The sequence below is a fragment of the Globicephala melas genome, chromosome 11 (genome assembly GCF_963455315.2).
Source record: "Globicephala melas chromosome 11, mGloMel1.2, whole genome shotgun sequence".
NCBI classification, from domain to species: domain Eukaryota; kingdom Metazoa; phylum Chordata; class Mammalia; order Artiodactyla; family Delphinidae; genus Globicephala; species Globicephala melas.
This window is the reverse complement of record NC_083324.2, coordinates 71,379,141-71,510,689: the sequence shown is the minus strand read 5'-3', so window position 1 is coordinate 71,510,689 and position 131,549 is coordinate 71,379,141. Positions and strand designations below refer to the sequence as shown.

Genomic DNA, 131,549 nt, shown 5'->3' with positions numbered 1-131,549 from the left:
AACCTTAGCTTCTTTGTCATTATAGAGGGGGCAATAACACCACTACCGAAGTAGTGTTGAGAGAGTTGAATAATTAATTTACAGTGCTAAGTGCAAGTGCCTTGCTTAGAGTAGTAACGCAATAAATAAATCTTTTAGGAAAGCAGTGGAAGAACATAAGCTTTTAGTTCAATGGACCTCAGTTTGAATCCTGACCCCACCAATTTTTAGCAGTGTGATCTTGGGCAAGTCACTTCTGCATCTTAGTTTTATTATTTGTTTAAGGGGCATGGTATTGGTATAGATCTGACCCAAGTATGTGCAGCGCCCAAAGAAAATAGCTCAGCAAATAACTATGATAATCCCATTTAATCTCAGTAAGAAGCCTCTCATTATATTCTCTAATGTCAGAAGTTAATGTTCCTAACACAGCATTGTAAGTCAACTATACTTCAATAAAAATATTTAAATGAAATTAATGGTCCTATTTTTACAAATTTAGAAGTGTAGGTGTACATTTCACACCCCCTAATAATTAATGGATCATTTAGGCATTAATCATCAATGGCTGCTAACTCACAAAAAGAGAGACAACCAAAAGTTGTGTGCCTCCTTATGAAAAATAAAATATTCTTGCCAAAAAAATCTAACTTGAATTGATCGAGCCACTATATCTAATTATCTAGTTGCAAGAAACACAGGACACAGTTAAACAATACAGAGCTACTTGCAAGTTTATATTAGCCACTATAAACAAGTACATCGTCCTATACAAAGCTAAAATGTGTTTCACTGCATGTGTATGAGCAGGATGGGGTGAAGTTAATTGTGGGGAATCTAAGAACCAGAGGACAGGAGGGCTCTTTAGAGAGACCACTTCTGAAGAGAGGGTCAGTTAATGGTTCTGTTAAAGGTTACTCCTCCTTTACCACCTTCCACCCCCACCTATGGCCAACTTGGTGCTCAGGCACACCGGGAGGGCCCAAGTTCCCACTGACCACCTGAAGAAAGTGGTGCAGGGGGTGATCCCCTCATTTTCATAATAACCCAGTGTCCTAATTTTCAATAAGAATTTTGGCAAAGGAGTCATACTACCGATAGGATCCTTTCTGACAGCCACAAACAACCAATTTACATTTTCCCAGACAGAGGAGGAAACACAATTTGAAACAAATAATTCCTGCATTCAATATCATTTGGCCCCTTAGTTTCACCAAGTTTCCCAGAGAAATTTTATACCATGGTTTTGAAAAATGAAGCCAAAGCTACAAGTTTGTCTCCTTCCTTCCACTTTGGGGAACGGTTGGAGTAACAGCTAGGTAGCAAGAGGAGAGCGGAAGAGGGAGAGGAGGAAATCATTGGTCACTAGATGATTCACAATCCATAGAGCAGAAGGATGGCCAACCTCTCCAAAACCTGAATGTCCAAAGGAAGTTTCTACAACTTTGTAAACTTACTTCAGTTTTCAGACTGGTGTGAACTGAGCATATCAGGCACCCGTGGAGCTGGTGGGAGTGGGGGTGGGCACATTCAGCTGAGTGCCCAGGAGGGGGTGGGATCGAAGGGAGGGCAGTGGAGGTACCTCTGAAATGAAGAAGAACTCTCCTTGGTGGTGGTTTTCCAAGGCAGTAGGTTCTGTCTAGCTGCTCCCGTCTTGGCTTACTTCCTCCTTTCTGCCTGCACTTTACTCCATAATTATCAGCAAGGTGATTTGCTGGAGGGCAAGGGGGCAAGTGTGGCTAGGACTGAAACTGGGCAAAGCCCCTGCCACACCCAGGCTTCGTCCTGCCCACATCATCTCCCTGCCAGGTCACCGCAAGCTGCTGCACAGCGCATCTAAAAAAAAAAAAAAAAAAAAGGAAAAGAAAGAAAAGAAACCCTGTACCTTAGCTATCCATCTTTTATTCCCCCTCGACCCCCTCCATCCCCAGCCTTAGTCTATCTGTCTCTATCGATTTCCCTATTTTAGACTTTTATGTGAATGGAATCATATAATATGTGGGCTTTGGGGGTTTTTTGGGCCATGTGGCTTGCGGGATCTTAGTTCCCAGAGCAGGGATTGAACCTGGGGCCACAGCAGTGAAAGCGCCAAGTGCTAACCACTGGACCGCCAGGGAACTCCCTATGTGGGCTTTTGTGATTGGCTTCTTTCACTTGGCATAATGTTTGCAAGTTTCACCCAAGTTGGAGCATGTGTCAGTACTTCATTCCTTTTTTCTTTTTATTGTGGTAACATAAAATTTACCATTTTAAACATTTAAAGTGCACAGTTCAGTGGTATTAAATACATTCACATTCATAACCACTACCCATCTACAGTACTTTTTCCATCTTCCCAAACTGAAACTCTAGACCCATTAAATACTACCTCTCCATTCCCCCCTCTCTCCAGACGCTGGCAACCACCATTCTGCTTTCTGTCTCTATGAATTTAACTCGTCTAGGTATTTCATGTAAGTGGAATCATACAATATTTGTCTTTTTGAGACTGGCTTATTTCACTGGCTTATATATTTACTTTCATTCTGGATTGTTTACAGGAGTATAAAAATAAAATAGATTTTTTATATTGATCTTGGGTCCTGTAACCTTGCTGAATTTGTTTATTAGTTGTAATAATTTCTAGTGGATTCCTTGGATTTCTTATATACAAGATCATGTCACCTATAAACAGAAATAGTTTTGCTTCTTCCTTTCCAACTTGGATGCCTTTTATTTCTTTTTCTTGCCTAACCAGCCTGGCTAGAACCTCCACTACGATATTAAATAGAAGTGGTGAGATTAGACATCTTGTCTTGTTCCTGATCTTCAAGGGAAAGCATCCAGTCTTTTTTTTTTGAATTTTTTTATACAGCAGGCTCTTATTAGTTATCTATTTTATACATATTAGTGCATATATGTTGATCCCAATCTCTCAATTCATCCCACCACCACAATCCCCTGAGCATTCAGTCTTTCACCATTAAGTATGATGCTAGCCATTTGTTTTTCATAGATGACCTTTATCAGGTTGAGGAAGTTCCCTTCTACTCCTAATTTGTTGAGCGTTTTTATCGTGAAAGGGTATTGGGTTTTGTAAAGTTATTCTTTGTCTACTGAGATGAACATGTAATTTTTGTTTTCTTTTCTATTGATAGAATGGATCACATTCATTGATTTTCAGATATTGAACCAATCTTGCATTCCATTTCTTTCCTTTGTATTCCTGAATAGTATTATACTGTATGAATACATCATATTTTGTATATCCATTCATCCACTGGTGGAAATCTGGGTTGTCTCCAGTTTTGGCTATTATGAATAATACTGATATAAACATTCCTGTAAAAGTCTTTGTGTGGACATAGGTTTTCATTTCTCTAAGGCAGATACCTAATTGTGAAATTGCTAGGTCTTATGGTAAATTTATGTTTATCTTTTTAAGAAACTGACAAACTGTTTTCCAAAGTTGCTGGTACCATTTTACCTTCCCAATGTGTAAGATTTCCTGTTTCTTCACATCCTGGCCAACATTTTTTATTGTCTATCTTTTTTATTTTAGCCATTCTAATGGGTGTCAGATGGTATCTCATTGTGGTTTTAATTTGCATTTCCCTGATGGATAATAATGTTGAACAGGAGGTAGGGCAAAGCATAGTCCATGGCCCTTATAGGGGTTTCCATGGGAAAGACAAGGAAGAGCAAGAGAAACAGTTTAGGATTGGCTACTTTGAATAACTATGGTGGGCTATAAGCTGTAGGGGTAGTCCCTAGTTAGCTGGCACGTAGACCTAGCATGATTTAGGGTAAGGGAAATATAGGTTTGGTGTGTGAGAGTTAGATAAGAAGGTAGCTGGGGATATAAACCCTGGATTGGTTGGTTTACATATGAAAGGTATGCTTGTAGGTAAGTTATTATCTTTACAAATTACCTACCTTGGGAGGGGCAGTCTCTCCCCAGACAGAAAGGTTTTTTTAAAGATGTCAAACCATTATAATATATGGAAAATTTACAATGTGTTTATGATATATTTTTTTTCTTTTTTTGGCCACGCCGCACAGCTTGTGGGATCTTAGTTCTCCAACCAGGGATCAAACCCGGGCCCTTGGCAGTGAAAGCATGATGAGTCCTAACCACTGGACCTCCAGGAAATTCCCTTATATATTTTAAATATACATTTCTAATCCAAATCTTGTGGTGTACTTTTTTTAAATAAATTTATTTATTTATTATTTTTGGCTGCGTTGGATCCTTATTGCTGCCTGAGGGCTTTCTCTAGTTGCGGCGAGTGGGGGCTACTCTTCGTTGCAGTGCGTGGGCTTCTCTTGTTGCCGAGCACAGACTCTAGAGCGCACAGGCTTCAGTAGATGTGGCGCGTGGGCTCTAGGCGCGCAGGCTCAGTAGTTGTGGCACACGGGCTTAGTTGCTCCACGGCATGTGGGATCCTCCCAGACCAGGGCTCGAACCTGTGTCCCCTGCATTAGCAAGCAGATTCTTAACCACTGCACCACCAGGGAAGCCCCTTGTAGTGTCTTTTTAACTCATTCAAGAGTACTGGCAAAGTCAGTCCCTTTTGTCAAATACTTCATCTTTCAATTAAAATAAACAGGTTAATAATGGCCCTGTGATGACAACATCTCACTCTGAAGTTTAATGCTAAATAAATTGAGAATATATGGCATCTTGCCATGAATTTATCCTTGAATGAAATAAGGTGGCATCACCTGCTGTGTTTCTTACCTACATTCTCTTTGTTTTGTTCTCACAGGGCCTTCCCTCAGGAGAGTCTTTGATAGTAATCAGGGAGCATAAGAGGGGAGGTGGCTAGGTAAAAATTACCATCACTCCAGCCACACTCCACAACATATCTGAATTCAGGACACTCCATCATGGGCCAAAATACCCCATTCTTAATCATGCTTGCCCAAGACAGAAACATATACAGCCACCCCTCTCACCTGCAGGGCATTGGTTCCAGGAGCTCCATGGATACTAAAACTCGAGTATGCTCAAGTCCCTTGTATAAAATGGCATTGTGCAGTTGGCCCTCTGTATCTGTGGTTTGACATATGTGGATACATAGTGTCTGCTGTATAAGACAGAAAGAGACAGCAAGTCCTACCACAGAACCCTGAGGAAAGAGGACCCTTTTGCCCTTGTTCCACAAATTTTTACACACTAGGGAATTAATCCATGCTTTTTTGTTGAATTTTTTTCAACTTTTTATTTTGAAGTAATTATAGATTCACAGGAAGCTGCAAAGGTAGTACAGAGGACTCCTCTGTATCCTTCACTTCACCGCATCCCCGCATTGGTTACATTTTACATAACTGTAGTACATTATCAAAACCAGAAAACAGATTGGTGCAATATGTGTATAAAGTTTTATATCATTTTATCATGTATAGATTTGTGTAACCAGCTCTGCAATGAAGATACAAAACTATTCAATTACCACAAAGATCTCCTGATACCCTTTAGAGTCACAACACCCTTCCCCCAACTCCTGTCCTTAATCACCGGCAACCCCTCATCAGTTTTCTATCTCTGTAATTTTGTCATTTTGAGAATGTTATATAAATGAAATCGTGCGACATTTTGAGGCTTTTTTTTCACTCAGCATAACGCCCTTGAAATCCATCCAGGTTGTTGTATGTATCAAGTTTGTTCCTTTTTAATGCTGAGTAGTACTCCATGATGTGGATGTACCACAGTTTGTGTTACCATTCACCTACTGGGGGACATTTCAGTTTTTTTCAGTTTGGGGCTACTACAAATAAGCTGCTATGAACATTCATGCATCAGTTTTTATGTGGATGCAAATTGTTATTTGGTGGGGATAAATGTAGAGGAGTGGGACTGCTGTGTTACATGGTAAATGTATGCTTTGTTTTTTAAAATAACTGCCAAACTATTTTCCAGAGTGACTATACCATTTTACTTTCTCATCAACAATGCATGAGAGATCTAGAGATTCAGTTTCTCTGCATCCACACTAGCATTTGGTACTGTCACTTTTTTTTTTTTAATTTTAACTGATCTAATAGACCTAATATCTAATGGTAGTCTTAATTTGCATTTCCTTTTTTTTTTTCTTTTTCTTTTTGCCGTGCCTCACAGCTTGCAGGATCAACCCTGTGCCCCCTGCAGTGGAAGCTCAGAGCTCTAACCACTGGACCAGCCAAGGAACTCCCCTTAATTTGCATTTCCTTGATGGCTAGTGATGTTGAAAATTTTAATCATGTATTTATTTTCCATTTGTATCTTCTCTTTGGTGAAATGTCTCTTCATGCTTTTTGCCCATTTTCTAGTGGGTTATTTGTTTTTTTGTGTTTTTTTTGCGGTACGCGGGCCTCTCACTGTTGTGGCCTCTCCTGTTGCAGAGCACAGGCTCCGGACGTGCAGGCTCAGCGGCCATGGCTCACGGGCCTAGCCGCTCCTCGGCATGTGGGATCCTCCCGGACCGGGCACGAACCCGCGTCCCCTGCATCGGCAGGCGGACTCTCAACCACCGTGCCACCAGGGAAGCCCGGTTATTTGTTTTTTACTGTAGAGTTTTGAGAGTTAGTTATATATTCCAGATAGTAGTATTTGTCAGATATGTGGTTTGCAAATATTTCCTCCCAGTCTATATCATGTTTTTTCATTCTCTCAACAGTTTTTCACATAGCAAAAGTTTTTGAATTGATGGATTCCAATTTATGGGGTTTTTTTCTTTTATGGGTCATGTTTTTGGTATCAATTTTAAGAGCTCTTTGCCAGGCCCTAGGATCCAAAGATTTTCTCTTATGTTTTCTTCTAAAAGTTTATTAATTTTATGTTCTATATTTAAAACTGTGATTTAAATCTATTTCATTTTTCTGAGTGATTGTAAGTGGTATTGTATTTAAAATTTTTGTTTCCATGTGTTCGTTGCTAATGATAGAAGTACAACAGAATTTTGTGTATTTACCTTGTATCTTAAAACTCCACTGAATTCACTTTTTAGTTCTAGGAGTTTTTGTAGATTCCCTGAGATCTTCTATGTAGACTATCATGCCATCTGAAATTGGAACAGTTTTTATTTCTTCCTTTCCTATCTGTATAAATTTTATTTCCTTTTCTTGCCTTACTGCACTATCTAGATCTCCCAGTACAGTAGTGCTGTGTTGAATAGATCACATTTATTTTTATTTAACAAATTCATACTTTTTACTTTTCTTTTCTAAGCACTTTACAAATATTAACTCATTTAACCCTCATAACAATCCTGATTCAGGTACTATTGTGTTATCATTCTTATTTTACACATGAGGAAACTGAGGCTCAAAGAGGTTAAGCAATCTGCCCTACAGTTACCTACAGCTGTGTAAAAATTACCGCCAAGGACTTCCCTGGTGGTCCAGTAGTTAAGACTGTGCTTACACAGCAGGGGGCGTGGGCTTGATCCCTGGGCAGTGCAGCCAAAAAAAAAAAAAAAAAAAAAAAAATTACCACCAAATGTAGTGACTTAAAACAACAAGAACCGTTTATTATCTTTCACAGTTTCTATGAATCAGGAATTCAGGAATGGCTTGGCTGGGAGATTCTGGGAGATTCTGGCTAGGGGTCCTTCATGAGATATCAGGAAGATATCATCTGGGACTCTTGTCATTAAATGCTCTATTGGGATAGGAGAATCTGTTTGCAGGTGGTTCTGTTTGCAGGGCAGTTCACCCACATCATGGGTGAGTGGGTGCTGCCTGTTTGGGGAGGTCTCAGTTTGTCTCCATGTGGACCTCTCCTAGGGCTGCTTGAGTGACCTTATGACGTGGTAGTCGGCGTTCCCAAGAGCAAGCAATACAAAAGAGCAAGGTGGAGGATGCAATGCCCTTTATGGCATAGCCTCAATAGTCATACATTAATCACATAGACCAGACCTGATTCAGTGAGGTACAGGACAACTCAAGGATATGAATATCAGGAATCAAGCCATCTTGGAGACTGGCTACCATCATAATCACTGTGCTACACTGCCTAACTATAGTGAGATTTGGGCTGAGTGAGAGGTATGACTTATGTAAAGTGGGAGAAAGGCAATTGAGGAAGGGCAGCTGGCATCTATTTTGAGAAAATAGATCAATTTTAGGAAAAGAACATTTGGAAATTGAGTATCTGGAAACTGAGTCTCTTAAAATTATCTATACTGTGAACATCTTGGAAAGTTGCCTTATTCCCCAAACTGCTGTCCTGAATGACTGTTCTGTGCCTTCTCCAACCTCCTACACTTTCTCCCCTTCTCATTCTCTACTGATGACATTGCTTCCTAATCTACAGAGAAAATTAAGGCATCCACCACCACAGCTACCCACTGGTAGCATCTGTACCTAGCATCTGCCTGCCCTCCTCCTGCTATAGGTGGACTGTCTCTGCTCCCAAGGCCAACTCCTTGACTTGGGCACTAGATCTCTTTTTGGGAATTCCCTGGTAGTCCAGTGGTTAGGATTCTGTGCTTTCACTGCCAAGGGCATGGGTTCAATCCCTGGTCCGGGGCGGGGAGGGGGGAGGGGCGGGGCGACTAAGATCCCACAAGTCCCGAGGCACGGCCAGAAAAAAAAACAGATCTCCTTTCCTCTTAACGACTCAAGGACATTGGTCCTGTCAGCCGTTCACCCCTCTATCTTCAGTTTGTCCCATTCCCATCATTCCCATCAGCAAATATATAAGGCTATATTATCATCCTTTTTTTGTGTGTGTGTGTGTGTGGTATGCGGGCCTCTCACTGTCGTGGCTTCTCCCGTTGCGGAGCACAGGCTCCGGACCTGCAGGCTCAGCGACCATGGCTCACGGGCCTAGCCGCTCCGCGGCATATGGGATCTTCCCAGACCGGGGCACGAACCCCTGTCCCCTGCATCGGCAGGCGGACTCTCAACCACTGCGCCACCAGGGAAGCCCTATCGTCTATTTTTAATTGTTTTCATGGTTCACGGTGTTGTTGGAGAGACAATTTACAGGCCCAACAAGGCCCATAAATAAACATAAACAACATATGAAAATGAAAATTTTAAGTATAAGGTAACAAATGATAATGTGCTAAGTTGCACCGATTCTTTATAATGCAATAGAGACTTAGAAAATATAGAGAAAAGTGTGGTTTTAGGTGGTATAGAGAGAGAGCTGAGGACAGCTTTCTAAAAAGCTATATTTGTCAGAGTTCTCAGTCTCAAGCAATGGAAATAGATTCTGATTTTAAGTTAAGCTAAAATAGCACACAGAATCACTGGGAAAGCTGGAGAACCAGGCTCAGAGCCTAAACAGCTACCACCATGGCCCAAACCACTCTATAAATAGTGTCTAGTGAGGACACTGTTGTCCACTAGATGTCACACCTCACACTGTTGACACCATCAGGCAGCGACCTGAGCTCGGCACTGCTGCCACAGCTGCCATGGAAACTGGAAGTTGCTGGTGCCAGAAACACTCTTCCATTGACTCTGCTTCTTTTCGCCAATAACTCCAGAGTCAAAGTCTAAAATAGCTGCATCAGATTGACCCAGCCTAGGTCAGTGCCAGCACCCAGCTTCAAAAGCGGGTCGGGAAAACAAATATCTGGCATTTTCAGCTTCTATAGTGAGAAGTGGGGTCTGCTTCATAAAATATTCATAAGGTGGGACATTCTTAGATGCTGAACAGCCTCCATCCCCCCGCCGCAAGAGAAGTGTCCACCTACAATTGGCCAAAGCTAGAGGGCAGGAAAAGAAAGGGAATGGTCAGTCAAGAGATCAAGTAGTGGTCCAAGGTAGTGGGAATGAGCCTTGAAGAGCCTGGAAGGAGCATTCGAGGAAGGAAAGGTTAGAGGTCAAGAGCCTTGGAGAGTTCCAGGGAGAGTAGGAGTGGTCTTCGTATTTGGATTGAGAGGGGTGTCTTGTGACCAAGGGCAATTTCAGGCAAGTGTGGAGGTAGAAGCCAATTACAGGGAATTATGGAGAAAATGAGTACAAAGCCAGGAAGGAATCTGGTATTGAAAATATTGAAAGTGTTTGCCTCTTTTAATCATCACAAAACCACAATGTGATGTGTGTTGATTACTTTATGAAGATGATCATCTTTTAGTGGTTTAATTTATTTATTAGACATTTATATTCCTCTTTTGTGAACTGTCCGTTCATATATTTTGGTTATTTTTTTATTAAGGTCTTTGTTTTTCTCCCAACAAATTGTAGGTGCTTTTCATAGACTACAGGACTGGATTGAGGGTATGAATTTTGAGGAAAGGAACTTTTTCTTCTGTTCAGCAGTAAGAGTCAAAACAGGCAATTTTCCTTACAATCCTCTGTGAAAAAGGCAGATTTGTTTCATTTTTAAAAATAACAGGGGGGCTTCCCTGGTGGCGCAGTGGTTAAGAATCTGCCTGCCAATGCAGGTGACACAGGTTTGAGCCCTGGTCCGGGAAGATACCACATGCTGCGAGCAACTAAGCCCATGCGCCACAACTACTGAGCCTGCACTCTAGAGCCTGCGAGCCAAAACTACTGAGCCCGTGTGCCACAACTACTGAAGCCCGCACGGCTAGAGCCTGTGCTCTGCAACGAGAGAAGCCACCGCAATGAGAAATCCACACACCACAATGAATAGTCCCCGCTTGCCGCAACTAGAGGAAGCCCAGGCGCAGCAATGAAGACCCAAAGCAGCCAAAAATAAATTAAAAATAATAATAATAACAGGGACTTCCCTGGTGGCCCAGTGGTTAAGAATCCATTTTCCAATGCAGAGGACGCAGGTTCGATCCCTCCCTGGTTGGGGAACTAAGGCCCCACATACCGCGGGGCAACTAAGCCCCTTGCGCCACAACTACTGAGGCTGCGTGCTACAACTACTGAAGCCCACGTGCTGCAACTACCAAAACCTGCATGCCTAGAGCCAGTGCTCTGCAACAAGAGAAGCCCCCGCTCACTACAACTAGAGAAGGCCCAGGCACAGCAACGAAGACCCAATGCAGCCCCAAAAAAATAAAATAAATAAATAAATTTATTTTAAATATATATATATAACTCACATACCATAAAATTCACCTGTTTTAAAGTTCGCAATCCAATGGTTTTAGTATATCCACCGGGTTGTGCAAACATCACCGCTATCTAATTCCAGACAATTTTCAGTCCCCTAAAAAGAAACCATAAACCTAACAGTGGTCACTCACAATTTCTCCTTCTCCCCAGCCTCTGGTGATCAGTAATCCTCTTTATGTTTCTGTTGATTAACTTACTCTGGACATTTAATATAAATGGAATCATACAATACGTGTCCTTTTGTGTCTGGGTTCTTTCACTTAAAATAATGTTTTCAAGGTTTATCCCTGTTGTGGCATGTATCGAAACTTCATTCCTGGGACTTCCCTGGTGGCGCAGTGGTTAAGAATCCGCCTGCCAATGCAGGGGACATGGGTTTGAGCCCTGGTCCAGGAAGATCTCACATGCTGCAGAGCAACTAAGCTCGCAAGGCACAACTATTGAGCCCACACGCCACAACTACTGAAGCCCGTGCACCTAGAGCCTGTTCTCCGCAGCAAGAGAAGCCACCGCAATGGGAAGTCCACCCACCGCAACGAAGAGTAGCCCCCCACTTGCCGCAACTGGAGAAAGCCCGCGCACAGAAAAGAAGACCCAAAGCAGTCAAAAATAAATAAATAAATTTATATATAAAAAAAAACTTCACTCCTTTTTATTGCCAAATAACATTCCACTGTATGGGTATACTACATTTTGTTTATCCATTCATGAGTTAATGGAGATAACGATAATTACTGATTACTATTCATTGACTAGAATAGGAAACCACAAGTCTATAGTGACATAAATGAATTGAATGTACAGTGAGGAATGAGATATTTACAATTTCATATACCTCCCACAAAATATTTATTAATTACTAAAGAAAAAAGTAACTTCACAGCCTGGCAGACACTACCTTCATCAAGTGACGAAAGTGGACATTATCAGTACTGGGAGGGAACGTTTGAAACCTTGCACCACCTGAGAGGATGCAATGAGAGTAAGGTATCATCCCTTCTATACTATTCCTATCAAAGCTGCATAATCTGAATCCAATCATGAGGAAACCCCAGCAAACCCAAGCTGAGGGACATGAAATAACTGGTCTGTAATCTTTAAAAATGTCAAGGTTATGAATGTCAAGCAAAGAGTGAAGAACTGTTCTTGATGAATAAGACTAAAGAGATATGACAATGAAATGCAATGTATGATTATTTATGATTACGATCTGGATCTTTTGGGGACGACTAGAGACTCTTGAAAGGAGTCTGAGAATTACATGGTAGTTATGTATCAATGTTGGTTTGTATTGTATTGGAGTTATGTAGGAGAATGTCCTTATTTTGGAAAATACCTGCTAAAGTACTCAGGAGCAGTGGGTAACAGGTAGCAATTTACTCTCAACTCAAAAACAGGAAAAGCTCTACAATTTGTACAATTTGCACTTTTTTTTCAAAATAAAAATATGTAAGAAATACAAAATAAAAAAATGAGAAGAAAAGAAGCACGTGCCTACAGCAACTTTGGATCAAGAAGAAATAAAAAATTGAAATGGGGATTAATTAGGAAACCAGGTTAGCCTCAGATAATACCTATCTGTTAATAGGCTAGATAGCTGGTCTATTATTGGGATAGATACCAACTGTACTAAGAAAGAGCTAGATTAGCTCAGGTGTACAGCCTTAAATTAAGGTTTATTTAAATCACCAAATAAAACTTTCAATTGGAATTTCTATAGGAAAATTATCTTTGTTATTGCAAGGGTGAAATCCTGTAGGCCTAGTTTCCCCCATTTATACAATTTTTTTAATGTTGCTGTTCTTAATAAATCAAGGTTTCTGAGGTATTACAGGAAAGATGGTTAGGTCTATAGATTATTTTGTGTGTGTGTGTGTGTGTGTATAAATCAAGTTAATTACTTTAGGGAAGAGCTAAAATTATAATGAGTGATTAATTTGTCTTGTTTTGAAATGAAATTATGTCAGAGTATAACTACTTAGAATTAAGGTTCCTGGTTCTTTTTAATTTAATAATTATTTTGTTTGTAAAACTTTTAAAAATGAAGTGATAAACCATCTAGAAAGGAATGAAGAAAAGCATTGTATGTAAAATCCTACAGGACACAGCGGAAGAAAATGCATAGCCTTAAATATTTCACTATGAAATAATTTTTTTTTAAGAATTCATTGCCCATTTTATGAAACTAAGAAAAGAATGACAAAATAAACCCCAAGTGGAGAGAAATAATATAGACAACAACAGAAAATAATGAATTAGAAAACAAAAACAATAGTAGAAAGGAAAAAAATAAGTTCAAGTGTTAATTATTTGAAAAGACCAATAAAATATATCAACATTTCATGAATCTGGTTAGGGAAAAAAGAGAGCAAAAATATCAAGGTTAGGGGCTTACCTGGTGGCGCAGTGGTTGGGAGTCCGCCTGCCGATGCAGGGGACACGGGTTCGTGCCCTGGTTCGGGAAGATCCTGCGTGCCACGGAGCGGCTGGGCCTGTGAGCCATGGCCGCTGGGCCTGCGCGTCCGGATCCTGTGCTCTGCAACCGGAGAGGCCGCAGCGGTGAGAGGCCTGTGTACAGCAAAAAAAAAAAAAGAAAAATCAAGGTTAGGAATAAGAAAGGAGATACATTCACAGACACAAAAGAGGCTGAGAGAATTATGTGCAGCTCTACAGCAACAAATGTGAAAAACTAGAGGAAATGGATATTCTCAAAGGAAAAAAATTACCGAAACTGACCTATGAAGAAATAGAAAACTTGAAAAGACGAGTTATCACAAAAAAAGATCAGGAAGATGAATACAGATTTACCCTTAAAGAAAGCACCAGAACCACATGGTTTCACAGCTGTATTTTATTTCTTTTAGCAAACAGATGATTCCAATGGTGTTTAATTATGCTAGACTATAGGAAAAAAATAAGAATTTTCATGCTTTTTTAAAGTAGATCTTGTAACTACTTATTTGATTTCTTTAATGGTTATAGGTTTATTCAGGTTGTCTATGTCTCCTTGATATAGTTGGGTAAATTGTAGTTTTAAAGGGAACCAATCATTTGTGCAAATTATCAAATTAATTGGCACAAGGTTGTTCATATTGTCTCATAACTTTTTAAACTATGCTGATCCACGACTGCCAATATGGTGGTTTAAGCACAAGCTTGTCTGGACAAGGAGTGAGTGGGAGCAGCCTGTACCCGGCTTTCCAAGTAACAAGCCCTAGGTATTAGGGCTGTGGCCACCCACAGGGGAAACATTTTCCTAGTTCACACAAAGGTACTGTAAGGGCTAGTGGTAGCCTAGCTATAACTTATCTGTAGCCCTCTTTTCTAAGATTATTTATTTGCTCTCTCTCTTTTTTCTCTTGATCAATGAATTCTGCCAGAGTTTTGCTTATTTTATTAGTTTATTTCAAAGAATAAAATAAATATTTATTTTTATTTTATTTGTCTTTTTACCATCTCTGCATATCTCTGTCGTGGCCTCTCCCGTTGTGGAGCACAGCCTCCGGACGCGCAGGCTCAGCGGCCATGGCTCACGGGCCCAGCCGCTCTGCGGCACGTGGGATCTTCCCGGACCGGGGCACGAACCCTTGTCCCCTGCATCGGCAGGCGGACTCTCAACCACTGCGCCACCAGGGAAGCCCTCTGCTTTCATTTTTTATTACTGCCACTCTTCCTCTTTCTTCAAGATTACTGTGCTTGTTTTCTTCTTAAGTTTTTGAACTGGAAATTTAGATGAATAATTTTTAACTTTTCTTTTGTAATATAAGTATTTAGGACTACACATTTCTCTTTATGAATCACTTTATCTGCATCCAATGAAGGTTTTTTTTTGGGGGGGTTGTTTCTACACTTATTTTTTTATTGAAGTATAGTTGATGTACAATATTATATAAGTACAATATAGTGATTCACAATCTGATGAGGTTTTTATTTAATTCTGAAAATGTTCACAAAGTTGCAAGAATTGTAGTGATGCCCAAATACCCAGCACCTAATTTCTACAGTTAAGATTTTACTATACTATATTTGCCTTATCACAGAACTTTCCATTTATCCATCCCTTCTTCTACCAATTTCAAGGATCTTATTTTTGATTCATTTCGAAGGAAGTTACAGACATTAGTACATTTGCTCTTAAACACTTCAGCACACATATCACTACCTGGAGTTCAATATTTTTTTAAAATTTAATTTATTTATTTTTGGCTGCATTTGGTCTTTGTTGCTGCGCACAGGTTTTCTCTAGTTGTGGCGAGCGGGGGTTGCTATTTGTTGTGGTGCGTGGGCTTCTCATTGTGGTGGCTTCTCTTGCTGTGGAGCACAGGCTCTAGGCACGTGGGCTTCAGTAGTTGTGGCTCAAGAGCTCTAGAGTGCAGGCTCAGTAGTTGTGGCTCATGGCATTAGTCGCTTGGTGGCACGTGGGATCTTCCCAGACCAGGGCTCGAACCCGTGTCACCTGCATTAGCAGGTGGATTCTTAACCACTGTGCCACCAGGGAAGCCCCTGGAGTTCAATATTTTTATTTATTGATCGATTGATTGAAATGTTAAGGTCAGTTTATTAAATTTAATGATGAAAGCTGTCAGAAAATTGTTCTCCTGAAAATTATTTTTTCTTATGACTAAAGAAAAGAAAATCAACACACACTCTCAGCATAGACACAGATGCTGTGGCAGTCAAGCCTCTCTAAGATGAGGATAGTTCACTAGTTGGTCAAGTCGCTCTGTGGTCAGCAGGATGGTAGTCTGGATCATCCACCTCATCCTGTAGCTCCAAATGATTCATTTCCTGGACCAACGATTCATCTACCTCCACGCTGTATCCAGCATCCTCCAAGAACTGGATATTACATGTGTCAAGATTATGATCTGTTTCAAACAGCTGTTTCCCACTTAATTTAGCTTTTCCTGCTTGTTCTTTTTAATTCATTTCTTTTTAACTTCCAAGAGTTCTGCATCAAACTTGGCCTTCCAACTTAAGAAATTCTTAATGGTAACAGGAGTGTCTTCAAATAATTCCTTTTCTGCTTTGCTTCTTTTGTTTCTTTTCTCCTTCTCTTCCAGTTTTTAGTTGATCTACCATTTCACTTAAATTTTCTTGCACAGCTGTAACTAAAGTAAAGATCGTCACCATACCAAGGTTTTCTCTGTTTGTAATACTAATAATTTTTAAATGTCTGAGACATCATTATCTTCTAGGTTTTCCTGGGAGAGAATTTCCTAGAAGGGAGCTTCATCTGGGTGCTTTTCCCTATATGTAAACTTGAGGATAGTCTGGAAAGTTTCATCATTTTCTCCAGCCTCAGATGTCACAGTAATGGTGAAGCTGGTTGGGTTTTCTGATAATACTTAGCTAAAACACTACTGAAGGAGAAAGTGGTATCAGGAGAGTTCATTTCTATTTTGGAAGACCAGTTGTTAGGAGGGTTGGATCAATGTATAATCAAGCTCTGAAGGAGTCAGGATAGATCGACTCCAGAGCCTCCAGTTGCTCTGTTTCTCTTGATAATCTGTCACTGTGGCCCTCACTGCTGCCCATGGATTGTGCAGACACCCAGGTTGCCAGGCAGGGACAGGTGCAAAGTCCCTAGCTGGGAGGCCTGGGGCCCAAAGCCAGGCCAGGCCTGCTGAGCAATGTATGGTTATTTTTTAAGGTAAAATTTATATACAATGAAATAAACAAATCTTAAATGTACCATTTGATGAATTTTGACAAATGTCATCCCATGAGTTTCAATATATAGTATACTCTCTGTCATTCAGTTCTTGTGCTTTCTAATTTTCACTATGATTTCTTCTTTGATCTACCAGTTTTTATTTTGTTAATGGCTGATTTCTTTATACGGCCAATACAATAGTAGGCTTATACTGATGAAAAAACAGATGCAATCACTACATGGGTCTTTGCATCTGAGTTTAGTTATTTGAAGGATAGAGGAGGATGTCAGCACAAGCAGGAAGCATAGCATATAGACCAATTCTAACAATTTCCTGGACAGAAGGAAGAGTGGGTTTCCAGACCCCCAAATCCTAATAGATAGGGTTGCCAGATTTAGTAAATAAAAATACAGTATTTTATCTGATAATCCTACAAACAAGAAACAACAATTCTAGATAATAACTCTTAAATGAGTGAACATCATATCATTCTTTCTGGATGGCTAACTGCCCCTCTCCTGGCCCAGCGTAATGTGTGCAAGGCTGGAGTCATTGCACACTGGAGCTAGTCTGGATATGCGCCAGCAATTCCATCATCTATGCCAGTTGCCCTCGTTAATATCAGACTTAAAAAATATACAACAGGATTAAGCAGTTGAGTCAAGTATAGTATGTACACAGGCATGAACACAGATTAATATTAAAAATATAGTGGACATAATCAACCTTCACCTACATCTTCAGCTCCCTTTCTCACTTTTCTTCTTTTTCTCTGCCCTCCAGTCACACTGGCCTTCTGTGTGGTCCTTGAAATCACTATGGTTTCTCCTGCCACAGGGCCTTTGCATATGGCAGAGCTTCCCAAACCTTATGTCAGGAATGGGTTACAGGTGTGTCAAGAAATGATTCCTCTCAGCCCTGGAGCGAGGATGGGTGGAGACTGAGTAGGTGGTTGGAGTGGACAGAGCCAAAGACAATGAAAAAGGTAAATGTAGGGAAACACTGGATGGGGGTTCCCTGTGCCTAGAAGGCTTTACTCTCCACTTCTACCTCCTACTTACCTTCAGATCTCAGTCAAACATCACTTCTCGGGGAAGCCCCCCTAACCCCTCTGACCATGTCAGATCTCCTTACTATATGTTCTCAGGCCATCCTGTGCCCTTTCTTCATTGTACTTATCACAGTTGTAATTTTGTATTTATTTATGTCTTCTCAGCTTGACCTTAAGTTTTATGAGAGCAGGGACTGTGTTTTCATATAGTTGTTGCATCTAGCGATAGTCTATTCTTTTTCATTGTTATAAGGTATTCCACTGTATGAATCTACTATAATGTATTCATCCTACAGCTGAAATTTTTACTTTTATAAATAATGCCATGAGAACATTTTTGTATATCTTTTTTATCATGCTAAAACATACATAATATTTACCCTTTTAACCATTTTTAAGTGTACAATTCAGTGGCATTAAGTACATTCACGATGTTGTACAACTATCACCACTATCCATTTCCAGAACTTTTTCTGTACGTATCTTTTTGATGCACATATGGGCATATTTCTGATAAGCATACATTTAGGAAATGCTGGATCATAGTGCATATATTCAACTTTAAAAAATATTGCCAAACAGTTTTCCAGAGTGGTAGTAATAATTTACATGAGCCCTGTATGACAGTTCCCATGGCTCTATGCCCTTGCTTACACCTGGTACTAGCGATCATTTAAATTTTAATTATTCTAGTAAACGTGCAGCGTGTATTTTTCCATTTCTCTGATAACTAAGACAGTTTAGCATCTTATCACATACTTAATGATCATTTAGACAATAAAAAGGGCTAAAGAAACAGAAAGAAGACAACCTATAACTTATGAAATTTGAAGCTCAAGTAGTAGTATTTGTGTGCTAGCAAGCAATTTACGTTTCTAAACATATGTCTCTCATTGATCAAATTCCACCCCACAGGGCAATATCTCTCTCACACTTCCACATTGCACATATGAATTTATGTCTTAAAAGACAAACAAAACCCTTTACTGGCACTTTAGTGGGGTTTAGGGACTTAATAGTGACAAATGTATGGATCGAATCCACCATGTTTAACATAATATCATATTTTCTAATTGGTTATTACTGGTGTATAGGGTATCACACTATTGCCATTCCACTCACCGAGCAGGGAGTGCCTAGGCTCAATTCTCATCTACAGACTGTCAACATTTTTGTCCCACCCTCTTGGCACACAGCTTTCCATAAGGCTATAACCCCAAGCAGAAGGTTGACAATAGTTTTGTTCGAATGTATGTAGGGGCAGGGGTGTCCTTGGCTTCAAGCTGAAAACCTGGCCCTTGTCCCCACCTCCTAGGAGGCACTTATATCTCCATCTACAGGAGCCAAATCTCTGACTGCTACCCTTGCTTCCAGACTTCTTTCAAAGCCCGGGGTGTCTGTGGCTTCAGCAAATTCACAGGGGTGTTCATGTTTTAAAGCTTAGATATCTTTACCCTTTTCAAGTTTTATCTGTCATTGCTGTATGTCTGCTACATGGGGTGTGTGTGTGTGTGTGTGTGTGTGTCTGTGAGTGAAAGCCTTAAGCCATTTTACCATTTTCATCAGTCTAGTAAGAGTTTCTTGAATTGATGACAGACAAGAGTTGTGACAGGATGTTTAATTAGATTCTCCCTGTTTTCTGTGAGGTTTCTGCAAAGGCCTAAAAAGCAGAAAGCAAACAATAGATGCCAGGTAACCTCTTCCCCCATCCACCTCAAAGGGAGATGGGAAGAGATTGTGAACCAGTCTGCCAGTATTACTAATTATCCACACTGAGTCAATACAAGAGAATGAGAATTGTGTTGGGGAGTTAACTGTGAGCTCTATATTTCCTCTCTCGCCATTCTAGGGAGGGACAAGTGATATAGAGGCCTCCACTAGCACCTCTCAGAATGTTTGGCTTATATCTCCTGGGGTTTGGAAGTCCATAGGGACTAATGTTCTAACTCTCACCTGAGGTAGTCCAGATGCAAGGTGCTGGCTGACCGGCTTCCCTGGGATGGTGAGTAAGGTGGGTGGCATGGAGAGCGAGCTGCACCGCCCTTGCCAGCAAGGCAAAGACGCATGAGTTGTCCTGTGGGCCAAGTGTACCTAGAAGGAAACCAACTTGGAGTCATTTAAAAAGGGTCCTTCCCATGAGGGGTACCCAGAGAGGAAAGGGACCTCAGGAGAATATGTTTTACATGGGATGAACCTCCAGAAGGCCAAGAAGTTGGGGGGAGAGGAGTCATAGGCAGTCAACCAGAGGAGCGGCATTGCCTAGTCCCCAGCAAGAGGGTCATAAAAAAGCCCACAGAGGTGACACACACAAGAGAGAAAGAGCCAACATTTGTGAGTCCTCCACGTCCATAGGGAACCAACTTCCAAAGATAATAGTATCCTGCACCAATTGGAAAAAACTGTACCCCTTTCCTTTAATCCTTTCTTCTCCTCACTAAACCCTGGGGGAGAGGGGTTCATAAATAGCAGCTGGCCAGCAGGAGAGGAGGAGTAAACTCTGAGCAGTAAAGGCAGGGATGTGGAGAAGCTCGGCACACCTTCCTTTATCACAGCAAGCATAACACCTGAAGCAGGCAAGAGATGGGCGAAGGGAGATCCTTTAGCTTGAATGAAGTTTAGAGTTGAGTTATGTTTAGGGCAGGTGTGAAGGGGAAGCAAGACAGTTTTCCAATTATATACCATGGAGTCCAGCTCCCTTGATAAAAATAGTTATTGAATATTAGAGAAGGATTGAGGAGGAAAAGTTGATACAGAGTATAACTAACCCTGATTTAGAATGTATGTACTCCAAGGATCTACACATACCTATTCACATTTTCTTCATATTTACTTAGATCCCACCAAAAGCATGGGTAACCAAAACTCATATACAGGTTAATAAAGACAGGGTATACACCTCTGGCAGAGTTTTAATTGGTACTCTGCTCTACACAGTCACTCAGGACCCAGGCTGATAGGCTGCACCATCTGGAACACGTAGCTTCCTCTGTTGCCACAGCAAGAGAAGAGCATCTTATAACTCGTCTTTCCTGATTGCCTGGAAGTGATACAAGGTGCTTCCATTCACAGCTTGTAGTGATTAGAAATAGTCATAAGACTCCCCTTTCTGAAATGGGGAAGGAAGCGTTGTCCTTGTGCCCAGCATGAGAGGAGCCCCAGATATCGGTGAGCCCTGGTAATGTCTCCTAGATCTCCTAATCCCACCAACCCAGAGATGACTAAAATCAACTTCCATGACATTTTACATGGCAGCTTCACTTACAGAGGCTGTCACCTTTCTCTGACAGACCTTTTATGCTGCTGAGCTGGTGTATCCGAATCTCTGATTGCAGGTCTCTGCTGCACAGGACACATTATGAAATACGTTTTTAGACTGTTTGGAAACCTTGTACATAACTCATATTTTCTGGTTAAGAGCTATCACTTTCTCAGATTGTTTACTTTCTTCTACTTTTACCATCAATCCTGGTAGTTTTCTTTTCCCAAAGAAATCACATTAAACATTTTTTTCTTTACTGTCAAATTACACAGTCAAAAGAAAACAATGGAATTGGATTGAGATGTGGACAATGGGCATTTAGCAGTGTTCATTCATTAGCTGATAACTCATTTCCTCACGATGACTTCCCAGTATACAGATAATCCCAATTCATGTTTCAAATAAAATTGGCTATCCATCTGTAAAAAATAATCTCAGATCTTAATTTAATGGATTATGTGAGGATTCACACAAAGAACTCCTTGTAAACTGAATATGGGTTAACAAAATATATGGAAGAATATATTAAGAAACTTGACACGATGGCCTTCTTAAGCGACAAAATCCAAAAGTCAGGAATTCGTAATTCAAATGTCTGGAGGGAGCAAGCAAGTAATGTTGAGTGAAGAAAGCTGAGTGTGAGACCAATCAAATTGTAAAAAATTTATTTTTACTGAGCTATGACATAAGCAAAAGCCATTATACAAACATGTGACACTGGATACTTTTTAAATTTAATATGAAAAATGTAAATTAGGAAATGGAAATCTTGGGGAATTCCCTGGAGGTCCAGTGGTTAGGACTCCGTGCTTTCACTGCCAGGCCGGGGTTCAATCCCTGGTCTGGGAACTAAGATTCTGCAAGCTCAGGAGAGGCCAAAAAAAAAAAAAAGAAAAACAAAATGGAAACTTTTTATAATTAATATTTTCTTTGTCCTGCCTTTGCTTTGCAATCCCAAACCTGATTTTCATACCAATTTTGGGTTTTGTGTTTCTAGTTGATACATGAAAACTGTCAAGCCATTACTTTATTTTGAAGTTTCACTTGGTCAGGGTCAGCATTTTTTTTTTCAGGTTCTGACCATTGCTTTTCTTCTTTTACGTGTTATCTTTTTTTTTTTTTTTTTTTTGACTTTTGTACTTAGCATGCAGGACCCTGAGACTGGGGACCACCACTACAGCCAGGCGTCCAGTAAAATTCTAGTCACAGACTGGGGGCTCCAAATCGCTCGCAAAAACTATCCAGGCCTCCTATCTGTCACGATGTGGACCCCTAGCGGTGAGTGACCTTCCCCGTAAGTACTCTGGGTTAGACAGCGACAATTCTACTCGGATGCCTGCTTTGAGTTTGATTCTCGCTCCCGAAACCGCCCCCATTCCGCACTTCCCCATCCTCAATTTCAGCCTCTAAGAAAACAGGCAAACTGGAAAGTAAACTGTTGGCCGTCGTGCGGCTTCTATGGGATCCGGGACTTCTTTGGTCGCTCTTGCCGAGGTGCGTAACTTCCAACATAACCTAACGCTTTGCGGGTTATTTATATTCCCATCATTTATAACCATTTATTGTCCCCACGTAAATTAATACCGTTGCGGGTAGGGAAAAGGCAAAGATGCTTCCGCTCCCTCGAAGCCCACAGCGTCCCAAGGCCTGGAGCATCCCCGGAAGACCCGGCTCCATTCCCGCTAATCCCTTCCCTTCCGCCAGGGCCAATCGGCGCGGAGCTCGGGGGTCACGTGGTCGCCGGGGGAGGGGAAGTGGGCGGCTCGGCGGCCGCCATCTTGCCGGCTTGGAGGCGGAGCGTGAGGAGAGCAGGTCGCGCGCTTTCCCGCGCCTTCCCTCGCCCAGCCCCGCGCCGCCCTCCGTGCTCCTCCCCACTTCTGGCTCCTGTGGCCGCTCCCTGAGTGGAGGAGCGGGGAGCCCCGGAGGGCGGGGGGGGGTGTGTCGGGCGCGTGCTCGCGCCCTCCAACCGCCAGCCGCGGCCGCGGAGGCGCGCTTGGCCGGGCCCCAGGGGCGGCGCGGGGCGGCGGGGAGGGGGCTGCTCTGGGTGCGGGGGCGGTGCGCGGCGGCTGTGGCGGCCCGGGCTGCAGCTGCGGTGGCGCGCTGGGGGCCCGCGTCCAGCGCGCCCCCGGTCGGAGCTGCCGCCGTGGCCGCGGCTGCCGGAGCCATGTACCGCAGCGGCGCCCGCTCCTCCGTCTCTTCGCACCGGCCTAAAGAGAGCGGCGGGGGCGGCCCGCGCACCGGCCGCAGCTCCGGCTCCTCTTCAGGCCCGTCTCGCCGCACATCGCCGCCGTCCTCCGGCTCCTCCTCGTCGCGGACACCGGCTCGCCGACCCCGCTCGCCCTCAGGGCACCGCGGCCGCCGGGCCTCGCCGTCCCCTCCGCGGGGTCGCCGCGGCTCCCCGTCTCCGCCCCGCGGCCGCCGGGCCTCGCCGTCCCCGCCGCGGGGTCGTCGCCTCTCCCCGTCCCCGCCGCGGGCCCGTCGCGGCTCCCCGTCTCCGCCGCCGCCGCGGGGCCGACGACTCTTCCCGCCAGGCTCGGCCGGTTTCCGAGGGAGCAGCCGGGGGGAGTCTCGCGCCGATTTCGCCCGGGACGGCCGCGGAGACCATCCAGGCGACAGCGGCAGCCGGGTAATCCCACCCCCTCGACCCGGACTCCCTTTCTACTCCAGTCCTCTCGCCCGGGGTTCCCGCTTCCAGAAACGCCCTCAGCCCGGGCGACCCGAGGCCTCCAGGCCGGGGTCCCCACATCGAAGGCCATCCATCCCCCCCGGCCTCCTCAGCGACGCCCAAACCAGGAGGTTCCCGGTCAGCCCATGGAGCTTCATTTGCACAATAACGGACTCGGGACGCGCCCGGGCGCCGGGTCGGGAGGCAGTGCTGCATTTCCTGGCAATAGGTTGATTCTCTCACTCTGGGTGAGGTGTGGAAAAGTTTGCCGGGGCAAGGGGAATCTCCTCCAAGCCGTGTGCCTGATACTTTTTCAATAGTTGGTGTCCTCAGAGTTCCGTGGTTTTGTATCCCCTAGACCTGAGCTGCGCCCTGGATCTTGGAATGGCTGAAATGTCTTTGTGGCGAGTTAGGGTGGCTTACACAGTTCCAGGGTAGACACCGAGAGTGTAAACTGTTAGCTCTCTAAGTTAGAGCTGTGCCTCCGAAATCGAAGTGTGGGTACCCACAGTTATTGTAATAGCTGTTGCTGTAATAGCTACCTAGTTATGTGGCAGGAATGATGCTTAGCCCTTCACTTTACACGTTCTCTTTGAACATTAACGACCGTTTGAGGTGAGGGTTCCTCATCTAACAACTGAGGAACTCAGAGAGGTTTAAGTAACTTGATCAAGGCCACGCAGCTAAGAAGTGGTGGAGTGTGATTCAGTTCATCTCTGCCTGGTTCCCAACACCCTGATTTTAACTGTTATGTTTCCCTGCTAAAGGGACAGAGCATGAGGTTAAGAAGTTTAGTTTAGACGTAATATTGACTTCTCACCATAACCACCTTGCTAGTAGAGCCTCCTGGCAGAATCTGGTGTTTTGGAATTTGTTTTTATTATCAGTTCACCAATCTTTAAAAAACAAACCAAAAAAAACCCACCCCATGACAAAGTTTCTGTCTTACTGAGTGGCTTTCTAACAGTATCTGGGTACTCTGGTCATAGATGAGTTGACTTGTCACTGTGTTAAGATTTTCATAGCTGAGCATGTATAGTCTGAATGTTAGTCACTACAGAGAAAGTAAGGAAGACAGAAAACTACTAGTTTGTATAACCTCCCCTTTCTTCTCCAACGCAAAACCTATTTGCTCCAGTCTTTTCCGTCTCAGTAAATGACATCACCCATTGCTCAGCCAGAAACAGTGAACATCTCCCTTCTCCCAATCCGTAAGAATAACTTCATCTATCTAACCTGTCAGCTGTACCTCCAAAATACATCCTCCAAACTGTCCTGCTGCCATCACTCTAGTCTAAACCCTATGACCTCTTGCCCAGGTTATTACATTAGTCTCCTTTACACTCTTGTTACCATCCAGTTTTTTCTGTACCCAGCAATCAAAATGATTTTTAAAGACCTTCATTTTATACATTTGAGAAGTATTTATTGAACATTTACCATGCTGTTCTGGGCACTGGGGATACAATACTGAACAAACCTGTCAAAAACCCCTGCCCTCATAGAACTTATATTGTAACAGCAGGAGTCGGATAATAAATAAGAGAAGTAAAAAGTTTTGGCATGTTAAATATGATTAAGTGCTAAGAGAAAAAGAAAACAGAAGGGAGTTATAATTTTTGATAGGGTAGCCAGAGAAGGCCTTCTGGGAAGGTGACTTTTTAATAAAGACCTGAAGAAGATGAGGGTTATGGACAATATGAGCATCTGGAGGAAGTAATGTAGTTAGATCATATCACTCCCCTGCTTGAAACCCTTCTGTGGCTTGTTATACTAGGAATAAAAACCAAGTTCCCTAACTGTGACTTCTGACTCTCTTCTCCTATCACTTTGCTGCAGTCACACTGGCCACCTTCCTGTTGCCCAAAACATGCTAAGCTCATTACAGAGCATGTTCTTTTTGCCTGAAACATCTTCCATCTGTTCTTTGCAAGGCTGACATCTCATCATTCAGGCTTCAAATTAAGTAGTATCACCTCAGAAAGCCTCCTCTAACCAGCTTATCTGAAATAGCTCCTTTTCCCCAATCTCTTTCATGTTATTGTGTTTTAATGACTTTATACTGCTATCAGAAGTGCTTTATTTTTTTTTTAAACCTGTTTTTGGCTTGCCTCCTTTACTGGAAATGTATAGGTTCTGGCAGCAGGCTTAATTCACTCCTCTAGCCCCATGCCTGGTACCAGGAAATTAAAGAATAAGAGGTCACTGATTAGGAGGGTTGGAAGCATGGACTTTCATCTAAGAAAAATGATAATTTTTTTAAAGTCCTTTATTTTTGGAGTAGAATCTTACCGTAGCCATTTCACACCTTGTAGGACCACAACTTTGTGACTAGGGAGGAGAACATTTTTGAATGTAGAGATATCTTGACCTTATTGACTACTTATTGTGTTATTTTTTACTTTTGTAGAGACGCTCTCCTGGTCTGCGTTCTGACTCTTCTTTGGAACAGAGCTTAAGGATCACTGTTGGCAATGACCACTTCTGTGTTGGCATACCAGAACGGCGGCGGCTTAGTGATCGACTGGGGTCACCGGCGGATAATCTGGAGGATGTGGACAGGTAGGCTTCATCGGAGACAGGGCACACCATAGTAGTGCTTGAAGTTAGAAATGTTGCTGTTTTCTGAATGATGTATTTGAAAGGGTGGCGACAGCACTGAAGTTATACCCTGCATCCAGTACAAAGTATAACATTGGAAAAGGGTTTTTCAATGGGGTAGACTCTGAAAGAATTATGTAGGACTTCCCTGGTGGTGCAGAGGTTAAGAATCCGCCTACCAATGCAGGGGACACGGGTTCGAGCCCTGGCCCGGGAAGATTCCACATGCTGCGGAGCAACTAAGCCCGTGTGCCACAACTACTGAGCCTGTGCTCTAGAGCTCGCAAGCCACAACTACTGAGCCCATGTGCTGCAACTGCTGAAGTCTGTGCGCCTAGAGCCCTGCTCCGCAACAAGAGAAGCCACTGCAATGAGAAGCCTGCACACCGCAACAAAGAGTAGCCCCCGCTCGACGCAACCGGAGAAAACCCGCATGTAGCAACAAAGACCCAACACAGCCAAAAATAAATAAATTAATGAATGAAAAAGAAAAGGTTTAGCTAAATTCATGATATATCTATATCTATCTATCTATATATGAAACATATACACATTAATAGAAAGTGAGAGATCTTTTAAAATGTGTGTTTTCTTTTTTATATTTTCTCGGCTGCGTCGTGTGGTATGTGGGATCTTAGTTTCCCCGACCAAGGATCGAACCCGTGCCCCTTGCATTGGAAACGCAGAGTCTTAACCACTGGACCTCCAGGGAAGTCCCTAAAATGTTTAATTTTAGTTACTACTTTACAACCACTGAGGGCTGAGGAAGGGCATTTAATACTCCATAGTATTAAATATAGATCTCAGGTACTAGGAACTTAGGTATATCTGGGAAGTAAATAATCACTTTAGGTGTTTTTCACCTCATAAAAGAGTAAGGATGGGAGTACAGGGAAGGCACTCTTTCTGAGAGCTGAGAACCATGTCTATTAATGGTCTCTGCCCAGTACACTAGGAGTTTTCACAAATGTTTAGCAGTACCAATAAATCAATATAATGTTCTTTCAAACTGAGATTGTCCATGCAGTAGTGCACAGAGTATAGGCAGGCAGGTTGGGGACAGCTGGGCAGGAAATCTGAGGACCACTGCTGCCCTTTGGTAATATTTACTTCAAAGCTTCAGTGGCTATTCAATGTAGTGAAGCAAAGCGGGACAGTCACATAACAGTGAAACTTCTGAGTTTCAAGGTGTGTAACTATTAATTGAGGCAACAGCTCTTGCGTTTCTGGCTGCTTCTATTTTGGGAGATGATTGAGTAGGTGGTGCATGGTGTGATTCTCTTCCTTCCTTGCTGAGGTTTTGAGGTAACTTTAGCATTTCCTCTTGTTAGTTCTGGGTATCACCTCACTTTCCCATAAACTTTGTTATGCATGTGTGCTTCAGATAGCCAATTGTCTGTTTAAGTTATAAAAATTAAAAATTTCCTCTTAGGATGTTTGAGGTTGTAATCTTCTTTCACGAATACTGTTTCAGAGAGACAAATTTATTTTAGAGAAAGTGAGATTAAGACTCTAAAAGGAGGTCCCAGGCCATTCTTTAGACTTTTTGCCCCCAGCACTCTTGCTCAATATAGTTTGTGTGGATAATAACTGTCGGCTAAAACCAGGCCATAGGAATGTTGGCACTCTCAAGATGTCTTCTCGACTGTGAGTCCACTGTTCAGTTGATGAAATGAGCCATTTCCATCCTTTGTATGTAGGTGTGTGTTTATTTTTTTCCTGAGACCCTCTATTCTTTCTCTTCCCATATTGAATTTGTTAAATTTTAATACCTGGTTTGGGTTATAGCCAAATCAAGGGTTGTCAGTCTCCTCACCATGGCAGCTCTGTGTGTACGATTGTAACTTACTCTGAAAAGGGAACGTGAACATGTTGTATGAAGACTCTTAGCTTCTAAAAACTTGTGGATGTGAGGTTGATTTCCCTTGTTTATCAAAGTACTACGCACATTATACGTTCCATTCATGGAATTCTCATCTCCTAACTCCTCCTTGCCCTGACGTAGGTTGAGGGAGTAGAATTTTTTCCCTCTGATTTGCCTTAGGGAACAGACAGAAGCAAACAACTTTCTTCAGGCATTTTGGGGATTCAGCAGAGGAAAATAATGGGAAGTTTGGGTTCTGGAGGACCTTTTTTTTTCCTCATATACATTTTAAGCAGCTTTATTTAGCCATAATTCACGTACCATACAATTCACTCATTTAGAGTGTACAGTTCAGTGACTTTTAGTATATTCATAGAGTTGTACATCTACCACTGTGATCAGTTTTATTTTTATTACCTTATCCTTAGCTATTAGTCTCACCGCCCGCCCCAAGCCTATTACTAATCCACTTTCTATCTCTATAGATTTACCTATGCTGGCCATTTCATAGAAATAGAATCATACAACGTGTGGTCCTTTGGTGACTGGCTTCTTTCACTTAACATATGTTTTCAAGATTCACGTTTTTTCATATAACAGTGCGTCATTCCTTTTTTTTCTTTCATATAACAGTGCGTCATTCCTTTTTTATTGCTGATAATAATTTCATTTTATGTGTTTTGTTTATTCATCAGTGATGGATGGATAACATTTTAGTTGTTTCTGCTTTTTAGCTATCATGAATAATGCTTCTATGAACATTGGTGTACAAACTTATGTGGATGTATATTATATGTTTTTTTAATTTCTTTAATGGAATTTGTAAACACAGAAAAAGTAGAATAGTACACTGAGCCTCCATGTACCCATCCCTACATTGAACAATCAATTTTTTAAGTAGATTTTATTTTAGAAAAGAGTTGGACTTAACCAAAGCTTTCAGAGAGAGTTTGTCAGTGGACTATTCTGAGCTGCAGGGGATCGGGGCCCTTTTTAGGACTTACTTTTATTGCAGCCAATTCTCTTTCTTATCCTTTGGGAGAACTGGGGAAGGAGGACGTGAGCTTCTAATCAACCTGATTTCTGCCTGTATTTACATGATAGCTCATTCTTTTAACTGTTTCTATTCCTTCTTTCATTGTTTTTTGCCTCCTTTTGCTGGAGATTGCAAGTTTAAAGTGAGTCTTTCTGAGAGCCATTTCATTATTTCTAGCTTCTTGATATTTAATGTTGGATTAGATCTTGGGCTAGTATGTTGCTTGGTGGAGACATGTAAGAGTCCTGGTGAGGAGCAGAATGTGGGAGCATGGATGCACTTTCCACTACCCATGGAGCCTGTGATTTTCCTCTACACTAATGTGATCAGAGACTATGTATGGTAGATGGTGTTTTGGCAGTGCAGTGACTCAACTCATGGATGTTCCTCCCTGGAAATAGATGTCTTCGTGGCTGACAAACCTACAGAGTAAAATGTTTTACTCTAGTTACGTTCGATTTTGGAGATCATCCTTGGTCATTCTCATTCTTTCCTATTATTTCATAGTACATTGGGACCTCAGAATTCCCCAAATTCTTAGGGAGGAGGTGAATAACAGGAACCTCAATTCCCATATGTGGCATGCTTATAGAGGAGGTGATAAAGTTTATCCTTTATAGTCTTTCATAAAGTTATTTATAGCTGTTACCCAGGTCTAAAACTGAACAAAGACTGGGCTGGCGAATGAGAAAAAGCAACTCTTTGATGTTCTACTTAGTCCCAGAAATAGGAAAACAACTATAAAAAAAAAGAAAAGTCATTTCTCAAAACTCACAAAAAAACAGAAGTAGCTACTAGCATGTAGAAGACAGCAATAATTACCATCCTCTGAACAGTAATTCACTCTGAAGTGTGAGTGACATGTAAGTTTTTCAAAGTGGTATGCTTAAAGTGCTAGGGGATCTTTATTTCTATCTGTGATTTAAGTCAGAAGCTTTTAGGGGGCAATAGAAACTCTGACCATAGTGCCCAAAAAGATTAGGATATTGTGTGTGATATAGAGATCTGCGCTAAAAGGACAGATGTCCAATCCTGTATTTTTACCTTCATGCCATGAAAGTCTAAGACCTTTTTATTTCTATAAAATAAAAATATATAGTGAGATAAACCATCACATACTCTTTCTGGGCCAAAGATTAGCAGAGTGCTTGTGGATATCCAGGCAAGGCAGGAAAGAGGGTAACAAACAGGCTGTGAGGGAGTTTTATGGTTTTTAATATATGAGCCAGCAAAACAAAGCATTGGAGAACCTTCTAAAACTTATGAGAAAATCATGCCAATTGGATAGATCAATGGTTAAAAAAAATTTTTTCCCCACAGTGAAACTCTTTTTTCCCAAAGGAAATATTATATAGAACTTTATTATATAAACAGATAAAGTTGGGACCAGTATGATTTCAGTGAGGTGGAAGGCCCAGAGCCATGCAGGCTCTTAACCTCCTTCCTTTAGGCAGCTCCTGAGCACTCTTCAGAATCTCTGTGGAACACAGCTTGAAAATCATTGATCTGAACTGGTGTTTCTCAAATTTTAAAGTGCATACAGATCACCGGGAGGGCTTGTTAAAATGCAGATTCTGATTCAGTAGGCCTGAGTGGAACCTGAGAACCTGCATTTCTAAAAACTTCCTGGGTAATACTGATGTTGCTGATTCAGACCACAGTTTCAGTAGCAAAGAGCTAGAATTTAGCTAGTGTGAAGTTGGGTAACCCATGTCTCTTTGTAGTCTGGTAGTGGTGTTTTTGCGTCTCCCAGACCCTAGCATGATACTATGCATCCCCAAAGTCTAATCAGAGAGATTAGCCTAAGAATTCTGTCTAGATACATTAGTAGTATCTTTGGTTAGAGGCTCCAGCTGCTTGTGCCCTGGGGAAAGGGAGAAGAAGTATTCCATGTATATACATAGATTTGTTCTTGGACTTCATGATTATTGTCTTTTGTTCTAAGCATTCTACAGCCCCCTTGCCAGATGTCAGTCTCTTAGCCTTGTCTGGTCTTGCTCTTTCCAAGTCCATTATATTCAGTGATGCTTGTCTCTTTTCTCAGGGATGACCTGACTGATGATTCTGTCTTCACTCGAAGCTCCCAGTGCTCTCGAGGTCTTGAACGATATATTTCCCGGGAGGAGGCACCTCTCAGTCCCTTCTTGGGACAACTTGACGAGGACTACCGAGCAAGAGAAACTTTCCTGCATCGGTCTGATTATAGTCCCCATGTCAGTTGTCATGATGAGCTGTTGCGGGGAACAGAACGGAATAGAGACAAACTCAAAGGCTCCTACTCTATACGACCTGAGGAAAGGAGCCGGGAGGCCAAACGGCCCCGTTATGATGACACAGAGAAGATACACAGCATGGGAGGTGATCACACAAGTTTTACATCGGGGGCCCGCAACTATCGACAGCGTAGACGGAGCCCGAGTCCTAGGTTTTTAGACCCTGAGTTTCGAGAGCTGGACCTTGCCAGGCGAAAACGAGAGGAAGAGGAGGAACGAAGTAGGAGCTTGAGTCAGGAACTGGTGGGAGTTGATGGTGGTGGCACTAGCTGTCCCATCCCTGGATTGTCAGGTGTCCTAACAGCATCGGAGCCAGGATATTCTTTACATCGGCCAGAGGAAGTATCTGTGATGCCCAAGAAGTCAATTCTGAAAAAGCGGATTGAGGTGGACATGGAGCCTTCCATGCAGGTCTATGCTGCATTTCTTCTAGGGTCTCTTGCTAGTCCCTGTAATATTTTAAAGCCTAGTTACTTTCCTGGGGGCTGTGTCCCTAAGGTATCTTTGGAATATGTGTTGGACCAACATTGTTATGCCTATGAGCCGTACCTTCCAGGACTCTCCAAAGGAAACTGTAGGCTTCATAATGCAACAGTAGAGGGCTTCTACTGTCATGTATTAGGCTTTCTAAACAGACATTTTGGAGAGTATCTATTAAAGGTTTTTTTTTTCCGCCTCTAAATTGGATAGTCCTTTAGGATCTTTGAATATGGGTTTCTTGGAAATGAAGCTTGAAGAGCAAAGGGAGGAGCTGATCTGAATTTTCCTCATCTCTCTTTAAAGAGAAGAAAAAATGTATGAGTGGTAGGACAGTAGACCAGAAATCAGATGATTCTGATTCTGGACCCGTCTCTACCACCAACTTGCTGTGTGATTTTTAAATAAGTCACCTAACCATTCTGGACCTTGATATTTTTTTCTCACTTATGAAAAGATGGTCAGGCATGAGCACTTGTTTTTACCTGTCCTTTTAGGAGCTAAATGTTTCTGAAGAAGTGCCTGAGGGCACTTAGGGAAGTAAGGGAAGGCGATCAGTTAGGGTTAACAGAGTTTCCTGACCCTACTTCAACCAAAGTAGCTCTGCTTTTATGTTTTTTTCAGGGATCCATAAAAAAGAAAGCAAGTAAGCTAGGGCATCTCTAAAGTCCTTTTGAATTCAAATTCCTTGATAAAGACTACAACAAATGGGCAAAAATGCAGACTCAATCTGCCTTCTTTTCTGTTTCCCCCTGCTATGGCAGAACCATCTGGAGAAACGGGAACCCAAATCTTGAACCTGGCTAAGGACCTCCCTTTCATCCACATTTATCTTTTCCCTATTAATTCAAGAAGAGTAAAGTATTTATGCATTTATCTCAATTACTAGTTTTCTGAGATTCTGCATAGAGGCTAATTCAGTTATGTTTGTCTTTGCAGCTTGAGAGTTTTTCCAGCAGTACCAGCTCCAGCCAGGATCACTCCCTTTACTCTGGACACTCATCTCTTCCACTAAGTGGTGCTATTGCTGCTTTTGCCTCAGAGGTTGAAAACAACAAGGGAACTGTGGTAGAGACTACCCTGAAGGAATCTCAGGGCAACCTCTACCAATGGGGCCCCCTCTCTGGGATACCCAAAGACAGCAGTCCCCTCAGAGAGCAGTTTGGAAGTTTTCTGTGCCGCAAGGAAAAATTGGATATGAAGGCTGAGGGACCAGAGCGACACACAGACTTCTTGCTTCCTCATGAGAGAGCTAGCCAGGATGGCAGTGGTTTCTCCTGCATTCTGAGCATGTTAGCAGATTCTACCAGTACACAGGAAAAGAGGCGACGTAGCTTCCCTGACATTGAGGATGAGGAGAAATTTCTCTATGGGGATGAAGAAGAGGATTTAAAGGCAGAATCTCCACCAAAGCCCCTTGGGGGCTCTGAAAGTGAAGTTATGAGGCAGAAGGGAAGCTCCCTACCCTCTTCAGCTCCAGCTGTAAAGCTAGAATCAATAGAAGAGACCAGTCCAGAATATGCAAAGATTCATGACTTGCTCAAGACCATAGGGCTGGATATTGGAGTAGCAGAGATTAGTAAACTGGCTGCACGCACCCAGGAACGACTTCATGGCAAGAAGCCATCACGTTCCCCTGCTGACCGCCGTTCCTCTGTTGACCGGCACTTTTCAGCAGACCGCTGTTCCTCAGTTGACCGCCGTTTCTCAGCTGATCGGCACTCTGCAGATCCTCACAGACTGGAGAGTGGAGAGGCACACCATAGCAATACCCACTCCCCAGAGGTATCCCATCCACACCCAGTCTCCCCTGTGGATCCTTACCTGCTCACAAAAAACAGCCCCCCGTTCCTAAAGTCTGACCATCCAATGGGTCATATTGCAGGACCTGAGGTGGTTGGCAGTGGGTTTCAGTCATCTGTTGCAGTCAGGTGCATGTTGCCATCAGCCCCATCTGCCCCAATTAGACTTCCACACCCTGCTTCTTTATCTCAGTTTCATATGCCAAGGGCCTCTCAGTTTGCTGCAGCTCGGATACCTCCAAACTACCAGGGACCTGCCATTCCCCCTGCTTCCTTTGATGCCTATAGGCACTACATGGCATATGCAGCCTCTAGGTGGCCCATGTACCCTGCCTCCCAACCTTCAAACCACCCTCTACCTGAACCACACAGGATAATGCCAGTTACCAAACAAGCTACCCGTAGCCGTCCCAATCTCCGTGTGATCCCCACTGTGACTCCTGATGAGCCCAAGCAGGAGGAGTCAGTGCTGGGCTCAATTCCTCCTGCCCAAGTGCCTGTCCATGTGTCCATCCCATCACTCATAAGATATAATCCAGAGAAGATCTCGGATGAGAAGAACCGTGCTTCCCAGAAACAGAAGGTGAATATTAGCTTTGGGCATCCTGTGCCTGAATCTTCTATTTTAACATAAATTTTTATCTTTTAGAGGGAGCTGAAAATTTGCAAGGCCCAAGGCAGTCTTTAGAGACTGCTGTCTTACCATAATTTTTTCTTTTATGTTTTCTCATTTGGACTAAAGTCTGGCCGTAGGTCCCACTGTGATTGCTAGACTTCTTTTTTAAGTTTATTTCTCTATCTGAATTATCAGCCTTAGGACCCTATGGGTAGGAGCTGGGAACCTTGAAGTCTTTAATATGACCTCATCAGGGAGAGAGGAACCAAAATTGGGCTGGGTGAAAGAGAAATCAGGAAATCTATGTTTCATCCCAGTGAGTTTTGGATCTTTTTCCTGTAGTGATTATGGGGTTTAAAAACTAATAACTAGTTGTTGCTTGGTAATTAAACCAAGAAGTAAGCTTTGCTTATTCTGGTTTAACTTAGAGTCCAGGAATAATAATATTTTTTGATACTTTTTTTTTAAAGTAGTTTTTATAGTGTCAAAAATAGTTTTTATACTTTTTTTTAAAAAAGTAGTTTTTATACTGTTCATCGGGTTCCCAGGCTATAGAAAGGGAGCAGTGGCTGGGGTAAAGATATAATAATTCTAGATGCTTTAGAGCAGTAGGTAAAAATTATGTAGGGATGAGGAATACAGAATAGAAGAATTTTGAATAGAAAAATTAATATGTACTGTTAATTTTACAGGTCCTTAATAACTAAAAACTCATTTTGTTAAACAAGGTGACCTAAGGATGATAAAATTGTAATATGTGTAAATTTGGTTTGCTAATAAAATTAGAAGAATTTCGAATAGAAAAATTAATATGTACTGTTAATTTTACAGGTCCTTAATAACTAAAAACTCACTTTGTTAAACAAGGTGACCTAAGGATGATAAAATTGTAATATGTGTAAATTTGGTTTGCTAATAAAATAATTAAGACCTGAGGAGAAAAGGCAAAATTGTAGGCCTAATCTCATTTTTTTTCCAGTTGAACAGAAATTTAGCTAATCCTTGAGAAGACAAAAAACACCTCTTAATTTTCCATGGTACTTGGGTGCCCTGAACCTCAGTCTTTTGGTTTTTTTTTTTTAAGTCTTTTGGTAAATAGGAAGATACGTTCCATACAACAAAACCTAAGACTGCAGAAACACTGTCTGGAGACTAGTGCTTTCCCTTTACGTTTAAAAACCTAGTACTTAAGTCAGGGCTGACAATACACAGATTTTTCACATGAGCTCCTTATATAGACAAGCCATATTTGTTTTTCCATTTGGTGATAGTAATACAGTTGAAAGATCAGGGCTTTAGGGCATGCGTAGCTGGATTTTAAATCATCTTACTGTATGATCTTTTGGTATATTACTTAGTCTTTTGCAACCTCAATTTTCTTACCGTGAAACAGATAGTTTCATGACTAAATAAGATGATATATGTAATGCAGCTAACACAGTGCTTCATCCGGTAACACATATTAGTTCCCTTCTTGATGGCTCCTTTTGGGCTCAGAACTACTATCTAATAGTGTAGTGCTTCCTGTATGAAAAAAGTACTTTCCGGTCAGTACAGTTCTGGAAAGGATAATTCTATTCTGGCACTTGGATTGGAATGAAATATCACCTTCACTATAAAGTCAGCCTGTGTGTGCAGGCATTTGGATTCTTGCATTCAGATATTATCTAGTGTGAAGGTTTATGGAAAAGAACAATAGAAAAGGGATGTTGGAGGCTAAAGGATCTCTTACCATTTTGTACTTTGCAGGTTATTGAAGAGAGGGAAAAGCTGAAGAGTGACCGGGAAGCTCGCCAGAAGAAGATGTACTATCTCAGGACCGAGTTGGAGCGGCTTCATAAACAACAAGGTATCAGACACTTCTTTGCATGACTGCCTTTTGTAACTTTAGTAGGAGACCCAAATGGAGAGCTTTGGGGATTCTCAGACAGTTCATTGACACTGAAGCTTCACTTTCAAACAATTTTTGATATAATTAGACTTATAGAAAAGTTGCATTAATGGTGTAAAGAATTCTCAGGTTCCATGATTATTAACATTTTACTATATTTGCCTTATCCATTTTTCTCTCTCAGTTGTGTTTGTGCATATGTGTATATTTTTCCTGAACTGTTTAAGAGTAAGTTGTAGATATGTATTCCTTTACTCCTAAACACTTAAGTGTGTGTCTTCTAACAACAAAGAATTCCCTTGGATAACCACAGTATGCTTATCAAAATTAGAAAATTAACAGTAATATACTAGTCTACTGATCTTACTCATATTTCATCAGTTGTCCCAATGATGTCCTGAAGCAAAAGAAAATGAAAGATTACACATTGCATTCAGTTGTCATGTTCTTTTAGTCTCCTTTAATCTGTAGTAGTTCGCGAATCTCCAGAAGAGGTCACATGTTTTGTAGAATGTCCTTTAATTTTGGTTTGTCTGATGTGTCCTTATGATTAAATTCAGGTTATGCATTTTTGGCAGGAACATCACAGAAGTGATGCTAAGTTCATATCAGGTGTTGATTTGTCCCATACTGGTGTTGTCAACTTTGATCATTTGGTTAAGGTGGCGTCTGCCAAGTTTCTCCACTGTAAGGTTACTATTTTACCCTTTTCAGTTAATAAGTATCTTATAGGGAAGATACTTTGAGACTATGTAAATATTCAGTTACTCCTCAAATTTTGGCCCACTAGTTTTAGCATTCATTGATGATCCTTGCCCAAATCAGTTATTATTATGATGGTTGTTAAATAGTAATTTTCTAATTTCATCATTCCATCTTCGTTAATTAGTTGGCTTTCTACTATGAGGAGGAGCTTTCCACCCACACCTCCTCCCCCATTTATCTGTCCATTTATAACAGTATGAACTCATGGATTCTTAATAGGTAGTAATATTTTACTATTATTATTTATCTTCATGCTCAAATTGCCCCAGATTTGGTCAGTAAGACCCCCTTTAAGTTGACTCCTGTGTCCATCATTTTTTGAGTACTTCCTTTTTGGCACAAGAAGATGCTCCATGATGCCTCTATTGATTCCACCTCTTCATCTATGCTTTTAGGAATTCACATACACTAAGAACATAGCAAGGCTTCTATATTACAGCTTGGTGATAGCATGGAAGAGTAGAAGTGGGAGAATATATAATTTCTTCTGTTTGGGTTTGGGCTGTTTAGGGATGAGAAACTTAGTTATTAATCCTGTGAGGATTAATTCATGAGGACCTGCAATTTGGAATAGGAGATAACATTAGGTGAGCTTGAGGCAAAACCTAAAACTCAATGGAGGTATTGGTGAAGGGTCGTTAAATCAGGTAAAGTCAAATATGTGACTGAATGTTTTTTGCCCTCTGAGTAATTCTTTAGTTCTCTGAAGAGGACAGCCACAGGATTCATAGTCACACATGCACACAAACTTGTATATACCCTTTTAGGGATTCATGCAGTGCCTCCCTGAAACCTATCCATAGGTGCTTAGTTAATAACCCTTACATAAGAAATAATGTAATCACTCAATCACTTTACCTCCATAGGAGCTTCAACTAAACCAGCCCATGTGGAAGGCAAGTCTCACCTGCTTTTAGAATGTTTTATGGAGAAAGATTTTGTGACCATAAAGTCTTGAGAATTAGTACTTATGACTGAAATATGACTTGTTAACTTTCCTTGTGCTTCTTTCTGTTGACATTTGACTACTCAGGGGAAATGCTGCGTAAGAAACGAAGGGAGAAGGATGGTCACAAAGACCCACTCCTGGTAGAGGTGAGTCGGCTTCAGGATAACATTATGAAGGACATTGCAGAACTTCGACAAGAAGCAGAAGAGGCAGAAAAAAAGCAGTCTGAACTGGACAAAGTGGCTCAGATCTTGGGAATTAACATTTTGGATAAATCTCAGAAGTCTTCAAATGACAGTAGGGATCCTACAGAGAAGACTGGGAAAGCAGAAAAATCCAGGAGCCCAGAAAAAGTGTCATCATCCTCAAACTCCTTTTCCAACAGCAAGGTAACAACTCAACTTTTCCTTTTTTATTGTATCTTTTATTTCCATGGACTCCTAAAGAAGCCTTCTAACTAACCATTTTCTTAGCATCCTTTTCCAATCTGTTCTTAGTCTTGCTAGAGTTATCTTTGTAAAGCATAGTTCAGATCATGGTATTCTCCTTCAGAATTTTCGCAGTTCCCCATTGCCCACAAAGTAGAATCCTGGGCCCTCCATGTTCTAGTTCTAGCATTTACTCCTTAACTCACTCCAGTTTGGCTTCTAGTTTTCTCATAACTCGTAATGCCATTTTGTAGGTTCATATTTAGCAACAAGGTCACCACTATGTTGTACAGCCTCAAATTCAGTTCTCAAATCAGTATTTGATATAGGGAACCACTGTCCCCTAAAAAAAAGTTTTCTTCCCTTGGCTCCTATCACATTTCTTTTCCTCCTATATGCTGGTTGCTCCTGTTTAATCTCCTGATCTTTAAATATTTTAGTTCTTCAGGGCTCAGTTCTAGCCTAATTCTCTAGAATTCTGCTTTCTCCCTAGGTCATTTCATTCAGTCCTATGCTGAAATACCATACTGACAACTTTCAGTTTTATACTCTAGCTCAGGTGATTCTTCTAAGGTTCAAATCTGAGTGTCCAACAGACTACTCACTATTTCCACTTCATTGTCTCATAAACACCTCAAAATCAATATATCCTAAAGTAAACTAAGATTGTGCTCAACCTCCCTCTAACCTTTTCTTCCTCTGTTGTTACCCATCTCAGTGAATGATACTACTATCCAACAGTTTTCATGCCAACAACCTGAAGAGCATGCTTAGTGCTTCCCCCCCGCAAACTGCTCCACACACCAAGTCAATTACAGATTCTGCCAATTTTCCCTCCAAAGTAAATCTCAATTCCATTCATCTCATCATCTCTATTGCCATCCAAGTTCAAGCCACCTTCAGTTCTTGCTTGTGCTGCTACACTCTTAATTCTTTCTCCATATTCAGCTGGTGATTGAGATACTTCCTTGCCTACCTCTTCAGCCTCATTTCACGCCTCTTTTTTCCTTTGCTCTCTGTAATTTCGTTACTGGCATTTTCATTCCTTAAATGTTTCATCATTAATGTCTTTGTGTCTTCTCCTCCTTCTGGTTACCATGTGAAACCCACTCTTCTTATCCTGTCTTCTAACTAACTCATATTCATCTTCAGATCGCAGATTAAATTATTTCCCTGACTCCCTTCCTTCATTTTCCAGGTTGTTAAATTTGCCTGATATACACTATCATAATACCTGACATTTTCCTTCTTAGCATTTATGGCAGTTGTAATTATATAATTACATGTGTCCCCCAATTAGATTTTAAGGTTCAAGGGATCAGGGACCATATCTGTCTCATTCTCCTATATAGTCCCCAGTACATAGCTCAGTGCCTGGCATGTAGCAAATGGGTAGTGCGCAAGAAATATGACACTACACTTTATACTCCTGCCACCTTAGAATGCTTGCACTTTTCCAGATGTGCCTCTCTAATTTTGCATTAATAATCTTCTTAGCCTGTCTCCCAACCCTACTCATCCACTAAGGTCCAACTTGAATACTACCACCTCCGTGAAGAATTCCTGAATTCCATACAGATTGAGTCAGCCCTTTTTTAGCACTCCCGTAGTATGTTACTTTGTTTCTTTATAAGATTTATTTCATTCTGTCTTATTGAAAACATGATTAAGGTCATGCCTGGGGGCTTCCCTGGTGGCGCAGTGGTTGAGCGTCCGCCTGCAGATGCAGGGGACACGGGTTCGTGCCCCGGTCCGGGAAAATCCCACATGATGGGCCCGTGAGCCATGGCCACTGAGCCTGCACGTCCAGAGCCTGTGCTCCGCAACAGGAGAGGCCACAACAGTGAGAGCCCTGCGTAGCGCAAAAAAAAAAAAAAAAAAAAAAATAATGCCTGTTCTCATGCCTGTGTCTTCCACTAAATGAGAGCTTCTTGAGAATAACAGAATATAACTTATTTATTTTTGTGTGTCCCATGGCATCTGGTATATCTAGTACATAGTAGATGGTCAGTTAATGTTGGGGGTTAGAGAAGAAGATATTCTGTATTCTCTGTCAGCCAAGCTCTAATTTTTTCATGTCTTCCTGGGAGAGTTCTCTTTCTCAACCAGGTAAGACTGTATTCTTATATCAGGATCACTGAGTTCAGGGCCTTTGATGGGAGAAGAGCTTGAAAGTTCTGACCCTTTGTAGCTGACTTACACGTTGTTTGGGGTTCCATTTATGCACCAACCCCATGATAATCTATCATCTTGACTTGAGTGAGCCTTCATGCTCTCTGAAGCTAACAAGGATATGTTGCAATTGGATTTTCATTTCAGCAGTAAGGAATATTCTCTTTACAAGCTCTGTTTCCTACCTGTCCTTGGTATTTCTTCTTTCTTTGCCTCTTTTTATTTTATTATTTATTTATTTATTTTTTGCGGTACGCGGGCTTCTCACTGTTGTGGCCTCTCCCGCTGCAGAGCACAGGCTCCGGATGCGCAGGCTCAGCAGCCGTGGCTCACGGGCCCAGCCGCTCCATGGCATGTGGGATCTTCCTGGACCGGGGCACGAACCCGTGTCCCCTGCATCGGCAGGCGGACTCCCAACCACTGGGCCGCCAGGGAAGCCCTGCCTCTTTTTAAAATGCATAGTTGGTTTGAGATTTTCTTTCTCTTGAATAGGTTATTTCATAAAAATAAACACATACACACAATTCCACAGTTCCGTTCACCTAGACACAATTGTTACTAATACCTTGGTGTTTATTATTCCAAATTCCGTTCTTCCGTTCGTTCATTTAACAAATATTTCTTGATCTCCAAAAAAGTGCCAGACACTGTTCTAGATATGGGAAGTATAGCAGGGAACTATATAGACAAGGTCCTTATTCTAATGAAATGGGAGAAGATAGTCAATAAGTAAACAAGTGCAGGTTAGGTAATGACAAGTGCCTAAAAAAAAGAAAACAGGATAAGGGATATAGAGTAGTTAGGGAAAGTCTTTTGGATAAGGTGACATTTGACATTCTGTGCCTATTTACATATCTGTATTGATTATTCAGATGTATTTTGTTACTTACTTTCCTAGTCTATCATGAACATCTTTCCATGTCAATAAACAGACTTTTATAATATCATTTTTAGTGACCTTATTTTTGTTGTTGTATGGATACCAAAATTTATTTAACCAACGAAATCACCTGTAGTTTGACATAATTTTCTAAGGATAAATGTCAAGGAGTAGAATTGCTGGGTCAAGGGTATAAAGAATTTTGAGGTATGTAATATGTATTCCTAGGTTATCTTCTGGAAAGATGGTGCCCGTTAGTACTCACCAGCAGTGTATGCATGTGCCCATCCCTTACCTGCTGGGTGCGATCTCTTTAGTGACTCTTGAATAGGACTCTAATAGGGGAAGATTATCTTTGAAGTCTTAATTGTTTCCCTTTCTCCATATTGTCTTCCTCTCCCCACCAGCCAGTATTCAGAATGCCCAGTTCCCTGATCTTGTCTACTGTGGAACCTCATTCATACTTACCTTCTCTGTGTTCCAAAATTTACCGTTTGTCTGTGCCTCACTCCCCAATGTTATTGGGGAAATTCTCATTTCCTGAATTATCTTGTTCCCAGCTTGCTGACAAATGATTTCATATTAAAGTATTTTTTAAATTTATTTATTTATTTATTTATTTTTTGGCTGCATTGGGTCTTTGTTGCTATGCTCAGGCCTTCTCTAGTTGAGGTGTGCGGGCTTCTCATTGCGGTGGCTTCTCTTGTTGCCGAGCACGGGCCCTAGATGTGTGGGCTTCAGTAGTTGCGGCACACAAGGCCCAGTAGTTGTGGCTCACAGGCTCTAGAGTGCAGGCTCAGCAGCTGTGGCGCACGGGCCTAGCTGCTCCGCGGCATGTGGGATCCTCCCGGACCAGGGCTCGAACCCGTGTCCCCTGTATTGGCAGGCAGACTCTTAACCACTGTGCCACCAGGGAAGCCTTAAAGTGTTTATTATTGATACTTAATGTTGGGGAGTTGATATGTTTTAAAAGAGGATTCATGTTAACTCAAAGGTGTTAAATTCTAATGGTGATACTTTAGGCAGGTAGAAATATTTTACCCAGATCCTTTTAAGTCATCCCACATAGATGACTATCCCCTTTGTCTATGCCAGCCTTACTCTCTAGTTATCTGTATCAGGATGTGTCTGTGATAAGAGAGTTCACTATCATCTGTTTTTTGCACTTGCTTAATCTGTCAGTTACCTTTTCCATTTTGGTTTTTCTTCCCTCCCTAGTTGTCATTACAGTTGATAAATTTAATGTATTTAATCGCATAGGTAGCACATTTAACATCTACCAAAGGGTATACGGTAAAAGACTCCTATCCATTTCTGTTCTGTATTACCCCTTCCCAGAGGCAACCAGTGTTTCCATAATCTTGAGTATTCTTCTAGATATTTTAGGATATATAAGTAAATATATTGCCATTATGATTTATTCTCCACGATGACATGGCACTATGGAATCTAATTAGTTCTGTTTGAGCCTTGCAGGAAGATTTCTCATGGGGTTATTCCTAGTTTGTGCAGTTTTAGGCACTGGAAATATGGTCATATGGTCCTATTTCTGTTATTGTGGTAGGCTATTTGCTTTTTCTGAGAGAAGACAGATCTAGACTACTTTGAATTCCTTCTTAGTGCAGGTTTTTCCCCCTCTAGGAATCAAAGGTAAACAATGAGAATTCCCACACTAAGAGCCCCAAGCCTGCCGAGAGCCCCCAGCCAGCTGCTAAGCAGTCTGATCAGCCCATTGCTACCTATGAGTATTATGATGCTGGCAATCACTGGTGCAAAGACTGCAACACCATCTGTGGGACCATGTTTGACTTCTTCACTCATATGCACAATAAGAAGCACACACAGGTAGGTATCCTGCCCTCTGTTATTTCCATTCTTGCCCTCCTTCCCCTCAAACTCCTATACCCCCATCTGCATTACAAAGCTGGAAAATGAAACATTCTCATATGGGCAGGAGCCCCAATCTGAAGAGCCAAGAGATACCAACAAAGGAGACACCATCCCCAGGGCTCAGTCCAGGGGACCTGCCTGTAACTAAACACCATGACAAGTGTAAGTGAGGCTTCTGCCTCTTTTGATTCCTTGAGTACCTGATTATTTGTTTCATTTTATCCATTGCTAGTACTTGCTCTAACATATGTTTACCTTTTCCACAGGTGATTTCCGTTTAAACAGTTGGCAGAGTGGGTGGGGGTGGTTAGCTGGGGGCTTCTTGTCCCCCTGGTGTGGGGGAGAGAAAGAGAGAGAAGTGGGTCATTGAGTTTTTAGTGCTGTGTGTGAGCACCTCTGCCTCTTGCAAATAGACACTGGATCCCTACAACAGACCTTGGGCTTCAAAGACCCAGAGTGAAGCCAAGCAAGATGCTGTAAAGCGCATTGACAAGATAACTGTTCCTGCAAAAGGTGTGTTTCCTCCGTGCCTTTTCTGTGGTTTCCTTACATTCAGTCAGGGAAGAGGTATCCTTGAACTAAGGTACAAGGAAGCAGCATAGAGTGAGACATAACCATTACTTCTAACAAAGCTGTAAGATTGCCTTCTATATGCAAAACTAGTTCCTAAAGAAATAAAGAGAGCTATAAGACAAGAATGATCTCTACCCATATGGCTAAAAATCTAACAGATGTTAAACATACACATTCCACTGAAAAATATAACTTCCTTTGTGCTTGCTTTGGCAGCATATAGACTAAAGTACGGCTTTCTTCGTCACTGGCTTATGCACCAAAATCTTATTTATTTGAAATCTAGGTAAAAAAGAACAGTCAGAGGTGCAATAAGACTGCCTTTTCAACTAAGAACTATAAAATATTTTTGAATAGTTGTTATTAGGGGCTAAGTTGAGAAATAGAAAGTTTCTTTGTCTTTAAACTTCTTAATTTCTTACCTTTATAAGTAGTCAGTGCTGCTACATCCTTTACATCTGTAGAAGATAGATTCTTAAGTAATTAATACCAACATGAGAGATCCTCATACCAATAGTACTGGGCTATTTGGGAGTATAATTTTTAAATCTCCTAAGATGCTTAGTGCTAGTTGGAGTTTGAGGAGAATCAGCAACAGAATTGAGTCTGGCACAGAAAACTCCTGAATTAACCAGTTAGTGTTCCCAAAACGTAGAAGGGGTAGAGGTCCTGAGTACAAGCTTTAAGTTGGGAAGACATACCACTGGGATTCATCTAAATGCTCCTGACTTGAAAGTGAGTAAGGTCCTCTATACCATTAACCACTTTACTACAAAAGGGAAGTGGGATTTCCTTTGGTTTCTGTCATCTTGGGTAGAAATGACTTATTTTCTTGACTTTCTTCCACTTCTTCCAGGCTCTGAGTTTCTGATTCCCATCACTGGATATTACTGCCAGCTCTGTGAGGAATTTTTGGGGGATCCAATTTCTGGAGAGCAACATGTGAAGGGTTATCAACACAATGAGAAATATAAGGTTGGTCTTTGTAGTAGCTTATGGAGTTTCCTACTTTCTGCAGTAATCCTTTTGATGTTGTCAAACAAACTCAGAGCCAGAAAAAGTCATTAATATTTCAAATTCCATATAATCACTGGGATGTTCTCCTCAATCCTAGTAAGCAATGCTGACCTGAGAGAACCATTTATCCTTGAGGAAGGTGACTCTGAGGATTTCCACTAAATGAATTCTAACAGTGGTAGGGCCAACTTTTCTCTCTTATAGTATTTTGACCAGTTATTGAGCCTTTATCTTTTCTCTTCCTAGAAATATGTGGTTGAAAACCCATTGTATGAGGAGCGGCGGAATCTGGACCGCCAAGCTGGCTTGGCTGTGGTCCTAGAGACAGAACGGCGACGGCAGAGTGAGCTAAAGCGCAAACTCAGTGAGAAACCAAAGGAAGAGAAGAAAGAAAAAAAGGCAAAGATCATGAAGGAAGTAAAGGAGGATGACAGGGTGTCTGAGGAATTAGAGGACCAAGTGTCTGAAGGTGGGAACTCCCCTGAAAAGGCTGAAAATAAAAGGAAGGCTAGCATCAAACTCCAATTAAAAGAAGAAGTAAAGAAAGAACCACCAACATCTTCCTCTTTTGGGAAATTCAGCTGGAAGAAGCCAGAAAAAGAGGAGGAAAAAAGTTCAGTGGCCCCAAGTATTCCCAAAGAAGAGACTGTGGAAAATAGTAAGGACAAAGAGGATGGCAGAGCTGAAGCTGGGAAGGCAAAGCCCATCAAAATCAAACTCTCTGGGAAAACTGTTGTTGCACATACAAGCCCTTGGATGCCTGTAGTGACAACTTCAACCCAGACTAAGATCCGACCCAACCTGCCTATCCCATCCACAGTCCTCCGCAAGTCAAGTTCAGCCACAGTAAGCAAGCCAGCTCCTCTTAACACCTTTCTATCCATCAAGTCCTCTGGAACCACTGCTAAGCCTCTGCCAGTGGTTAAAGAGTCTTCAGCTGATCTCCTCTTGCCTCCCGACATCATCTCTAAAGCATTTGGAGGGGAAGAGGTGATTCTAAAAGGGTCTCCAGAGGAAAAAATGGTGCTGGCTGAAAAGAATGAGCCATCACATGTACCTGAACAAATGCTACCACCTCCACCACCACCACCTCCACCGCCACCTCCACCACCCCCAGTTATACCTCATCCAGCTGCCCCATCTCCTGCTCAAGCAAATGCTATTTTGGCTCCAGTAAAATCAAACCCAACTATATCTCACACTGTCAGCCCTGGCTTCCTGGGTCCTAACATTTTGAACCCAGTATTACCGGTAGCCATCATGGCCTCAGCACAGCCAGCTGCCATTCCTTCTGATGAGACGGCTCCTGGGGTGAGTGAGAGTGACCGGGACCAGACCCTATTCTCTGTGTTAGTGCGTCCTCCACCTCCCCTCTCAAGTGTGTTCAGTGAACAAGCCAAAAAATTGGAAAAGCGAAATTCATGCTTAGCCACAGCCAATGCTAAGGATCTGTATGACATATTCTACAGTAGTGGTGGAAAAGGGGCCCCTGAGACTAAGCTGAGTGGTGGTCCATTGGCTAATGGGGAAAATAGAGCTGAAAGTTCAGACATCTCTTCCACTTCTACTTTGAACAGCAGTGCATCCCAAGAGGAGTTGCCTCCAGATAGAAATTTGGTCTCTGCTCCTTTAGTCAGCAGCCCTGAAAAGCCCATTTCAAAACCTCTGGTGTCCCTAGGGAAATGGTCGGTTGTAGAAAATGTAGACTCAAAAAGCAGAGGCAGCAGCTATGGCTTCTTACAGCCTCTGACAAGGTTGTGCCAAAACAGGCCTTATGAAACTGTTACCCCAAAGACAGAGACTTTGGCCATGTGGACTTCTAGTTCCTTCCAGAGTGATGCTAATAGGGATGTATCTCCAGAGGGGAAAATTGAACTTGACCTGGGAGACCCTGGGCCACCAGGTGTCAAGCCAGCCCCTGAGCTGTCACATGTACACTGTCATACCATGGAATCTCAGAAGCTGTTAGAAACCCACCTTGTGGAATCTAGTAACCAGGATGAGGAAAGCCAAGAGCTCCACCAATCTAAGGATTGTGGAAAAAGTGAAGTAGAGACAAGCGCTGAACTAAAAGAAGGGGGAGTGAAGCTCTCTGAGAGGACAGTGGGAGAGGGAACAGATACCAATGTTGGGCCCAATCGTGTAGAGGATTCTAATTTGAACCATGGGAACAGATACATGTGGGAAGGAGAAGTAGAACAGCCCAACATGCAAATGACTGACAAAAAGGCTAAACAGTCCAAGAAATTGATAACAGGAAGTAAAACTCAAAGTAAAGTAGTGACTGAATTGAACGCACAGGCGCTCTCTTCCACAAAGGCAAAAATAGACTCATTTCCGTCAGAAGCTAGGTCTTTACTCCAGAACCCACAAGATATACCTGTGAAAATTTCTGCCCCAGAATTGCTCCTTCAGTCCCCAGCCAGATCAGATATGTGTTTGAAAGATAGTGAACAGGAGCAAGGAGTTTCAACTGCTAGTGAGGAGTGGCTAGAAAATTCAGCTCCAGGATCAGCTTCTAGAGCCTCTAGGTACAGAAGCCTTAAACTGAAGAGAGAACGATCAAAAGAGTTTCAGGGTAAAATGATCTATGAACTGACTGTTTGGGATGAGAACAAGAAGCCAGAGACCTGGGAGAGCCCAGAGAAACCCAAAGCAGAAGCCCTGGATCTTCGAGATGTCCATCCAGAACTAACACTGACAATAGAAAGCAAGACCTTAGAAAACTTTGAAGTTACAAACTTAAAAGTAGAAGAGCTTGCTGCCCTGGGGAACCTGGGGGATATAGGTGTTGATTTCTGCAATACTCGGGTAGACCCAGCACATAGATCCGCAACTGCCCTGTCTCAGAAAGTACGTGAAGAGAATTCTATGTCACCTATAAGAAGTAATCCCTCCACTCTCCCTGACTTTGAACCAATACCATCCTTTTCTGAGTTTCCATTAGATTCTCCCAAAACCCTGGTGCTTAACTTCGGAGCAGAGGGTGAACAAAACTCATCTAATCCCGAAACTGGGAGGATCACTCCTAACATTTTGAAAACTGGACTTTCTATAGGAAATGTTGGCCTTGGCTTGGGGAGCCTAGAGGGAACACACCAGGCCCTTGACCTGTTAGCAGGAGGAATGATGCCTGAGGAAATAGAAGAAACTTCTCAGTTAGAGAAACAAGATTCACTCAGATTGGAATCAGAAACAATTAATCCTTTAGGCCTTGGGCCATCTCCTTGCCTTCCGGACCTTGTTGACTTTGTCACACGGACATCTGGAGTTCAAAAAGAGAAGATATGTTCTCCTCTCTCTGAGCCAAGTGACCCTCCTGAGTGTAGTTCCCTGGAGATGGGACCACTACAGTTAGAAATACCGAATGCATCCGTCACGGAGGTAGCAATTCCTCAAGTAGCTGAGTACAATGACAGCCCTTTGAATATGGTAAAATCTATGGCTTCAGGGTCCCATACAAGGGAGCAGGTAGTTGGAGGCAATACAGTCCCTCAGGAAATAGCTGCACAAGAAGCTGCAGTTGATGACATCCAGGACCACACAGAATCCAGTGTTCACAACTGAGAATACAAATTCAGAGCTACTTGTGGATGAATCAAATTGGCTTCTAGAAATCAGGTGCCCAGATGATCCAGGACTAGTTGGCTCTCTCATCTGGAACCTACATCAAGAGATGCAGTCAGCATCTTAGAATAAATGTTCGTGGAAGCTAAAAAATTTACCTCCTTTCCTTTTTTCCGTTTTCCTTAAGATACCAGACAAATCAATCATAATTTCTATACATATCTGTAAAAAAGTATTTTCTGTTAATTATTATTATTATTATTTTTGCCAATTTATTTTCTTCTACTTTGTCATTAAAATCAAATGTCTATCTGGCTCACCATATAGTGTGCTTTGATTGTATTTTGGCTTTGACTCTGCCATTTCTGGAATGTGGGGGAGGAGGGAGACAGAGCTGACTTCTCCAATTGCTGTGTTGTATTCCCACCCAATTTTTTGGGCAGCTGATGGATCTCTGGGAGAAACAAGAAAACCTGCTGAAATGGAAAACTACTGCTGAAGGAAGGATTGTTCATCTCTTAGGCTTCCATTTGGATGGGCCTGCCTTAACATTGTTTGAAATGCAGCGTGAGTAGCTCTTTTGTTTACTGTTTACTTCCTTGTGGCATGTCAACCCCCCACACTTCCCTCATTCTGTTGCCTTTGCTTGAGATGGTCCTGCTAATCCACAAACCTGTTTGGAAATGGCCTCAGTAAACGTGGAAGAAAATCTAGCAGGCTCGCTTTTCGAAGACGACAAATCGGTAAGGCTTATTCATGCCTCAGTGCCAGGAGCAGATATGCTTTTTGGGTCAGTTTTATTTTCGAAATGGCCTTTGTTCACTGTATTGTGATCCACTGACACTTTGTGTGAAATTGTTTAGCAGCCATTTCTGTTCTAAAGAGGTAGAAGATCTGAAACTTGCTTTGGGATTGGACTCATTTTCTCTTCCCACACTCATATGTATTTCTTCCTCTGCCTCTCCCTTTCCCAAGTTATTTCCACCATAGTGTGATGTTTTGGGTTGTACATTTTGTTCAAAAGATTAAAGATTTATGAGTGGCTTGGACAAGTTTAACTTTATTTTTAATGTATTAATTACTTGGAATAAATGCATTAATCTCATGTTTCTTTCTGGATTTTTGTTTTGAAACCACACACATTTGAACTCCACAGGGAAACTAGAACAATGCTGCTGCCCTATTGCCTGTCTCCCCCTCCCACCCTTCTTTCCCCAGTTGTTAGGGCTACTTTTGTTAGCTTATATAGTCTGTGCCCCAGTGCTTCCTGGTTGGGTAGTGAGTAGGCACCAGTGGTCTGGTTTTGGCATCTTTCTATTGTGAAGTTTTGTATATACCCTTATGTTGGCTCTCCCGATGCTCCTCTGGGAACTGAGCTCCCCAAGAATACTCATGTTCTTGCTGAGGGTGCTCTTGGGATCAGGGAGCTTGGTCCTTATATTTCTAATCTCTGCCCCAGTTTCCTCTTGATACCCTTGTTGTCAGCAATTCATAACCTGGCTCAACAGAGGCTTCAGAGTCTTGTTCTCCCACTCCTCAAACATAATGCAAAGTTGCTGATCTTTTTTCCTAAGAACTCTAGTTTTCCTGTTTCCTTGTGTGCAGAGCTACAGAATCCCTAGGTTGAGTGCGAGGAGGCTATTTTTCTTGACTAATTTAGAAGTTTAGAAGTTGTACAGGCCTCCCTTCTTCATCTTGTGGAAAGGGCACAGATTTGGAATAGTTAGGTCCTTGGATGTTCCTCGGCCATTTGCCTTGCTGTGATTTTAGACAAGTTACTTTGCCTCACTGTGCCATAGGGTTGTTTTTTTTTTCTTTAATATGGAGGATCATTATCTCCATCTCACACCAAATGTGTACAGGGTCAGGCCATCCTGAGCAGTCTTCTTAGGTCTGCTTTTTAGGCTGAAGCCTGAGTTCAATGCATCTTTCTGACCTGGAAACCATAGACAGACTCAGAAGATGCCCTTTAGCAGAACGTAAACCCAGGTGAGCTTCAGAGATATATTTGTTTCTCCAGAGAACTACTCCCTCTCCATTCTAGGAGCCTATCTACAGGAATTTAGAGAACATAAAAGAGTTTTAAAATGCCAGTTATTACTCATTTTCAGGCCTGTTCACTTAGTAAGTTCCACCTCCCTTTGGGGAGAGATGGGTGGGTTTAGGGTAAGCATGGAGAGGGGTTAATCCTATCCAGATCTCAGTCCTAAACTCACTCTGTCTCAGAAGGAGTCAGAATCTTACTCTCTAGGTTAGGAGAGGGCCACTTGAGAAGGGTGGAGAAGGGAAAAGAGGCAAAATCTAGGAAGGGCAGAACTAATTCAAGTAACTGGGTCTGGAGTACTTAGAGCCGCTCCTCTTGTACTCTCTTGATAACTCAAAGGCACCTACCCATCTTAGGCTTTTTCTAGAATAATTCCCACTTCTAAGAGTTGAAGCAACAGTGTTCTTCATATTTGCCTTGAACCAGCAGAGGGAGAGCTTTTAGGATTCTGTAGTTTGGGTGGGAAGTGTTGCTAGCTTCCTCTTTGATCAGTGAGATCAGGTTTTGGAGCCTATCTAGAGAAGCCATGTGAAAGGAAGGGCAGAACTCTAATCCAGTTGCCAGCGCCTAGAGGTAGGGCCTGTTTCTTTTTATTCAGTACTATCACAGTGCTGAATAAATTTTCGTCTTAGGAGACAAAGGCACATGCAAAGAGTGGGCCCTAATCTTCTCATGTGGCCTTTGGTGTCATATAACTATGGTTTAAATTTCTGCAAACATCAGAAGCAGTTTTTATTTGACTCCCTCAATTGTGAGAACAGGTGATCAGCAGTTAGTTTTAAATTTAGGCAAACACCAAGTTTTACCTAAGTTATGTAGATAACCCCCTAAAACTTCCCCTTGGCTTTGTGAATGGAGGCCTCTTGCTTTATAAACCTCTTTCTTCACAGCTAGCTTCAGGACACATAATACTCTTAGTGACCTTTCTGCTAAGTATACCCATTTTACGCTATGCCACTCCATCTCTCTAAAACAAGTCAAAAAGTTAGCTAATGTTTTGGTAGTAAAGCATGCCAGAGCATATGTCCATTTATCAGACTGCCAGGTTAAGGGACTGAAAAAGAATGGGGAAGTGGGAATGGGGGGTTTGGATGTATAGGATACAGGAATCCAGTAGGGACATTAATAAGTGTGTTATAAAAAAAAAAAGCTGGAGGTGGGATCATGGAGACAGCATATAAATTATGGAACTAAGTGAGGTGGGGTTTTTAGAAAATACATATTCCAAAGCCCTGGTTCTCACTTTCACAGCGCTTACCTACCAAGCCCGGGATGAGAACCTAAGCAAGCTCTTCATTCATTGACAATTCTGTGAGAATATGGACAAATGAAAATAGTTTGGGATTGTGAGCACATTTCTTCTTTTAGAGTTTAATTTTACAATAATGTCTAATTTTTAACGAAAAAACCCTTATACACTTTCAAAGGACCATGTGCATTTTCATTGTAGCACTTAATGTGGTTGTACTTTTACATTTATGTGTTTCTTTGATTAATATGTGCGTCCTTCCCACCCATCCCCCCCCCAACTAGATTATAAACTCTCGAAAGCAGGAAGTCTGTCTTTGCTTACTGTTTTTTCATCATTGTATTCACAGTGCACTGTTGCCTGGCACATTAAGAGTGCTCAATAAAAATTCATTAAAAGAATCAGTGTGGTAATAGTAGCTATTTTTTTAATTAACTGTGAATACTTAGCAATTTATAAGTGAGTAAAAGCTGTAAATTGCTGATTGTATTTGCTGGGTGCTTAATACTGCAGAAGCCAACTGTCCTCTTGCTTCTGTCCTAGATCTTTGTATACAAGGCACTGTCTATAGCAGTGAGTGCATATCAAGGCTGCCTGTGGCCCCTTCATTTCAACAGCATTTGGAATAGTGGTGCCAGGCCAGGAGGGGGACACATTGCCCCTGAAGCTCCTAGAAGAAAAACAGGATAGGAAGGGTAGGGGTACACTGACTTTAGAGTTAGCAGTAAAAGGCTTTGGGGACTCTGATTTTCAGATGGCTCCCTTTCTCCTTCCAGCCAGATTTCATAGGCATGTTGAAGTAAATTAAACCCCAAATCCCTCTGATGTAGCTGAAGGAGTAATTCAACTTTTCATGGCCCAGCATCCTCGTCATGTCATCAAAACTGTAAATCAAGCCATCAGTTTTATTTCTGGAAGGAAACCAAAAAATTAACCAAAAAAAGTTGCCTTTGGAAGAGGAAGGAGTGATGCTTTCACTCTTTATTTTTTATCCTTTTTGTTTGAATATTCAGACCATGAAAATGCATTTTATATAAAATACAAATATTTTATACACATAAAATATGTACACACACATATAGGAAATTTTTATGTCAGTAGGGGTTATCTGGTGATGTGGAATTACAGACCAGGTTTTTTTTCTCTTCTGTATACTTTTATGTATTAAAAAACAGTGTTTTTTTTTAAAGTTGTGTCTCTTCCCACTCTGCATCTCTGTCTCCACTCCTCACATCAGTTTTCCATTATTACAAATAGGTCTTGCTGCTTTTCCCTCAAGATTTCCTAAATTCCTCTACTCCCATCAAGGCTAGGTTACATACATTCAAGAATACCACTCATCTTCCTCTCCTCCTCTTCCCTTTCTCTGGCTCCTACCTCTGTGGAGCTGGTTATGCATTTCCATTCATGCTGTACAAGCACTTGGACATTATATAAATCAAGATACCTGTCTTCACAAAGCTTACTTTAATGCAGGTACACAAAAGATACCACAAAGTCTTTGTTGCATGCAGAAAGACAGAAGATAACTCGTATCTAGATGTATTGATTGAAAGCTTTACAGGCTTTTACTCCTTCCACTCATGGAGCATCAGGCAAGAAAAGTGTTTTGTAGAAAACAAGGGAAATGAGCATGTTTAAGAGAAGTGAAAGAGCAGAGTAAAAAAAGAGACAGAGGGACTTCCCTGGCGGTCCAGGGGTTAGGACTCCGTGCTTCCACTGCAGGGGGCAGGGGTTCTATCCCTGGTTGGGGAACTAGGATCCCGCATGCCACACAGCGCGGCCAAATATAGAGACAGAGTTACGTTACAGTAGAAGAAGATAGCAAAAAAATTAAATCAAGCATATTCTGGTACTGTTTTCTTTCATCTCTCCGATACTTTGCCCCTCCTAAAGTTCAATCCAGCCCTCCCATAGCCGGTATACCTACATAAGGATGATTATGATGACATTTACCGACTCTAACCCACCTATCTTCCTTTCTTTTCAGGAGCAATTGCAGAAGTCTTCATATTTCTAGAAGGAAGGACTGCAGAAGACATTTTTGCCCCAGGGAGACAGGGATAGAAGCCACAGAAATGATGAGTACCCTTGGGGCCAATGGGCAGTCACCTCTAGGGTCTGACTTCCAGAAGGTGGGTATGGTTGCTGGGGCAGGAATGGGTTATGGAGAAGGCTCTGTTATTTTAGCTGCCAGGAAATGGTGAGTTGGGTGAGCGAATATGTTATTTATGTATGTCTATATCTTTGTACCGGTAGAGGAGGAACAAGATGAGGATAGGCATAGAGGTGTATATTTTAAACTTTCCACTCCTCATCTCAAATTATCTCCTAACTTCCATCTCTCATTTTGTGCCACGATACTCACGTTAAAGCTGTGGAATTCAGATCTTCTCATCCCTCCTGGGCCCTGAGCCCAATGCTCCCAGCTAGTAGAACATCTCCTATCTTGGCTTTAGCCTTCCTACCTGGTCCATACAAGAATCAGGGTAAAAATTGGGTATGTCCTTAGAGGAGTGGGGTATAAATAGACAAAGGAGTCTCAGGGAAGGGGGGACAATCACAAAGGATGTGTTTGAAAAATTCTGGGATTTCAGACTTCAAGACAGCTGTCTTGCAGTTTCCATTCAGTCTTACTACCTCTTCTACACACAGTAGAACTTTTGGTACACAGAAACAGGCAAGCATTTCAAAATACCAAGGAAACACCTTACTCTCTGTTCATCTAAAAAGCCAGTAGGTGTTTCTTTTACGCCCTTTTGTGCTTTGGAACTGGGCTCGGGAACACAGTGAGGATGAGAACCTGACCTTTAAGTCCTTTAAACTCTGAGATTTATTTAAATCTGAGCTGCCCCAACTCCAAATTTACCCTTAAAACTGTTAACCTAGTTTTATTTCTGATTTGTAAATGCTGGCACTTTTAGAGTCCTGGAGGTCTGCTTTACTGCCCAAATAAATCTGTGGTTTGGGTAACTTTTGGGACTACTCATAACACTATAAATATAAAGAACTGCATAATATACAATCAAAGCCATCGATAGAATAAGAAGGAAGAAGTAAGGGGTAAAAAGTATCTCAGGACCTCTTTTTGCTGAGCTTATATCAGTTAATGACTACTTATTCCTCAGGCATGACACTGTGGATGAAGCAATGGAAAGCAGCCTGGTGCCAGGGCTGCCAACACTTTGTCACCACTACTTTCTCTCCCTTGCTCCAGTCCAAGATCTGTTTCTCATCAGCTACCACATTCCTCTGCTCAGGGACAATCAAGGGTGTTGGTCACAGCTTTTATTCCTAAATGTGACTCACCTACCTACCAGCCTGTGGTTTGCTGCTTACACCTCCCTTCTTCAGTAATGTCTGGAGTCCACCTTTGAGATGTGCTGATCTAGGGCATGGGCAGAGGGAAAGGAAATATTTTTTAGAATAATATTTTTCCCCTTGGACTTTTAAAATTTGATATGCTAGAGTTCACATACATTATGAATGATTAAATATTTAAAATCTACTTTTTTATTGAAATATAATTCATATAACATTAAATTTCACATAAGATTAATCATTTTAAAGTGTGTACAAGAAGATCGTGTTGAAGATTGTGCAACAATCACTGTTATCTAATTCCAGAATATCTCCATCACCCCACTTAAAAACCGCAATTAGCAGACATTCCCAATTACCCCAAAGCCACCAGCAATCATCAGTCTGCTTTATGTCTCTATGAATTTACCTATTCTGGACAATTCTGGGGTCATATAATATGTGGTCTTTCGTGTTTGGCTTCTTTCACTTAACATTTTCAAGATTCATCCATGTTGTACCATGTATCAGTACTTCATTGTTTGTAGTTGAATAATATTCCACTGTATAGATATAAACACATTTTGTTTATCCATTGGTTGGTAAACATTTGGATTATTTCCACTTTTTTGCTATTATGCTGCTGTGAACATTTGTGTACAAGTATTTGTGTGGACATACTTTTCAATTCTCTTGGGTATGTACTGGGTCATGACAACTCTAACTTTTTTAAAAATATAATTTTGTATTAAAGTATAAGGTACATATTACAAAACAAAAGCACACACAAGTGTTAAGCTCAATACTTTTCACACAGTGAACAGTTTGTGTAACACTTCGGGTAACCAACACCCAAATCAAAAAATGGAATGTGACCAACAGCCCTGAAGCCCCTCTCCTGTTCTCTTGCAGTCACTACTTTCCTGAAATATAACTGCTATCTCAGGTGCTTTTTGTTTTTGTTTTATGGAGCTGAAATTCACATAACATAAAGTTAGCCACTTTAAAGTGAACAGTTCAGTGGCATTTAGTACATTCACAGTGTTGTGCCACCGAAACCTTTGTCTAGTTGTAAAACATTTTCACCACCACAAAATAAAACCCTGTGTCCCTTATGCAGTTAGTTCCCATTCCTACCTCCCCACAGACCCTGGCAATCACCAGTCTTCCTTCTGTCTCTGTGGATTTACATATTCTGGATATTTCATATAAATGGAGTCATACAATCAGTGACCTTTTCTATCTGCTTTCACTTAGAAGAATGTTTCTGAGGTTCATCCGTGCTATAGCAAGTATAGGTATTCCATTACTTTTTATGGCTAAGTAATATTCCATTGTCTGTGTATACCACAATTTATTGATCCATTAATTCATTGATAGACATTTGGGTTGTTTCCACCTTTTGGATATTATGCCTAGTATGCTATGAACATTCATGCATAAGTATTTGTTTGAGTACTTGTTTTCAGTTCTTTTCAGTATATACCTAGAAGTGGAATTTCTGGGTCATATGGTTATTCTATGTTTAACATTTTGAGGAACCACCAAACTGTTTTCCACAGCACCAGAATCATTTTACATCCCTTCCAGTAAAATGTATGATGGTTCCAGTTTCTCCATATTCATAATACTTAATTTCCTTTTTCATATATTATAACCATCCCAATATTTCATTGTGGTTTTGATTTACTAATGTGGTTCTGATGACTAATGATATTGAGCATCTCTTCATGTGCTTTTTGGCCATTTTGTATCTTTTTTGGAAAAATGTCTAGTGAAGTCCTTTTCCATTTTTTAATTGGGTTGTTTACCTTTTTGTTGTAGAATTATAAGAATTCTTTTTTTTTTTTTTTTTTTTTTTGCGGTACGTGGGCCTCTCACCATTGTGGCCTCTCCCGTTGCGGAGCACAGGCTCCAGACGCGCAGGCTCAGCAGCCATGGCTCATGGGCCAAGCCGCTCCACGGCACGTGCGATCTTCCCAGACCGGGGCACGAACCCACGTCCCCTGCATCGGCAGGCGGACTCTCAACCACTGCACCACCAGGGAAGCCCCAAGAATTCTTTATATATTCTAGATACTAGATCTTTACCAGATATTTTCAAATATTTTCTCCCATTCTGTAGGTTGTCTTTTCACTTGCTTTTGTTAGCTCCGTTTTTTTCTAGTTCCTCAAGGTGTAAAAGTTAGGTTGTTGATTTGAGATCTTCTTTTTAAAAATGTTTACAGCTATAGTTTCCCTCTGAGCACTGTTTTCACTGCACCCCGTACATTTTGATATATTGTGTTTTTATTTTCACACATCTCAAAGTATTTTATAATTTCTCTCTTGAATCTTTCTTTGACCCATTGGTTCTTTAAGAGTGTGTTGTTTAATTTCCACATTTTGTGAATTTTCCAGTTTTCCTCCTGTTATTGATTTTTAGCTTTATTCCATTGTGGTTGGAGACGATCCTTTGTGTGATTTTAATCTTTTTAAATGTACAAAGACTTGCTTTGTGGCCTAACATATGATCTATCCTGGAGAATGTTTTATGTGAGCTTAAGAAGATTGTGTATTCTGCTGTTTGGGGATAAAGTATTCTGTATGTCTGTTAGATCTAGTTAATTTAGTATTGTTCAAGTCGTCTATTTCCTTAGTGAACTTCTGTCTAGATGTTCTATTCATTATTGGAGTATTGGAATCTCCAACTGTTATCGTAGAACTGTCTATTTCCCCTTCAATTATGTCAATATTTGATTTAAAATATTTGTCTAATAAGTCCAGTGTCTGGGCTTCCTTGGTGATGGTTTCTATAAAATTCTTTTTTCCTGTGAATGAACAATACTTTATTCTTTTTATACCTTGTGATTTTTTGTTTAAAACTGGACATTTTGAATATTATGATGTGTCAATCTGGGAGTCAGATCCCCCTCCCAAGTTTTGCTGTTGTTGATTATTGAAGTCTGTAGTCATCATTTGTTTACTGACTTTTCCAAACTATTTTTGCTAAGACTGTATGCTTGTGTTTGGTCCTTAAATCTCTGTTCCAGTATCTCAGCAGTCAGTGACCTGACAGAGATTTCCTTAAATGCCTGGAATGAAAAAATGAACAAAAACAAACAGACAAAAACCCCACTTCTCTTGGTCTTTGCAGACACTGACCTGGGGCACCACTTTAATGCTAAGCCAATCTGCCTAAAACTCTGCCTTGGCCTTCACCTCCTGGCTGCCTGGAACCCAAAGTTCAGCCAAAGGTGCAAGCCTAGGGTCCTCTCAGGTCTTTTCTGAACTCTCATCTGTCTCTGGGCATATACTTTACATGCTGGATTTCCCCATACACATGGTAGCCCTTCAGAGTTCTTATTTCCCCATGTATCTTCCTCCTCAGACTCCTCCTTTCCAGACTTTTAGATCCGTCTGATGCTTGTTCCATTCGCTGTTTCTTTCTGTATGCAGCCACTGGTAGTATATGTCTTTAAATGCTTTCAATGGATGCTTTGAAAGCTGCTTCAGCTTGAGGGGGGCAAAACAAGGTCAGCCTCAGCACAGATTCCTCAGGGAACCGCTAGACAGGGCAAGATTCACAGCTACAATCTTTTGAGAACAAGGTGCATATTATCTTCCCCTGGCACCCGCAAGCCACACCAGGAATATGGGGTGCTGTCCCAATGGCCACCTCCAAGCTGCGGAATGGGGGATGTTAGATGGGTAAGCAAAAATGCTACAATGCTTTGTTACTGAAATTTTGCAGCTGCTTTTTTCATTAAGCACACCACTGGTTGGACTCCATTGTAAGTTTTTTATTAGATTCCAGAGTTCTGAAAAAGTTGATTCTGTCAGTTTTTGCCAGCTTAATGATAGCTTTAGTGGAGGAACTGATTCTTGGAGATCTCTGCGGTGCCATTTCTGTGACATTACAATATGTTGCTTTTTGAGGAGCTGTCAAACAAACTGTTTTCCACAGCAGCTGTACCACTTTATATTCCTACCAGGAATGTGAGGGTTTCATTTTTTCCACATCTTTCCAACACTTGTTATTTTCTGTTTTTCTTTTTTAATTATAGCCATCCTAGTGGGTATGAAGTGGTATCTCCTTATGGTTTTGATTTGCATTTCTTTAATGACTAATGATGTCAAGCATCTCTTCATGTGCTTATTGGCCATTTGTATATCTTCTTTGGAGAACTGTCCAAATCCTTTGCCCATTTTTAATTGGATTACTTGTCTAAGATCCATTTCTTACATATTATTTTCTAGTCTTTTTCTTACAACGTTATCCTGAAAATCATGCATTAAGAAAATGTGTGTATATTGGGCTTCCCTGGTGGCGCAGTGGTTGAGAGTCTGCCTGCCGATGCAGGGGACGTGGGTTCGTGCCCTGGTCCGGGAAGATCCCACGTGCTGCGGAGTGGCTGGGCCCGTGAGCCATGGCCGCTGAGCCTGCGTGTCCGGAGCCTGTGCTCCGCAATGGGAGAGGCCACAACAGTGAGAGGCCCGCGTACTGAAAAAAAAAAAAAAAGAAAATGTGTGTATAAAACTACCTACGGTTTCAGAACTTTACACAACGTGATGTAATTCTTAAACACAAGAAGAAGCACTTCTGTCTGTATAAAGATACATATTGTATTAATTAGGATTCTTTTGATTGTAACAGAAACTAAACTCACACAAGCTTAAGAAAAAAAATGAATAGGTGGTAATTTGTGGTTTGGTAATTGGGAAACCGAGTCAGAATTAGATCCAGGAGGTCAGAGATGTCATCAGCACTCTTTGTTCCCCATTTCCTCAGCTCTGCTTAACTTCTTATTTTCTCTCCACTCAGATGCAAGTTAGCACCTGCAGGCTCAAGCTGCCATGGTTCTTATAGGCCTCTGTCTAGAAAATGAGGTGTATCTTTCCTTATAGCACCAAAAAAATCTCAGGGAGTATGTTGATTAGTGTGACTTGGGCCACATTTCTCTCTCTGAACAATTACTGTGACCAGGTGGATGAAGTATCCAGACCAGGCCCTGGTCATAAGCTCACCCTGGGAAGACAGGGTCTACCCTAAAGAGGAATCTAGACTAAGTTGAATTAATGTGCAGTGGGGGAAGATGAAGTTCTCCAAAGGAAATGCTTTCTAAGTAGAAAATAAAATGTCCCCTATAGAGCTGCGAAGATTCAGTGCCGCCTTTGTTTGTAGCCTTCCCTCTTTGTGGCTTTTTATCAAAAGATGGTGCTCAGGTTCTTATCCCCACTAAGATACTAGTAATTGCTGCCCTTTTTTGGTGGTGAGGGTATGGGGTAGTAAGAGATTAGAAATAAAGATCTTACAGTTCTGCCTGTTCCAAAAGCTCAGGAGAAGAAGAGAAAAAGCCCAATCGTTTTGGAGTTGGGAAGAGGCTAGAACATGGCTTCTGATTCTGTGACCTTGAGCTTCATAGAGGAACCGAAAGACTCCTCTATAAAAAGGTAAGCATTTGCATTTGTCTGAATTCATAAGATTAAACTGTTTTTAGTCTTATTACATAGTCTCGTGACATGGAAGGACTATTCTTGTATATTGTAAAAAAAAATTACCCCCCAGACCTTAGTAAGAAGATGAGGAAGTTGCTGGTAGTTTCCACCAAGGAGCACTGTCACCATCTATCAGATTTATAAGTAAGCTGACCACCAAGTTTCACTCTTATTCTTCTCTCAGTTTCCAGAATATGGATACATTTTTCATGCTGCAAATTATTTGGAGGTCATTTTCTAAAATATACTTTCAGATGAAATACACATTCCCAAGTGATACTTGAGAGCCCAAATCCATCTTTGCATGGAAAACCATCATTTAAAGCTGTTGTTGATATCTTCACAAGCATAGGTTGAAGGCACACATGGTGAAGGGGCAAAAAGTCCTTTCCAGCAGTCTTGATTCTGAATTAGTCCAGCTGATACCACTGAATCACAAAATGTAGCTCACTCAATAGCCCTAAGCAGCTAACCACAAGTAGCTAATACAGAGTGCTCTCAACAGGTTCATATGATGGCAAGTTGATGCTGGGAAACAAGGGAAATATCGGACAGACTCTTGCAAGAGCCATAAATAATGTGTGATTATACAGCAGCAATTATCTACAGGTGGGAGGATTAGTGTATTTTAAGAAAGCATTTCAGTCTGGTTTTGTTTTGTGTGTATGTTTCTGTTTTTATTTTTTGTTCATAAACTATAGAAAGTAAAACTTACTAGTTGTAGGGGATATTCAAAACATGGAGTGAGAAAGCACAAGGGTTATGGGTAATAAAGGTTGAGAAACACAACAATAAAGAGGTAAGACTGATTTTTCATTAACATACAGAACTGAGTGAAACCTTTTAAGAGTCATCCATAGATACAAATTTTGATAATGCCTTAAAGTGACAAGCATATGGCCATGTACTTGAACAAATCTACAAAGGTATAAAATGAGTGGAATTTATAGTTATAATCAAAACTCACTGCAGTGCCAACCTGACACATGATAGCAGCCATATTTGTAAGGTGCTTTACAGTTTACACAACACTTTTCCCTCATTCTCTCTTTTGCCATATATTTAATGATAGGCATAATTGTGCTACATGCTAATTAGGCTTAATTAGTAAGTTCTTGTGAATGGCTGTAAAGTGGGACTGATTTGCTGCCAAAGCAAATTTTCAGTTCTTTTTACTGTATTAGTCTCCTAGTATTTATAATCAGGATCAGTTTAAAGTGTATTCCATTTTGCATCATACATGCTGATCCTCATGTATATTAAGAAACAAACTCCTGAGTCTACTCCTAGACAACTGAGCTCCCCTTGCTCCAGGGCTTTTGTTATAACAAAACTCTCAACCCCTACCAGTCCACTCGTAATCGCACATCTCTCCCACTGGTCCTCATCTACTCACACTTGAGGGAGACTTGTGTGCAAAATTTAACATTCATTCACCAACAAATTTTTATTGAGCACCATGTGCTAGAGATTGAGCAAGGCATTGGAAGCATATGCAGTGGTTGGCAGAATAGTCCTGGTCCCTGCCCTCATAGGGCTCACAGAGTAATGAGGTACACAAAGCCTAGAATGTGGCGGGGGAGGTGGGTGGGAAGTTGGCAGACCTATTTTACCCTCCCACTAAGCTACAAACTCAGCTTTTATCATGGGGTCTCCATTTGACTTTTTCCCTCATTTGGTTCAGCACTCAGGCAGGGAAAACACAGCTGTCATAGATTGTACCCCCTTTACCCCCAGCACAAGATGCTATAGGAGGGAGTGCCTGGGGCCAATAACCTGGTATTGAATAGGTTAGGGGAGGGAGCAGAATTAGTGAGGTGAAGATATTGGAGAAGCAAGTTCCCAGAAAAAAGATAGCTTTTGCAAAGGCCCCGAGGCAGGAAAGAACTTGGCAGATTTAAGAAGCTCATTTACTGTAATTACAGAGGTTGAGGCAACAGGAGAAATGACTTAGAAGACTGGAAAGGTGGAGGGTCCTAGAGCCAAGTTAAAAACTTTATCTTGAGGGTACCGAGAAGCCATGGAAAAGTTTTAATGACATTTCCCTGCCTCTTGTATCTCAACCCATTATTTACGTGGATAGGCCTTCTTATCAGTTAGTACAGAGATGCTGTACAGACAAGAGTAGTATCCTTTCAGACTGAAACACATGGGTAGCTTAGCAGAAACGATGCTTAGGAACATCAAGTAGAAAAAGTATGAGTTCAAGAGTCACAACGCATGAGGGTCTGTATGGTGTTGAACCATTTCTTAACCTCTCCAAGCCACTTTCCTTTTCTGTACAGTTGGTAATGTAATGTTTAAATCCTTCATCAGGTTTTGTAGGATCAGAAATAATAAGTATAACGCCTACGACTGGCATTCCATAGGTGGTAGCTGTCACTATTTTAGCAATGCTCTCTTGCTAACACAGATTTCAAACTCTCTTGGGGAATGGAATCACAAAATAATACATCGTCAAGTTGTGAAGAAACCTTACAGATCTGTCTGTATATGCTGCTTGCATTCCTTCTGCAACAATGACAATTAGTTGGTTTGTTCTCCGGCATTACTTATAACATCCAGAGACAGGAAGCTCACTACTTTCTGAAGCAGTCACTGCATATTTGGCTCTATTAGAAGGTTCTTTTTGTGGACTGAATCCAAATCTGCTTCCCTGTGGCTTCTATCCAGGGGTCTCGGTAGTACCCCTAATGCCTCTTCCATGTGACAGTCCTCCAGGTATTTAAGGCCATTATCTCCCACTACCACTCACCTAGAGTTGAAAAGCTTGTTTCTTCAGCCTAAGAACAACAATAAAAGGGTCAATTCATCAAGAAAATACAACAATCTAAAACATATATGTACCTGACAATAAAAACATGAAGAGTGTTAGTGGAAGATTTTAATAATAGTAGTAGTAGTAGTAACTATCATTTACTGAGCACCGCCACTATACTTGATACTATAGATACACAGATAAGTAAGTCTCAATCAATCCTGTTAACTGAAGAAAGTTAGAAAAGTAAATAAGTGTAACACAACATTACAAATACCGTGACAGAGGTCTGTGCAGGAAAAAAGTGGGGTGGGGCACCAAGGGAATAGTTATCTTTATGAAAGAGGGGTCTGCCTCTTATAAGAGATAATATAAACTACACCCTCTCAACTGAGTAGGCAATACTTACACTCAACTGGACTTATCCATTTGTGGTATTTGTTAAAACATCATTTTAGAAGTTTTAGTCACACAAAGTATTCAAAACAGCCACTGTTAGTGACTACAAACACATTCCTACAAAGATGTTAATTCTCCCTGTTAACATTCTTTTTTTTTTTGGTACGCGGGCCTCTCACTGTTGTGGCCTCTCCCGTTGCGAAGCACAGGCTCCGGACGCGCAGGCTCAGCGGCCATGGCTCAGGGGCCCAGCCGCTCCGCGGCATGTGGGATCTTCCCGGACCGGGGCACGAACCCGTGTCCCCTGAATCGGCAGGCAGACTCTCGACCCCTGCGCCACCAAGGAAGCCCCTTGTTAACATTCTTTACAAAGACTTTTGGGTTAGGGGCTTCCCTGGTGGCGCAGTGGTCGAGAGTCTGCCTGCCGATTCAGGGGACACGGGTTCGTGCCCTGGTCCACATGCCGCGGAGCGGCTGGGCCCGTGAGCCATGGCCGCTGAGCCTGCGCGTCCGGAGCCTGTTGCTCCGCCACGGGAGAGGCCACAACAGTGAGAAGCCCGCGTACCGCAAAAAAAAAAAAAAGACTCTTGGGTTAGAGTCAGAATAATGGAAGCCAGGCAAGGAAGAAGAGTGGAATGCTGTGATTTGTTGTACCTGTAAATGGATGGCAAATATTTGAAAACGAGGAGCCTCAACTAGTCTTTCATAAGCACTGAAATAGAAAAGATGAGGCATACTGTGTTTGTTGTGGCCATGCAATATTGGAAGGCCACAGAAGATGGAGAGGAGTAAAGCACTTCAGTCCTTGTTTCTTTATATGGGGCCCTGTGCTGGATGCCAGGGTAAAGATGACCCAACTAAGAGGCTGAGGCATGGGCACAAGGCGATTGAATGCAGATAGAGGTGGGGAACCTTAGAAAAGGATTATTTGATGTGGCCTGGAAATTCTGAGGATAGATCCTTGGACAGATGAAGTTAGCCTTCCTAAAGGAGGCAGCTTGTCCAAGAATAAATACAACAGTGAAGTCCTCCCAGCCTCCTAATGTGGACCTTCTTCGTGTGAGCCTTAGAGAGCAAAAGGCAGTGAAACTTGAGCTGCCGTCTTGAAGAAGAAACACATGAGAGGCGGAAACACGAGAGTAAAATAACAGTGGAAACTAAAACTAGTACTTTTCAAGTTCGTTAAAGAAGAATCCCTTCCAGAAACAGTTATAACACTAAGGATCTTGAAATGTTCCCCAAAACAAACAAATAATGAGAAAGTGTAGAAAAGTTCATTTCACAATGTGCAAGCCTTCCACCTTCAGAAGTCATCAAGGAGGATAAAGCAAGTGTTGTTAGAAGCAAAAAGTACTCATGGAGACAAGTGAGGAAACAGGAGTGTTAAGCAGAAGTTCAGAGACACCAGTCCCATCCCCATTGCCCATCTGAGGGGATTGAAGTCCAGAGAGGATCTCCAACTCCTAAGACACAGATAGGACTCCTTTCACCTAGCAGGGCACAGCGCTGCAACCCAGTGATGGGGTTAGTGCACGCCTCATTCAGCCATTTCTCAACTGACTTGACAAAACACAGGAACTTATTCCCGGAAAACTCTTCATTTCACCATGATACTTCATCGAGGAATTTTCTCCTCTGCTGGGGCCCTGGCACAAAGTAATCAAGGCCTCTCTTCTGCCCCTCATTTGCTGAGCTACCTTTTCTTGTTGTCGTTTTTTTATTTTGGGGGGCGGGGGGGGCCACACCTCACAGCATGAGGAACTTCCCTGACCAGGGATTGAACTGATGGCGCATGCATTGGAAGTGTGGAGTCTTAACCACTGGACCACCAGGGAAGTCCACTGAGCTACATTTTTTTAAAAAAAGTTCCCTTCAGGCATAATTATTAAAACATTATCCACATACCATAAGTTTCACCTTTTTAAAGTGTACAAAGCTATGATTTTTAGTATATTCACAAGGTTGTGCAAATATCACCACTAATGCCAGATCATTTTCATTTCTCCTGTAAGGAGACTTGGTCCTCATTAGTAGATACTCCCAATTGTCCCTCCCCTAAACCCCTAGCAACCACTAATCTACTTTCTGTCATTATGGATTTACCTTTTTTGGACATTTCATATAAATGGAATCATACAATATGTGGTGTTATGTGTCCGGCTTCTTTCACTTAATGAAATGTTTTTGTGATCCATTCATGTTGTAGCATGCATCAGTGCTTCATTCCTTTTTATGGCCAAATAATACGTTATTATAGATAGACCACATTTTATTCATCCATTCATCAGTTGATGGGCTTTGGGTTTTTCCATCTTTTGGCTGTTGTGAATAACAATACTATGAATATTCATGTCAAGTTTTTGTGCGGACATATGCTGTGTGTGTGTGTGTGTGGACACTTGCACCCAGGAGTGCAACTGCTTGGTCATATGGTAACTCTAAGTTTTAACTCTTTGAGGACTTGCCGGACTATTTTTCGAAGGGCTACACATCTTACATTCTCATCAGCATCGTATGAGGGATCCAACTTTGCCACGTCCTCACTAACACTCTTTTTTTATTATAGCCATTCTAGTAGGTGTATAATATTACCTCATTGTGTTACTGATTTTCATTTCCCTAATGACAAATGATGCTGAGCATCTTTTCATGTGTTTGTTGACCTTTGTATATCTTCTTTGGAAAAATCTCTATTCAAATTCTTTTCCCATTTTTTAATTGGGTTGTCTTTTTATTGTTGAGTTGTAAAAATCCTTTCTATATTATGATTACTAGACCCTTATCAGATATACGTTTGCAAATATTTTCTTTCATTCTGTGGGTTTATGTTTCTTGAAGTGTCCTTTGAAGCATTGCTGAGCTACTTTTAACAAATATTAAAACATCTTAAACCAAATTAGGAATATGTAATTGGTGTCTGAATTATACTTTTAAATTTAATAAATAAGCATTATAATTTTATGAGCAAACCATAGCATGCAGACCCCGTTTGGGGGCTTCCAAACTGAGTCTTGGGTTCACTATGGGATCCATCATAATGATAGTTACTGCTTTTATAGCATTTAGGTGCCACGTGCTGTTTGGGCACTTTGCAAGTATTAACTTATCTAATTCTCACCACAGTCCTATGAGGGAGAAACTTATTACTTTACTCATTGTACAGATGAGAAAACGGAGGCAGAGGGAGGTTAAGTAATTTGCCTGAAGCCAAAGAATGAGTAAGTAACAGAGATGGGCTCCAGATTCCGTAGCTCTTAACTATCTGCCACGGAGAAGGCGGAATGAAACCATTTCAAAGAATGCCTAACTCCTCGCTTTGGGGAAATAATGGTGTTTTCATGGCGTCTACACTCTGAACAGTTTTCCTCTCTGTACCAAGCCAGGAACTAGTGCCACCCTTCCAGGCGTCTTCATTACTCCCTCCCCTCCCAGTCTAGCTTCAGGATCTTCTCTCCTGTCCACCGGTCCGATACTTCAGTGTTTGGAAGTAACAGCAAATTTGCCTGCGTTCCCCAGGTGGAGTGGTTCTAAATTTCTGGCAGCCAGTGGGAACAGAGGAGCAGCGGATTCAGCCCAAAGAGGCTCAAGGCTGAGCCATGGGAGGGGCCAGCGAAGGGGGCGGGAACTGAACCCCGGAGGACTTGACCACAGTGTGCAGTGTGCGGCGCCGGCTGCTCAGAGCGGAGCCATGAGCTGGACCTGCCCACGTTGCCAGCAACCCGTTTTCTTTGGTGAGGCCTGGGCGGAGGAAGGGGAGAAGACGGGGCGAGTGAGAGCCTTTGGGCTCCATGAGGACGCAAGGAGCTGGCCACGGTGTGGTCCCAGCCCCCTTTTCCACCTATGGGGCGCACAGCAATCGGGCGGGATGGAACTGGCCTCCCGGAGACACTCCCCATCGTCTCTAGGAATCACGGTGGGGGGGAACAGGGGGGAAAGGAGGGCGCCTTGTGCTTGGACTGGCTCTGCCCGGTTGCACCTTGTCCCCCACAGCAGAGAAGGTGAGCTCCCTGGGCAAGAACTGGCACCCATTCTGTCTGAAATGTGAGCACTGCCACAGCGTCCTGTCCCCAGGAGGGCATGCAGAGGTGAGGCCGGGCTGGGGTGCACAGCCTTGTGTCTGTCACTGTCGCCGAGTCACCAGCCCCCGGTTTCAGCCCCATTGGCCCACCAAAGGCAACCTCAGCAGCCAACTCCCAAGATCACCTACCCAATAGGCACCACACCAGCCAGCATGTGGGGAGCCAGAATTGTGCTGGTGGATCCCATGCCTTTCGTCAGGTGGGGGAGGGAAGCAGCACTGCTTCCTGAGCTGCTCTTTCCCTGTCTCCCTGACCACAATGGCAGTTCTGGCATGCCAGCCCACCCATCACTGCTCCCAGCCCCCGCAGCCCAGGCCAGTAGACAGACACACCTGGCAGCCTGTCCTGGGGAAAAGCCTGTGGGGCACAGGAGAGCCCCCTTGGGCCCTAAGCAGTCCTCTTCCCTCTGCTTGTGCCTAGCACAACGGAAGGCCGTATTGCCACAAGCCATGCTATGGGGCTCTCTTTGGACCCAGGGGTAAGTACCAGCCTGGAAGGGGCCAGGGGACAGCAGAACCCTCCGTGTGGCTGGGAGCTGGAGGCTCAAGCCTGACCTCCCCTCTTCTCTCTGCAGGGGTGAACATTGGTGGTGTGGGCTCCTACCTCTACAATTGCCCCACCCCCACCCCTGCCAGCGCTACTCCTCTTAGCCCCAGCAGCTTCAGCCCCCCCAGGCCCAGGACTGGCCTCCCCCAGGGCAAGAAAAGTAAGTGAGATCGAGCCCCAGCTACTCCTCCTCCTGACCCTTCCCCAGGATGGAACAGGGGATGGGGACCAGGTGGCAGTATCCCACCTAGTCCTTTGCTTCACATTCCTACAACTTTGTTCATGGCAAAGACTTCTCTGTGGCCCCTTTTTTGATGTTTCCTCCTGTCAGCTGCTGAGTAAGAGGTAAATCGGGCAGGTGGCATTATCACCCCCATTTTACGGGTGAGAAAACTGAGGTCTGTAAAGGGCAAATGACCTTGTGCAGTCACACAGCTAGTCAGAGGCAAAGCTGGCCTGGAACTCAGGCCCCTCCCAGGCCAGGGCCATGGAAGGAATGACCTAGAGTAAGGGGTCATTGAGATGGGCCAGCCCCTCACATTCTTCCACTTCTCCCCTCTCCCTGTTCCTTCCTCCATCCCCTGGAGAGGGCAGTGACATTGTGCTCCCCAACACCTGACACCCCTGCCCTGGCCAGCTCCTATATCAGCTCAGGTTTCCTGAGGATTGAGTTGCTGACGGGGTTGGGCTGGTGGGCACCTGAGCCCCTGGGAGGATGAGAAGGAAGCAGGTGGTCCCTCCTGCAGGTAGGGATGGGGCAGGAAGTGGAGTCAGAGGGGACTCAGCTCTGCCTGAGGAAGGCAGGCTCATGTCCATGAGGGTGGGAGGCTCTGGGATGAGCATGGCTTTTGGAAGAGGACAGTGCCATATGCAGGGCAGGGCTGATGGGTCCTGTTTAGGCCTGGCCTCCACCTCAGCCCTAGCGGGGGCCTCTTCCCCTTAAAGGCCCTCCCCACACGAAGACGTTCACTGGGGAGACCTCGCTGTGCCCTGGCTGTAAGGAACCCGTCTATTTCGGTAAGTGACAACAGAAAGCTAGGAGAGAGGGGTGCAGGATGGGCATCAAAGGGCAGGGAGGTGGTACAAGGCAAGTGGGTCTCCCTGCCCTGCCCCTTGAACTACCATCTCTCCCCCACCAGCTGAGAAGGTGATGTCTTTGGGCAGAAATTGGCACCGACCCTGTCTGAGGTGCCAGCGGTGCCGGAAGACCCTGACTGCTGGGAGTCACGCTGAGGTGAGCAGGGCAGGGGTGGGTGATTATGCTGGGAGGAGGGAGGCTGGAGATGGGAAAAGAGCCAAGCTGAGATGTCTCTCTTTCTCTCTGTGTCCCAGCATGACGGCGTCCCCTACTGCCACATCCCCTGCTATGGCTACCTGTTTGGCCCCAAAGGTGGGCAGCCCCACCCCAGACAATGGGCCTAAAGTATGGCATGTGGGTCTGTGGGGATGTGTGGACAACTTCCCCTGTGGTCAAACACACCCCAGACCCCTCCCAATTCCCTCCAGCCTTCAGCCCAGCACCCTCCCCAGCCCCAAGGCCCTTGGTGATGCGGCTCTCTCCCTCAGGTGTGAACATTGGTGATGTGGGCTGCTACATCTATGACCCCGTGGAGATCAAATGAGATGCTCATAGCAGAGGTCACCCTAACTCAGGCCTCCCATCATCCTCTCCATGGTCCAATGGAAGCTACAGAATTCTCTAGTCCCACGAGGGTGGGAGAAGGTGTGATTCTGGCAGCCTGGGCCTAGGCTCCATGGTAGACCAGAGTCTACACTTTCTCTGCCAACTCCTCCCTTTCCCATTCCTATCTGGTCAGGCAACATAGGCCACCCCATTTGAAGGTTAGTGTCTTGGTCTTCCCAATCCCTTGACCCAGCAAATTCTGTAACTTCAAGGTACTCAAAAAACTTGTGTTTATTTTGGCTTCTCCAATAAAATGTTGGCTCCCATGCCTTCAACTCTTCTTTGGGCATGAGGCCTAGACAGTGGGTTGGAGGGTGGGGAGTGTAGGGGTGTGGGGATGCATTACCCTGCAAAGTGACTGGGAGGTAGCAAAGCCAGCCATGGGAACAAAGAGCTCTGTTCTCCTGGTCCCCTGGCTCTGGCACTGGGCAGCTCCCAGCACCACGCAGTGGACAGCATGCCCACCAGCCCTGTTGGTACCAGAAGTCGTTATAGGACAGTTCTTTCTTTAGCACCATCTCTAGAGGAAGCACCTTATTCAGCATCTCATTTGAGCATGAGAGCAGATAGATCCTGCGGCGAGGTCTGCTAAGAGGCTTCATTATCCATTTGAGAGATGACCAGACAGACCCAGAGAGGGAAAGCCACATGCCCAAGGTCACCCAGAAATCAGTGACAAAGCTGGGACCAGAACCCAGGGCCAGACTCAGTGGCTTCCCATCCAGGGCTCATCCCACAGCTCCTCACTGTTGCCCTAACCCAAGGGGCACCTTTATTTACAGAATCCCCCCAGCCATGAGAGGGGTGCCAGAATTCTCAGCAGCCCACTGCATTCTGGGAAGTTGCTCTGTTGCTGGAGGCCAAATAGTCAAGGCTGGATGAGCACAGAGAGGGGGCAACTCCAGCCCTGGACAGGGGGCTCACTGCCCCCAGCCCTGGTCAGAGGGCCTGCCCTTCTGTTCTCCCAGCCCCTGCTGCAGAACTTCCATGGAGGGCCTGCCCCTGATTCCATTCAGTCCTGGACCTGCTTCATGGGCATCTCTTCCTCCTGAGGGCTGGATGGGGCACTGAGGAGGAAGGAGTCATGAGCAATGGTGGGGTTTATCCTCCCAGCCTACCACCCCAGCCTGCCCCATAGGGCTGGCCTAGGGCTCCCCCCAGCTCTTGATATACAAACACATGTACTCCCACAAATGACTCCCACACATGCTTGACACATCCCTGACATGTAGGCATACCTGAGTGTGTGTACACATCCTCTTCTTCCTGGACACACACACAGGTATGGACTCATTTACACCTCTATACACGCAGTTTACATACCTCAGGTCACACACCCATGCACACGTGCATACATGCACCAGACACACATGTGCAGACATGTCTTCCTCTCTGAATCTTACCTAAGGTGTCAGGTACCTCAGCACCCATACCCACATGCATGTGCTCACACAGATACAGTCCTGTGCACACACCTCTTCCTCTCCACGTCTTGGATGGTCTCTGGTAGTTGTGCCTGCTTTGTCTCTGGTAGCAGGAGGGCAGTGCAGGCAGCCAGCAGGGCGATCCCCCCATAAGCGAGCTTGGGCAGTGACAGCCATACTCCGTCCAGCAAGGCTGCCAGTGGGGCCAAAGAGCCCCCCAGTCGGCCCACCAGTGCAGTCAGCCCCATCCCTGTCTGTCTGCTCAGAGAGAGAGGATGGAGGAGGGGGTTGGTGCTCACACCTACTTGCGGTCATGCCTCATGGGGCTCCCTTTCTGGGCTGGCAGGGCCTGGTGCCCCCTTCTCCCCAGACAGCTAAGAAAGCTGAGTCTTCTTTCAGGTGGTCTTCCCACCCACCCCTAGGCCAGGGGCCCCCAAGCCAGCACCCACCAGAGGATGGGCCCCCATTCTGATAGTACCAATCAGGTATTGCTGAAGGAAAAAAAAAAGTCATCAGAAAGAGGATGGGGAAAGGGTAGCGTGAAAGGAAGGGGTCAGCAGCTGGAACAGACCCTGCCATGTTACAGGAGACACAAGGCTTTCTAAACATGCCCAGCTGCCTACCCATCTCCTCCCCACCTGTCAATAGCTACCTGAAAGGGCCAGGGCCTTATGTCCAGAGACAACCCCCAAGGGCAGTTCTGCTTAGGCTGTGTTGAGTAGGATGGGATGGACAGATGGGGCCTTTTTTTTTTTTTTTTTTTTGCGGTATGCGGGCCTCTCACTGTTGTGGCCTCTCCCCTTGCGGAGCACAGGCTCCAGACGCGCAGGCTCAGCGGCCATGGCTCACGGGCCCAGCCGTTCCGCGGCATGTGGGATCTTCCCGGACTGGGGCACGAACCCGTGTCCCCTGCATCGGCAGGCGGACTCTCAACCACTGCACCACCAGAGAAGCCCCAGATGGGGCCTTTTGCGACTGTTTTCTTTTAAAGGAGGCCCAGAAAAGTTGTCTGACCTTGCTCAAGGTCACTTAGTAAAGAAGATTAAATGCCCCACCTCCTCCCAGACTTAGGCAAACACAAACAGCTCTGATTAGCTCTGTAAGGAATGGGCGACAGGGACTGGGGTGCAGTGTGTGTATGTAGGCGTGTTGATAAGAGTTGTGACTAACAAGCCCTCCCTCCAGGTGGCTTGCCTGGGACCCCTCACCTGAGCACGGTAGGGTACAACTCCGACGTGAAAAGGTAGGCAGTGGTGAAGGCAGCTTCAGAAAAACCTTTCCCCATCACCGCCAGGGCGGTGCTCCAGGACTTTACCTCTGGAGGAAAAGGGGTTCAGGCAGTGAGGAGGCCTTGCAGAACAGAGGTTCTCCCAGGATAGGAGGTGGAGCCTCCGGAGAGGGCCAGACTTAACCGGCCTTGAGTCGGGGCTTCCGGGAAAGAGCCGGGTGGCGGTGGGGGGCGGGGTTTTCTCGGCCAGAAGGCGGGGCCTACGGGAATGGGCGGGGCTTGGGGCGGGGCTCACCGGAGGACACCAACAGCCTGAAGCCCAAGGCGAGGGCGGCGCCGAGCAGCGTTCCTGCCAGCGTGAGGCGGCGTCCGGCGTGGCGCACCGACAGGTAGACCAGCAGCTTGGAGGGCAGCTCCACGGCCCCGAAGAGCAGCTGCGTCTGGTACACGTTCAGCCCCAGTCCCGACACATCCAGGCTCACGCCGTAATAGGAAAAGTTCACTCCAAACCTGAGGGGGGTCGCGATGCCACTCAGGGGTCCTCCTTCGCGCCCCCTTGTCCTCTCTTCTCAGGAGCCTTGGCCTTTTAGAGGGACCGTCTCCCCCACCTTCGGAGCCCGCTGCCCACGGTCTTCCGTGTCCCCATAATCCCTTCTGAGTGTGCAGCACATGCCAGTAGCCCAAGCACCTTTACCTAATCTTCACAGCAACCCTGTGAGATAGGAACTAATAGCGTCCGGTTGTACAGAAGAGGCACTGAGGCTCAGAGTGTTAAGTGACCTGTCAAAGGGCTCACAGTAAGGAGGTGGCAGAGCCTGAATTTAACCCCACGTGTCTCTGATGCCTGCTCCATCCTGACCTCCCAGAGCCCCCTTCCCCCCTAGAGGCGGATCCTCCTGCCATCCGCAGTTACAGTTTCACTTGTCCCTTGTCCTCTCACACTCAGCACCAGTGGAGTGTGCCCCTCCCCCACCCCACCAGGCCCAGGTCAGCCCCCGCCTCACCACACCACCATGCAGCACAATGAGATGTGTCGCAGCCTTGGAGTCCGGAACAGGTCTAGGTATGAGGGTGTTCGGACCACCCGCTCCGCAGCAGCCACTTTGCTCAGAGCCTGGTGGGGAAGGAGGAGAGTTTGTGACCTCGGAGTTGGCTATGTGGCCTGAACAAGGCACCTCGTTCTCCCTGGGTTTCCATCCTTCTCTTCTGCAGTAGTGGGGGAGGGGATGCACGTGGGAGCTGAGTAGGGTGGGTCCTGAGTCAAGGGTGTGGCCCACCAGGGCCAGTAGGACATCCTGAAGAGTTTGGAACACTCCATTGGGGGCCAGGAGCTTTTCTTGCACACAGAGTGGATCCCAGGAAGGGGACCCTTGACACAGGGCGCACACACACACACACACACACACACACACACGTACTTGCATGCACTCACACATTCACTCTCACCTCCTGGCTCAGGCCGTCCTCACCCAGAGGCCGCCCATTGAGCCTGGCACAGCGGAGCAGGTACCTGTGGGCCTCTTCCACACGGCCCTGGGTCAGAAGCCAGCGTGCAGACTCAGGCACCCACCTGGGGGGCAGGAGGAGGCCCTTCAGTCAGAGCACCCTAAGCCACATCTCCCTCCTGGGCACACCACAGGCTGTCAGTTTCCAGGCTCTTCCCCACACAGTCCCCTCAGCCTGGAATGTGTTCTCTTCCCAAGCCCTCCTCACCTGATGAACTATTATTCATCCCTTAAGGCCCAATTTCAAAGCCACCTCTTCCCACTCTTCCTTGCCCAGGCCTAGGTCCTCCACAGCCTGGGAGTCCCTTCTCTACCCAACTGAATTGGTCTTGCTCCCAAAACCTCAGCCCCCAGGACCAGCTACCCACGTCACCCACAGGTGACAAGAGGGCATAGGATGGAAGAGAGACAGACATACAGACATACCCACAGGGATCATCCAAAACCAGTTCACTTTGGGGAGGCAATGAAATGCCCACCTCACTCAGCCCCCCACCTCCTGCTTGGACTCCCTACCCCTGTGCTGGCTTGGCCGCCACCCCCACCCCTCCAGGGCGCCAGCCTGTCTGTGCTTGGCTCTGTCTCTTCTGTCACTCATGTGTTCATCTCTATCTGTGCCTCTGAGTCTGCCTTTCGGTCCTGGTTTCTCACTGTCTCTCAGTGGTTCTGTCTCTGTCATTCCATTTCTATCTCTCTATATTTTGTTCCCTGTTTCTCTGCTTCACATGCCTGGTGCCATCTTCTTTGTATTGATCTCTGTCTCTCTTTCTCTCTGTTGGTCACTGACAGTTTCTCTTCATCTCTCAGTCTGTCTTCGAATCTCAGCCTCTGATTAATTCTGTCTCTGGCCTCCTGTATCTCCCACTCCCCAGCTACCCCCAGGTCTCACCAGATGCTGAGGATGCCTGGGGCACAAGGCAGGGTGACAGCCAGCAGAAGCCATCGCCAGTCCCGTATCAGGTAGCCGACCAGTGCCAACAGCATCACACCCCCTGTCCAGAAGGTGCTGCTCAGGACACCTGCCACAGTACGGTGTCCCACGTCCAGCCACTCCAGCTCTGGACCCAGGGCGCAGTTGGAGACAGGAAGACAGTTAGCAAGGGCCAGAGGGGCTCAGTCTCACCCTTGACAGCTGCCTCCCTGCAGTCTTCTAGGCCCTACCCGTCCTTTGCCTGCCTCACCCAGTGGCATCACGATGATGGTGAAGCCAGCCAGAGCCGTGCCAGTGAGGGTGCGAGTGATGGCAAACATGGTATAGCTGACTGAGGCTGCAGATGCCAGGCCCAGCACCAGGGAACTCACATAGGCCACGAGCAGCAGACGGCGCCGCCCAAACCTGCACAGGGGTCACGCAGGGTCAGCGCCCTGTAGAAGGGAAGTCCCAAGACAGAGGTATACTAGGCCCATACCCCAGCTAGTGGAAAGGGTTCCCCACCCCACACCCTTGTTGGCCCCCCTACCTCACCCCACCTGTCAGACAGGTATCCGAAGGCCACGGCCCCCACCAGCACACCGGCGAAGAAGAAGGTGGAAGTGGCTCTGTTCAGGCCTTTCTGCTCACACACCAGGTCCCACTGCAGGGACAGGCAGGGAGGGGCCTCCTATGGGCACAGGGCCCTCTCCAGCTGGTACCAATCCCTCTTCTCCTAGACCCCAGGTTCTTCTGAGGTCAACTGTGCCATCCTGGTACCTCCATGTCAGATAGCCCCCAACTATTCACCCCAGCTTGGGAGGGGTGGTGGAAAACTTTGCCCCTCCCCAATTCTGCAGCCTCAGTGTCTTCCCATAGAAGGCCTTGACCCTGACAACAGTTCTGCTCCTTCCCAGAGAGACTCTGCCCCCACCTGCACTCCTCTAGATGGATTATGCAAATCCTAGACCTGGGGCCCGGAAAAAAGGAAGAGGGAGGAGTCCTCTATTGTTTCTCCACCTCTTAGTACAGAGACACCCTTCTCAAATCTCTGCCCCAGCTCCCTAGAGCCATCTTAGCCCTCACCTGCCCTAATCACCTCCCAGTTAATGATAGCAGCTCTCACACAGGGGCTTTACTACAAGCCAGGAACGAAGCTCAGTACTTTGAATTTATAGATCCCATCTACAGATTGGTAAACTGAGACTCTAAACGGTAAAGTAATGTGTCTAATGCCCACATGGTAATCACCCAAGGCAATGGCAGGCCCATCCACTCGCATGTCCCCCAACCTCCCAGCTCGGGTACCTCAGTTGCAATGGTGGAGGAGAATTCCGAGTGGTCGTACTCCCAGCCCTGAGGGCAGGGCACTGTGGAGGGCTCACCCTCCAGCTGCTCCCCAGGGCTCTGCCCCCCTCCCCACAGCGTGGTGTTGGGGAGGGCCTGGAGATGGGTGAAGAGGAGGCAGGAGCTGAGCCTGCCATCAGGCTCCCGGGGCAGGTGGGCCTCCAGCCACTCGTCCTGGTGACTGAAGTTGGCAGGGACTCCAGGCAGGGCACAGCGGTGGGCTGGCACAGCAGCCAGGAAGATGGGCAGGAGGAAGTGCATGGGCAGCAGCACACGGGGCAGGGCCAGCAGTGCCACGTTCCGCAGCTGGAAGGGCCCAAAGCCTCCCACCTTGTGTAGCAGCTCCTCGAATCCCATGCTGCCCACCTACCAACCTTCTCCAGCACGGACTCCCTCTGTAGTGCCCAGCACAGCTCAAACTGCCCACCACTTGGACCCTTGGACTCTGGAGGCGGGAGTAGACTGACTGATGAGCAGAGAGCCTGCAGCCAGAATCCAGCCCTCAGGGGCTGGCCCAGGATTGGGCCCTCCCAGGCCACCCAGGTCTCCAGGGATCCCTGCCTGTCTGGCCCAGTGCCTGGGGGGAGGGGCTGCCATCCATTCAGAGGTCACTGACTCCGTGGCTCTGGGACTTACATATTGGTGCTCAAGGACCAAGTGGGGCAACCTTGTGCTGCCATGATGGGGTAGCTGGGTATGTAGGAGGTGAGGCCCTAGCCCCTTGGTCAGCAGAGCTTCCAAGGGTCCCTAAAAGGGGAGGTCCCCTGGAGCATAGTGCCAGCTCTCCCTGGTTGCCCTTTGTCCTGTGAAGCCTTAGTTCAGCTTGGTCTTTTTGCAGCCACAGCCTGACCAGCAGCTCAGGATGCAAGACTGACAGCCAGGCCCTAACCAGGTGAAGGGTTCTTCCTGCTGAGCCAAAAGGCCTCCTTGTACCCCTACCTGGAGCTTATGCCCTGGCCTGAGACACACCTGGAACCACACTGGACAGCCTGGCTGATCTGGGGGTCTGAGACCTATCACCCTCCCACTTCTTCACTCAGGGGCTCTTCTCATATACACAGTCCCTTCTGCCTGCCCTCTGCCCCTATTTCAGGAGCTTCCTAGATTACCCCGTGGTGTCTGGGGGGTGGGTGGTGGTGGTAGGGAAGGAAAGGGTTTGCCAAGGTCCTGGCATAGTTGCCTGCAATGAATGCCTAAGACTCAGAATTTGTCTGACTCCCCACTCAGTTCTCATTCATGTCCTCCTGCCACGAAAGCACAGAGAAAGCCAGCAATGTCAGATTTATTCTGATCTGATTCTCCAAACACCAGGTTGGCAAATAAGCTTCTAAAGAGCCTAAGCGACAAAAACATTTGAAAACCTCTTATTTAATCTAGCCCCCACTTTGAAGAGTTAAGATAAACTGTTTGGGAGGCTGGGAACACGGCTTGCTGGGTTCACACAGTGACTCAGCAGCAGAGCTGGAGAGAGGACCAGGACCCCTGACTCTTGCCCAGGCCTTTGACCCAAGCTGCTGAGCTGGAGATGTTCCAGTTTGCCCTAAGCTGGGCTCACTGAGAAAGCTCTGGGAAAAGAGCTAAATTGTTGACATGGTGTGTGTTAATGGTGATGCTAATAGGCTTGGGAGTGAGGGCAGTGATTTGGTGGTGGTGACAGAAGGTGATAATAGTAAAAGATATTGAGCCTCTTGTGCAACCTCAGCATTCTGTAAGGTACAAAGATGCCTTGGCCACAGTCCCTGCCCCCAGTGAGCATGCAGTCTGGTGAGAGGGTTAAAATAAGTGATACAACCCCCCCTGCTTCCAGTCTCACCCCTCTCAACACACCCACCACAATGAACATTTTAAAACACAAATCTGACAGGGTAATATCTCTGTTTAAAACCCTTCACCGTGGTACTTCCCTGGCGGTCCAGTGATTAAGACTCCGCCTTGCAATGAAGGGGGTGCGGGTTCAATCCCTGGTCAGGGAGCTAGGATACCACATGCCTCGTGGCCAAAAAACCAAATCATAAAACAGAAGCAATATTGTAACAAATTCAATAGACTTTTTAAATGGTCCACATCAAAAGCAAACAAACAAAAAAACTCCTCACCAGCTCCCTCTGCTGGAGGGTGAAAGTCCAGCTCCCTAGCTTGGCCCATATGACCCTCCATATGACTCCTCTCCCCAAGCCTGTCTCTGACCCCTCCCCACCATGCCCCATTCCCTCCAGTACCCTGGGTGCGGTCCTGAAGGCAGCCCTGGCCTCCCTCCTATTCACCTGGTGCGTGCCCCAGCCACTCTGGAGACCAGCTCAAGAGTGAGAAACTCCTTCCCTCTTGCTCTCACCCATATGTGACCCCCACATGGTTGGTTCCTCCCTCATTTGATACTATGTAATCATTTCTATAAAAATATAAAATACCATAACTGTTTGCGGTTCCTGAGAGGTAAGTTTTGCAGCCATCTCATCACCATGGTCCCTCCAGCGACTCCACAGGGGAATACTCTGAGGTTTTTCCACAGCCAGAGAGAACAGCCAGTGAGGCCAACCCTGGGCATTGGCTGTGGTGCCTTCGTTTTCACAGTGGAGGGTTCTCTCCTGCCTTAACATGAGACGTAGCTAATAGTCACCTCTCTCTCTTTGCATTGGCTTCTAGGCAACTCAGATATAAATCTGAAGCCCCTTTCTACAGAGAGTAATTTGACATTAACTGTACCACCAGCTTCATCTTATTCCCTGCCTCCACCCCATATGGCAGCTCTCCTCTCTGATGTCATCAAGGAATGGTGGTGATAATGACCATGATGTTTGGAGGCTGGAAAAGCAAGGACAAGCAAGGTAGGAAATGCCAGGAGTCTAACCAGAGTACTGATCAGCTCTGAATCACCAGTCAAGAGCTGGTTTTGATTAAATTTTTAACCATCCCCATGCCCCTCCAACCTGGGAATCCAAACTTGGGCTCAGAGGCCAAGATAGAAGGAGACCCTCATTTATACCAGACTAGATGAGAAAGAGCCTTGTGCATGGGAAAAACAACTCCTTACTTGAAATTACACTAGAACTGTTGGAGGGTTTGGGAAAGAATAAGTTCCTGGGGTAAACAATTCCCTATTTGGGATTGCCTGCAATAGAGACTTCTTACACTTTAGTGTTTCTTACTCTTTTTCCTCTCTCTCCACTGAGTGACCTCCCTATCTTACTTGGGGCTTCACTGACCATTAATCATTGCTACAACCCAAGTAATCATTTCCTACATTGATGATGGTGGTAATGACAGAATCCATTGTAGTGGGAAATATGGTGATGGGATGGATGGTATACCAGTGATGGAGGTGGGCATACTGATGGCAGAAATGATGGTGACTGGAATAGGGATGAAGGGTAGGGGGCTAGGGATAGTGGTAATAGTGATGTGGTTATGAGGGCAGTGGTGGTGATGATGGTGATAATGGTGGTGGTGGTCATGTTGAAGATATATAAGCTCCTGGAGAACAAGAATTTTGTCTCTCTTGTTAATCGTGTCATCAGAGCCTAGTAGTGGTGATGGTGATGGTGGTGGTGACTGCAGCTGATGGAGAAGGGTATCTGTGATTTGAGTGATAAGGGTGCTGGTAGTGGTGGGTAATAGAGTTAGAAGCAGGTAATGGAGATAGAGGTGGTGATTGTGGTAAAATTGATGGTGGTGACAATGGGTGATGTTACACTACTTCGGGCTTAATTGTACATGGGATGGAGAGGAATGCAGAAGATGCCACCTGGAACGGATGAAAATGTGCTTGTCTCATATTTCCCTCTGACTAATGGCCAAATTCCAATGACCATGCAGATTCTCCTCCCCCATCAGCACATCACCATGGGCAAGACTAGGCTCCTGCATCGGCTGAGGACTTAGAAGTTCATCTTGACCACCCTTCAGTCTTGGCTTGGTCTCAGCTCTTATCCTGGCCTTGACTCCTGAGTAGACAGTGGGAAAATCTCAGCAGGCCCCAGTGTATGACAATTAGAGACATGACACCCTCCACGTTCCCACTCTGGTCTCTTTTTTCCAGAGTGTCCCCCATGGACCTCTCTTTACTAACAAAGTCCCCTCCAGTGTCCTGGGTCTTTTGGCCCCTATCAAGCCCCTGATTGAGGAACCTTGCTCAAGCCACTCATTCCTCTGTGCCGCTGTCCTCAGAGCTCTCTTGGCCCTAGAACAGAAAAGATAGTCTTTCTGAGGGAGTGGAGAGAAGGTCAGCAGGGGGCTGGGCAGGTCCTCACCTGTGGAGCCAAGCTGTGAGGGAAGTGAGTGTGCCTCGCAAGTCTCAGGCTCCTGGGGGAGGAGGGCGGGCAGGGGTTCTCTGTAACCCTCTAAAGCTGTCCTCCTTGGCGTAGCCCACTCCTGCCACAGCCTTGGTCCTGCCCCCCCTCACTCCTCTCTCTACTCCCCGAATCACACCAGTGACCACCACACTGAACCACACATAGTCCTCACACCTCCACACCTTGCCCCCGCTGCTCTCTACGTGCCCAACTCCTGTTTCTCCTTCAAAATTCAGTCTAAGAGTCATATTCGTCGGAGGGCCTTCCTTCAAGTTTGCAGTCTGACCTGGGAGGCCCTACCTGAGCCTCAGGTATCAGCACACATAGAGCCTCGTGTAAAGTGAAAGTTAATTTACAGCCACCTCCTAGAGGGCACACTCTGCCTTGTCTCAGTTCCTGGATGGTGTCCCATGTCTGGCATAGCTTCTGGTACATGTGGGGCTCAGAATTAGTTGAACGAATGAATGATTGAAGGAATTCTAAACAACAATGAATGAATAGTCCTTGGCATTCTTTCATTCATTCATAATAATAAAAGAAATTAAAAAATAGAACAAGATATTTTTCATCTACTTGATTATTCTGGGGATTTCTCCTAGAATTAGACGTAAGGAAAGATTGGAGCCAGGATGTTGATTTTGGCACTATTTGAAATAGTGAGAAGTTGGAAAGACTCTAATGAAAGCACAATGTGGAGCTGGTTAGATAGATGATAGAACATTCATGCCATGGACCATTACGTAGCCATTAAAAAGAACACGAGGATCCTCCTACATTGCTGGTGGGAGAGTAAAATGGTATAGCCCTTGTGGAAAAGTTTGGTAATTCCTCAACATATGAAACATAGAGTTACCATATGACCCAGCAATTCTACTTCTATATTCTACCTATATACTTAGAATATAGACCCAAGAGAAATGAAAACATATGCTCACACAAACACTCGTAAATGAATGTTCATAGCAGCATTATCCATAATAGCCAAAAGGTAGAAGCAACCCAAAGTCCATCGGTTGATGACTGGATAAACAAAATGTTGTCTATCCACACAACAGAATATCATTCAGCCCTGAAAAGGAATGAAGTACTGATAAAAAACTAAATATGATGAACCTTGGAAACATGCTGTGTAAAGAAGGCAGTCACAAGAGCCACATAGGGTGTGATTCCAGTGATATGAAATGTCCAAAACAGGCAAATCTATATAGAGCCAGAAAGTAGATTGCCTAGGGCTAGAGGGGTTGGGGGGAAATGGGAGTGACTGCTATAGGTATGGAGTTTCTTTCTGAGGTGATGGAAATGTTCTAAAATTGATTGTGATGATTGGTTGTACAACTCTATGATATACTAAAAACAAGGAAGATCTGTATTTGAAGACATTGCTGGGTGTAAAAATCATGTTTCCGAATAGTAGGTGTAATATGCTCCTCTATTTATAAGAAATATATGTGGAGAGAGTGCTATTATTATAAACATAAAAGAAGGTCTGAGATGGTGTACACCAAGTGGTTCACAGGGGTTACCTGTAGATGGTCACATCTGTGGATGGGAGGCTTTCACGTTTGATTTTATATGCTTTTAGCGCTTGCCTTTTTACTACAAATATGACCTGCTTTTGACATTTTTGAACAAGAAGGAAGGTAAAAGCACGTGGGGGCCCCACCGAAATCTAGTGAATCAGACCCTAGAGCCCCCTTGCATCGCGTCAAAAGAAAGGGGGGCCCAGGAAGTCACGGAGGGAAACAGGAGATGGTTACATAGGTTCTGGAATGTCAGAGCTGTGGTGGAGTGGTCTTCTCGGAGGGAGAGCAGGACATCAAAGCCTGGGCCCTTCTCTCTCTGATCTCAGACAGGGCTGGGAGCCTACCCTGGGACAGAAATTATTTACGTATTGCCTAGGTGAAAGATTCACACGTAGTGAACCTAGGGTCCAAAATGCAAGAAGTACAGCGAGTACACTATACTGCAGCCTCCCTCCCCCCAGCTCGCCTCCCAGAGCAGCCAGAGGCCTCTAACTCATCTGCCCAGTTGGACATTACACACACAGTTCTTTCACTGTACACAAAAAGCCGCCTCCTTCATGGTAGAGCTTCACAGTCCCCCACGATGTCACACGGGTGGCCATGTTCTACTAACAGGCCCCAATTAACGGACATTTAGATGACTTCTGAGCACTTGCTTTTACAGGTCTACAGTCTCTTACCCAAACCATCGAAAATCTTTTAGAATCCAGAATATTTATATTTAGAAAGGCAACTCAGTGCATATTCCATATATTATGAAACACCCTAGGAGGATCTAAGGCAGCGCCGTGCAGTCAAACACATGAATATTTCCACTGCAAACATGTATGGTAAATGGAATTAATAAAGACTATAAACGGTCTTGGCAGGTTTTGTTACCAAGTGAGTTTATGCCAATCTAATGGGAAGACTCCCAAGTTTCAGAAACTTTTGGTTTTCGGAATTGCAGGTGAGGCTTTGCAGAGTTCAAAGAATGCTGCCATGAATAACTTGGGACACATATAATTTTGCAAGTTTACAAGTATATCCACAGGATACATTTCTAGGAGTGGAGGCTCTGTTCATTTGTGATTTACATAGGTTTTGTTAGAATAACGACCATTTATCTTCCTTGCCTGTAAGCTGCTGTACTTTATGGTTTTCCAAACACTTGTATTTTTGTCTGTTAATTTGGGGGGCAATGAAAATTCTCCCTCCCTCCCTCTCTGCACAAAGCTAGACTTAGAGTCTCTGGGAGCCAGGGGAGCCAAGAGAGCCTGAACTTTGCTGTCAGAGACAGCAGGACCATCCCCTTCCACCAGCGTAAGCCTGAGCAAATTTCCAGTATCCATCCTGAGCTTCTATATCCTTTTCTGTAGACAATCTGCCTCCATGACAGTCCCTCCCCACTTTCCCACCAACCTGCTCTCTTCTCTCCTGTCTACCCCCAGCCCCAGGGCCTGGGCTTTGCCCTCTCTCCCAAATGAAAAAGAGTCCAGGCCAACAGAAAGAAAGGTCCACAGGCTTTTTAATGGTGTGATGGCTACTTCCCTTCCGAGACCCGATCTAATCATGACAGGGGCTTCCAGGGGGTGGGGGTGGCGGGTGGACAGGTGCAAGGTGGGCAGAGGCCATGCAGTGACTAGGAGGGGTGGGGGAGGGTGTTACATTCTTTTTGGCATGTAAACATTCTTCAGTGGCTTCCCCAGGGGGAGGGCAGGGGCAACTCTCTGCCCCCTACCCCATGACCACCAGGGCTGGTCCCCGGAGCTGAGAAGACTGAGCAAGCCAGGCCCCTGCGAGGATCTGGGAAGGGGGCAGCCCACGGGTTTGGGGCCCGGCTCCTCGCCTGCACCTTCTTCGTGCACAGTGCGGCTGGGGAGGGGAGGCATGTTTTGGGGTGAGCAGACCTGCATCCGAGCCAGTGACACAGGCTGTGGTGATGAGGAAATGCTGGAGGGGTGTGGTGGTGGTGGTGGTGTGACACTCTTTTATAGAGAAGGCGCTCAGGACTGGGAAGGCTTGGTGGCAGGGAATGGGTGCCCAAGGGGGAAGAAGCTGCAGCTGGGGGTGGGGGCACTGGAAGGTGTGGTTTCCTCTGCCCTGGATCCTTCTGAGGGAGAAGAGCAGAGTCAGTCCCCTAGCCCCCTCGCACACTCGCCCCTTCCTCTCCTCCCCCCACCTCAGTGACATTCAATGACGCAGAGGCCTGAGGTCAGTTGGGAGCCCTAGGGAGGTCCGGAATCCCAAAGGCAGACAGGGTTTTGTGTCTCTGCCCAGCTCCAGTGCTGGGTGAAGCGAGAGGGTGGGATGGGCCTGGGGCTCTCTCAGGCCGCCCCCTTTTCCCTCCCAACACCAAACCAGGGTGTTGTTGGTCCTGGGGCAGGGGTGAGGCTGGGGGCCCTACATTCACAGTTCGGTTGGTGGCAAGGAGCAGGCCCAGGACCTGGGCACCAGGGGCATGCCCGGGTCCCCACCTGGCACGAGCTGATTGTCATTCGGAGAAGCTCTAGGTGGGAGGGAGTGGCCCTTCCTCCACCCCCTCTGCTGGATCCAGAGGGCAGCAGAGGCCTTGGGAGGGTCTCGGGTTGACAAAGAGGGCTCTGTCCGGAGAGGTTTCCTGAGTGTTCTGGGAGCTTCTGCGTCAGCATTGGGTGAATCTCGAAGGCCATCCACCCTGGAGTCCTCCCCTGGGCTGGTCTGCAGAGAAACCACCACCTTGGCATAGAAGCAGCTGCCCAAGCTGCCGACTCTCCATCAGGGGCTTCAGCTGGCACCACCAGGCTTCTCTCGGGGCCAATTTCCTCACGGGCATCCTTCTAAGTGATGGTGGCTGGATGCTGCCAGATCACTGGGGCAGGCTGGGACCTTTCTTCCTCTTCCCTTGGTTGTCTTGCCTTGCTGTCTATGACCCAGGGAAGAACAGAGGGGCCAGGCCAGGGGACAGAGGCTGTGTGTGCTGAGGATGGAGAAGGCCTGCAGGGGACCTGTCCCAGAGAGGCAGGGCTGGCTATCCCTTCTGCAGCCCCTTGGCCCAGATGTAGGCAGTTGAGGCTGATGATGAGTTGGGATGAACTATGCAGGAGCCAGACCCAGGAGGAGGCCCCATATCCATTCACGGAGCAGCAGAGGCCTCACCCGCTGCAGGGACTGCTCGGCCACATGGGCTGGGATTAGGACAAGAGGGGACAGGCCGAAGGGTGAGCTGGAGGCGGAGGGGGCTGGGGCTGGACCTATCACACAAGCATACAATCTGGAAGTTAAAAGGGCCTTTCTGCCTTGAGTCCAGGGGCCAGCTGTCTGTCTGTCTGCCTATTTCTGCTCTCTCTCCCACTGGGGGAGATGATGGTCTGATCCAGCCTACTCCCCACAGGCAGGAGGACAGGGATGGTGACCCAGCTAGAACTGAGTCCCTGAACCTCCAAAGGGCCACTGCAGAGAAGATGATAACCAGCCGTTCTCCACCTGCACTGAATTCAGGAGAGAGAGAAGTTGGCTGAAACTGCAGTAGGCAAGATTGAGGTTAGATGGCAAGACGGAATTCCTGATGGTGAGGGATCCTGAGCACTAGATCCGGGGACAAACGGAAGGGGTGAAACCTTTTTTAAAGCCCCCCTCTAACTTCCCATTGGGAAACACTTGCCCAGGAAGGCAGCCCACACACACTTGATGGTTCCCACTGAGGTCCCACACAAACTAAGGGGGAGGGGGTCTTGGCACCCTAGAGGCGCAAGGGAGCACCCTTCCCCCATCACCTGTCCACTGCCTCCTACAGGGGTGTCCAGGATGACTGACTTTGGGGCAGGTCAGACCTGCCTCCTCACACCACAGTAGACCAATGGCTCCTAGGTCTCACCTCCCCAACCCCCATCTGGCAGCTGAGAAGAGCCCTTTCCAACCACCACAGCTCCTGGGAGATGTGAGATTAACCCCTAGTGGGAGGCTGGAGCCTCCACTTCTGGAATTTGAGGCTGCCTTTCCGAAAGGGTTGGGGCGTGTAGCTTTGGCTGGATGAGGGTCAGGAGGAGGGAAAGGCGCCGCAGGATGTGTAAGCAGAGTTCCCTGGGGGGGCTTGGAGAGCAGCAGAGGCCTGGTGGTTAGCAGGGCGTCCCCATTCGTGGAGTCCTTGGTGAAGAGTCGCTGAGCCTTCCCCGGGGCGTAGGGTGAGCCTGCCCCACCTGAAGGGCAGCAGGGGGAGGGGCGGAGACAGGGGAGGATGGGGAGGCGGACACCCCCCCGCGGCGCCGCGCCCCCTTCCGCAGGGCCGGCGGGTGGGCGCGGCGTGTGCTGGCGCGCGTCCTCGCGGGTGCAGGCAGGAAGCTGGGGCCGCGGGTGGCGCGCGTCAGGCGCGTAAGGCTGTGCTGGGAGCTGTTCCAGTGTGGCCGGCTGCAGGTGGGGGGCCGGGGTGAGGGTGAGGGGCCACGGAGCGCCGCGCGCGTCATTATCTGGCCCCAGCCCGACCCTCCGCAACCCCCGCCCGGCCTTTGGTTGCGCGCTGAGTCTGGAGTTTCCCTCTGGGTCCTTTCTTGGGGGCCCCCGGGGAGGGGGTGCCTTCAGGCTGGGCCCGGGCCTGCGGGGCGCCCCGGGGTGGGGGGGCCCCCGGCCGGGCCTGGTGCGAGGGAGAGGGGCTCTCTTTGCGGGACAGGGACCGGCTCCGGGGGGAGGCGCTGGGATGGTGCGCGGAGGAGGCGGGGAGGCCGGGACTGCGCGGGGCTGGGGGCCTGGTGCCGGCTTGGGCTCGCCCTGGGCCCGGGCCACGGCTCGCCCTGGGCCCGGGCCACGGCTGTTTGGGACGGAGGTCAGCAGCAATGGCCGTCCCTGGGGGCTTCTGCAGCTGGAGCCTGCGGGAGGTGCGGAGGGCAGAAGGCAAGAGACAAGAGGAGGGCAAAGAAACAAAAAGACATTTTCAGAATCTCCCTGGGCATTGAGCTCCAGAGTCCTGCATCCTCAGAGCTGGATGAAACTGAGGAGACCTTGGCACAGATGGATAAACTGAGGCATGGTGCCCCATCCTCCAGAACGGGACCTCTAAGGGCCACACACTCCCAGGCTGCTACCAAAAGAGCTTGCTCCAGGCTTTGTTTGATGTCTCTGTTTTATCTTTAAAATTCGCGTGGATTTTACATTCTACTCTATTATATACCCATGTTTATATTAATATGAATAATGTTTTCTCCCAACTATTCTGGCCTTTATCCTTTGGCCTCAAATGCCCCATGGCACGCCAGAGGCTGTGTGTGGACCCCGCTGGCCCCCATCAACCTTTTCCCAAGCCTGGCCTCCTTGGAACCCCTCCAGACACACTCACTGCAGCCACTCCCTTGAGCCCAGTGAGAGGGCTGGGACCTGAGTCAGAAGAGAGACTTAGCTGCGGAGGTGGTGGACAGGGGGTGTGGCTGAGGGTCCTTCCTGAATTATCAATGGCCCTTGGCTCCAGGGAAGCGTCTGCTGGTGGAGGCCTTCTGTAGTCACCCTCTGCCTGCCCTGGGACTAGCAGCAGTTTCTCACCTGCTGGTGATGGCTGTGTCAGATGCTGGGGCCGCGCCTTGGGGTCTGTCAGGGGGCTGCTGGGCTGCGGCAGGCGTGGGCATGCGGATGCTGATGGGACGGGGGATCCGGCTCCGGGTGGCAGCTGCCCGCCCGGCTTTCCTGGGCACCGCGGGCTCAGAGGCAGGCGTGTCCTCCTCGGAGCCTGTGCCTGAGAGCGTCTCAGAGGCACGGCGCTGCTCCTCACTGGAAGAGGATGAGGCCCCAGAGGCCAGGCGCAGCAGCAGGCGGCCCTGCCTCTTCTCCATCACCAGCCGCGCCAGGTCCTGCTGCGGTCGCGCCCTCTTGCCCCACCGCTCTTTGGCCGACAGTGAGCCTGAGGGCTCCGAGCCTGTGTCCTCCTCAGACAGCAGGACAGGGATTCGGCTCCTGGGGCGAGGGCCTGGCCTGGCCTGGCGACTGGGGGAGATGGTGGCCAGTTTCTCGGGACCCGGCTCCAGCAGGGACGCCGGGGCTGGCCCATCGGCAAGGGCTGGGCCATTGGGCAGTGAGTCTGTGGTCACCTCCAAGGGGCTGCTCCCGGGGGGGGCGGACAGGACACAGCTCACCAGCCCCGATAGGGCAATGCCGTTCTCCAGGTATACGGAGGCCCCCTCCTCCGCAGCCCTTCCATCAGAGGGCACCTCCAGGCCCAGCTCCCCCCCAGCGCTGAGCTCCTCAGACCGGGAGGCTTGTCCACCAGAAGACATGACATTGAGGTGGGTTTTCTCTGCAATGTGCACAAAGGTCCTCTCGACTTTGGTGAAGGGCGAGGAGGTGACTGCCACTCCCCCTGCCCCTATGGTCACTGCCCCAGCCCCCGGCCCTGTCCCGGTCCCAGGGGGCTTGGGCTCAGACTTGAGGACAGAGGACAGGGTGCCTGGCTCTGACACGTCCAGCTGGCTGCCGGTGGGCTGGGGCCGTTCGTGCTGAGGAGTGAGGGCAGCCAGAGTGCCCAGGTCAGGGTCGGGGGCCAGGTCGGCAGTGACAGGCGACTTCTTCATGTCGCCAGGGGAGACGAGCACCAGCGTTTTGGAGCCCTCCTCAGGCTCCAGGTCCCCGTCAGCCATGGAGGCTCGGCCCCTGGACTCTTTCTGATCATCGGCCAGCAGCGTGGACGGGGCGCCCTCCTGGCTCCGGTCCGTGCTCCTCTCGCTGCCCTCACTGCTGGAGCCACTGTGTGGCCCCAGCACCTCCCCCAGGGCCACTGCCTCCTCCTCCTCTTCTTCCTCCTCTTCTTCCTCCTCTTCCTCCTCCTCCTCCTCTTCTTCTTCCTCTTCTTCTTTCTCCTCCTCCTCCTCCTCCTCCTCTTCCTCCTCCTCCTCCTCCTCTTCCTCCTTCCCATTCGTTTGAGGCTGAACAGGCGCCAGCGGGACCTGCGGGGTGGCAAGTAGCATGTGCGAGAAGTCCACCCTCCGGACCCTGTTGAGCAGCCGAGCCCGTTCGCGGTAATCGGAAAGATCCTTCTTGTAGTCCTGGTAGGGCAGGCTCAGGGGCACAGCTCGCGGGAGACCATTCACCTCAAACGGGGGCGCCACGGAGAACACCTGCAAGGGGCACACACAGGGACCCACTGAGGTCACCCCCCCATCCTGGGCCGGAGAAGGCCCGACTGCACTCCCAGGCTACGAGGCCCACGCGACTGTGAGTTCCACTAGAGCACATGCTGGGGCTGTTTTGCTCATCGCTCTGTCCGCAGGGCTTAGAATGGTCCCTGGCACCTAGTAAGTGCTCAATAAATCTCTGATGAATAACTGTGTTCGTGCTCCAGGTCCCCTGAGGTCCCAGGCCTTGATCCTGGTGGCTTTTCTGTCTACCAGTCTTCCATTTACCCCCACTCTTCTGTATCCTATGTGTATCCTGAAACCCAGAGGCAGCTCTAGTTCAATCAACAGAAGAAAATGACAACTGCAAGCCATCATAGCCACCATGTAGGAAACCAGGTCCAGAGAGAGGCAGCAAGTGTCTGGGTCAGCCCTCACTGCCTCCTCACAGGGCACAGTTCCTCTGCAGCCAGGGAGCTGGCCACCAGGGCCACCAGAACCTGTCAGACAAGGGCAAAGTTCAGGCTGTCCTCCACCCCTTGAAGTGCAGGCTGGGCCCCTGGAGCTCCAGCCCCCTTCCCACCTGCCTGTCAGCCAGGAATTTTCCCGTCCTCTGTAGGTATGTGTTGAGTCCACACTTCCTCCAACAACTCACAGCCAGCCTGTGAAAGGCAGTTTCTTTTCACTTGATTAAGTTTTACCCTTTGAAGCTTTGTGCAGAGTTCTTGGCAATGTGATGGCATGTCCTTGGTTTTCTAGATTCTTGCCACATCTGCCCTTAGCCCCCTTCCTTCCAGACTCAAAAGGCCTGACCATCTCACCAGGACCTCAGCTGCTGTGTCTTCTCTAGCTCTGCCCTTGTCAATCACACACATCCCCAGGCACCCACAATGCACCAGGCCCCATTAGGGCGGACCTGGCTTTGTTCCTGGTGGGATGGTACTGATGGTATCCAGCACTTCGTTAGCCTTTTGAACACACAGGGCCTCTGTTTTCCTAAACACAACCCAGGCAGACCAGAAGCCCTGGAGGGGCTCCAACACCTTCAGGTGCCATCCAGACTCTCAGGGAGTCCTGCCAGGCATTCCTCTTGAACATCTGTGTCTGCTGCCCTATGCCCCTGGGCACAGCCCTGTCCTGCCTCGTGGTTCCCCAGCCATCAGCCTTTTTCCATTCTGCATTGCCCATCCGTTCTTTTTACAGCTGCCCAAGTGATCTTCCTGAAACTTAAATCTGATCCCATTTCTGTCTGCGTCAAACCTGCAGAAACCTATGGTGGGTCCCACAGTCCTCAGGAGACAGTTTCAGTCTTTGGCTTGGCACAAGAGCATCCCCACCCCCCCCCCCCACTTGTCCCCACCCCACCGCATGATCTGACTCCTACCTTGTGCTCCAACCTCACTTTGAGCAGCACCCTCTGGTCCCCCACTTACGTTCCAGCAGTTCTCTAAATGCCTCATGCATCTCACACTTCTGGGTCTTTCCCTAGGCAGTTTCCTTTGCCCAGGGGGTCCTCTCACTCTCTCTATTGACATGACAAATTCCTATTCTTCCTCCAGGACCCAGCTAAAACAGCTCATTTCCCCAAAAGCTGCTTGTCCACCCACCAAGCCGACTTCATCACTCTACTTGTTTTCCCACATCCTTCCGTGACAGAACCTCCCACCCTCTATTTCACAAACACGTGTTTACATGGCTCTCTTTCTTGATAAACACTGAGCCTCTTAAGGGTTTTTCATTCATTCATTCAAGAAGTCCTTGAATGTCTATTGCCTTGGCCGCTGTGTTAGAGGCTGTGAATTTGTGGATCAGCAAGACAGATCTGGTCCTTGTTTTCATGGAGTGTGAAATCTTTAGATTAGGAAATTAAATGGGGATAATGCATTCTCCACAAAGGCTGTGACCATAAATGAGGTCATGTTAGCCATGAGGCTGACTTATAGCGGTTGACTGATAAATGTTAGCTCCCTCCCCACCCTGCCCCCCACCTCCTACCCCCACCCTGCTCACTCTGGTTTGAAGATCATTGATTCCTTCCTCAACCCCAGAAACTCCTGGATGCCACACCTGTGGGCGGGGGGTGGGGGGTGGGGAAAGAAGGGGCTCTCCCAGCTGAGGTCTCTGTGCAGTCAGCCCAAAGGCTGGTGGAGGGGAAGGAATCCCCAAGCTCAAGATTTGCTCGAGGCTGTGACTTCTCCCCTCCTTAACTGCCATAATCTTCCTCACAGTCAGACCATCAGTGAGGCCTTGATGGAGTGGGGAGGAGCGATGCAAGACAAAATAGCATCAGACACTGGACAGGACCCCAGCACACTCGGGGGTGTGTTCTGATTATGTTTTTATCCTGTCTGGCTCAGAGCTCACCCACCCAGCACTAGATACATCCTACCCAGCAGGGATGTCCTTCAGCCCCACCAAGCCATTCTTTCTCAGCAGAACCTCTGCCTATGTTCCCTGTCCCATCTCTGACACTTTGGGCATCCCTGTTAGAACCACCGTTTCCCTTGCCATCCGGCCAGGTTTTGGATCTCTCAGGAAAAGCCCCATCCGTAGGATGGATCCTCTCCTCACAGTGCCCACATTAGATGATCACAGCTGGAACCCTCTCTCCTTTCATCTCAAAGCCCTCCCCTTCCATCACATGAGGGATGAGAGCTGGAAATCAGGCATCGCCGATAATATCAGACGGGGAAACTGAGGCTTGGAGAGAAGCATCAACATGCCCAAGTCACAAAGCACACCACCCAGGGCAGCCCAGAGCTCAGGATTCTCTCCACTGCCTCACCGGCCTCCCATCCTCCCACGTGGAGAAACTCAGGACCCTCTGCCCTCTAGCAGAGCTGTGAACCTCAGAGTAGGGACAGGTTTGCCCTACGGATCACTGCCAAGCCCACCCTGGCCTGGGCATGCTGGGTTTTCTATTTCAAAGCCCCTCCCCATCTGGCTCCATGTTGGGGAGGGCCAGGGCTGGGCTCAAGTTCCTCCTTCCTCAGAGAGCGGGAGGTCCTCCCACACCCCTTCTGGCCTCTCCTGGATGCCTGGGCCCAATGAGTATTCATGCATTTGCCCATGTGATCCTGTGCTCATTCAATCAGCCAACGGTCACTGGATAGCCTCTGTGTGATTGGCCCTATAGGCCTGAGGACACCATGGGAGGGGGACAGCAGTGACACTCTCCCAGTCTGTCTCAGAGGGAAGAAACAGTGCTGGGTGTCACCAAGCGGAAGTCGGGGTCTGGGGAAGCTCACACCTTCCTGCTCCCTTCCCAGGGCAGTGGCCCTTTATGATTCCAGTCTGCTTATCGTGGTACTCCAGCATGCTTGGCACAACGTGACTTGGGGGTGCTTTTTAAAAAAGCAGAGCCCTGAGTCCTACTCCCTAGATTCTGTAGGTCAGAGTTGAGGCCCAGAAACCTGTTTCAAAGCTCCCTGGTGAGCCGATGGAGTTTGGCCAAAGGCAGATGTGGTGAGGGTGAATAGTGTGGGAGGAGGAGAGGCAGGCCTTTGGAGCTGAGACAGAGAGAATGAAAGCCTCAGCCCTGCCCCTGCCTCCGCTGAGCCCAGAGCAGCGGCATGTGGCCTCACCAGCTTCAGAACTCAGCCCAAGCCCGTGTTTACTCCAGTCAGCCGGAGAAGTGAACAGAGGTAGACGGACCAGACTCCCAACTGCCCCTGCCACCAACAAAACTGGGCTCTCCTCAGCCTTGACTTCTCTGCTACTGACGCTGGAGACAGGTTACTCCACATACGCCCATCCCCACACAGCGTGCATTGAGCAACTCTCCTGCCTGGACCCTAGCCAGTCCCAGACATTGTGCACTGCACATCAGCCCACAGTCCCAAGGGCAAAGAAGGGGGGCTGCCGATGGACAAGAGGAGTGTGAACTCTGACACCCCGCCCCTCCCTCACTGCAGGGCGGGGAGGGCTTTGTGCCTCTCACAGCAGTGCCCCATCTCCTCCCTCAGCGGCTGCCCAGCGCATACCTCCCATCTCCCCTCCTCCCCAGGGGACCCCCCCCCAATTGCCATAATTTCCCAGACTGAAAATTGGAGCTGAGAAGTCAACAGGGTAGCTTCCTCTGCCCACCTCTGCCTTTCCCAGATTCTTCATCTGTCTGTCCGGGTCTCTATTCTCAAACCACGTCTGCCAAGCCAAGAGCCCTCCCTCTGCTCCTCCACCCCACACCCAGGGCTGCCACCCACCCCGGGCACACTGGCCTGTGGCAGTCATCTGGGTGGAAGGGGTAAGATGAGCTGGGAAGGCAGCTGCCTACCCTAGGTCTCTACAGATCCTCACATACTTGACCCCCAGATCTCAGTGTCCCCAACCCCTCCCTGGCTGCCCCAGGGCAAGGATCTGACAGCATGGGGACATTCTAAATGCTCTGCGGGTCAAGAAATGCAGCTGCAGCTTGCCCTTCCTCTACCCACACACTTGCTTTAGGCCCCGAGAAAAGCATCTTCCTCTTTTGGTGCTGTGGCTGCAGGCTTGCAGGGGTGGGGTGGGGGACAGAGAGAGGGTGAGCCCCCCTCCACTTTCACCCTCTCTCTGCAGTCTCCAAAGTCTCTGCGATCCTCTCCTTTGAGTCCCACCCCTCTCCTTGTCCTAGTTCTCCCTCAACCCACATTCTATCCCTGCATTCCCTTGGCTCTGCACAGTCCACTCTCTCACTGATCCCCCTCAACAGACCATTCTCCCCCAAGCCAGGGCTACTTCAGACCCCCCATTAAAGCAGGGGACGGGGGAAGGCTCCCGTGCCCTTCCCTCCCACAGGGCTCTCTGGCATTCTGGCTTCCCACCCCCAGCACACACTTGGCCTCAATTGTCTGATCCATAGAAAACTGATTAGTACGCCCACCTTCCTACTCCGCATCCCCCCTCCAGCAAGTTGGCGATTTGGAGTCGGCCCCAAAGACCAGAGTCCACCCCCGAAGCCCTCCTGCGGATGAAAGGAGACAGCCAGCCGCCTCCCGAGGGTTGCTCAAGTCCAACTAGGCTGAAACCTCCGGTCCCCTCCCGATCTAGCCCGTCTTAGCGGAGGTAAGAGGAGTGGGACTGGATCCATTGATCTGGAGTTTGCCCCCCACCCCATCCCTGAGTCAGCAGAAGACTAGACCCTGCCCTCTGCCCAGCCCGGCGACCCCAGAATTGGTTCTGCATCGAATGGTGGGTTAGGAAGGAGGAGGGTGAAAGAAAGCAGGCGCAGCGCAGGTTCCTGGAAGGCGTCTTTAATCAGGATTTGGTAGTACACAAGCTCTCCGGATTGTCTGCATTAACATACAGGGACTTTAAAAGGCACAAGATCCCTCGCACAGCGACGCCTGAAGGCGGGGCGCCCCCCACCCCCGCCTGTGCGTGGCCGTGTGCGCGGGGGTGCGTGGCCGTGTCCCACCCCCCTCCCCGGCGGCGCCGCGCGTGTGCGTGTCAGTTTCAAGTGTTGGATTTGTACAGTACTCGCAGTCTAGGGGCGGGGTCTCAGTGCATGCTCTTCTACCCGGGCCCGGGACCACCCCCCCGCCCCCGACGCCGCTTTGTACACTGAGGACGCACCCCGGAGAGAGAGAGAGAGAGAGAGAAAGAAAAAAAAAAGCGTCCCATCTTCCTGTGTGTGTGTGGTTTTGAGTTTTTCGCGCATGCTTATGCTGGCCGGGGTCGGGAAATAGTGCAAGCTTATAATACAGTATTATTGCAGTACAAAATGCGGGGGCGGGGGGGGGTGTGATGGGATGGGGAAGCCCAGGAATAAACAGGCTGGGATTCGGGACCTCCGGGAGGGAGGTCCTCTCACCAATCCCCTTCCTATCCCTCGCTCCCCTCCCCACCTCGATCAGAAAGTGTCTCCCAACAATGCGAGGGGGCTCCTTGGGTCCCTGGAGGGAAAGGGCTCAGGTGGGCCCCAGGGCTGAGCTTCCCCCATTCCACCAGTCTCACCTCTTAGGGGGCAGGGGCCAGCCCTCTCCTCGCTCAGTACTGTCAGCCACATGGGCCCCAAACCCCGCCTCTTCACCCTCGGAAGCCCCTCCAAGTGTGGGGGCAGGGGTCGACGGAGCAAGTGCAAAGGAAGCAGATGTTGGTCCCTGAGTTTTATTTTCGGGGGTGGGAAGAGAGAAGAGCTGGAAGTGGGGGCATGTTTGGGGACCCCCAGGGCCCTCAGTGGTGTAAGTGGGGTGGGGCAGGAGACATGGACGCAGGGGCTTGGGCCAAAAGGGGGTGTTGGGTGGCTCTGAGAGACCTAGGCTCAAAGCTTGGGTCCCCCTCAACTCTGGGCTCTTTGGCATCCAATTGCAAGGCCAGTTATTTAGCGGGGGGAGGGGGCAGCTCTGTAGGCGCTGAGGTAACTGGAATCAGGGGTGGGCGACAGGGGCTCTTCGAGCCCGGAGAATTGGCCAGCTTCCACTCCCAGCCCTCGTCAGCATCCTGCCCCGAAGCCCTGAGGGGCGAGCTACCACTCCAGCCCCGCCCCGCCCTGGGCCAGGGACCCTGCGACCGAGAGCCTGCGGAGGGGAAGCTAACACAAGCACAGCGCGGGGCGGGGGCGGCGGGCGGCTGGGGGCGATAACCCGGGGGAGGACTTTAGCAGCAGGCAGCTCGGCGGGAGCGGGGCGCAGAGGCTGACACCCCCTCGGGCGCACACGTCGGGGCGCCCGGGAGGGCAGCTCTGGCGGCGTGAGGGGCGGGTCTCGAGCCCGGGGCTCGGAGGCCTGGCGGTACCCTGATCACGCCGCTTAGCAGCTAGTTAAAAAGACTGAACATACATTCGTGGTGCGACGGCCGCGGGGGCGGGTCCAGGGGTCGCGGACAAAGGGGAATGTGGTAGATGGGGGTCCCGATACAGTGATAAACCTGTGAGAGGGGCCCGGAAACACGATCCTCGTGCTCTCCTGGGCGGGGGGCTGCTAGTTTGCTGTCCGGAGAGTGCATGAAGTGTGCCTGCAGCTATGGGTATGTGTGTGTGTGTGCGCGTGTGCGTGTGTGTGTGTGTGTGTGTGAGAGAGAGGGGGGGGCTGTTAGTCGTGGCAAGGTGAACCCCAAGCCCCCCCACCCTCAGAGCCTGTGCAGGTAGAAGGGAGGGTACGTGGTGGGACGCACGGCGGAACCAAGTGGAAGCGGAGGTCTAGAAAGGTTCCCATAGTCCTTTGGGCTTCATTGCCCCTCTTCCCCCACTGCTTCTTAACTACTCACTTGGGGGGCTGGGGCCATTCAAGCCCAGGGGCTCCCTAAGCTGGGAAGCCCACTGGGTGGTGTGAGAAACCATTTGGGATATTTGAGGGATGTGGTCCTCAGACTGGGAGCCTCTCCCTTAGGGAGAAGGATGCTTTACAATTTTCAGAGGCTGACCCCACCAGTCCCAGGGGGCACCTCTGTCCCTAATGGGAATAATGCAAACTTTGGGGACGTGCCCCCCAACTTAAGAAGAGTGATTTGCCACACTCCTTGTTACCAAGGACTGCCCATGGGGGTGGGCTGATTCCTGCCCTATGGGCTGGAATCTCAGTGGAGTTTGGGGTGGGGGGGGTGTTCGGGCCCTCCTTAGAGGTCTATTCTTCCATCCTCAGGTACCAAATCAAGCGAAGGACAGCAGGAGATACAGCATCATGCTCCCACAGCCAGGGGCCCCCATATCCTCCCTAAGCATGGTCCCCTCCCCTGGTCACCCAATATAGACACATTGCCACAGCTCTTTCTGCACACCCCAGTAGCCCAGGCCCCCCCAACCACTGCCTGGGCAGACAGCACCACCCCTCCCCAGAAAAGGAGATCTAAGCAGGGCAGAGGAGAGAAATAGCAAAGGAGGGTCCTGGGCCCCTCCACAGAGAGGAACCCTGGCTTTTCCTGGGATTGGAGGGGCCTGCCCCTCTTGGCTGGGGGAGCAAGGGTTAAGGTACCAGCATGGCTCAGAGTTTCCGCTATTCCCCCATGTGCTGGGCAGGGCTATTCCCCTTTTCCCCACAACTGGAAACGCAAAGGAGATTGCTGGGTTCGGGATGCTAGCGGCAGGGGTGAGTGTTGAATGGTTATTGCTGTGACCCAAGCTGCCTTAAGTGGGTGGGGGGGTGTCTATTCATTACTGAGAATTTACTAGAGCATTTTTCACTGACTCAGGTTCCTGTCCCACAGAGAAAATACTGGTCCTCTGAGGAGGACCCCACTTGCCATGAACAAACCCACCGGCCCACACACACACTTAGGCACACACACCATGAGCTCACTGACATGTACACACAGCACCCGGCACACAGCCCCACTGGCCACGAACTGCCTTCTCTTAAGAAGCCCACCCAGTTTGAGTTCCTGGGGCAGAACACTGACCCCATTTGAGTGCTACAGCCTTGGATAGATTTGGGGGGGTGAGTGAGTCCTCAGGCTCAGAGAGGTTCAAACTGAGTTCAGGGTCTCTGCCTGTAAACCGGTTTTGTTTAGCTCACACAGTGATTTTTCTTTAAAAAGTTGTTGCTTTTAAAAAATTAGATGCCACTAATTAAAAATTGTGAGATTTCACTTAAAAATTGGAAGATGCTGGCAACAATTGGCTGAGCTGAGGACTGGTGGTGGTCCTTCTGTTTACCACAATCCCCACAAGTGCCCTCTCCCTGACACTGCTTGGCTCCTGTTGACATGTGAGTTGGTGACATATCACATCTCCATGGTCAGTGGTCACCAATGCCAGTACCTGCCCTGCCTGTGAGCCTGACCCCAAGGATTCCACCAATACCACTGAGGACAGGGTTTTGAGCACCTGCTTTCTCACCAGAACTCTTACTCCACCCATCTAATCCCCAGAGCTGCTATGGGATGCTTGGGGCCATGTGGGATTGAGAGGTTGGGGTCTCTGGAGAGACAGGGTCCAGCCATTTCAACCAACCCCAGTACTCTGGAGTGACCCCCACCTGGACTCTGGGATGGAGAAGAAAGGAGAGTCTGACTCATAGACAACTTCCTTCTTCCTAGATAGAGCGAGGAGGGGCCAACCAGAAAGGACAGTAAATAGACCAATACACAGACTAAAATGCTTTAAAACTCCCGTCAAACAAGACCTCAGTTATTCGGCATTGGTGGGGTTTTTAATACGCTTTTGTAAATTAGATATTCTGATTAATCCATTTAATGCAGATAATCCTGGGATCTACTTCCTAGGCTATTGTGAGGATTAAACAAGTTATTTTTGTAAAGTGCTTAGGTCACTGCCTGGCACATAATAAGCTCTGTGTGCCAGTGACTGTTAAATAAAATAAATTAATTCATAATTGGAAGCCACGGCTACATGCAGGGTGTGACTTTAAAGTATGAAAATATCGTTTTCCAATACAACAAAGAGTACTGCTTCTTTTCAAAGCCGACCTTGGGGAGGCTATGTGCTTTCCCCAAGCAGGGTATCATTTCTTGAAACACGCTGACCTCTTCTTTGGGAAACCCAAAGGAGCCTGACAACACTGCAGGGCCCTACCCAGCCTGGGACCTAGAGACAGGCACCCCAACTCCAAACCACGCAGGGCCGGCTGAGCTGCACATGAAATTGCTGCAACACACGTGGCTTCAAATGGCCTTAGATGTTCCAAAAGTCAAAACTACCCTCAAAAGGTAATCATTCCTAGATGGAGAGGGTGCTCTTGGCCCAGATAGCCTCAAAAAGAAACAGATTTTGGAGAAAGGAGAGTGGTGGGTGAAGGCTTAGCTCGCATGGATGAGACATCCACGAGAACAGTCTGGCTCAGGGCACTGCCCACTCACTACGGCATCCCTAGGCTGGGGCAGGGGCCCTGAGATAATCTCAATATTATCAAGATCACTTCCTGTTAGTTCAGAGCTTTATGGCTTATAAGATAGTATCTCCTCCGCTACGGAGGACACGTAAAAGGATGTCCCCCAAAGGACAAAATGTTTTGAATCAAGATCTTACTTTAAAGGACACACCCTCTCCCACAGTTATCAGTTCTGGTGTGTGTGTGTGCGCGCGTGTGTGTGTGTGTGTGTGCGCGTGTGTGTGTGTTTGAAAATTCAGCCACTTTGGGGTTGCTAAACAGGATTCCCCACCTCCAAAAGCTTTGGAAACAGAAATATGTGTTTAATGCTAAAACGAGGCTGAAGCTAGTGCCACCGTCTTTGATATGTCACAAGGCACTTTGGGATCTTAGAGCACCTCAGGGTGCTGGTCACTGAGTGGGAGCTGTGCTCAGGGTCGGGTAGTGGACCCCTCTGGAAGGAAATGCCGGATAACAGAGTGCTTGGTTTCATCTAGTCCCAGATAACAGGGGCCCTGACCCCACTGCTGCTGACTTTTAGAGTGGCTGGTGGACAGACTCCTCTTCATTTCAGCCCCTGTCACTAGCTGGAGAGGATGGAAAGAGGGCCAGAGGGTAGCAGGGAGAGAGGGGGGCAGTGCCAGAAGACGGGGAGTAGGGCTACTGTCCATCCCACCCCCTCACCTTTGTGCTTTGTGTTTTCCCTCTTTTCTTGAGGGTCTACCCTGACCCTCCTCTACCTTCTGCCACCGCAGGATGCAGAGCCACACAAAACATCCCGGAGGGCAACAGAGGCTTGGACTTGGGGAGGTTCAAAAATGAGCAGTCAGGATGGGGGTGGGCCCGAGTCTGGCTTTCATCCCTAGATGGAGAGGGTGCTCTTGGCCCAGATATCCTCAAAAAGAAACAGATTTTGGAGAAAGGAGAGTGGTGGGTGCAGGCTTAGCTCACATGGACAAGCCACGTAGGAGAACAGTTTGGCTCGGGGCACTGCCCACCCACTACGGCATCCCTAGGCTGGGGCAGGGGCCCTGAGGCCTCTACTGCAACCAGAGACAGGAGTTGAAGGGAGATGAGTTGGGAGGGAAGCAGACATCAAGAGAGGAAGGAGGGAGAAAGAGGAGCCAGGATGATAGTAGGTACATAGGAAACTACCAAGGACTGCACAGACATGTTTCTGACTCCCTAACACACACACACATGCGCACTCATACACACCCACACACACAGGACTGCAGCACTGTGCAACTTCAGTGGATGCCATTCACGTTAGGGTCTATGTAAATGGCCGCGCACAGCCTGAGCATCTATCTGTGACAACCCTGCCACATGCACAAATGCTCGTACATAAGCACACTCGTACTCATAAGCGTCCCTGCGTGCGCACAAGCACACACACAGGTGCAACCTTACTGCAGTCAACATTTTGCAAACCTTCAGGTCTCCTCCCCTCCTTCCCTCCCTATACAGGTGCTGCCCTTCTTGGAGCCATCTTCACCACTGCCGCATTCCCCAGGGGAACAGAGGTGCTGGTTGACATGGGCAGGAACGAAGAAAGAGAACCTTGGGGGTCCCTTCAGTGACAGGTAGGGTGCTGAGAAACAGGCAGAAAGAGCATAAGCAATCTGGCATCCTGATTCCCCCACCCATCTCCAGATCCCCATCTGATCAGCCTACCAGGTGCCCTGTTGCTCTGTCTTCACCACCGCCCCTGGGGGGCAAAAAGGTTGGCGGAGCACCCACAGGAATGAGTCACCCTCTGAGAGGGGCAGTGGTGGGACTGCTGTGTCTGGAATTTGTCCTGAGCTCACAGGTCCTACCTCATCCTTTACAACCACCCTCTCTGCCGCTGCTACTAGACGGGGTCCTTTCACGCCGAGGCTCCAGCTCGCTTTGAGAGGCAGATCCCAGGCCCCTGTTCATGCTTGCTCAGCTCCTAAGGAGCTGGGCCAGGCAACCAATCCCACCAGTGGATGGTGACACATATGCCTTGAGGGACGGGCAGCCTACAGTGGATTGAGCTCCAGGCCTCCTGGGTTGAGATGTGGGAGGGCAAGGACTCTGTCCTCTGTGACAGTGGCATGGGAAGGGCTCACTGGGTTACAGGGCTGCTTCCTCCCATACCACTGAGTGTAGAGGCACTTTCCCACCAAGCCCCAAATATGGCTGGCCAGGTCCCCATCTCACACACAGGGCCACACACCTTGCCCCACGCAGATAGACAGACACACAGCACACCAAGAGGGACCCAGTCTCCTGGCACTCCCCTCAAGGGTGGACCAGGCCCAACTATGCCAAGAGATCACAGATTAAAAAGAATAAGCCTCATTCCAGACTGACTCTGACCCAGCATGCCTCTCCCTGACACCTTGGTTTCCACTGGACTCTGGACTCACTGGTGGCTCCAGCCCAGGGCCCCTGTCCTGTCCCAGAAGCTGCACCAACAGCCCCATCCCTCCCTGCACCATTTGGCTGGCGCCAAGCAAAGGGAGACGATGGGGGGTGAGGGGCGGGGCGTTACAGTACCTTGGGCCAACGTTATAGGGGGCTGTATTGCATGATGGGGAGGGACAGGGTGTATGAGTGTGTGATTATTGCGTCCTGGGAAGGAACCACGGTCTCTGCCTGCTCCCCACCCCCCCCACCTGCCCCCTCCAGGAGGGGGGGGGCCCAGCCTAGGTCTTGTGCGTGAAGCGGGCCCACACCTGCTGCAGCTGTGACCGCGAGATGCGGAGCACCGAGGGCACGAGTCTGTGGTTGCCGGCGGCCAGGGGCGCGTGGCGCCGGTGGGGCGCCCGCACGGGGCTGCTCTCCGCCGAGCGGCTGCGCTGAATGAGGGAACCGGAGGAGCCGCCGCCGCCAGGGTGAGGGTAATGCTCGGTCTCCAGCGTGGAGGAGGAGAAAACGGAGGACGCCAGTCGTCGCAGGGGGCTGTACCGCGGGAGGGAGTGCCCCGAGAGTCTGTCCTCCTCCAACTGAAAGAGACCAAGAGAGTGGAGGGAAAAGAGGCGTCAGGCACAGACTCGACAGCTCCGTCTCGGGGGGCCACCCCACCGCTGACAGCCCCTGCGGCACCGGCGTCCCGGGCAGGTCGGCAGGGTCCGGCAGGGTGCAGAGGGGTGCAGACTGTAGTACTTTCCTGCCTCACAATCTAGGCTCCGGCCTCCAGTGCCCTTTCCCGGCCTCCTCCTCACACCATGGTCTCCTTGCAGAGACCTTGGTCACTCACTTTCTCCAGGATGCCTTCCTGGCTTAGCTCTACATAGCTCGGGGTTCCCTTTGGGCTGGGGAAATCCTGCCCCCCAGGAAGGCCGCTCTAAAATGTATTAGCATCTGTGCACCATCTGTCTTCCCGGCTGGACTCCATGCCCTTCATGAGGTCTAGAGAACACCAGCTACATGCCCTCTGAGGTGGCACTCCTGCCCCCATGACAGGGGCAGTCAGGGTCTCAGTGACAACATAGCAGAGGGTAGGACTCTGAGGTCCGACTACTTATGTTTGAATCCCAACTACACCACTTACTACCTGGGTGACCTCAAGCAAGTTACTTTACTTCTTCATGCCTCAGCTTCCTCATCTGTAAAATGGAGGTGACTATGGTTCCCACATCATAGGACCTTTATAAGGATCAGATGTTATAATATGCAAAGCCCTTGGAACAGTGCTGGCCATGGTGTAAATGCTGTGTCATGTGAACTGTTTTATTACCCTTTAAATCACTCTTGAGAATGAAGAAAGGGATAGAGGACTGGAGGGTGGAGGAGTCGATTGAAATCATTTCTCCAAGGTGGCTTTTTCCCTGTCCTCTGCAAGGTCGAGCCACATGGCAGGGTGTGGCCGCCTCACTTGGCCACCGTTGGGAAGAATCACGCCTGTGCCCTGCTGCCCTCGTGCCCTCAAAGGGAAAAGGGAAAGTGGGGCTCGGTGTCCCAGGCTTATGGGGATGGAAATGGTGACTTGGCTGTCATCAGATGTTTCCCATCCTGGCCCCTAGCTCTTCCTGGGACTGAGGCCAGTTTACATATCGTTAGGCGGGGCCAGTGAGGACTGGCTGGGCCAGCTTCTAGAGGGCTGAGGAGGAGGGGGCCCCTGAGGCCATTGAATGGGGGTCCAGGGACCCGGCATGGAACCTCCAGCAGAAAGGCGAGGAGACAGAATATTCTGTAGGATTGTCTTTGCCATCACTCTACTTTCCCTTCCAGCTTCTTTGTGGTCAAGTCTAGGATCCTTCTGAACCGGTCCTGTCTGCACTGAGGTTTAGGGGTCCAAGGCCCACCTGGGGATACTGAGGGCCAGAGGTACCCACAGTTGCCCACAGTCCCTCTAGCAGCACAGGCGGGTTGCTCAAGTTCAGCATCTCAGCCAGAGTTTGGTCAGCTGCCAGAGGGATTTAATCCCAGCGTGCTCCTGCCCTTTCAGTCCAGGTACTTCTTGTGGCCACCTCCCTGTCCTCAGCGCCCACTGAAGTGTCATGTCTCTGAGGCCACCCCGGCTTCCCAGGCAGGCTGGCTCCCTGTTCCCAGCAGAGGAAAGTTCTCTGTTATCTCCCTTTGTCCCTTGACTGTAAACATCGTGTCTCCACCTTTGCATCCCCACCCCACCCCCTTGACTGTGAGCTCCGATTCATCCTTGTCCCCCAGCCCCTCGCACACGTGGCAGGGAAATGCTCTAGGGGCTGCCAAACAAATGTCCATGTACTCAGGGAATGTTGACCCCCCGGGTTATCAGCCAGAGACAACCGCGAAGGAGGGTAAACATCCCTCCCCCAAATCACACACTCTGTCCGCTGCTCTCTCCTCTGCCCTGGCTTTCCCGGTCACTTCTAATTTGCACCGTAAATTCCGGAGAGAAGAAAACGAGGTGTGTGTAAGAAAAAAATTAAAGTACCATGCGATGCACACCAAAGAACAACAGATGCTCTAAAACTGCCTGGTTCCACGTTATCCTCGTCCCTGCTCCCCACGGGGGTAGGTGACAGAGTTGCAGGTGCTCCTATCTTAGGAGCTGTTAGGAGGAAGTTCACACGTCAGACACCAAGCCGACGGAGCTGGGACTAGGAGGGGCTTCCTTGCAGAAAGGCGGCAGGGTGGGGTCCCTATAGAGATTTCCTGCCTGCCCTGAGCCGCTTAATCTAGTTACATTACAGGATGGGGGGAGTTCCACAAACTGAGATTCCAGGGTGCAGCCAGTTTTGCATCCCCCACCCAGGCTGGGCTCAGGACTCTTTCCAGACCAAAAGAAGGAAAAAATGTGCCAGTCCATTCCTCCCTCTTCCCCTGCCCTTGGCGAAGGAAGGAGTCAGCTTCACCCTGCTGTACTGAAATACTCCAAGACATGTCCTGCCCCATGTGCTCAAACCAAGACACACACAGAGGCTGCACCACACGCAATGACACGCCCACAGGCACACCTGCTGCCACAGTCCAGCCAGCAGGCGCACACACGTGTGCATGCAACACACACACACATATACACCCCCACACACACACACAAAGGCTCTTCCTGATCCCGCACAAGTCATCTGCTCTCTCTGGCCTGTGTTTGCTCCTCTCTTAAACACACAGGCCTCAGACTGTGTGGCTCCGGGCACAGCCCTGGAGCCAGCTGCCTGGATTCAAATCCTGCTTCTACCACTTAGCAGCTGGTGACCCTGGGCTAAAGACTTAGCTACGCTGAGCCTCAGTTTCCTTACCTTGTAAATGGGGATGGCCTCTGCACGGTATTGTTGTGAGGAATGCGCGTGTAGAATATGGAATTTCGGGAGTAGTGCCGGCTATTATATCCTCATTAGAACTATCACTGTGATGATTACCCTGCCAGCTGGCTTCCATGGATCTCCACACACTCGCAGACCCACTACGCGCTCTACACAGACACTCTGACATGTGCACCCACACGCGTGTGTACACACATGGACACGCCCACACACCGCTGCACGCTCTTGGGTAAGCTGACACCGACATTCTATGGCACACACGCAGCCATAGAATGCTGTACGCTGTGGGGAAACCAAGGCCCGCACACACCTAACATCCCCTCCAGGCTCACACGACTCATCAGCTCATTGCTCACTGAGACAGGCAATGCCCACCCTTGTCACGAGGAGGACCTGAGCCCAAGACTGACTGTACGACAGGCCTGAGTCTGCTCCCCCAAATCTCTCCTCACCCCCTTGGCTGGAATTCCCCAGTGGGAGGCTGACTCCTAGGACAAGGGGGGTGCATCTGAAGGTGAGAAAAACCTCCCAGATAGCTCAGCACCCCAAGTCTGAGACCCAGTTGGCCTACAGTCACCAGGAAGGGACTGGAAGAGCCCAGGTCCAGAACTCGGCCTCCTGATTTTAATTCTGGGCTTTCTCTCCACCCCACACCACCACCCCCTGTCTCCTTTCCTCCACTCTGCACGTCCCAAGAGCACGACCTATTGTGTGTCTGATCTCTGATGCATCCGGTCCCCGGCACAGTGTAGTTACGCAGTAATAGGGAATGACTAGGTGATGAATGAGTGCATGAATGAATGAGAGGGGAGCAAGGGAGCCCAAACAGCTCTTGCTCCCTCTCCTGCTTCCCAGTGCTGGTTCTGGTGCGCACAGTGTCCAGGTCAGCAACACAGCCATGCTGCCCACATCCTGCCACAGCTGAGCCTCCAACTCAGGCTGGCTAGGACCCCTCTGGGTGGAAGCTCATGGTCCCCACTTTTTGAGCCCCCAATTTTCCAGTGTCCAGGGCAAGGCCAGGATGAACACTCCTCAGGATCTTGGGTCAGAGGTTGTCTCTTCTACACACAGGGATGGGGCGTAAAGACAGCCCTACTCGGAGCTGCCTTCTCCAGAGCACCTGCGATCTCCCGGCCAGACCTCCCGATTCTGAGCACACAGCAGAACTGGCCCCAGCCCTGCACCTGGCATCTCCCAGAGCCTTCTGCGTGCATGCCCCCAACGTGGGACAGTCCAGTGGAACGCGGCACAGCCCCTGAGCCCTCTAGCATCACCTCCTTGCTCTCCCCAGTCCTCTGAGGGAGCACAGACCCCATTCAACACCCAGGGTGAGTGCTGGAGCCATATTCCTGGATCAGAGGTCAGCCTCTACCCCACACAGAGAAGCCAGGCCAGGCCAGTGGCCTGCTGCCTATTCTGACACCCCATGTTTGCCAGAAGAAAATACCATGAGACGTGCTGCAGACCCTCCCCCTGGCATTTATGATGCAACCACCATCCGGCCCCTCCCTGCCCGTCCTGCCTTGTCCCGCAGTCCTCCCACACGAGAAGGTGCCATGGCAGTCTGACCGGGTCCACCCAGGGCCCCCAGCATGCCCGCCCCTGTGCCCACTTTAGGGTCCCTGCTGCCCAGGCTCCTTTTCTCCCCATCACTGTCTGAGCGTCCTGGTCCTCAGGGCTCACCCCCCGCATGGAGCCTGCCCTGACCACAGGACATCCCCTGCTGGCCTCACCCTCTTTCAGCAGCTCCTTCGCTGACTTCCAGGAGCCCTCTCCCCAGGTGTTCCACGCTCTGACCCCTTCAGCTCACTCGTTCTCAAGGGCTCCCTTTCCTTTCTCCTCCCCCCTCCCAGCTCTGCCTTCACCCTTGGCTCTCCCCACCATCTCGGGTGTCCTCTTGGGTAACATCATCCACTCCTGTGGACTACAAGACCCCCCAGTCCGTATCTCCTGGCGAGATCTCTCTGCTGAGAACTGATGCCTCCACAGTGGACATCCCACAGGTACCACGAGGTCATTGCTTCCAAAGCTGAGGTGCTACTCCTTTTAAAGCCACTCAGTGACGGCACCGCCACCCACCCGGAACACCGGGCGTCAGTGGAGAGCCCCTCTGCTCCGTCACAGCTCCCTCAGTCCTCACCCAACACCTCTCGGCTGCATCCACCTTGCCCCAAATCCAAAGTCCCCACCCTGGTCCAAGCCACCAGGACACTCTCCCGCTGGCGCCTGCCATGTGGCCTTCCTGCTGAGAGTTTTGTGCCCCTTCAATCCATTTTCCACACAGCAGCCAGAGGGATCCTTCAAAAGTACCCGTGTCATCATGTCGCACCCCCGTTTAAAAGCCTGCGGTGGCTCACCAAGCCTTCAGCATCCAGCCCCAACCCCAAGGCCCTCCCAGACAGGGCACCAGGACCCACCGCGCAGCCCCATGTGCTGCGAAGTGCAAGCAGAGCAGTGCTTTCTGATGGCCACCTCTGGGGCTTTGCACACCCTGTCGCCTTGGCCTGGGAGGTACTTCTCCTGCTATGTCACCTGGCTGACACCGCCCAGAATGCAAGACTCAACTCAGACCCGGGAGGTACTTCCTCTGGGAAGCCTTGCTGCCCCCATAAGCTTGGTTTCAGACCCTTAAGCCTGTCTCCCTTCATCAGAGCTGCAACAGTTTGGTGCTAGTCGGCAGCCCCCAGGGAGCACACAGGAGCACTCCCGGCTATGTGCCAGGACTGCGGGCGTCGGGCGTGGGGAGTGGGGTGCAAGCCCAACCTTACCTGTCTCTGAGGGCCCGTAGGATCCGACTCTCTCCGTCGAGGGCGGGGTCCGGAGTGCAGGGGCGAGTGGGAAGGGCTGCCGGGCGTGGGGGGCTGTGATGTCTCTGACCGGCCATCGGCCTGGTTCAGCTGGGGTGGCAGGGGCTGAGCCGGCATCAGCCGCAGGTCCTCCTCGGCCAGTATGTGCATGCCGCGTCCCCGGGGCCGGACGGCGGGCTCCGGCCCTGGCCGCCGACGCTCCTCGCCCTCCTCGGGCAGCGGCCGCAGCTCCTCGGGCTCCTCGTCCGTGGTGCCCGACGTACTAGGCTCCGCCCCCGGGGGGAAGTCCTTCAGCTCTGTCTCCTTGTCAATGATGACCCACTCCTTGCTGTCGAAGTCCTCCTCCTCGGCCAGCGGCACCGAGCGGAAGGCATTGCTCAGGGCCTCCTGTTCCACGGAGGCTGACACGTCCATGCGGCCGCTAGCCTGCCGGTCGGCGTGGCCCGTGTCCACTGACAGCATCTGGGCCGGCTGCGAGGAACAGGCCTGGCGCGAGGGTGAGCCGGGCAGATCCATTCGTGACCTGCAAAGCCACCCAACGTGGGGCTCAGTGCCCAGCCTCTCTGGACCCCCAAGGAGGTGGCAAGGTGGAAGCTGATGCCTGAGACCCCCTGACCACTGCACTTCTCCCACCCTGGGCCAGGCTCAGCCACGTCCTGGGTTGCCACCCTCCAACCTCAGTCCCTGCAAAGATCTCATTCATTCATTTAGTCATTCATTCAACACACAATTTTTTTTCTTTTCTTTTTTTTTTTTTTTTGCGGTACGCGGGCCTCTCACTGTCGTGGCCTCTCCCGTTGTGAAGCACAGTCTCCGGATGCGCAGGCTCAGCGGCCATGGCTCACGGGCCTAGCTGCTCCGCGGCATGTGGGATATTCCCGGACCGGGCACAAACCCGCGTCCCCTGCATCGGCAGGCGGACTCTCAACCACTGCGCCACCAGGGAAGCCCCAACACGCATTTTTGAATGCCTACTGTGTTCCAGGAATCTAAACGGGCAAAAAGTAAAACCTGGTTCCTGTGCCCAAGGAACACTGTCCTCCAAACCACGCCCAGGAACCTGGATCTTCTGACTTTCCTAAAGGCAATTTGATGTTTGCCCAGCTAGGGCTCCCACCCAACGCAGGCTCTCTCCCGCTGCACCCAGGGCAAACACACCCACCTGGCCCTCGAGCTGATGGTTTTCTAGCCTCTTTTACCACCACCCTTCAAGCCTACCTGGCTGGTTTCACCACCTCCAGCAAACTCCAGTGACTCCCAGCCCAGGACAAAGTCCGCATGCCTTAGTTTGGCATTCAAGGCCCCTGACGGCCAGCCAAAGGCCCCATTTCCCCCTTCCCCTAGCCAGACCCATCTCAAATTCATTTGCTTTTCCACAAATTGCTCACACCTCTGTGCCTTTACGAATGCCACTCCCCACACACAGCCTGTCCTCCCACGCTTTGCCGTCCACCCCAGCTCGCTGTCACCTCCTGCAGGGAGCTGTTCCCTCCTGCATTGATGGGGGTTAATTTGCCTTTCCAGCACTGCCTGTGTCCCCTCTCGTCACAGAGAGGAGCATGTGTATGTTTACGAATCTGCCACCCCAGGAGACTGCGAGTTCTGCCAGGCAGGGGCTGGGTCCCTTCTGACATTTGCTTCTGGGACCTGGATCCTACCTGGGGACATCTCTTCCATCGTTATCTTAACCTGTGCTGTGAATCTCACGTTACTTGCAGAGGTTCTCAACTGGGGAGTACCAGCCCCAAGGTGAGGGTATTCCTGGTTGTAGGATGCTATACAAGGAAGAACTGTCCTCTCCCAGATGCCAGGGTGCCCCCCTGAGAACCACAGAGGCCTCACTCACACTCAGGCTGCGGACAGGGGGCGGACTGCCATCCTCCCCCCTGCATCGAGCCTGTGAGGGGAAGGGTGAGAGATCAAAGCCTCCCGTGGGGCTTTCTCAACATCGTACCCCAGCCTATGTGGGACCTGCCAACTCCAATCTGCACAACATTTTTATCAATTTGTTCATACGGCTTAAAATACAACCCCTGGAGGGAGGTCACCCAGGTCTTACATTCATACTCCCATGTAAGTGGCTAATGTCACTTCCTTTCCCAAGAGCATGGTTTGTCTAAATAGATGTGAAGGAGAAAGGAAGTCAGAGGAAGACAGGGGCCGAAGACTGGGGGGGGAGCGGGAACTGAAGAAAGCAGGGAGGTGGGACACCCTGATCTCACCAGCTTCATAGGTTCTCCTGCTCCCAAGTGCCCCAGAGCACCCCAAACGCTTTTGCCCTGCCTGAGATCCTGAACCTTCCAGAAAATCTCTCCTCAGCCCTCTCCTCTCCCCAGCATCCCTGAAACAAGGGTTCAGTCTGAACCAAACCAATGTGCTCTTCAGGACTGTCTTTGCTCAGGGCATTTCCCACCTCCCTTCTCCACTCGCATCCCTTCCAAACTGCCCCTCCTGACTCCTCCCTGTTTCCTGAACCCTCTGGGCGATGATGGATGAAAATGTGGTCTTCTGGCCTGGGTAGTTCAACCTGTGAGAGTGTGAGTGTGGTGAGGGTGTGTGTGTATGAGTGTGTGAGTGTGGTGGGCGTGTGAAAATGAGTGTGTGTGCGTGTGAGAGTATGCGTGTGAGTGTGTGTGTGAGTGCGGTGGATGTGTGAAGGTGAGTGTGTGTGAGTGTGTGGACGTGAGTGTGAGAGTGTGCGTGTGAGTGTAGTGTGTGTGTGTGAGTACGAGCGTGGGGGTGTGTGTGGATGTGAGTGTGTGTGTGAGGGCTGTCGGCTCCCTCCGGACAGGGCCTGCGTCTCTTTGTCCTGGGGTCGCCACAGGGATTGGCACAGGACTGCCCTGACTCGGGCGTCTCCACACCCCAGAGGGGCACTGTGCCCATCCCAGAGGGGACGTGCAGTTCGGGGCAGAGTCCAGACGGGGGTTCCTGGCTGAAGTGGGGCATGAGGAGGCAGGGACCTCCTACCCCAGGGCTGGGCCCCAGGAAGAGACCTCTTTCCTGGTGCAGAGAAGGCCTCCGCCTTGCTGTGAGGTGAAGCCCCACCCGGAGCCAAGGGAGGTGGGGTCATGTCTCCCACCCGAGGTTGTCCCACCCATCAGATCTAAGGTGAGGACGGGACCCTGGTCCCTAGTGGCCATCAGCCACCCAAGGTCAACCAGCCACCCTCTCATCCCCCATCCTAAAGGCTCACCTTAAGTCTAAACTCTCCAACACTGCCACCCACCAACCAGGTCCCTCCTTGACATTCAGATCCCCGAGGCCTGACCCCCAAAACTTGGTCTGTCTTCTCCTCAGGCTCTCCCGAACCCTTCTCCAGGCCCCTCCCCCAGAGCTGAAGGGGGAGGGGCCTGGAGAAGGCCCCAGCTGCTCTGAGGCATCTGTGATTAGCCCCCAGGGAAAGAGGTTCTGGAAGCACGCCCACCTACATCTCAGCTCTCACCTCCTCCTACACCTTCCTCCAGCCCCACGCCCCTCTGTGGTCTGAGCCGGGCCCTCTGCATCCCCCACCCCCTCTCCAGGCTGGTCACTGACTCTAACTGAGTCTGACCCCAGGCCCAAGTAGAACCCTCTTAACGCTTCCAAGGTCCCCCCACCTCTGCCTGGAATCTGAACTTTCCTCCAGACCAGGCGTGTGAAGGTGGAGGGGACCAGGGGCCCCTGACCATCCCCCTGGCTCCAGACCCACCTCCTCTCATGCAGTTCCACCCGCCCATCCGCCGTGGACAGCCTCTCCGACTCAGGGCTGTTGACCCTCCGGTAGTGCAGAGAACGGACTGGGGTTGTCGGTGAGTCTGGGGGGACACGCACCGGGGAGCCGGGGAGCCCCGCAACTCGGCTCTGCTCCTCCTCCACCACACAGGGGGTCTGCAGGGCAGGGGAGCTCCATGAGTGGGGCTGACAGGGCAGCTGTGGGCAGGTGGTTTTCTGGGGTGAAGGAGAGAGAGGGAGGTCCGAGCACTGGGATGCCGGTGATCCTGGGATGGGGCCGGGCCAGGGAGGCAGGGCGAGCAGGCAGGCGGCTGGGGAGAGGGGCCCACGGGTGGGGAGCAAGGTGGGAGGGGGAAGGCCACCCGCGTCCCCCTCCGCAGCTGCAGTTACTTTGCCAATGTTGATCCGGAGTTTGTTCCGGTTGACATCTGTCTCCTCCCAGACTTCAGCCTCAGGACCCCCGGGATGGGGGGCGAGGTGGGGGCTGGAGCCCGGCCCCTCGGGGGGCCGCCCCGGCAGGATCGGAGGTGCGTTCTCCTGGTCACTCAGGTGTTCGCCCTGCAGCACATCCTCAGTGTTTTCCCGGAGCAGGTCGCCGGGCACCGGCGTCACGTTGACCACCCTGTGGAGGCCAGGAGGGGGCCGTGGGCAAGGCTGGCAGGGGTGCCCTCTCCTCTTGCACAGGCCCCGGAGACCACCCGCCACCCATGAGAGTGGGCACAGGCAAGGTCTGGCAGGGTCGGGGCGTCCGTAGGCCCATCTCCATCCCTGGCTTGCAAACCCTCTGGGACCAGACCACCGTCAGGTGGCTCAGGTGGTCAGAGGGCTGGAGGGCAATTACGGCCCCACCTGGCTCGGTTTATTTAGGAGATCTCGATGCTCTCCGGCCCTGCCAGCTCCCCACTACATTTCGCTGGCTGGCTTCCTTGAGACTAGGAAATGGGTCTAAAGAAAGAATCACTTTGGAGTTCCTGGACCAATATCTTTACAGACCCGGCACCTCACGTGCTGGCAAGTCCTGTGGAGTCTCCGCAGTGTGTCCCCTGGCTCACCCCTAGGGCTGGGTGGGGAGCCCTTCTCACTCGGGCCCCTCCCTGGGCCACTCTACCTTTGTGCTTTTCACTTAGATCTGAAATCGCTGACCCATCGATTATAAACATCCCAGACTCAACTAAGAGTGCCTGGAGGGCAGGGGCTGCACATCTCTTCTCGGAGCCCCCACAGGGCCTGGTGCCAGGGCTCAAGACCTGTTCCCTGAATGGATGCGTGTGACCACCAAGAAACAGACAGACTGTGGCGCTGGGGGAATCTCACTCAGGGCTCCCTGCTCCCCAGTAAGGTCAAGAACTCCAAATAAGGATGCCCCCTCCATCTCCAGATTGAAGAGAGAGATGTGGCAGAGCTCCCTGGGATTCAAGAACCCTGCTTCTGAGCACCAAGAACAGGAGAGACAGCCAGGTGTGTCCAGGTAGGAAGAGGAGGAGAGGACTGGCTTCTCAGGTGACACCTCGGGGCAGGGGTCATCTGCCCCCCGTCGCCCCTCCCAAGACTCACCCAAACATGGCTGCCGTCTGCCGGGTGTTCTGCTGGGGCGGGGTGGAGGTGCTCGTGGACAGGAGGGCGTCATTGCCCGCCTTCTCCCAGTCAAAGGCCTCGTTCTCCGCGATGCCCCGCTCCTTCATGCTGTTCTCAAACACTGACATGATCAACTGCAGGGATGGGGGTGGCGGGAGGACAGAGAGGTGACCCAGGGGCTAGCCAGGAGGAGGGGGCAGTTGCTGGGATTGCAGGGGGAAGAGGGGGGTCTTCCAGGACAGGGATGGGCCACGAGGGGGCATTGAAAGAAGGGCACATTGATTTTAAATGACAACATGCACAAAGTATGCAAATCAGCATGCAAATTATCATCTTGACTTAAGCTCCACTGGCTGGACACAAGCCCTTGGAGATCTGTCCCCTGATTTCCAGCCCCCAGCCTCCTCTGCCACCTCCACATCTCAGCAGAAGCAGCAGGAGTAGTTTCCCAAACCCACCACCTGGGGTCATGCCTCTGCACAGGCTGCTTCCTCTGCCTGCAGTGCCTTTCCCACTGTCTTCTCCACTCTGAAGCCTTCCCTGAATACCCCGCCCACACGATTGGGCACAGAGCAGCGGTTTGAATTGTTCACAGGCCTATCTGCCACCTCTACATTTCTAGCAGCCAGCCCAGGGCCCAGCACAGGGTGTGCTCGAAGCTGTGTGGTCTGGGGCAACCCATGAGGCTGAGCTAGGCCTGGGGGGCTTGGCCTCCCACTGCCCGAGTAAGGGACCTCTGCCAACAACTGGGTCCCTGGGTTCAGGAGGTGGCGGCCCCACAGACCTTTCCACTTCTGACTTAGGTCTCTCCAGAGGGTTGTCTCTGCTAGCAGGACCCCCTTCACTGCGAGCCCACTGTGTGCCTGACACTATCTGTGCTCCCTGCGGTGTGTAGCCATGCCTCGCACATAGTGGATCCTGGGCAGAACATTCTCTGATCAGTGGGTCCCATAGGGGTGTAGTGATGGCGCCTTGGAAAGAGCACTGGACTTGGAGTCAGATGTGCCTGAGCCCTGCCCTGCTCCTAACCAGGCTGTCAGGCCTCAGTTTCCTCATCTATGAGATGGGGATAATCATCCCACTTGGCCTCCTGCAGAGTTTCAGTGTAAAGTCCTTGAAAGCACTTGGCTTCATTAATTGTTAAGTGCTGGAATAATAACATAAAGAACACGCAATATCACCAAAGGCTTGTTTTAAAGCTTAAATGAGTTAATGCAGGAAAAGTACTGAGAACAGGGTGAGCTCTTGATAAATCTTAGCTGTGACTACTGTTTACAAGAGCACACAACAGTTTCTTTCGTGTGGTTGGAAGACCGGGGGAGGTGCTCAGGGCCAAGCCGGCAGGGGCGCAGGGCCTCAGCAGGATGGGTGGCGCTGGAGACAGTCACCCATAGAGAGGCGTCGGGGGCGCAGGAGCAGGCAGGCAGGCTCCCACCTGGTAATCGGGCTTGGTGAAATAGTCGAGGCTGGCGATGTGGTCCAGGAAAAGGTGGAACTCGGAGGGCATGTGCTTCAGCAGCATCCGGTGCTCGTACTTCTCCTTGATCATCCCTACCTGCTCCTGGAGACAAGAGGGCACTGGGAGATGCAGCCCCAGCTGCCCCACACGCCCTCCCTGCCCTCAGACCCAGCTGTACCGCCCTCACCTTGTCCTTGATCTTCCTCCAAGGCAGCTGACCCACTGCAAACTCCACAAGCATGTAGAAGAGGGACCACAGGTCATCGTGGCGGCCCATCTCCTGGGGGTGGGAGCAGGGAGGGGGTCACCCATGGCTCTCAGGTCCTTCCCTGGGAGTGGAGGCTGACCCTTCACTGAGGGACACCAGTCAGGGTGCCTATGGGCAGAGCTGGGGTCTCCCTGAAGTCATGGCTCCATTCCTGACCCGCCAACACACAGAATCCCACAGTCAAAAGTTCCGTGTGTGCTTTCTCATCCACAGAGATTTGTGATGGGACAGAGAGGAGGGGATCCCCAATACAAGGAAGAAGGTGACGTCAAGGGGAGACGCCCGCCGAGCCCTCTTCCAATCAGGGTCTCTGGAGGGGCATCTTCCAGCCCCTGCCCTGCACTCCTCTCCCCACCTCCCATCACAGCTGCCTGCCCTGCTCTCTTCCTCAGCAGCATATTCTGCCCCTGACCTCTGCCCTTACTGTTCCCACATCCCTCAGTCCCGCCCTGCCACTCACCCGGTTCTTGTGAGCATTGACCGAGGCATAGCGAACAGTCCCGCGAAACCCGGCCACATTCCGAGGCTGCAGAGGGGAGGACACCACCAGGAACGTCACCCACTGCCCCTGACCTCGGCCACATCTCAACCCTGCTTACCAAGCCTAATTCTGCCTACTTTAGCCCTGACTGCCTCCTCCCCCATCACCCCCCCCCCCACCCGCCACGGCACTCCCGAGTCGGCCTGGTCAGGAGCAACCTGACACACCAAGCCCAGTCCTAAACCCGTCTCCCGACCCTGCTCATTGCCCCTGCGTCTGCCCTTGACCAGGCAGACCACAGGGTGTGGAAGTGGCATCCACCCAGGCCAAGGGGGAGAGGGGGACAGGCCGCGTGTGGACCCAGCACTGGGTGACACTGAACACAAGGCCAGGCCTGTCTAGGCAGCTGCAGGGAAAACTGGTGAAGGGTCCCCAGATCAGGGCGTGGGGCGAGGATGCCAGGATTCCCGTGAGCGGCGGTACTCACGGGCCGAACGTCCCCCGTGGTGTTGGTGTACTGCCGGGCCAGCCCAAAATCCAACATGTAGCACTTTCTGTAGGTGGAGGGCAGCCTGCCCATGGCAAAGTTTGACTGGGGGAAGACAGTAGCTGTGAACCTTGGGGCTCCAGGCCCACCTCAGGGGACACCAAGAAACAGCTCTGGTGAGGGGCCTTCCACCCCACATACACTCACGTGAGGGTAAAACATCAATATGTACAGCAGGTCACGGACCTTATCTGAGGGGCAGGTGTGATTATGCTCATTTTAGATGGGAGGAAACTGAGAGCAAACTGCAGGCTTCTCCGAGATCACACAGCAAGAGGCGACCCAGCCAAGGTCGCCTGGCTCCGAATCCCTGGAACTCCCAGCAGGGCTGGGTGGCTTAGTGTAACTGTCCTGCTCTGAGGCATCAGGAGACCAGCATTGTTCTTGCTGTGTGACCTTGGGCCATTCAACCAACCTTTCTGGGCCTCAGTTTTCACCACTTTAAATTGGGTCCAAGCACCAAGATCCAAGATGTTACAAAATCAACTACTTGGAATCTCTTACCAAGCCCCAGCCCCTCGTCGCCCTTCCTTCTTCAATCCCTCCATCCTTCCCCAACCCCTTCACCTTTCCAGGTTCAAGGACTATTCAGGTCAGGGGTGAGAAAAAGGAAGAGAAGAGAAAAGAGAGGAGGACACTGGCACGCCCAAGGGGCAGGCAGGGGTGCTCCTGAGAGGCAGGGGAGAGGAAGAGTTGGAACTTGGGATGGAGAGCAGGAGGAGGGGATGGGTAGAAGAGGCTGTCCCCACCCAACCACTGCCCTGGAGAAGAAACCAGGGGACCCAGGGAAGGAGAGGAGGCGGGATGTGTGCTTCAGAGGAGGGGGCAGCCCTCACCGGCTTGATGTCGCGGTGCAGGAAGCCCACGGAGTGGATGGCCTCGATGGACTCCAGGATCTGCTTGCCCAGCCGCAGAGTGGTGCTCAGCGTGAAGGTGCCTCGAGGCTGGCTGCGTCGCAGGTCAGCCAGGTTCCGGCCCTGGGGTGGGGGTGGGGGTGGGGACAGGCCCAGCTCAGCTGCCATCCGACCACCACCGCCATGACACTCTGCCCAGCCTCGCCCCAAAGGCTTGCGCCCACTCCCCATTCCTCCCAGGGCCACAGTCTCCATCCACCCCAGCAGCCACCACCAGAGCTCCTGGGGGAGAGTGAAGGGAGGATGGGCCATGGGGACTCACCTGGAGCTGCATCACTACATAGTTAAACTTCTCGTTGCGGCCACAGCCAATGAACCTGCACACGTGGTCTTTCCCTGAGGGATACAGACAGGGGTCTCCCAACTCCTACTCCTTCTTCCTCACTCCCAGCCCTAAGGTGGGCTTCCCGTGCACTCTTGATTCCTGGTTCCCCCAGCCCTGGCCCCATGGCCACTTCTCCCACCTCCCCCTGCCCTTAGGCCCATCATCACTCTTGGACTCTGTTCCCACATCCCCTCGCCCATCACCTCTCAGCCCCTGGCTCCATCACCTCTTCCCTCCCATCTTGCCCTGGACCCGCACCTTGCAGCTTTTTGAGCACAGCCACCTCCATCTTGAGGACCTGCTTGGGCTGCTGGGCCGACTCCACCTTCAGGGCCACGTTCTCCCTGGTCAGCAGGTCCATGGCCTCGTAGATCTCACCAAAGCCCCCGCCCCCGATCTTTTTGAGCTACAGAGATGGGTGAAAGGGGAATAGGGGACACAGGGATCAGGCTGAACAGCTCCTCACCCCACCCATTACTGGGTCACTTCCTTCACTGATGGGGGCAGGGGCTGTCCTTGAAGGGGAGGACCCCGTGGCTCCCTTTTCACCCCGCCCACCCATGCTCCCACCTCCTCTCCTAGTGCTGGAGACAGAGAGCTCAGCCCATGGGTGTACAACTATCCACAGACACAGACACACACGCACACACACACGCACACGCATGGGGCTAGATGTCAGAGTGGGCAGTGGGAAAGTTATGAGACCTGAGACTCCACAGAGACAAGGAGACGAGCCGATGCAGGATTCTGAAGAGATAATGGGCCACCGTGAGCCTTTTAAGGACAGTAAATATCACGCTCACCCCCTCCCCCACCTAGACTGAGCCGCCTCCGTCCAGAAGCCAAACTAATTTCCAGAACCTTGCAGCTTCAGGTGGGTCCCTCCCCCAGGGAGGCCAGCCCTTCCTGGGGTTGGCAGTCTCCTGAAAGATGCCACCAGGGGCAGAGAGCATTTAGAGGGAAGTGTTCGGGGGAGGGGACTCAGCAAAGGGTGTTCTCTGCCCAGGTCCCCTGCTGAAGCTCACGTCACTCCCGAGGCCCCAGGTCAGACGCCCCAAACCAGGGTGAGCCTCCTGTCCAGGGGAACATGGTGGGGATGGAGGTTTGAAGAGACTCTGTGTGTTCTCAGGGAGCATTGCAGTGGAGCTCTGATGTTCTGGGCAGGCAGTGAGAAAAGGCAGAGGGGAGAACGGTGACAGAGGCGGAATTGGCCAGGGGAGATGAGCAAAGCTGAGTTACGGGGCGGGATTAAGTCAGGGGCCCAGGGGTCTTGGAGAGTGAGGGTGCTGCTGGCAATGATGGGGGGACAGGGGAGAAGGTGTTGAGTTCTAAGTTGGGACTCATTTGGCTTAAGAAAGATGTACACCTCTTTCCGCCATCTTTCCGTGTCGTCATAATGGTGCGCACAAAGGTCCCAGCTGATGCTCTCAACAGCATCAACAAAAGTGAGGCAAATGCCACGTTCTTATTAGGCTTTGCTGCTCCAAAGTCACCGTCCAGTTTCTAACTGGGATGCTGAAGCATGGTTACACTGGCGAGTTTGAAATCCCTGATGCTCACGGAGCTGGGAAAATTATTGTGAACCTCACAGGCAGGCTAAACAAGTGTAGAGTGATCAGCCCCGGATTTGATGTGCAGCTCAAAGAGCTAGAAAAATGGCAGAATAATCTGCTTCCGTCCCGTCAGTGTGGTTTCATTGTACTGATAACCTCAGCTGGCATCATGAACCGTGAGGAAGCAAGATGAAAAAACACAGGAGGGAAAATCCCGGAATTCTTTTTCTAGGGATGTAACACATCTGTGCAAAGAAAATGCCTCAACAGAAAAAAAAAAAAGCTAAACAGTTCAATTCTCCCCTCCCCAGGGAGCCCCCCACCCATGGGTGGCCTGACCTCTTCCAGAGTCCTCACTTGTGTCCTGTTGGCTTGTAACGTGCCAGCCGCAGCAGGGCTTGCTCATGATTGGATGGAGGCTGCTCTGAGCATCTGTAAACTCCTGACTCTAAGCCTCCTGCATCTGAGCCCGCCCCTTGGCATTTATTCAGCACGCGGATGCCCAATAAATGTTTAATGGTGGTTGAAACATGGGAATGGTGAGAGATAGGGGGCAGGGCAGAGCTGAGGACTGCGAGTTCCCAGCAGGTTACAGTTGTAAACACTCTAGAGAAAGAGAGAAGGATGAAGGGAAGATTTGGAAGACAAGTGGAAGGCTGGCTGGGTTCTTGTGCCCAGGAAAGAGGAGGGAGGAAGAACAGTGATAAACCGGGGTCCCTCTCTACTTGAGATGAAAGTTAAGGTCAGACTTCTAGCAGAATTTCAGGACAGGAGGAGACAGATGCAGACTCAAGGGAAGCAATGGCATGTCTTCCTCTGGGAACGGGAAACTCAGGGGAGATTCTAGTATCGTCTAGATTCCTTTACGGTTTTCTTTGTGGGAACGTGGAGGAAACACCTCGTTTTCTGTGCTCCAGACTCACAGACATCATCTCAGCTCATCCCCAGAGGCTCCCAGCAACACAGGTAAGGAAGGTCACAGGAGTTGTCATTTTGCACAAAAGGAAAACTTAGGCACAGAGAGTTAAGTACCTTGCCCCAGTTCACACTGCTAGTAAGTTACAAAGCCAGGTTTCACTTAAACCCAGGGAATCTGATGCAGAACCCACAGTCTTAACTGAAATAATAGGAACCATTGACTATACTGTGATTAACCGTGTGAGTGCTGAGATTCAAGGCCAGATCTGCCAGGCTCCAAAATCCTTGCTGGAGATGGTAAGGAGGGCTCGGGGCACCCAAGACATTTCTGACACCTACTGTCCATTTTCCCAGGATGCCAAAGGGTATTTCTCTACCACGTCCACTTCCAAACAGAGTCTGTTTCTCTTTCCTTAGTTCCTTCCTCACCCCCCACCCACCCATTACAGAACCTCTGGGGGCAGGGGAGTACTGCAGGCACCCTAATAATACTTTTAGGAGGCCATGAAAATGTTTTCATTTCTTTTACAATCAGAAGGGGGAAATGAACTTTTAGGTCAAAAAATTGTATTATATAGTATTAATTTATTCCTCATTATAGCAATGCAGTCATACAATTGCAATCTTTAGTACTTTATTATGTTGGAAGGGGCCGGTAAGGGCAAAAGTGCCCAAGGCCCACGAAAGTCACAAAACAGCTTTGCCCACAGCCCAGTGACAAGAATGTTCTCTCAACCTCCCTGCACCAGACCCTATTCCTCCCCTCCTAAATTTTTTCTGGACCCTCTCCCCTGCCGAAGGACCTCAAGAAACATGACACAATAGGACTAGCATTCACTTAGGAAAAAGGAAACCAGGTTTCTTGGCCCAGCTCTGGGTGAACTGGGGTGAGTTTCTGCTTTTCCCCTTCTGTAAAATGAGAGTTGGACTAGAATATATGTCACAACTCTCCCTCCGTTCTCTGATCCTGATTCTCAGATGGGCTAATTCTTAGGAAGCAACATAGTTCAGTGACTGTTGCCCCAGCAGTCAGACAAACCTGGTTCCACCGACCAGTCACGGGAACTTGGCAAGTTAGCTAATCCTGGTGCCTCAGTTTCCACAACTGTGAAACGGGGATAATAACAGTATCTACTCCATAGGTTGTTGAGATAATGCATGTAAGGCATTTTGCATAGCGCCCGGCCACAGTAAGTGCTCAAAATAAATGATAAGTTTTTATTGTTATTATACTTTGACGTTCTGATTCTAAGGGGCACCCCTCAAGAAGAAAAAAATGCTATTATTTTTAAATACTCCACCAAATGCCACGGACCCTCATTTTCTCTTGGCACAGCCCATCTGGGCAGTTTTCTTGGCTCCTGAGCTGTGCCTCACTCTCTGTCTGTCCCTCGTGGAGACTGGCTGAGGGCAGGCATCTGGCACCCCACCCTCTCTATTTCTCCAGGGTCCAGGGAGGGAGGGGAAAGCGAGGTCACCTGGCAAAGACTGAGGGCTTGCCCCTTTCCCCTCCCCCCCTGCCACTTCTCTCCCCACTCATCTCCCACCCCCTCCCTCAAAAAGCACAGGAAATTTCTAACCCAATTTCACTATGTGCGTGAATACCCTCTTTTTCTCACCTATTCAATGCAAAAGTCCTCCTGCCTCCAATCTGCCAGAAACTATGCCCTGAGCAGGACCCGGAGGGGGTGAGGGTGGCGTCTTGGAGGAACACGCCTCACTTTGCCAGACCCTCATGCCTTTGATTACTGCCCTGGCTCCTCCTCTCCCAGTTTCTGTCCCCTTCCTCTCCCCCTCAGGAAGTCCCCCTCTGGGACATAGACAGCCCTTTCCCTCAGCTCTCGGGCTCCTCCAGCTCCATCCCTCACCTCCTCCGGTCCCAGAGACATCTCTGACAACGTTGCCACCTTTGCCCCTCTCCCTGGCCACTAGGAGACCTGCCCACTGGGTAGTTGTTGCCATGGAGACCTGCCCGCAGCCAGGCCCCATTCTCCTCTCAACCCCGCACCTCTGGTGAGCCGAGCACCCACCCTATGCAGACCCACAAGCTCACATAGTCACCCCAAATTCTGCCCCACATCATCCTGCCCCCATAAAAACAGGACATCAGAGTGCCCTCAAGCATCGGAAAGAAAAGGGGGGCGGTGGGACAGGGATTGATTTTTCATAGGTTCCGCTCAACATACACTACACTGCCTTTGCCTCGACCCTCATGTGTCGCCCTCCCATCCGAGAGGCAAAGCCCTGAAGAAGCTCGGACTACAACTCCCAGCAGACCGAGCAGCCCGAAGTCCTGGGCTGGAGGAGCAAGGCACGCTGGGAGATGGAGTCTCGGCATGTTGCACCTGCCGCAGGAAGCAGTGAAGGGAGGAGGATGGATAGAGAAGATGGAGTGCGGATGCGGTGGGAGCCGCCTTCAGGTCCTCTCTCCCCGAACCCAAGCTTTTCTGTCCTCTGCGGAAGAGGAGGGGCTCACTCATTGCCCTTCTCCAAGGTCCAGCAGAGAAACGGCCCCCTCCCCCACCCCCGCCCTCCTCCCCTCAATGAGCTCTGCAGCTCCTGCTCTGACATCCAACCAGGAGTTGTTGCAGGCTGGGCCCGACCAACTTGACCTAGCGGGGAAAGGGGTGAGAGACGGCGGGGTTGGAGAGAGGGCACTGGGAGAAAGCGATTGTCCACAAGTGTAGGCAAAATAATGACCTGCAAGCCATATGCAAATGAGCTTAGGGGCACCTCCCTCTTAGGGTAGGGGCGCCAAGGCACCTCTTTTAACAGGTCTCCAGATCCTCTCCTCCCATCCTCCCCCACCCGTCCCTCTACCCTGCTGGGTCACTCACTCACCACCTTCCAGCGATCCTTGACCACGTAGTTGGCCGGCAGGATGTCGGCCTGCTCCCCTCCCCCACTCATGTTGGTTTCGTCCTTAAGAGCGGCCGCTAGGCACTGCATCCGCCAGCCGGAGGGAGGGGTGTCCGCAGGGCCTGCCCTGAGGGGGCCATCTACCTGGGGGAGTGGGGAGGGACTGTGAGGGGGGCAGGCTAGGACCCGGGACCCACTTGCAGATATGGAGGAGGGGAGTTCCATTCTCCTGGCAGGCATCTTTCCCTGGCCCACTGGGTGGATGCTCCAGGGGTCAATGGGGGAAACGTGTAAAAATCAAGTGGAGGTCAGAGGAGAAGACAGAAATGCCATTCACAGGAAGGGAGATACAAACTACAAACTGGAGATGTGAAAACCAGCAATGGGCACACACATGTAATGGAAAAAGGAGAGGAAAATGATTTGTGAACAGGCTGTGGGGAAAGGGTTTCCCAAAGAGACATGCTAACTAATGTGGGGAAGACTTGCTGACTGAGGGGCGCACCAGACTGGAATCAGTGCCTAGGCCGGGGAGACCTGAGCCAAGAAGGACCAGTCTGGGGATTCGATCTGTGGCCCCCACACCCGCACATTTCCCGTGCCACACCGTTCCCAAGGAACTGTGTATCTGAGGCTTATGGGAAGGGGAGACCTGCTGAACCAAAGGGTGACCCAGGGAAGACACACACCAGAGTGACAGAGACCTCCAATCAACCATGGGAGATGTGATTATCTGAAAATGAGGAGCTACCCAACAGCCCCTTGAGGACGGTGCTGAGTGAGGAGGCTGCCACCGTACTCAGAGCTGAGCCCAAACCACTGACACGGCCATGGGGGTGAGAAGCAAGGACGTGAGTGATGGGGTGAACATAAGGCGATGGATTCAAGATGTGGATTTTAGAGGTATGGCAGCCCTGTGGCCACTCAGAGGGAGAGAGGCAGGCTGAACTGGGGGGAGGTGAGGACAGCGGGGAAGTGGAAGCGACCTAAGAAAAGGCAGATGTGCCAGGGGGCAGTGGGTCTGGATGGCCAGTGGGTGAGAGAGCCTCTGCCCACACTTTTCTGTGTCTGCTAAGGAAGAAACACAGCTCTTGTCGCATTCGGATAGGTAGAAGTTGGATATCAGGGGGAGTGTCCCAAGTGTGAGGGCTGGGAAAGCCAGCCAGGGTTACCCAGGGGAATGTCAGTGTGCGCATGTGTGTGTCTGTGTGTGTACCCTCTGTGTGAGTGTGTATATGTCTTTGTGTGTCTTTTTGTGTGTGTCTATCTATGTGTCTGTGTCTTTGTGTCTGTACATCTGTGTCCACGTGTGCTTATGTGTGGTTTTGTGTCTGTTGGTGTGTGATGTGCCCGTGTGTGGGCAGGGTTGAGATCTCTTTGAGATCTCTGCCACCCCGGTACAGGAACGGATCTTTTCCTCTCTCCCTTCCCCCTACACTTTTTATAAGTACACGGCTCTGGCCTCCCAGTGACCCAGGACAGTCACAGATAGAAGGAAGCTCCTCAGGCTGGATATGGTGGGGGAGGTGGAGAGGAGGAAAGTGCCTAAGATACCAGTGGATGGGGCGGGAACTCCATGAGCCTGTCTTTACTTGGGATGGACTCATTCCCCAGGGCTCCTGTGTCTGACCATCCAAGTACAGGGGCAGCGTGGGATAGCGAAGGCGTGGAAACAGCCTTCCACAGGTCATGGTGTGCTGTGAGGGATCTTCAGGGAGAGGGACACTGTCACTCTTGTTCTGCCAAATGACTCAGCTGACTGTTTCCTCCAATCCACACAACTTCAGAGTATCAGGACTGTGAGGATATTAAATAGGCCTCTGCCTTCCTTCTGCCAAGTGGCAAATGGGGCATCAGGAATTCAGAGGGCAGTGAGAGCAATGGCAGGATGAAGGGAGAGGGAGGGATGGGGGATTCTGAAATAAAGGTGGAGAGACAAGTTGAGGACAAGATCGAAGAAGCAATTGAACCAGTAGGGAGGGAGCCTTAAGGAGTTAAACAGGGTGACCTCTGGTGGGCCTTCCAGTCCTGTGATGGTGGATTCTATAGACTGATGAGGAAGATGTGAGTCCTGCCCCCATTCGACAGATGGGCAAGCATAGAGGAACAGGTGAGGTGGGAAAAGGGGGAGTGGAGGCAAGAGGATAAATGAGGGTTCCCTACCTCTCCCTGCCCACCATCCTTCCCACTCTCTGCCTCAGAGGACTGCACTCAGCCCAGGCTAGGGTTGGATGACACAGACACAAGGAACCTGACTGCCCCGTGACCGCCCCCTCAGGACCCTTTAGTGTGTGGAGGGATGGGTGTGTGGAGAGAGAGGGCTTGTGGAGGAGGTTTTATATCTGTCAGCAAGTGTGTGTGTATGAGAGTGTGGGACCGATGATGTGTGTGTGTGCGTGCAGGTGTGTATGTTGGGGGTGTATATCTAGGTGGTTGCGAGCTCATCATGGCATGTGCATATAAGTGTTGGCGTGCACCTATGCAAGGTGTAAGCCAGGTGTGTGTGGGAATCTGGGAGCCCAGGTAAGGAGAGGTGAGGGAGATCAGTGAGGGGTAATGGGAACAGGTGAAGAGAGGTGTGGAAGGGGGCACAGCGAATGCAGGGGACAAGGGTGACAGGATCAGAGGAGGGGGTTGCATAAGACAGAGACAGGTGAGGGATAATCATGACAGGTGAAGAGGGGACAAGACCATGAAAGGGGCTTCTGGGCACAGTTGAAGAGATGAGGAAGTAGGCAAGGAGCTGGTGGGAGGACGAGGGAGAGAGGTTATGGAGAGAGCAGGGAACGACTGTCAGGGATGCCAGGAGAGTGAAGCCATAGGGACGGGGACAGAGGTGAGAAGCGAGGAGCAAAACCCCTGGAGGACAGGCTGGAGAGGGTGGGTGTGCTGGGGGCAGGGCGCCGATCCAGGCCTCGGGATGCGGCCCAGGCTGTGTAGGCCAGCGTCCCACCTCGGGCGGAGACGGAGACGGCACAGGGAGGGGGAACTGGAGAAGGCTTCGCTGGGAGGTGAGCCAGACCAGAGGCCCGATGGGTTCACAGAAGGAGACCCCTCCCCGACCCCCGCCCGGCCGGCCGGCCCCGCCCCGCCTCGCCTCGGCTCGCCTCGCCTCACCTGCTCTGAGCCCGCTGCGGCTGCGGCTGCGGCTGCGGCGGCGGAGGCAGCGGCTCCAGGCGGCGCATCCCCCGGGGACGGGGCGGAGAGGGGGCAGGGGCGGGGGCGGCTCAGTGCGGTGCTGGGAGGCCCGCTCCCTCCGGCGGCGGTGGCGGCGGCCTCCCGACCGGGACCATCCCGGCCCGGCCCGGCCCGGATCCTTCTCGGGCGACGGCGACGGCGGCGGCAGCGGCAGAGCGGGGAGCTGCCCACAATGCACTGCGCCGCCAGCATCAGCACCAGCCCTGACATCACCTCCTCACCGCCCCGGCTCTTACATCACCGCCCTTGCTCTGACATCACAGTCTACTCTGCTCCTTTCTCCACTCCTGCGGCCCTAGGACTCTCTCTCGTATGGACCTGTTTCTGATCATAGATTCTCTTCACTGGTCTCTGCCATTCGCTTGACCCCCATCCCCCAGCAGGGCCCTGTCACTCTTTACCTGTCCCCACAGTCCTCACCTGTCTCCATCCTGCTTTATCTTCTCCACTCCCAGCGTGTCTCTATCACTCCTCACCTGTTCCCATCAGCCTCAACTGATTTTCCCACATAATCTTCCATACGTTCATGTTACTTTCCTCTAAACTCATTTCCCCTCACCTGTACCCATCCTCTCATAAGCCCCCCCCCCCATTTCTTCTAACACCATCCCTCACCTGTAACTCTCACCTCGCCGTATATATATATACACCTTACCTCCTGGCTCAGCCTGGCCCTTTCTTTCTTTGGTCCTTTCTCCCATCTGTTGACAAACTCTCGTTTCTCTTAGCAAATTAGATGCACACTCTTTACTGTGACATGAAACATTCTTCCCAATATGGGCCCAGAGAAGCTATTATTACCCTTCTGACAGATTGGATTACTCAACATTCCTGAGCATACTTTTGCAATTTGTCTCTCTCAGGTCCCTTCCTTCCATCCTTCTTGTCTTCAACAAATGCACACTGAGTAACTTCAACAGCAACCACAACGACAACAACAATAATAATAGCAGTAACGATTTACTCCTGCCAGACACTGTTCTGACCTTTCACATATTAACTCATTTAACCCTCATAACAACCCTTTGAGGTAGGGTATTAGTGTTATACCCATTGTATAGATGAGGAAACTAAGATGCAGAGAGGTTGAATAATTTGCCTTAAGTTACGTACACAGCTAACAAGTGGCAGAGCTGGGATTCAAACCCTGGCCCCAGGGTGCATACTTCTAACCTCTGTGCTGGCAAGAAGGATCATTGAATCTGCAAAAGTAGCCAGAAGAGACTTCTTGGAGGAGGTGCACTCGACTGTAATTTGAAGGATTAGTAGGAGTTTTTCAACAGATGAGTGGGGCCAGGGCAGAGGGTGGGACAGACTTCCAGGCTGAGAAGATAGTGTGTGGTGAGCTGGGGGTGACCTTGTGCAAGATCATTAATGATGGGCCTTGTGTGCTGTGCTAAGGAGATTAGATTCTCTCCATTTAGTTTTTGGAAGCACAGTGGACAATGTGGTGAGCCATCAGATCCTCCTTCAGAATCCAGGGACACATTTCCCTGGCTGCCTGGGGTGCTGCAGACTGGCTCTCTCAGCTCACTGTCTGTCTGGAATTGCCCTTGACCAAGGGAGCTGCCGTGCCCAAGATCATGTGCCCTTCCTGGGGCATCCCATAGCCAATCGATGATAGACCCGTGAGTACAAAGGCCTGGCACAATCACCCCAACTCAAGGCCACTCTGAAGGAACATCCCATTTGCGAACCCCCGATAGGGTGAGCCAAGGTTTCTGTTGAGGCTGCATCAAAACTCAGCATCTACTCTGCCCAGTGCTGCTTCCTTCAGTCCTCCCCAGATGTTGATCCTCAGAGCACATCCCAATAAGCCTACTGCATGAGCATCTCTGTCGCAGAGTCAATGTACAGAGGACTCAGACTTCTAGACAGGAAATCACTGAAGAACTTTGAGCAGAGATAAGACAGTCTGATCTGAGTAGACCTCTAGGTTAGACTTCTAGGTTGACTTTTTTCTTTTTCAGTATTTTAGAAATGTTGCTGTACTGTCTTCTAGCTTGCATTGCTTCTGATGAAAAATCTGCAGTTATCCTTATGTTTGCTTTCTCTGTATGTAATGTTTTCTACTCCTCTGGCTACTTTTACGATTTTCTCTTTATCGCTGTTTTTAAGCTACTTGATCATGATGTGCCTTGGTGTAGTTGTATGCATGTTTCTTCTTTTTTTAAGTTTTTAAAAAATATTTATTTGACTGCATCTGGTCTTAGTTGTGGCACATGGGATCTTTTGTTGCAGCACTTGGGCTTTGTTTCCGTGCCAAGCTTCTCTCTAGTTGTGGCATGCGGGCTTAGTTGCCTCTAGTTGTGGCATGGCATGCGGGATCTTCGTTCCCCAACCAGGGATCGAACCCGAGTCCCCTGCATTGGAAGGTGGATTCTTAACCACTGGGCCACCAGGGAAGTCCCTGTATGCATGTTTCTTGTGCTTGGGGTTTGTTGAGCATCTTGTATCTGTGGATTTATAGTTTTCATCAAGTTCAGAAAACTTCTGGCCACAATTTACTCAGATACTTTTTCTGCTCTTCTCTTTCCTTCAGGGACTCCAAACACTCTGTCTACTAGGCTGCTTGAAGTTGTCCTGCAGCTCACTGAGCTTTGCTCATTTTTTTCCCAGTCTTTTCTCTCACAGTGTTTCATTTTGGATAGTTTCTACTGCTATTTATTCAAGTTTATTCATCTTTGCTTTTGCAGCATGTAATCTGGTATGAATCCCATTCAATGTATTTTTTTATTGTAGTTTACATTTCTAGAAGTTTGACCTGGGTCTTTTAAAAATCTTCCATATTTAATTTTCCTTCTAACTTCTTAAACACATGGAATAGTAATAACTCTTTTAATGAACTGTCTACTAATTTTATTATCGGAATCATTTCTGAAACCATTTCAGTCGGTTCATCTTTGCACTGTAGGTCATACATTTCTGCTCCTTTCCATAGTGTAATTTTTTAAATTGGATGCCAAATATTGTTAATTTTACCTTGTGGTGTCCTGGATATTTTTGTGCTTCAGTAAATACTCTTGAGCTGGGCTTCCCTGGTGGCGCAGTGGTTGAGAGTTTGCCTGCCGATGCGGGGGACACGGGTTCGTGCCCCGGTCCGGGAAGATCCCACATGCCACGGAGCGGCTGGGCCCGTGAGCCATGGCCGCTGGGCCTGCGCGTCCGGAGCCTGTGCTCCGCAACGGGAGAGGCCACAACAGTGAGAGGCCCGCGTACCGCAAAAAAAAAAAAAAAAAATACTCTTGAGCTTTGTTCTGGGATGCAATTAATTTACTTAGAAACAGTTTGATCCTTTCAAAGCTTACTTTTTAAGTCTTCGTTAGGAGGGAACTGAGAAGCATCTAGTCTGGGCCTAATTTTCCCCACCATTGAGGCAATCGCTTTGGTATCATCTACCCAATGCCCCAAGAATTATGAGGTTTTACCCCTTCATCTGGAGGGAAAGGCATGATTTCCACCTTGTGTGGGCTCCAAAGACTGTTCTCTCTGTTCATTTCAGATGGTTCTTTTCCCACCTCAGATACTTTCCTCACACATATGTGCTGATCAGTCCTCAGCTGACTGTCCCAGGGAACCCTCTGAAGATTCCAGAGCTCTCTCCTATCCTGTGCTCTGTCCCGCAAGCTAGCTGCCTTGGCCTCCCCTTCCATCTCCTCAGCTCAAGGAGACAGCCAGGCTCAGCCTGGATCCCTCCTGCCTGCAGCCTAGAAACCCTGCAGACAATACTCTCACCTGGCTTGTTTCGTCTTTCAGGAGTCACTGTCTTAGGCCGCCTGATGGCCAATGTTCAAACGTCATTGTTTCATGTATCCTCCCAGTTTTTCGGTTGTTAAACATGGGAAGGTATACAGCAAAGGAAACCATCAACAAGATGAAAAGGCAGCCTACGAAGTGGGAGAAAATATTACAAATCATATATCTGATGAGCAGCTAATATCTAAAATATATAAAGAATTCATACAACTCGAAAAAATCTGATTTAAAAATGGGTAGAGGATCTGAATAGACATTTTTCCAAAGAAGATGAACAAATGACCAACAGATACGTGAGAAGGTGCCTGACATCATTAATCATCAGGAAAATGTAAATCAAAACCACAATGAGGACTCCCCTGGTGGTGCAGTGGTTAAGAATCCACCTGCCAATGCAGGGGACACGGGTTCAAGCCCTGGTCCGGGAAGATCCCACGTGCCGAGGGGCAACTAAGCCCGCGCACCGCACCTACTGAGCCTGCGCTCTAGAGCCCGAGACCCATAACTACTGAGCCTGCACGCCACAACTACTGAAGCCAGCGCACCTAGAGCCCATGCTCTGCAACAAGATAAGCCACCGCAATGAGAGGCCCGTGCACTGAAACGAAGAGTAGCCCCCACTCGCCGCAACTAGAGAAAGCCCGTGCACAGCAATGAAGACCCAATGAAGCCAAAAATAAATAAATTAATTAATTAAAAAAAAACATGAGGAGATACCACCTCACACTTGTCAGGATGGGTATTATCAAAAAGACAAGACGGAGTGCCCTGGTGGTCCAGTGGTTAGGACTCTGCACTTTCACTGCCGTGGACCCAGGTTCAATCCCTGGACAGGGAACTAAGATCCATCAGGCCGAACAGTGTGGCCAAAAAAATAAATAAATAAATAAATAAATGACAAATAACAAGTGTTGGTGAGAATGTGGAGAAAAGGGAACACTTGTGCCCTGTCAGTGGAGATGTGTGTGTGTATATATATATATATATATATATATATATATATATGCGCAATGGAGTATTATTCAGCCATAAAGAAAGGAAATCCAGCCAGTCACAACAACATGGATGGACCCTGAGGGCATTAAGCTAAGTGAAATAAGTCAGACAGAAAAACACAGATACTATATCATATCACTTATATGTGAAATCTGAAAAAAAAAGACCTCATAGATACAGAGAACAGACTGATAGCTGCCAGAAGTGGAGTGTGGGGGTAGTTGAAATAGGTTGACGTGGTCAAAAAGTACAGACTTCCAGTAATAAGATAATAAAGTCCAGGGGATGGTGACAGTAGTTAACAATACTGTATTGTATATTTGAAAGTTGCTAAGAGAGTAGATCTTAAAGTTCTCATCACAAGAAAACAATCTGTGACTATGTGTGGTGATGGATGTTAACTAAACTTATTGTGGTGATCATTTCAAAATACATACATGTATCATATTATTATATTGTATACTTGAAACTAATATGATGCTATAGGTCAATTATATCTCAAATTTTAAAAAATCCACATGGGAGAAAGCATGACAAACAAACAAAAAGAAGTGAGGAAAAAGCATAGTAAATATAAAGGATGAAACAGGATAATAGGAAAAACTTCCAAACATATAAGTAATCACAATAAATAAAAATTGCCGAAGTTCACTGATTAATAGAACATCGGCTTTTTTAAAATGCAGATATAAGCTGCTTACTAAAGACACACTTGGAATACAGAAAGGTTGAAACAAAAGGTGTAAAAATACATGAGTCCAAAAGAATGTATTAGGAAAAAAGTGGGTCACTTCATAAGGACAAAATGCATGCCACCAAGAACATATAACAATTCTGAACTTGTACTCACCTACTAGTCTCAGAATACAAAGTAAAAATAGTTAAAATTACAAGAAAAAAATTTTAAATCCACTGTCAAAGGGAGATTTTAACAAAATTACCTCAGTAATTGATAAATAAAATAAGTAAAAAAAAAATTGTAAGGATATAGAAGATTTGAAAATAAAACTGTAACTAACGGGCTTCCCTGGTGGCGCAGTGGTTGAGAGTCCGCCTGCCGATGCAGGGGACATGGGTTCGTGCCCCAGTCCGGGAAAATCCCACATGCCGCGGAGCGGCTGGGCCCATGAGCCATGGCCGCTGAGCCTGCGCATCCGGAGCCTGTGCTCCGCAACGGGAGAGGCCACGACAGTGAGAGGCCCGCGTACGGCAAAAAAAAAACAAAAACAAAAACTATAACAAGCATGATCTAAGGTGTATGTGTGTATAGACTATCATATATATAAATAATATATTATCTACTATATTATATATTTAGGTATTAGGTTATTTTTATACATAGATATCAATACTATATACATACATATATACACAATACATAGTGTAATATATGTGTATTTATAATATTTATAATATAATATAATATATATGGATCTGAAATAGATATAACAAAATTTTAAGATTTGATGAAACTGGGTAGTGGATACAAGG

General features: G+C 48.4%; 4 protein-coding genes and 2 pseudogenes across 9 annotated transcripts; 3 read left to right on the top strand and 3 right to left on the bottom strand.

The window, feature by feature from the left end:
- Window positions 1–15,699: 15,699 nt before the first annotated feature.
- On the bottom strand, window positions 15,700–16,119 carry LOC115860570 (RWD domain-containing protein 1 pseudogene; annotated as a pseudogene).
- A 6,920-nt stretch (window positions 16,120–23,039) lies between these two features.
- Window positions 23,040–56,789, top strand: ZNF318 (zinc finger protein 318). Of its 3 annotated transcripts, XR_009565788.1 has the most exons (12): window positions 23,040–23,579; window positions 26,029–26,180; window positions 31,164–31,803; window positions 32,809–34,254; window positions 36,037–36,136; window positions 37,977–38,281; window positions 43,014–43,217; window positions 43,676–43,775; window positions 44,692–44,810; window positions 45,099–48,986; window positions 53,703–53,847; window positions 54,841–56,789. XR_009565788.1 is itself a non-coding variant. In XM_030870650.3 (10 exons), the coding sequence occupies exons 1-10, from the start codon at window positions 23,118–23,120 to the stop codon at window positions 48,417–48,419; spliced, it is 6,849 nt and encodes a 2,282-aa protein (XP_030726510.2). In that variant the 5' UTR covers window positions 23,040–23,117; the 3' UTR covers window positions 48,420–50,636. The 3 variants fall into 3 exon arrangements, 1 of the variants encoding a protein (XP_030726510.2); XR_009565787.1 differs by having other exon boundaries at window positions 53,703–56,789; XM_030870650.3 differs by lacking the exons at window positions 53,703–53,847; window positions 54,841–56,789 and having other exon boundaries at window positions 45,099–50,636.
- A 2,727-nt stretch (window positions 56,790–59,516) lies between these two features.
- Window positions 59,517–70,190, top strand: CRIP3 (cysteine rich protein 3). Its single transcript, XM_030870661.2, has 9 exons — window positions 59,517–60,445; window positions 67,164–67,378; window positions 67,638–67,732; window positions 68,147–68,204; window positions 68,301–68,432; window positions 69,218–69,289; window positions 69,412–69,506; window positions 69,605–69,662; window positions 69,839–70,190. Exons 1-9 carry the CDS (start codon window positions 60,384–60,386, stop codon window positions 69,892–69,894), a joined length of 843 nt encoding a protein of 280 aa, XP_030726521.1. The 5' UTR covers window positions 59,517–60,383; the 3' UTR covers window positions 69,895–70,190.
- A 772-nt stretch (window positions 70,191–70,962) lies between these two features.
- On the bottom strand, window positions 70,963–76,727 carry SLC22A7 (solute carrier family 22 member 7). 2 transcript variants are annotated; one of them, XM_030870658.2, is made up of 10 exons: window positions 76,332–76,727; window positions 75,584–75,711; window positions 75,295–75,449; window positions 75,003–75,171; window positions 74,055–74,178; window positions 73,613–73,722; window positions 72,904–73,118; window positions 72,589–72,697; window positions 71,432–71,638; window positions 70,963–71,023 (listed from the first exon to the last, which is right to left on the bottom strand). In XM_030870658.2, the coding sequence occupies exons 1-10, from the start codon at window positions 76,725–76,727 to the stop codon at window positions 70,969–70,971; spliced, it is 1,668 nt and encodes a 555-aa protein (XP_030726518.1). In that variant the 3' UTR covers window positions 70,963–70,968. The 2 variants fall into 2 exon arrangements, with proteins under 2 accessions (XP_030726518.1, XP_030726519.1); XM_030870659.2 differs by having other exon boundaries at window positions 75,584–75,687.
- Window positions 76,728–83,685: 6,958 nt separating this feature from the next.
- TTBK1 (tau tubulin kinase 1) lies at window positions 83,686–125,468 on the bottom strand. 3 transcript variants are annotated; one of them, XR_009565669.1, is made up of 16 exons: window positions 125,226–125,468; window positions 122,091–122,252; window positions 117,037–117,184; window positions 116,716–116,789; window positions 116,376–116,516; window positions 115,480–115,584; window positions 114,972–115,037; window positions 114,431–114,523; window positions 114,220–114,345; window positions 112,764–112,918; window positions 111,600–111,831; window positions 111,187–111,365; window positions 107,457–108,018; window positions 87,670–89,234; window positions 84,639–87,002; window positions 83,686–84,274 (listed from the first exon to the last, which is right to left on the bottom strand). XR_009565669.1 is itself a non-coding variant. In XM_060307209.1 (15 exons), the coding sequence occupies exons 2-15, from the start codon at window positions 122,196–122,198 to the stop codon at window positions 86,603–86,605; spliced, it is 3,954 nt and encodes a 1,317-aa protein (XP_060163192.1). In that variant the 5' UTR covers window positions 122,199–122,252; window positions 125,226–125,468; the 3' UTR covers window positions 84,300–86,602. The 3 variants fall into 3 exon arrangements, 2 of the variants coding, with proteins under 2 accessions (XP_060163192.1, XP_030726970.1); XM_060307209.1 differs by lacking the exon at window positions 83,686–84,274 and having other exon boundaries at window positions 84,300–87,002; XM_030871110.2 differs by lacking the exon at window positions 83,686–84,274 and having other exon boundaries at window positions 84,300–87,002; window positions 122,091–122,248.
- LOC132598146 (small ribosomal subunit protein uS8-like) lies at window positions 118,175–118,563 on the top strand (annotated as a pseudogene).
- Window positions 125,469–131,549: the final 6,081 nt, after the last annotated feature.

What these genes read in the sequence shown, in the direction of transcription:
- CRIP3 (XM_030870661.2), top strand. Translation starts at nt 60,384, where the DNA reads ATGGCTTCTGATTCTGTGACCTTGAGCTTCATAGAGGAACCGAAAGAC. An exon ending in GGCTCTCTTTGGACCCAGGG is followed by an intron (nt 68,205 to 68,300) that starts GTAAGTACCAGC and finishes TTCTCTCTGCAG; the next exon opens with GGGTGAACATTGGTGGTGTG. An exon ending in CCTCCCCCAGGGCAAGAAAA is followed by an intron (nt 68,433 to 69,217) that starts GTAAGTGAGATC and finishes TTCCCCTTAAAG; the next exon opens with GCCCTCCCCACACGAAGACG.
- TTBK1 (XM_060307209.1), bottom strand. Translation starts at nt 122,198, where the DNA reads ATGCAGTGCCTAGCGGCCGCTCTTAAGGACGAAACCAACATGAGTGGG. An exon ending in ATGTAGTGATGCAGCTCCAG is followed by an intron (nt 116,517 to 116,715) that starts GTGAGTCCCCAT and finishes CCCCCACCCCAG; the next exon opens with GGCCGGAACCTGGCTGACCT. An exon ending in TCAATGCTCACAAGAACCGG is followed by an intron (nt 114,524 to 114,971) that starts GTGAGTGGCAGG and finishes TCCCACCCCCAG; the next exon opens with GAGATGGGCCGCCACGATGA.
- SLC22A7 (XM_030870658.2), bottom strand. Translation starts at nt 76,727, where the DNA reads ATGGGATTCGAGGAGCTGCTACACAAGGTGGGAGGCTTTGGGCCCTTC. An exon ending in TTGTGCTGCATGGTGGTGTG is followed by an intron (nt 73,119 to 73,612) that starts GTGAGGCGGGGG and finishes GACCCCCCTCAG; the next exon opens with GTTTGGAGTGAACTTTTCCT. An exon ending in CAGGCTGTTGGTGTCCTCCG is followed by an intron (nt 72,698 to 72,903) that starts GTGAGCCCCGCC and finishes CTTTTCCTCCAG; the next exon opens with AGGTAAAGTCCTGGAGCACC.
- ZNF318 (XM_030870650.3), top strand. Translation starts at nt 23,118, where the DNA reads ATGTACCGCAGCGGCGCCCGCTCCTCCGTCTCTTCGCACCGGCCTAAA. An exon ending in CAGGCGACAGCGGCAGCCGG is followed by an intron (nt 23,580 to 26,028) that starts GTAATCCCACCC and finishes TTACTTTTGTAG; the next exon opens with AGACGCTCTCCTGGTCTGCG. An exon ending in AATCTGGAGGATGTGGACAG is followed by an intron (nt 26,181 to 31,163) that starts GTAGGCTTCATC and finishes CTCTTTTCTCAG; the next exon opens with GGATGACCTGACTGATGATT.